General features: G+C 38.0%; 2 protein-coding genes and 1 pseudogene across 3 annotated transcripts; 1 reads left to right on the top strand and 2 right to left on the bottom strand.

Moving 5' to 3' along the window:
• Positions 1-56,811: 56,811 nt before the first annotated feature.
• LOC149162904 (uncharacterized) lies at positions 56,812-85,509 on the bottom strand. Its single transcript, XM_089437442.1, has 3 exons — positions 85,493-85,509; positions 58,219-58,281; positions 56,812-57,932 (listed from the first exon to the last, which is right to left on the bottom strand). The coding sequence occupies exons 2-3, from the start codon at positions 58,249-58,251 to the stop codon at positions 57,042-57,044; spliced, it is 924 nt and encodes a 307-aa protein (XP_089293568.1). The 5' UTR covers positions 58,252-58,281; positions 85,493-85,509; the 3' UTR covers positions 56,812-57,041.
• Positions 85,510-94,304: 8,795 nt separating this feature from the next.
• LOC149162903 (protein DUF642 L-GALACTONO-1,4-LACTONE-RESPONSIVE GENE 2 pseudogene) lies at positions 94,305-96,040 on the top strand (annotated as a pseudogene).
• A 1,192-nt stretch (positions 96,041-97,232) lies between these two features.
• LOC149162902 (uncharacterized) lies at positions 97,233-111,136 on the bottom strand. Of its 2 annotated transcripts, XM_089437441.1 has the most exons (9): positions 110,645-111,136; positions 102,492-102,639; positions 101,615-101,812; positions 101,172-101,483; positions 100,298-100,506; positions 100,096-100,144; positions 99,887-99,976; positions 99,578-99,640; positions 97,233-99,411 (listed from the first exon to the last, which is right to left on the bottom strand). In XM_089437441.1, exons 3-9 carry the CDS (start codon positions 101,780-101,782, stop codon positions 97,540-97,542), a joined length of 2,763 nt encoding a protein of 920 aa, XP_089293567.1. In that variant the 5' UTR covers positions 101,783-101,812; positions 102,492-102,639; positions 110,645-111,136; the 3' UTR covers positions 97,233-97,539. The 2 variants fall into 2 exon arrangements, with proteins under 2 accessions (XP_089293567.1, XP_089293566.1); XM_089437440.1 differs by lacking the exon at positions 102,492-102,639.
• Positions 111,137-144,179: the final 33,043 nt, after the last annotated feature.

Genomic DNA, 144,179 nt, shown 5'->3' with positions numbered 1-144,179 from the left:
CACTAATTATTAACTCATAAAGCAACTAAAGAATACATCAGTTAACTCAGTGCATGGACAGTTCAGTGGAGACAGGTGTTAGAGGTTGAGATTGCTGTCAGTTGTGACTATAGTTGTGCATGAGATCTTGCACAATCAATGGGATTGAGTAATGACAATGAGGATTGCATGGTTCAGCCAAGGAAATACAAGTTTGCTTCAGCCATTCATCATTATTCTCTTGCAGGATTGCGCAGTGGAGGCAGGCAAACAGTGGAGGAGATTTGAGGCATCAGATCTGAGCTAGTTTGTGTGTAACAGGTGGAGATAGTACTGAGTACTTGTGAGGGGTATTGTACTATGTATTGTTACATGTTCTAAATCATTATAATATACAGATAGTGTGGGGTTTTCAGTTGTATGCTTTCCCCAGGTTACATATTGTGTTAATGTGTGCATGCAATTGATGTTTCATTGTTTTTAATGCTGCTAAATTGATGATCAACATAGAGGAGGTTATGTATTCCGCAATAGTGTATAATCGGGATAATCTTTGTGAATAAGTGTCATATTATTCAAAATTTCTACAACCTGGAAACTCTACTTTGCTATACCTGGGGGCATGCAAACCTTTTGTGCACAAGTTAAAAGTGACCTCTATAGTTCCGCTAACTCCAACTGCTTAAGTTGGGTGAGTGGTCGAATCGACCGTTCGCCTTTGCAGGGGCCAAATGGCACCAGAAAAGTAAAGGAAAAATTTTCCTACCTGATAGTAGTAGTCAACTAACCCCTAGGACAGTAGTTGGTCGTTCTTAGCTTGCATACGAAAGGATACGGAGCAAAGCTTCGAAAGGTGCAAGCTCCATAAAAATGGAATCTATCGATGAGACGTCCTTATTATACGACTGGTACGAACAGTTTTTATGTGAAGTTCAAGCTCGTTAAAAATTAAACCTAAGCGACGAGCAAATGTTTCCCCAGAGTTTAAGCTCATTAAAAAATGAACCAATCTCCAGTAAATAACCATTGTGAACGCATTATAATCAGCTTTTGAGCCTTGGTCGTGTTCTCATCATCACCTCCACTCTGTTTTATCCGATCGTACGCCTCCATTTGATTGTTTACCCCTTTTGAGGAACATCTGCGACAAGTGATCTTGTTAGCCATCCTTGTGACACTGCCGTGATTGGAAAATTCCAAACCTTACCTGGAATCAGCTGCTACCCGAAATTATCACTCGTTCCTCAAAAAACAAGTCTCTTTTAAGCTCTTTTCATCTGACTCGTAAAATATGAAAAGATTGCCGAGCGGTTGGCCTCTCCAACTCATTAAAGCTACCGGGAGTGCTATCCCTCCTCTAGATTTTAATCTTTTTGGACCTGAGGGATTATTACACAAAAATATCGAGAACTTGTCTTATTCGGCTCGTTAAAACTATCGAAAATTCATCCCTTTCGTATTATTTTATACTTTTTCGGACTTAAGGGATTACATGACGAAAAAGGATTATTGGAGTTTCCTTTCTGTCCCTTTTCAGACTCTCTAAAATTGAAAAAGGACCGAGTTATCATTGTCGTTAAACTCGTTAAAATCAATAGCGACAAACTTGTCCATATAGACGAGAACAAGTTTCACTGTCACTAGGCTCGTTAAAACATAGCGATAGGTTCGCCCGAAGGGAAAATTATAGAACAAGCATATGTTATCCTCCTCAAGCCTGATAAAAATAAAGAGGTACTGGTCAGCAATGACTGGGGAAAATTGGGAAGAACTTGAATAAACTTTATTGGTAGCAAGTCACTCTTGAACATGACACTTTCACTCCACGTCCGAGTCGGGTTGGGTTATTCCATTCACCGGTCATATTACCATTGGTCCATCGTACCATCCATCTTTGGGGTTAACGCTACCAATCCATCTTAGTGTCGCTGGTATGTTCAAGAGAAGTCGCTCAGAGAATTCACCTGTCTCATCCGCTGCAATACATTTACGCTCCATTCTTTCATGACCGCCACCCTGAACCCTGTATCATCAGATCGTTTTCACCTCCAAAATCATTTACTCCATTCCGTGTCGTAGATGTGGGATTCATTAAGGCCCTCCTATGACGGGTCACTTCTTGTCGACGACAGCTCATTATCCAAGAAGTCGACCTAGGAACAACCCTTTCAATACTTTGAAGCTTGCATGCCTCAATGGCAAGTTTCTCACTTCAGGCGACAGGTTTACATCAATGGCCTTCGACCGAAAGATTTTACATGGTGTTCAACACCAAGTCCCATTTTCACAGCACGTGAGTTATAGTGTCGTACCTTGAGGGTCATCATCATTATCGTTGATTCCTCTCGCACCTATTAACAGCTTACATCATTGGCTGGTAATCAGGTGATGTCTTTCCATGTTCGACTCCAGAACATCTCTCACATGGATCGACTTGTACTCCGAGTGAAGATTGAACGAGTTTGAAGACCCTGGATCTAGTTTCATCCATCCGGGCTGCGATATATTCGGGAATATAAAGACATCAAATGTACATCATTGTCGAACAAATGATCATCTGAATCAAAGGATGATGACTTTGTCCGAATCATCAGTCTGCTTCACAGACGATTGTCTATCCTATGTACATGAAAATGAATTTATAAAGTTGAGCATGGGAATGCCCGCCTCAGCTAGATCATGAAAAATATTATGAATATGATGTATTGTATTGTATCTTATTACAGGTCGCCTTCCAGCTTGAAAAACCTTCGAATCCTCATGATAAAGAATTTCACCCGACATCAAAAGATTAACGACCTCATGCTTTAAGGGGCAACTGTTATAGACATTTTTGGGCACTGCAACCCCAATCATACATGTCCATAAACCAAGGGCTTATAAATCCCTAAAAGTGTTGCTTCACACCCTAAAGGAACAAGGTCAGCTGATTACATCATCTCCCAGAAGTTCTCCACAGAAAACTGCTCAGAACTGGTCAAAACTGGACCATACAGACTGCCCAGTGCAAAGGGTGCAATGCATCTCACCTACTCAGAGTAAAAAGTGTGATTCATACCCAAAAGCCCTTATGTAGGGTGCGATGGGCGAGAGTAGACAAATGGCAGTGACAATTTGCAAGGTGGATGATCATGGAATCTTCCATAAACTTCTCCTGTGACACTTGCCTCTCTGAATTCGCCCAGGGATGAGTAAGAGATCATCAATCTCCAAGTGGAATCAAGAACTATCAGAGAGAAGACACTAATCAAAATCTCAGAAGCTAACTCACCCCCCTGCAATCATCTATATATGGATCCCTCATCACAGAGATCCAGAGGCTGGAATCTTGTATCTTGTAAGGAAGTGTTGTTGGTTTCTTGGTGCAATATCATAGTGTTGGGTGATCTAAGCTTTTCATGAGGTGAAGAAGGGCTTTCATGCTGAGAGGATGACGCTGGGTCAGAACAATTGGTTGTAATCCTCTTTGCTATTCTTGATATTAATAAAGCTATTCAAGTTTTCCTCCACATTCTTGTATGTTAGATAATATATGCATTTGTGTGGTCAATATATATCTAGTCCTATATTGTTTATGATTGTAGATCTTTGTTCTTCGATAGTATTATGCTGCTTTGATTCCGCAGGTGCTATTTGAAGCTGGGTAAGTGGAGAAGGAGTGGCAAAGAACTGTCAGAAGGGAGAGGAACCAAGCGGGGAACTAAGCGCAAGATTGAGGTTGGTGTCCTTTGTTCCCCTCTTATCTACTTATAAAGGAAAGCAAAAGTAGTTTTGGTTTGTTTGTTTCTAAGATAGCTACCTGTCTTAGTGGGACTAGCAGCTCCGAGTGGACACTAGATTTCCCAATAACAATAACGCGCGATCACGACGGTTTTTCTCTCACCTCCGCTGCCACACATCGATCGCTGAGTGTGATCACTCTGCTTCCTCCAAAACCTCTTACCGTTCAAGGGCGCCCCGATCAATACCGCCGGTTTCCAGGTTGCGGGTCCCGCCATTGTAATTTAGCACTTTTTCCTTTTTCCACCCGCGGTCCTCTGGCTCCCCAACGTGACCAAGTGCTTAAGGCTTTCCATTTCAGCCATGTTTTCCCAGTGATGCACGATTAATTAAAATCACCTCCTTTTTCCGATCTGGGGCTCCCAGTGGCTGTTTTGACCTCTTGCGCAATTTCCATGGGCCTCGGTCAACGCGCTTTGACCGAGGTCCTCGTCGTTTTGCGTTGGCGGCCATTGCCACTGGTTCAAGGTGTTTTTGATTGTTGTTTTGGAATTTTTTTAAGGATTTGTTAAACTCGATACAATCAAGGTTTTTGACAGTCTTTCTATGGATCCGATTTGGATCATCTGCTCTCAGTAATTTGGGATCCCTCTTCTGCCTTTGAAATGAATAAGTGTTATGCACAGTGAAAATGAAAAAAAAAATTAAAAAGTAAATAAAAATAAATAAATAAATGAATAAGGCAAAAGAAGTGAAAGGCTTCCTGCGCGGGGAGGTGATGCAAGTAACTCCACTGGGGTACTGACCAAGCTTGCTGGCAGCGGATCCATGTTTTTGTTCCTATGTGACTCCACCGGGGTACTGTCCAGGCCTGCTGGCAGTGGAGCAACACTAGAGATGAAACTTAGACTCTAACGACTATATTGCTTTTGCACTTATATGCCCCTCAACCCCAATCGAAACAACTATGTTGCCTTGGCTTGGAATGTGTGTCAATCGACCAAGAGTCTGGGAGATGATACATCTTACAATCAAGCCAGTGTTAAGACAATACAAGTTGAGATCTGAATAATACTTCCAGAGGTATTAGACTTGTGTTTCACGAACAAAGTCCACTCAGAGAGCTCGAGTTCTACCAATGTGTCGCCAAGTGATATAGAGGCTACAACCACCCTCCATAATTTTGCCTTAGCCTATTTTGGAGCCTCCCTACCAACCTACACATCAGCTTGCCTTGCTTTATCAATTCCTCAATCTGCAGTGTCTTTCTTTCTCAAAGGCAACCTGTCGATCACAATTTGATCTTTTCCCTTCACGGGCTACTCACTTAGACTTGGTCTAGCTACAGGCTAAGCAACTTCCCAATGAAATTTGCACATTTCTGGAGGGAAACCATCCTTTCCCTCCAGGAATTCCGCAATTCCCTCTGACAGCCTACTGGGCTCCAGGATTGTGCAATCCTACCATCCAACCCTCCCAGTAGGAATTGCGCAATTTTCCCATCAACAGGTAGTTCAGCCCAAGATTTGCACAAATCTGCGGAGCAGTCAGCTGTTGGGCCCAAAAATTGCTCAATACCCTTGGGCAGTTAGCCCAGCTTACAGTCAGGAATGCACATTTTTCTCCAGCAATCAAGTAGTCTATTGCATGTGCAGCTGAGTTGACCGGTTCCCTCTGGGACTGAGCAAAACAAACTTGCATGCATAGGCTGCTTCTCCCAACGTAGCATGCAAAGGCATCCCTTGTTTCAGGGATCTATGTTTATCAGTTGGAGGTTACATGCAAGGAACAATTCAAAAACCTCCCTCCAAGTGTTGCTTCCCCTAGATTTGTGGCATGCGCATCACAACCTCAATGTTATCAAAACTCATCAACCGGACGCTGCAAAGCTCATTTCTCACATCAACCTTGTAGCTCTGTCATCCCACATCACATCTAGGAGTAGTCGGCACATTCAACTCAGTTGTTTTGGGGTAAGCTTGCTTCCCATGCCTTGTGCTGCATTTCTGTTGCTTTTGTGTATTCACTTGTGTGAGTGTTGTTTGCTTGATTTCTTTAAGCACCTACGGTCATTTACATATATTCTAGATTTTCCTAGCTCTGTTTCAATTTTCGTGGTTATCTCACTGTTGTCGCATGCATGAAACTGTTTTGCACAGACATTCGCTCAACCGACAAATGACCTCACCCACATGCATGTTGATCTATTTTCTCAATCTTCCATTCATGTTTTGCATGCATGATTTATCACTTCTGCTATCACTTAGTGTCGCCATGCATGTCATCGACTTACTTGCTTTCAGTTTCCCGTCGGCGAGTCAGGCCAACCTTAGCCCGGTCTTTGCCTTCACCAAGGCTGCATTGCGCAATCTGGAGAAGGAAGGCTCACCTTCCTCTCCAAATTTTCTTATTCTGGCCTAGCACTGGCCTCCTAGACTGAATTGCAAATTTTTGGAGGTCAGTGGTTGCTTGGCCCAAAAATTTGCGCAAGATCAAGCAGATCCACTGATAATGAAAGAAACTTTGGAGACTCAGGCTATGAAATGATGGCACAACATGAAGATCACGTGAAGGCAGAATATGGGATAAAGAAGGAGTTGCATGTGTTGAAGCAGCAACTCAGGAAGAACATGAAGCTGCACAGACAGTCCAATGAGTTGCAGCAGGAACAGGAATAGCAGTGGGCGCACATGCACTCACGAATGAAATTGCACCAGTATAAGTTAAGGATCCATCATAGTAGCTGACACAGAGCAAACATGGTGAGAATTGTTGTTGATCGCATGCAAAGGATCCAACAGCATGCATGGTGTTGAGTGCACGTATGCAATCCAACCCATTCACATTAGGGGATTTTTGAGGTCTAAAATGGGCCTCCTAAGAAAAATGTACAACCAAAATAAACTTTATAAGAACCAATAGGATTCAAGATGATGATGTCAATGATTCACCATTTTTGGAGTAAAAAAGTAAAAATATTAAAAAATAATAAAACTACTTTTTCAACTCATATTTTAAACTTATATCCCTAAGGTTTTAATCAAATTTCGAGCGGGAGTACTCATTGGATGAAAAATTTAATTCTTCATCCAAGGAGTACCCATGTTTCATACTTTCGATGGACCCTCCTACATGAAAAATGAGAAATACATGAAAAAATGTGATTGAAATCACGTTTTTCATGTATTTCTCATTTTTTGTGTAGCAGAGTCCATCGAAAGTATGCAACATGGGTGCTCTTTGGATGAGAAATCAAATTATGCATCCAACAAGTGTTGCCACTTGAATTTTAAGTAAACCAATAGGGAGATAAGTTGAAAATACAAGTTGAAAAAATAGTTTCTTCTTTTTTCCCTCTAAAATTTGATGATGTAATCAAATCTTATTTTATTATTTCCACTATTATTTTATAATTTCCTTAGGAGGCCCATTTTAGACCTCAAAATGCCCCTAATGAACACACTCACCAAGGCAAAGACAAGAAGCAAGTCTAGCTAGGGCTGAACATGCACTTCAGTAAGTTGATGCGCATAACCACCAACACACACTTGAAGATTAGCACAGACACTATGCATCAGTGTTTTGCCGGTTCAACCGTACCCAAAAGACCATGTGCATGTTAGCAGACGAGTTGGATGAAGCGGTCGAACCAATGCATCGGTCACAATGGAGGCAAGAGTTCTCTTCAGCAAGATGTCACCATGAGGTGCATGCACATCATCACGGACGACCAAGCTTGGCATCAACTTACCAGCTTCACCATTACAAGCATGTCAAAGAGTTGGTCTCACTACGGCAGACCAAGTGTCAGTGATGTCTTGCAAGGCTTGCTCAAGCCATGTTGTCTCACATGAGTATATGTGCATTGTAATGTTGATTCATGTTAAGTGTAAGTCGAGTGTCAACAGTTGGATGTAACAGTCATAGAGTAGGTGAAGAGTCATAAGGGTAGTTGAATTGTCACAAAGGGGAATGTCAAGGGTCACCCCACCCTTTGCTATAAATAGTTCCTCATAACTCATTGTATAAGATTTTGGTCAACCAAGATTCTACTAAGATTATATTGAAGAAGACTTGGACAGTATTGTAACGCGCCTTGGCTTCTCCACTGCACGGAGCTAGTACATCTCTTTGGAGGAGCAGGTGGATGTGGCTGTAACGTTCTACTGATAGGGCTAGCAGGTTTACATGGTGTATTGTATGATTGTGACTTACATTTCTTTATATGATAAAAGCCAACACATTTTCATGCATATGTTGTTATTATAGTTGGACTGCTCCGGTTTCCCTAATGATATATGTTGTTTAACTTACGTACTTGTATATGAACTAATTTGTATGAATTTATATGAATCTTGTTGTTAATGTGTTGCATATGTTATTAATGATGTCACCTTCCGTGTCGACTGCTCTGCCAGACACCAGACAGACCTTTCTCTGAACCTTGTTATATCAACCATCACACTCATCTCAGACTGATCCGTGAGTTGTATGTTGGCTGCCACATCCATTTTGACTGCTCTGCCGGAAGCTGTACATGTCCTTTGTGATGTGTGTTCCTAACCGAGTTGGGACTGATCCCTTTCAACCTGGAACTCACCTTCACCTTCCTCTCCCTTTGAAGTGTTGGAACCTCTCATACTTATTCCTTGGCTCACTGCATCAGTCACACCCTTACAATTGACAAAGTTATCTTACTTGCCTCTGTGCGACATCGTGGTCAAGGCATTACCTTATGACCCACTATTGGGACTCCTACACCAAACAGTCTGAGGTCTAATTAGGACTTCTTACCGGGGAGATCCCCTTGACATGTTGGTGGGTCCACCACCGTCAACACCTTGCTATTTCCGGATAGCCATCGTGTGATGTAGTTCTCATGTTTTGGTTGAGCTAGATTGCCGGATGGATTTGAAGCTGAGTGGGGTGGATTTCCGAAAGATAGAGAACGTCACCTTGTGGTCCTTGAATCAGTCTGTGGATCACTGTAAAGCCACTAGCCTAGTGACCCCTGAGCAAGATTGTGGGTTGTGGTAAATCCAAGATTGTGTTGCCTTGGTGGGCCTATGACTCCTTGCCAGTGAATGGCAGGATATATGGTAAATGCAAGAGGTGGTTTGCTCTCTGTTGGGCCTAGTAATCTTGGGTTTTGGATATGCAGTAAAGCATGGAGAGTGGGTCTTGGTTTAGGGCCTAGTGGTCCGAGTTTGGATTTTGGCAAAGCCTGAGAGACTAGAAGACAAGAAAATTCCTCACGATGTAGGTGGAGAAATCCGGTAGCATCCATGCTTGTTTGGCCTAGTGATTGGGTGGAGATCACGATAAATCATGTTATGATGTGTTCATTGTGTTGGCCTAGTGATCTGGGATGGATTAGAGTAAAGCCTAGTTTCTATTGATGAGGGTGAGGTGGTTCAGCCTCAGTATTCCCTGGTTGAGTTATTTTGGTTTAAGTCCCACATTCATGCTTGGAATATGGCACGGAGGTGAATGGATGAAGAGAGATTTGGCTAAGCCATTCTGTGGTCTGGTGGAACATGGTAGTCCCATCTCCAGTTGGTTTATTGCATTCATTACTGAGAAATTCATTCCCTTGATTTTAATGTGAAAATGTGCTAATGTATATATTGATTTTGATGGTTGATATGTTTATTGTATTTATGTTCCTATTTGATCCAGGTGGATATTGGTGGCCACCTACCAAGTCCACTTGGACCCCCACCATTGTTTCTTTTAGCTTTTCAGTTTCCTTAATTGTAGCACAGTTTACTATTTTTAGCAGTTTTTCAGGACCTAAACTTCCAGAGCCGTTTTGAGGCCCTAAATGACATTTTTTTGGGAAAACTAGGAGAAACATGGGTCCATGGACCGATGTTGCTCTTCCCAAAGGTGTAGTTCTCAGATAGATCTTTCTAACGAGATATTGTGCATGTCAAATGGAGATCGTATGCCAAAGCTACGACCCCAGGAAGTTGATGGACCAATTTACCCAAACGGGGCCAATAGTTTGGTGTTTCATCTTATAGGGTTAGGTTTTTGGATGTTTAGGGTTTTCAATTATTTCTCAACAATAAATAGGCCTTTGAGTCTCATTGTAACACAATTCAGAGGCATCTAGCTGCCACATCTCTTCTCAAAGATAAGCTACCATCGCCCTAGCTAGTTTATTTCCATTTCTGTCTGTAAGCATATTTCACTATTTTACATTAATGAAATGAAGTATTATTTCCACTGCATTTTTGTGTATATGGTTATCTCTGTATTTTGTTGCTTTCCTGTATAAATCTGGATCAATGGTATCAGAGCAGTCTGCTTTTTTTTCCTCTACTTTTCTTTGCATGTCCCCAACGAGGTCGGGATATAAGGAGTTAGGGCTTGAACTGGTCGAACCTTTGCAAGACTAACCTTGAAAATCCCGACGACCTCCCATGGCGGATGAAAAGAAAGACGAGGGGGCAGGAGATCCTATCAAAATCTTTCTCAAAGAAGCCCTCGAGCGACAAAGGAACGCGACGATGGACAACTTTGCCCAGATCCTTCAGCGGCTACCCAAGGACGACGCATCGGCTTCCAACAGCTACTCTGGAAATGCCACATTGTTTAAGGTACAATTTAATTTTGAAATACCCATATTCAAGGGTCAGATAGATGCAGATGTCGTCAATAAATGGTTAAATCTGCCAGAGGGTTATTTTTCTATTCATGATTTTTCCAGTCGGGAAAAGATTATTTTCGCTCTTCTCAAAGCAGCCCCCCACGTCAAGGAATGGTGGGAAACCTACTGCGAGCATAAGTATGAAAGTAAGGGCTCACTATTTTCAGCGGCACCCACTTGGAATTCATTCCGATATGTCATCAAGGAGTAGTACTACCCTATCATAAGCTATGAGGATCAATACATAAAGTGGACCACGCTGCGGCAGGGAAGGGACCAAGACGTGCCGGAGTTCACCAATATTTTCCATACCCTTCGCACAAAGTTGGGTATCAAGGATTTGGAGAAGAATTTGGTACTCAAATACCGTAGTTCCCTGCACAGGTACACCCAGGAAGAAATAGAATTCCTTAACATCTCCTCGCTCGGCACCGCATACCGATATGTCATCAGGGTCGAGCAAAAGTTTAAATAGAAGAAGTGAGACTTTGGATCTGCGAATCCGAAGCAAGGGAAAGGTGCCCCCAAACCGCTGAACAAAGGACAAAGCCAAGATGGGGTGGCCCAAGACAACCCGCCAAAGCTCCAAGCAAAGAACAGCACTGCGAAGCTGAAAAAGGATGGGAAAGTGGTGTGAGTTCCATAAGAGCTCCACTCACAACACAAGTGAGTATCAGTCCAAGCAGTCACTAGTGGCTGAGCTAAAGGTTTCAGAATCAGATGCAGGTTCCGACTCTGAGTCAGAACCCGACAAGGGGAATGACAAAGGGAAGAATATTATCGATGCGGAGCCCAACGCCACTGTTTCCACCATGAAGATCCAGGAGGAGGAACCTGAAGATCCAGAGGAGGAGGAGTGTCTCTTCCACTCTCAGATGTGGGTAAAGGGCTCCCCGCTACAGTTCATTGTCGACAGCAACCAAAATAACCTCATTTAGGCAGAGGTCATGAAGCGGTGGGATTACCAACCACAGCACATCCACAACCATACACCATTGGGTGGCTTCACCAAGGACGGGATCTTTGCATGAGCCACCAGTGTCGCCTTCCATACAACATCAAGCCCTTCACAGATGAGGTATTGTGTGACATTGCTCAACTTGAAGTTTGTGATGTATTACTAGGACAACCATACTTGTGGAAGCGACATGTTGTGTATGAATCAAGGCCCCATGTTGTTATTGTTACTTTGGGAACTAAGTTGTACAAGATACCGAAGGTAGCACCGCCTCTGCCATCTCTTTAATTACTGCAAAAAAATGCAGTAAGATCATTTCCAAAACCAGGAAATTTGTTTTCCTGATGATACGCCCTCAAGGAAAGAAGAAGACGGTGGCCACGACCTCCAGACAAGTCCCCTCTACACGACAACTACAGATGGACAAGATCATGGAGGAGTACGAGGACCTCTTCACCTCTCCTGCAAGGGTTCCTCTACACTGTCAGGTCAAGCACTCCATTGATTTGACCCCAGGTGCATCGCTGCCCAATGGACCAATCTATCGGCGCTCCATTCGAGAGAATGATGAAATCAAGAGGTAGATTCAGGAGCTGCTGCAGAAAGGTCACCTCCATCCAAGTTCATCGCCCTGTGGGAGCCTAATCGTGTTGGTATAGAAGAAGGATGGGACTTGGAGACTCTGTATTGACTACCGGGCGCTGAATAAGATCATTGTCCGTAATAGGTACCCGATCCCACGGATTGATATCCTCTTGGACCAACTGAAGGGGGCAAAATATTTCAGCAAGATCGATTTGAATTCAGGATATCACCAGGTACCAATCAAACCCTCCGATGTGTGGAAGACTGCCTTCAAAGCCAAGGAGGGCCTGTTCGAATGGTTGGTGATGCCTTTCGGATTGGTGAATGCTCCTGCAACCTTCATGAGGCTAATGGATGACATCTTGTGGGAATTCACCAACTCATTTGTAGTGGTATACTTGGATGACATCCTGATCTTCAGCCAGAGTTGAGAAGAGCACCTCCACCACATCCGACAAGTTCTCCAAACACTGTGACAACACAAGTTATGTGCCAATTTGGAGAAATGCACTTTTGGCGTGACCCAGGTTCAGTATCTAGGATACATTATTGATGAGTAGGCGGTGCATGTGGATCCATCGAAGATCCAAGTCATTAGAGATTATCCATCTCCAACCACTTTGATAGAGCTCCGCAACTTTCTAGGTCTTGCTAACTTCTACCGCAGGTTCCTGTTGGGATTTTCCCATATCACTTGGCCCTTGAGTCAAGTCACCAAGGGAGGAGCGAAAGAAAAATTCTTTTAGTTTGAATCTCAATAGAGGGTGTTCACAGAGTTGAAAGATCACCTCTCCACGGCACCCATGCTCGCGCTACCAGACTTGCAACAACCATTTGAGGTCGAGATAGATGCCTCTGACTATGTTATTGGGGTAGTCCTTACTTAACATAGGCATCCAGTGGCATATCACAGTGAGACACTTTCAAACACAGTCTGGAAGTATCCCACTTATGACAAAGAGATGTATTCCATTGTGCAGGCCTGCCGACAATGGAAGCATTACATTTTGGGGAAGGAAACGGTCATCCACACAGACCACTGACCCCTGCAATTCATACAGACCCAAGGGAAATTGCAGAATGATCGCCATCAGAACTGGTCCACATACCTGCAACAGTTCCATTTGAATATAAAGTGTAAGAAGGGTAGCACAAATAATGTTGCAGATTGCCTCAGTCGACGACCGATCATGGCATTAACCACTGTGCTCAACTCTTGTGGGCACGAGACTTCTGATTGGCCACTTCTCTACAAAAGTGACCCAGAATTCGGCCACACATACCAAACACTTTTGGAGGGTCAGCATGTTCCAGATTTTCCCCTCCAGGATGCCCTGTTATGCCACCTGGGTCACCTTTGTGTTCCTTCAAGCGAGCGTGCCAAGATGATTTGGGAAGCACACTACAGTCGGGCTACTGGACATTTTGGGGTCGAGAAAATGGTGGCAGTACTGCAGAAGTATTTCTATTGGTTGTATCTTCGACATGATGTCAAGAAGTACATTAGATCATGCACTGCCTGTGCCATTGCCAAACCGACCATCAAGAAGCAAGGCCTCTATACCCCGTTGCCTACCCCTAGTCGACCTTGGGAATCCATCTCCATGGATTACATGTCAGGTCTTCCTTCCACTAAGCATGGAAATGACTGTGTTTTTGTGGTCGTCAACAGGTTCTTGAAGAAGGCCATTATGGCCGCCTGCAAGAAGAACATCACAGCAGAAGCCACTGCTAAAGTTTTCTTTGAAAAAGTGTTGGTACACTTTAGGATCCCACAATATATCATCTCAAATCGGGACAGCAGGTTCCTCAGTACATTTTGGTCCAATTTCTGGTTGATTCTCGACACAAAACTCACTAAGTCCACAGCCTTCCATCCTCAAACGGATGGCCAGATAGAGGTTGTCAACAGGGGGGTCGTTCACATTCTGCACATGTACAACTCAAAGCATCCACGCACATGGGACGAGAGCCTCCCCTATGTTCAACACAGCTACAACCGAGCTCTCCACAGCTCGACTGGCCACAACCCTTTTCAAGTGGGCTTGGGATTCCAGCCACTATGTCCCATTGATGTGACCATGCCAGTTGCAGCTACTCACGCAGATTCGACTCATGTCCGGTCTGAAACAGATAAGGCAAATAGCTTCATTGATCACATCCAACATATTCACCAACATGTCCATGACATTCTGGAGAAATCAAATGCCAAGTACAAGCAACGACATGATCAACATCAGGTGCCACACAAGTTTCAGGTGGGCGACAAAGTCTGGTTGCATTTGCAAAAGGAACGCCTTACCAGAGCTTATCGGAAACTCAGTCCACTCTGATATGTTCCTTACGCCATTACCAAGGTTATGGGAGACAATGCATTTGAGCTCAGCATTCCTCCATTCCTTAGCCTGCACCCAGTGTTCAATGCGGACTGCCTTCAACCATACTTTCCACCATTACTAGACACATCTGCCATTGCAGAATAGCTCACACCCACAGAGTTAAATACAGATTGCATGGAACAAGCTGCAACTGATCGAATCATGGACACACAGATCAAGCACACTCGCCAGTAGAATATCCAATTGTATCGATTTGTCAAAGCAGGCCAACTCCTTCACCAGGGCAAGTGGCTCACCAGGGACCAAGTTCAACAGAAGTTTCTTCATCTCATGGAGGAACTCAACACAATGGGGACCATTGCTTCCTAAGGGGGGAGGAATGATCCAGGTGGATATTGGTGGCCACCTACCAAGTCCACTTGGACCCCCACCATTGTTTCTTTCATCTTTTCAGTTTCCTTAATTGTAGCACAGTTTACTATTTTTAGCAGTTTTTCAAGACCTGAACTTCCAAAGCCGTTTTGAGGCCCTAAATGACATTTTTTTGGGAAAACTAGGAGCAACATGGGTCCATGGACCGATGTTGCTCTTCCCAAAGTTGTAGTTCTCAGATAGATCTTTCTAACGAGATACTGTGCATGTCAAATGGAGATCGTATGCCAAAGTTACGACCCTAGGAAGTTGATGGACCAATTTATCCAAACGGGGCCCATATTTTGGTGTTTCATCTTCTAGGGTTAGGTTTTTGGATGTTTAGGGTTTTCAATTATTTCTCAACAATAAATAGGCCTTCGAGCCTCATTGTAACACAGTTCAGAGCATGTAGCCGCCACATCTCTTCTCAGAGATAAGCTACCATCGCCCTAGCTGGTTTATTTCCATTTCTATCTGTAAGCATATTTCAGTATTTTACATTAATGAAATGAAGTATTATTTCCGCTGCATCTTTGTGTATATGGTTATCTCTGTATTTTGTTACATTCCTGTTTAAATCCGAATCACTATTATGCTAGTTATATGCACATTTTATGACAACAGCTATGTATGGATCTCAACATGTTTTTACTTGTATATGAATGGATAATGTGTCTATGACCTAATAGAGGATAATGCGGAAAATGGCATGAGGGAACAATGGTTCATAGCAATTCTCAGATAAGTATGAGGTCCCTACACTTAATTCTGTTGTTTATACCTATAGGTTACATGTTGAAAATATGTTTGACTGATCCGAATGGAAAATGGCATCAACCCATGGTATTCATCCACCCATGGAATTTACCCATGGTATAGTAATTGGAATCCACTCATGGTATTTATCCACCCATGGTATTGTAAGTGACATTCACCCATGGTATTCATTCACCCATGGTATTTTTCCATGTTATTGTGGCATCCACCCATGGTATTCATTTACCCATGGAATTGACCCATGGTATTGTGACATCCACCCATGGTATTCATTCACCCATGGAATTACCCATGGTATTGTGACATCCACCCATGGTATTCATTCACCCATGGAATTGACCCGTGGTATTGTGAAATCCACCCATGGTATTCATTCACCCATGGAATTGACTCGTGGTATTGTAACTGATAATAACTATAAAGGCTACATTGTGGCGGACCATCTGTCAAAATGCGACTTGTTACTTATAGCATTTTAAGGACAAATGGTCCGCCATAATGTAGCCTTTATAGTTATTATCAGTTACAATACCACGGGTCAATTCCATGGGTGAATGAATACCATGGGTGGATGTCACAATACCACGGGTCAATTCCATGGGTGAATGAATACCATGGGTGGATGTCACAATACCACGGGTCAATTCCATGGGTGAATGAATACCATGGGTGGATGTCACAATTCCATGGGTCAATTCCATGGGTGAATGAATACCATGGGTGGATGTCACAATACCATGGGTCAGTTCCATGGGTGAATGAATACCATGGGTGGATGTCACAATACCATGGGTGAATGAATACCATGGGTGAATGAATACCATGGGTGGATAAATACCATGAGTGGATGCCACCTACAATACCATGGGTAAATTCCATGGGTGGATGAATACCATGGGTTGATGCCATTTTCCATTCAAATCATGAATGGGATATGATAGGTTGGTGAGGGGGTGAAGGTATAAATGGTGGTGGAGAATGGACTTCAGAAGTTGAAGGGAACAATGGTGAACTAAGAGTGGTGGACAATTATTCAAAAAATTCAGGAATCTTGGCAGTACTGAGGGATGATTGTGGAGAATTCAGAATATATTCATCATTTGAGTGGTTGGCTTTTTGGACTTCAAGGTATGCAATGAAATTAAGGTCTAGAACAGTATCGTATATTTCACTTTCAGACTTTGCTTTAAATAATGACAAATCAAATTGCTCACCAAAGGGAAGATCTTCTAAAAACAACCACTCATCAGGACATGAATTAGCTTTAATCAACGATGTGTGACTAGCAGAACTTTCTTCTTTTTTGGATTTTCTTGAAATCAGGTTGGGATTATAAACTACTGGGGCAGGGTTTGGATTTGGGTTAGCCCTAATATAATGAGTTCTTCTTGAAGCCAGAATTTCAAATTTTTCTAATTGTTTTCTTTTGCGAGATCTTTAAAATAACTTCTGATAAATTACTTTAAGAGGCTCAAAAATACAAATTCAAAAATTTCTTAGAGATTTATTAGGACTGAGGGTTTGAGTTCCCCAGTGGAGTTTTATTAGGACTAAGGGTTTGAATTCCCCAGTATGGTCGCCACTATGTTATCACTCAGAAATTTTCCCTAGAAGTTATCATAAGAAGGAAAAGACCGAGGCAACCACAAACCAATCTTTTAAGTATAAGCTCTAGCCAACCTATGACTCAGAGAGGGTTCTCTCTATATGATTTAGCTTTGTTTGCTGAGATTTTAGGCTAGTTCTTAAAGTTCAGGGGGTTTTGACTTTTACTGAAGCATGGATGGTGGAATCCTTAAAACAGATGGATAGAATGGAGTCTCTGGACCATTGGGCTATGGATTCAAAGAAGGACGGCATAACTGGGATTAACTCATTAAAGGGAGTGTTCAAAGGGAAAGCTAGCAGAGTGAAGTACAGGTCTTTATGTCGAATGGGTGAAATGATCTTAACCAGGGTGAGAGAGCATTTAAGAATTCTCAAACTGGGATTAAAATGAGGAACAAAGGATAATCATGAGCAAAGGGAAATCAAGAATCCTTTACTATAGATTAGAGGGAAACTACCTAAGCTAAGGAGCAATCAAGAATTCCTTAACTTAGATAATTAGCAGAAAACACTAAAATGCATAACAGTTAAAACAGAGTGAAATGAAGAAAATTCTGAGATATCATTCCATATTATAGCATTCAGATTTCAGATACATTAAATATTGTGGAAAATTTTTAAAGAAAAACAACAACACAAGAGAAAATACTTGTCTGCACTTTCGCTCTAGACTTGAATCCAGTGAAATGTCTTGTCTTTATTCATTAATCCAGGTTGCAAGTCCAAACAGTGATACAATAGCTTACAGTCTTTGATCAAGAAAATCTATAGAAACGTCTAAGAATCCACCCTACATACTTCGAATTGTGAAGTATTTATACAAAAACTATTACAAAATATCTCAAAACAAACATGAGATTTATTCTAGGAAATACAAATATCTTCTTGCAAGAAGATAGAGACAACTAATGAACTGTTTCATGTTGTCCCTTTTTATTTGGTACTGTTGGCATTTATGGTTGAATTTGTAGCCCTTTATGTTGGCTTGTAGTTGTGGTCTTTCACGCTGGAATATTCTTCAATTTTGATCTTTCACCTAATACTCTTTGACCCTAATACTCTTTGACTATGTTGCCCTGTTTTCATCTGTTTACCTGGCTGTTTTCATTTTTGACATGCAATAACCTTTTACTATAAATTAATCACAGTAAATCAGTCGTGTCTCCCACCATTCTGCATTAGGTAATTTTACATTCATCATCCTTCTATAGATCTCGTCAGCTTCAGTATACTTGGAAAAATTGGGCTTTGTGAGGAATAAGTGTTTTATCTCATGCTCCAGAAAAAACAGGTTCTCAAATGTGTTGTACAAAACTTTACCTGTTGGCAGTGCTTTTATGGATGAAGTGCTTGCTTGTTCCTTAGCCAATTGTCTGAGTCTGTTATCATAGTCCAGCTGTGTCATAAGTTTATCATTAATAACTAATGGACTGGGCAAACCTTTCTCCCTCAAAATTTGGAATTTAGCCATGAACCTATCAATGGCTACCTACATGTTGTGGCACTTTTCTTCTAAGTTAAGCATAAGGTTCCTTTTGGAAAGGACCTTCCTTATTTCCAAAATGGTCTCAGTTCTATCTTCTATATTGAGTTCTTGGAGCTCATACCTATTTTTGTTGTTGAGGAAGTGGATGAGTCTATTGGCATCCTCAGGCATGTCTCCTAATTCTTCTTTGACCTTTTGGATAGCTTTTGTAGCTATCTTTACTAACTCTGTCTGCTCAAAAATAACTTGAATTGATGGCCAAATATCCTTGATGGAGTCAATGATATTGGCCCACAACATTTCCTTGGTTTTCCCAAGGGGTTTCTCCAGTGTTAAGTCTTTCTCTAAGACTTTGATCCTTTCACTCATTCTTTGGGCCTTTTGTGCTTCTTCCTTTTTCTTAAGTTGAGCAAGTTTGTAGTCAATTTCCAAATTGGCCACCTTTTCTCTCAATCTGTTCATTTCTATAGCCTGGATAGACATATTTTCCATGGCTTTAACCAATTCTGTTGCTTTCTCTCCTGATGCACCTGTTGTTGTAGATTCTGTTGTGACTGGAAATGTTGTGGCAAGTGGAGCTGTAGGTGCCAGTGAAGCTGCCAATGTAGAAGGGACTGTTGTGGATACTGTAGGGATGACATCTTTAGAAGTTGTGGCCAAGTCGCTTTGCTTCAATTGAATTAAAGCATCCAACTCCTTTTCTATCTCCTTTAATTGATCATTCAGCTTTAGGACCAAGTCCATCAACTCCTCATGTCTGGTTTGGCTCTCTACAACTTCTAGAGTTTGAGGATGTTGCAACTAGGGTATTTTTAATTGCCTCTTAAGTGCAGCAATATCATCATTTTTCTTCTTTATAAGCTGCTCTGTAGCTTTTATATCCTTGGGATCATGTCCCAATTCAATCACTAAGTCCTCTAAGGACTTGATCCTAGTATCCTTGGCCTGTGAGGAGGCCTTCTCTAACTGAAATTGTGCTGAGATGTTGTTTAAAGAGTTTTGTAGCTGATGAGCAGCTATGGCTTTACCTGTCAGGGTGGAGTATATCATCTCTCCAACCTGTTTGTGCAGTTCAATCTGGTCTATGGGATGAATATCCCTTGCTAACACTTCAAAATCAACCTTTTTGAAATCAGATGCTATCTTGGGTTGTTAAGTTGTAGGTTTGATGAAAGACATCTGTAGCTTTCCCTCTTTAATGTCAAAGGCTGACATTAGTCTTGTTTGATTTGTGGGAGTCAGCTTTAGGTACTGAGCATATGTTTGGGTCTTAAGCCTCTAATTTCTTGCTTTGATTTCCTTATACCTGTCTTTTATGTCCTGGTCTTTATTAGCAGGCTTGTTGAAGGAAGATACTTCCACACTAAGCTGTCTTTCCAACATTTGAGTCTGTGATGTGGAAGGCTCTTGCATGCCTTCAAATGGAGTAGTGGGCCTACTTCTTTCTACCTCTGTGTTGGTAACCTGTGTTGATTCTTCTATGTATTCCTGTTCAGAGGCCGGATTGAGCCTTTGCCTCTTGCTTGTTTCCTATTACAAATTTTAGGTGTCCATTCCTGAAGTGGAAGCTCCCTCTCTATTTCTTTTTGGAACCTTCTCCTCATTTTGAGGAGTCTGCATGACTGTAGGGGTTCTCATGGATCTTTCTTTCTCTTTTGGTACCTACATGAAAGTACTCTCATCAAGCTGCTTTTCCAAATCAATCAAATCATTTTCTACATCTACACTTGTGTTGTCTCTGTCTACTAAAGTGCCTTCCACCCATTCTGTTTGATTGGCATATGCCTCTATTTCTGGTATGGGGTGGTGGATGAAAGGTCCTAGCTTGACCTTTTGTCTTTCTTGGTAATGAATTCCAAAGGGTCATATCTCCATACAAACTTCTTTGGAATTTCATCCTTTGCAGGATTAGGTCTGCCTCTTTTCCTGCCTCTCTGTAATATTCTAAGGCAAACAACCTCATGGGGAGGCATCTTGGCAATTTACATGGTGCAAGAAGGCAACCATATATTCTGATTTTTGTGTGGTTTTGGTAAAGGTACCAATCACCTATTTTGGTTTTCTTGGAAAGCTGGAGGACTCTCTTTATCTCTGGGATTATCCAAGGTGGAGGATTCCCAGTGAGCATAGTCATGATTGGATGAACAAAAGAGTATATGAAGTCAGAGTATGTATAAGGTGATCTAAACTCATGGAAGAGTGGGGTCCAAAAGATAACATATCTGGGCTGGCCCCTAGTGTCAAGCTTTTGGAGAGTGAAAGGAAACTTGCCTGACTGATAGGACAAAAATAGATGGTATAATACAAAGGAGTATTTTAACACCCTCTCATTGCCCATTCTTGTGAATTTCTCATGCATTCTATCAGCTATGAATGTGGCAAAGTCATATATGGTTGCAGGAGGTTGTCCTGGAGTATAGATGGACATGAAAGCAAGGATAATTTCATCAATGTACTCACTTGTGGTGTAACCTAACACAAATGATATCATAGCTACAATGTTCTGGCCCCATGGAGAGAAAATAGCCACAACATATGGAGGGGGGTCCTTAGGCATGTGTTTTTCCTCCCTAATGAAGGTTTGGAATAAATGGGCCAATTTTGCAGAGCTTAGCTTAGGATACTGGTCCAATAGCGAAACGAATGCATATTTCTTTTTCAATCGCGTTATTGCACATATTGATGTTTCGCAAGACATAATTACGGATCACGGAAAGCATTTCCAGAATCATATGATCACCAAACTTACTGCTAAGTTGGGAATTTTCCATGAAAGTTCCACTCCCTACTATCCTCGAGCAAATGGACACGTTGAGGATATCAATAAATCTCTCAAAACTATGCTTCAACGAATGGTAGGGGTCTATAAATCGAACTGGAATTTTATCCTTTACGCTGCCTTATGGGCATACCGAACCTCAATTAGAAATGCTACCAGGTTTACACCCTTTTAGTTCGTTTATGGTCTGGAAGCAATCCTTCCAATCGAATGTGAGATTCTGTCACTTAAACTAGTTTTTGAACTTCTTCCTGCCATTTCTGTAGAAGAGGAACATATTTTACATATAACCTGATTAGATGGGAAACGGTGTGATGTCGCTATATCTAATGAATCTCATAAAAGACGTATCAAGGCACAATACCACAAAAGTGTCAAGCCTCGTATCTTCTCAGAAGAAGACCTTTTTCTTTCATATGACCAAGAATCTGATAAGTTAGGATCAGGAAAGTTCTAACCTATGTGGTCAGGTCCATATATTTTCAAGCATGTCCTTGCAAAAGGGGCCTATGAGTTAGTTGATTTGATGGAATTCTACTAGTGCAGCCTAGGAATGGCTTGTACCTAAAGAATTAATATGCTTGATCTCATGCATGGTAACATTGTGTACATACTATTTATAGGTTTGTTGAGTGTGTTTGCAGTGTGTCTCTTTAGAGTTTCCTAAGGTTTCTATTTATTCCTTTTACATTTGGTTTGCAAATTTCGGCATCCCTTGAACTGTATTTTGGTTATGTTGATGGTGTTATTTGTAGTACTCAAAAGGCGTGGGATATCTTTTCTCCAAATGTAGAGTTAGTGAGTCTACAAGGGATTTGTATTGGTCACTCTACCAATAACATCATTGAGTATAGTGTAGTGCTCGAGCTATTGGTTGATGCTATTTCACATGGTATCCACCATTTATTCATCAGACTTGACTCATAGCTCGTGGTACTACAACTTGCTAATGTTTATTTGGTTAGAAATCCTACCATATTGTGTATGTTTTTAAGGGTCCTCCTTCTAGAAAGACATTTTAATTTCATACAATGTGAACACATTTCTAGAAATCTAAACACATTTATAGATGTGCTTGCTAATCATGTTTTAGATAGACATTTTCAACGAATGTAAATAAGTTTCAATACACATCACATCATTGAAATCACAATAGGAATACGGAACACTGAAGATATATATATATATATATATATATATATATATATATATATAAAGTTTGGTTTCACAAAATTTGTGCCTGAGACACATATGGCCACATGGCTCGTATAAAAACTACATGCAAATATCTAAGTAGACTAATCAAAGTTCTCATGATAAAAAGCTATTTCATGACCTATCTTGTGTAGTAACCGACCAATATGTCTAGGAAATCTGATATTGTGTTACTGAAGTCACATTGGAATCTGGTCAATCACAGTCTCATTAATCCCGTGTGTCAACCCCTTCATGTGGCGCTCCACCTCTGTTAGGATCTCAGCTATATTAATATCTAGTAGTGCATCCCATCCTACTGCAACAACCTATGTTGGTTCTACTGCTTCATGTGGTTGTTCTTATACACGACAGATATATGAAGCACCCATCTATCGAATTGGCCTAATATCTGCATGAACAAATCAATAGTTTAAGTCTCAAAAACATTAAAAAAAAACACACACACACACAATTGTAAAACTTTCAACAATTCAAATGGTAGAAATATCTCACCTATAAAATCCCATCGCTCACCCTCAGTAAGCTAAAGCTCAGGGTCATCATAGAAATCCATCCTTGCGTATGGATAATAATTGGCCATAATGAACTGTATGTGCACCCATCCAAAGAAAGTTGGTGAGAAATTTATCACTAACGGACCTGCATGTCGGGACATATGATCTATCCACCTCCTCATCTGTGGTACCCTTAGATCAATGGGCTCGAGTGCAATTTGTTGATGCTATAGTAATGGAATCTATTCTAGGGAAATGAGACCAAGATGGAACTGTATCTGAAGTCTTTTAACTTTCCATCTCTTTCTTTAGACATTTATTCTTCCATATTGACCAACACTCCCTCACTCCAATTGAAGATTGTTGGCTCCAAACACTCCACATTGTACTGCATGTATGATATGCTAGCTACTAGCCAATCTAGAAATGATGAACAAGATCGTTCTTAAGGACAAATGGGTTACATATTTTATGTTGATATTTGCATCTCTAGTTGGCTTGGATGGAGGTTTGTAGTAAGTAGTGATATAATCTCATTGTTTCTCCACCCCTTCTCCCACCTAGGAAAGAGATGGGGGCACCTCTCCTCGATAAATCGGTCAGAAAATATATATTTTCTACTGTAATCTCGAGAAGATGTTCCAAAAATCTAAATGCATGTGCTTGCACATCCCATGCATGAACAAGATATGCTAGTAGTTCCATATATTGCCTCATACCAGAAAGCCAGAATAATTTCAACAATCCACAGTATTTCAGTGCTTGGATGGTAGTTGGATCATTAGCTACATTTAAATCATGTTCCTCATGTTCTCTTTCTCTCCATATAAAAGTTATTTTGTGCTAATGAAGACCTGAAACATCAAGAAGAGACTCATTAGGATCATTTCCATGCAACAAAACTCAAAAAAATTGAATGGAAACTGGCAAACAAATTTTGGATTTGCGCCCAATGCACCTTTTGACTATCTGGACTTACGTTGGTCCCAAGGCAAGTTTTTTGAACCCCAGGGCCCTAAAAAATATCTAAAACTTGCATGAAATCACAAAATGGGACCATGAATTTAAAGATAAAGGTCTTAACTCTTAACTGGAAGTGGTGACGCCTCAAACAATCAACTGAATTGAGCGTAATCAGTTGCAGAAGATCGAGGGAAAAACTACTCAAAACTCTCCCTTTTGAAGGTGAATATGAATAGTCATTTTGAATATTTATAGTTGTTTCTTCCATTATTTTATTCACATTTAATTTTTTGACTTAGTAACAACCCATTTTTACCATGAAACGAGTATTTTTAATCCTTTTTGTGATGTTCTGAGTAGGTCAACAGTTGTTTGACAGATTTTGTCATGTTTTAAACATGTTATTTTGACTAAGGAGCACACTTTTATCGCATTTTTGGGCTCTCTAAGCCTATGAAAAGGAACCCTTTGGAGTCCTCTTTCGGCGCTTTTCAGACTCCCAAAATATGAAAATATTGTCGAGCACTTGTCTTTTCGAACTCGTTAAAGTAAATGAAAATACATCTACTCAGTATAAGTTTAACCCTTTTCTAGACTGAGATAGACTAACTACGAAAAAGGAATACCTTAGTCGAACATGGATAAGAGGTTCTCTTGGGTATTATTTTTTCCTTTTCGGACCTAAGGGACTATCTACGAAAAGGAATATCTGGAGTTTTCTTTTCCACATCTTTTTCAAACTCTCTAAACATGGAAAAGATGTTGAGCTACACCTTCGCTAGACCCATTAAAATATCAAACAACAATGGAATCATCGTTCATGACGGGACCAAACCACTCATTATCTGGGTTTGTTAAATATTCTCAGAGGGATTCATCTGAAGGGTGAACTTATAGATCAAGCATGTGTTATCCTCTTCAATCTTGTTAAAAAATAAAGAGGTATTGACCAGTATGGTTGGGAAAATTGGGAAAACAGAGTAATCCATTTGTTAATGGTAGTGAGTCACTCTCAAACACAACACTCTTCTACTTCATCTTTGTGGTTGTTAGGTTGGGGAATTTCCTTGTATTTTGGTTTATCATACCATTTCAAAGCCTCTGCTTTTGGTTTTAAGTTAATGCTGCCAACTCCATTCAGTATCGTCAATGTGTTCAAGAGGAGTCATCTATTTAATATCTGCTACAATACTACTAGGGCTTCATTCCATGTCTGCCTTTCCTGATCTAGTTCTGTATCAGCATCATTCTGATCATTTTGTCTCAAATCATCATACCTATTTCATGTTGTTGATGGGGGATACATCAAGGCCCTCCTACGACTGGTCGCTTCCTGTCGACATCAACTCATTATCAAGGAAGTTGACTTAGAAAGACCCCTTGGTACCTTGGTGCTTGCATATATCAATGGCAATTTTCCTCGCTCTCAGCGATAGGTTTACATCATTGGCTTTCGATCGAAATATTTTGTGTGAAGTTCGACCTCTACTCATTTATTCACACCATACAGATTGTACTAAAGTACCTTGAGAGCCAATAATGTCATCAGTGGCTTCTCTCACATATGTTAATGGCTTACATCATTGGTTGGTTAATCAGATGATGTCTACTATTTTCGACTCCAACTCATTGATTCACATGGTTAGACTCATACATTGATTGGTCATGTGAACAATATAGAAGACCTCGAATCTAGTTTCATCAATCCAGGATGAGATTTCAGGAGTAGTACAAGATCACAATGTATGATCATTCAGGAATTCATCTAGTCATGGTTCCACCATCAATCTTCTGTGGATGTGTCTTTTGGTCATTGTACATGTAATTATTATCTTATGTGTTCAGTATGGTCATACCTCCCTTAGGAAATATGTCATGATGTAAATGTATTGTAACATATGATGATATCGTCAGTTATTCTTGATCATGACTTGTCACAAGGTAAATCACTTCAGTCATTAGCTATCATTTCTAACTTTTCACTTTAGGGGGCAATCTATTATAGGCCATTTTGCCACATTTGGTCAATAAGCCTTCAACTAGATCAATCAACATCCTTTTACCTCCTTTTCATAATCCTTACACAAATCCCTAAGAGTGACTCATTTTAAACGCTGAGTTTCTACCTGAAAGCACCTTGTTTTAGTCAATTTAAGGACCAACACACCCTGACCTATTAATGGATAGTGTGACTACCAGGTTGGCATACTTTGCACCTACGTTGATCACCAGCAGATTGCTCAATGTTGGGGGTGTGTTGATTCTAGAAATTCGGGAAAAAGAGAAAGAATATCGAAGCTTCATCTTCCAGAAGATTTGAGAGTTTGTTGTAACCATTTACCTCAAATAAAAGTCTTAAATCCTATCCCTTATCCCTTGAGCTCATCCTCCCATCAAGGGTCGATCTCAAGCCCATATTGGTAAAAGGATAAGAATTCATGAACTACCTCCTTCACCTATATATTTACTGTCATCCATAGGTAAGGGTTTGGATTTTGTAGAGTGATTCTACCCTTATGTTGTTGATGTGAGATATATATTTCCATGCATTAGGGTGATTAGAGGTGTGGTTTATGACAAGGAAAGGACAAGTGAAATTGGAGGAGTTTGTCTACAAGATAAACACCTATTTCTAGTTGTAACTCACTCCATTTATACTAATGAAAAGAGTTCTTTGTTTTCTTATATATGATGTTATGGTTTCATATATTTCAATACCATGTTGATCTATTGAATAAAATTATTAGATGATGCTACATAGATTATGTGGATCGTTGTCTTATGTTATCTGACTATGTGGTTTCTAGTAATAGTTATCGGGGCTAGGATTGGAGCATTTAATCCAAGCAAGGAGTGAAGCATACGACAAATTCTAGGTAGGCTTCATCCTGTTATCTATTTACATTAAGGAAAAATTAGTCCCTTTTTATTTCTGTTGTTCTAGGTCAATCCACCAGGCCTAGGCTTTTGTCTGCAGTCGTAAATTCTGTATAACACCAACCAAATTATTTTGGAAGGCAGCTAAGCATGTTTTACGATACCTTAGAGGCACTACCCAGTTTGTATTATGGTACAGATGGAAAGAGGGAGTAAAGTTGTGTGGATTCACAAATGCAAATTGGGTAGGAAGTCCTTCCGACCAAAAGAGTACATTAGGTGGAATTTTCAGTGTTGGGTCCATAGCGGGTTTCCTAGTACAGTAAGAAGCAAATATTTGTGGTGCTAAGCTTAGAAGCGGAATACATGGTTGTCATTCAAGCAGCATATGAGGCGATCTAGATGAGAAAGATAATTGTGGGATTGTTTGGTTAGATGATGGATCGAATTGTGATCTACTGTGATAATCAGAGTTTCATTAAGCTCTATGAGAATCTTGTATTTCACGATTGATCCAAGCATATAGATATCTAGTATCATCATTTATGCGACTATGTGCAAAGGAAAATAACATTGCTACATACATTCCAACACTGGAACAAGATGTTGACATTTTGACAAAGGCCTTGTCAAGAGGGAATTTCTAGTTCCACAAGTGTAGGATATGGGCCATTGATAATCCCTTTCTTGTTAAAAGGAAGTGTTGAAAAATGTAGCAAGAAATTCTCAATTTGATTTTGCTTTGATTAAATTGAGAAAAAATGAATTTCCACGTCGGTAGACAACTTGGATGCAGTTAAATTGTGTGACATGGGTTGTGTCACCTAGTTTACTCGGTAAATTTGAGTTATAGGAATTTAGTTAAGCATGTGTAATTACTAATTTGTAGAAATAAAGGTCAATTATCTCAAGCTTTTTTCAGTTAAACTAGTTCCAATTGTTGGACAAACTAGTGGAAAGTCAGTTGTGCATTCGGATTTTGAGTCAAACTCAGTGATCATCCTATTAGGTGATCAATCAACCCAAAATAGCTAGTGCATGTAGATAATTCGAGTTCCCCACCTGTGGTGGAGATTCCAAGGCAGTGTAACATCAGTTGTAGACCAATCTTGAGTGTATAGGTGTTGCATGTAATCCGATGATAAACCTTGGGAATTGTGCAATCCATTTTGGAGAAATTCCTAAATAATAGGGGCCTAATTTCTCAAGGAAATATGAAGGGAAATAGGGGCACAAGAAGAGGAAGAAATTGACTAAGTTTAGGTCATAACTTCTCAGTGAGAAGAGAGATAGTTTATTCACTTGCAGGTTATGCTCAGTTGAGCGAATAAATTGTAATACATCTCTATTAATCATATTAATGCAAGCAGCAATTTGGGTTATTTAGAAAATTTCTTTCCCTAGAAAAAATATTTTGTGCATGTGTGTTATTTCTCATTGTATGTTTGTGATTGATGTTCTAAATTGTGAATTGAATTTCGTATAGTAGTAGAGTAGGTTTGTGTCTTGTGATTTTGATTGAAACTTCGTGAGCAATTGCAAATCTACACCATAATTTCTACAAAGAAGAAGATCCTAGTCATCTCTTCTTCTAAAGTAACTCCATCGTGATGATATTTGGACAATTAGAGTAGGGTGGGTAGTTTCATTAATTAAATGCGTGAAATCATGGTTAGCTACATTTAAAAGAATTCATTGTACATATATACATTGATAGTAGTCATCTAAAAAATATAATGATCATGTAGCAGTTGGTTAATGACATTAAAGAATCATTGATATCATGGAGTGGTTTCTTCATCTTGGGAAGAGTGACAATGATGGTATCACTATTACTCTCTCATATTTGGGGCAAGCTTCCTAGAAGTTTTTTGATACAGTTTCAACATAATGAAGTCCCATCTTTAGGATGGGGAGAATTTTGAATAAAGTTAGATGACCAGCTGAAGTAAAAGGTATGAATGTTTTTAAAATTCTTCTTTTATTTAGATAACATATGTTTTCAGTATGCAAGAAGAGCAGGATACAGAAATATTCTCGATTGCATTAGCATGTTTTGAATTTGTTTGGGCTCTTCCAATTGAAGACATGTTGGTAGTAATCAACATCCGATATGATATGAAATACATTTGACTTCAGAGGAAAATAAAAATTCCATAATAAGATGACCTGATGTGAGGATGACTCTTCCTCGTGATCGAATAAGGATATTGATGAAGACAAGGTATGGAATAGGCTATTATAATACAATGACTCTTATGGTTCAATATAGGTGTGCTACCAAACAAAGATGCTTTGTAGGAAGATTTAGCAACTAAGAAATTGAGTGGATGACTTTAGTAGTCAAAGTCCAAAGGATATATATCACTGACAGGAAAGGTAGCAGGTTAAAAATGGTTTGATGATTATGTCTTGGTAGATCACTTTCTCGGTGCTCAAAGGGAGCTACATTCAAGCTTCATAGTGACTGGTTTGTGAATATGAAACAAATAAAGATTGATAATATGAAAATTGATGGCTTGTCCCTACGAGAAGTTGTGAAAGAAGATGGCTCCATGATGTGCATAGAAGTTGGTGATGCATACCAGAAGCTGATAGTACCATGATCTCCACGGAAGAATAGATAGTTGATATTGGAATCAAGTCCCTAGTTGAGAGGGAGCTTGGATATATTCCTTTGATGTAAAGGAATGATTATATCCTCCCTAACTGAGAGGGAGAGATAGATACATCATTCTTGTATTCGCATAAATGAAGAAAGAATGGAGGATTGGGTAAGCATTTGAGATCGATACTTCTTGGGGATAGAAGTAGTCTTGGGAACCAATACTCTTTGAGGATGAGGTAGCGTGTGGTTGAAGGGAAAGTACCCCTAGAGTCCTTTGGGCTGAGACTCTACCAGACTGAAAATTGCTTATACAAAGAAACACTCACACACAGCCATCTTTTTTACTTTTAAGCAAATCCTAATGTTTTAGGGTACATACCTAAGGTCCTACGTCCGAGAAGACCGTTAGGGTGCAAACCCTTCTTGGAGTTCCCTTCTTCTTTCTCTGACCTGCAAGACAAACAAATCAAAGAAATCAACAGTACATGTATAGAAGTTTATGTATAAATCATCTTTATGCTATAAAGTTAGTTATAAATAATCTTTAAGTAACTACTTTCATAAGTATTCAACACAAGAATCTCATAAGCATAAAGAAAGATTATTCGGGAACAAAGACGTGTTTCTTTATATATAAAGGCAAATAAAGTACATATATCGGAAAGATATCACCTGAACACCTTCAGCAGGCTCCAAGCAAGCTTCCTCCCGGATTCGTTCCAGCCTCCAGCCTTCAACAAGAGCTCCTTCCAAGTCTTACTCAATGATGATGTCAAGGATGAATGATCACCAATACACATGGAAACAAGGGTTTCCTATGCAAAATGGGGGAAGTGCAGGATGCACCAAGGACTTCAGACCTGGTCTAAGGGAAAAATCTCAGCATAATAATCTTGCTCTCCTTTCTCTCTCCCCTTGGCCTTCCCTTTGATGTCTTTTTATACCCTCTCCAAAGTAGTTTTTTAGTTAGGAGTTGGTTGGGAACAGTTGGGCCACGGGCACTAACAGGTGATCCAGCAGGTAAACCCGCGATCACCGCCCGAAAAAGAGGAAATTATATTTTTTTAAGTGTTTTAATAGATACACGCGGGTTGGGTATGACAGACCCGCGTGTACACGCGTTTAACACAGGGCAAAGTCGCGTACAGGGAATAAAACACTGTTTTTTAAATTTTTGGACCAGGTCTGGAAGGAGGGGTTGCCCTAGGCCATAAGTGCAGCATCACAAACCATAAGAGTGAGATTTGGAGCTATAACAGCGTGTCCAAAAGTAAGAGTAGTTAGAGAGGAGATTCCTTGAGGATGTGTAATCCAAGAGGGGAATGGTTCTAAAAGAACATACCTTGTGAACATCTGGATGGGGTATTTTACTTGAGAGACAATTCTGGAGGTGTCTATAGATCATTGTCACCCGAACATTGTGCTCTAATATAGCTGAGAGATAGAGTTGTTATTCAAGGCCTTGCTATATGACAATGTTTGTTGATATAATGAGATGCACTAATATAAGTTGAGAAGATAGCTTATAAGATGACTTACCAATCTGAGTCTTCTTATGAGAATAATTCAATGAAAGTATTGTCCTTGCGCCTTTGGTTAATTATGAATACCTCCCTAGTTAAGAGGGAATGTTGAAGATGTAACTAGTGCGGGTCTTCATAATTGTAATGATGTCATGTAATTATTGTACTTGTCCAAAGAAAGAAAAGAAAAAATTGTTTGTTAAAAAAAATATTTTATTATGAAATAGGTTTCTTGCCCATTGTAGGTCAAGCACCCATTGTGTGCTTTAGGATTTATTGTGTCAAGTGAAAGTTCAAAGTCATAATATAAAGTCCCTTGGAGGGATCTTGTATCAAGAAAATAAAAATATTTTTGTGTAAAATATGAGTCTAGAAGCCACCAAAGGCACAAGTCAGCCTAGAAGAGGTCTAATGTACCCCTTAAGAAGCATATATAAAGAGAGGAGCTCGACCTAATTAGATACAAACAAAAAGCATCAAGTATTTTTTTGATCTAATTTGTACATGGAAGAGGAGCGAAATTTCTTGAAGAAGTAGCGAAAGGAAGGAAGAGAAAAATTATGTTCTTGGTACTACTACGACTCACACGTGTGAGTCTGCTGAAGGAAACTAGGATTTCCTCATATCTGAAGTTGCAAAATTTCATTGGAGGGTTTGGTTGGCTTGTCTTTTGGTTGGTCTTTGGTCAAGATCTTGGAATTCTTCATTGAATTGATTGTATAAGGAATATTTTATTGGTTTTCCCCTTATGGAGTTTTTCTCTGCCTTGCAGCCTATCTCTTGTGTTCTTTTGTGGGTATTGTGGTCTTCTTGGAATTTATCTTGATGATTAAAAGAACAACATAATAATGATGATGCACTAATATAATATCACAATAAAGTGTCAAGGATAAAGATAAATCAAATTTATAAAACCCTAATCTATTATGCCCTACATTTCTCAACACCTCAAACCTTGAAATCTTGAAAAATATGAAGTCTGTTAGATTTTGAGTAGGATCTAAAAAAATGTTTACTTTCTCCATATGAAATCCAACCAGGTTGGAACCACTCTCAAACACCCTAATGTTAATGTTAAAAAAATCATTTTCATCCTTTTAGTTAAATTTTAAACATTACCATTAATTGTAATGTTATGTAATTAATGATAATGTTAAGTAAAATGATGAAAATGAATGATAAATTTCATCATTTTACTTAACATTACCATTAATTACATAGCATTACAATTAATCGTAATGTTAAAAATTTAACTAAAAATATGAAAATGAAAGATAAATTTACATCCTTTCAGTTTAAGAATTTAACATTAGCATTAATTAGATATCATTAGTAGGGCCTGGACAAATCCATTCCCAACACTTGAAATCCCTTGTAATTGCTTAATCTCCCTTAGTTGCACTCCAAAACCTCTAAGAGCTCCCAACCTATAATTGAATTACATATGTATGACACAAAAGATCGATTTTAAGAAGTCGTTGATTGTTTTTTTACCAGACACAAGTAGGTTTTGACACGAACCAAACTCGTGTCCTATGAACAGGAAATGAATAAAACTCATGTTGAACACATTTCATGCATGTGTTGTGTCTAACATGTGAAATACGTGACATAAGGGGGGGTAAGTGTGTGTCATGCATCTCAGGCTTGGAGGTATCTTCTAGTTTTCCAACAAATGGAATAATAAAACTAACATACCCCTAAAGTTAGGGGAAAGTTGTAGAAGTTAGGTTATTGATTTGCAACTGCTCATGAATTTTTAATCGAAATCACAAGACACAAACCTACTCTACTGCTCTGCGGAAGTTAATTCACAATATAGAACAAAAATATCAGACATGCAATAAGAAATCGCACACATGAAAATAGTATTTTTCTAGGGGAAAGAAAATTTCTAAAACTCCCTTTGCATGCTTGCATTAATCTGATGAAATGAGATATATTACAATTGCTTTACTCAACTAAGCACAACCTACAAGTGAATAACATATTTCTCTACTCACTGAGAAGATTTGACCTATACTTAGTCAATTTTTGCCTCTGCTTGAGCCCCTATTTGCTTGCACAATTCCTGAGGAAATAGACCCTATTATTTAGGAATTTCCTCCAAAATGCTTGTGTGGTTCCTTAGGGTTGATCACATGACCAATACAATAAACTATACACTCAATCTAGTAAATAATTAATTGTACACTACCTTGGAATCTCTACCACAACTGGGGAACTCGAATTATCTGCATGCATGGGCTAATTTAGTTGCTTGCATCAGTTAATTGGATTATCTCTGAGTTATATTGATGTCCCTCTACTTAATTTACCACCAACTAGTTTTATTAACAGTTAGAACTAGTTTAACTGATAACAACTGAAATTAAATCAACCTAGGCTCCTAAAATTTAGGAATCAATACATACAACTGAACTTCATGCCCTTAACTCGAATTAACTAAGCTAGACTCCTATTTTTTAGGAATCAACACAAGCAAATTGAACTTCAACCCATTAACTTGAACTGAGTATTATTAACTGAGTGACAAGATCCATGTCACCTCAGTTAACTCCTCCAAGTTGTCTGTTGATGTGGAATTTCAAATTTTCTCAATTTGATTAAGGAAAAATAAAAATTAAGACTTTCTTGCTGCATTTTCAACACTCCCTCTCAGCAAGAAAGGGATTATCAACCACCCCTATCCTGCACCTGTGGAATGTACTGCATGCAACACCTTTGATTGTTGTTGTTGCTACTATAACATTTGCAACTGAGAAGCATCCAAAAAACAAACTGAATCAATTGTGTTTGCAACTGTCTACTGGGAAAATTGTGTTGTTGTTGACTCTGATATTGAGCCTCCTACTCTACTGTCAACACTCCTCTGCACTCCTCCTACTACTAAATATTGTGGTCCCATGTAGCAAGGTAATGATGCATGAGGAGAATGCATCAATGGACCCTACCCAAATTTTAGCAACTCTTGGACTAAGGATCTACATCACTCCACCTCACTCCTAGAGGTATAGTTGCATGTTCTCCCTCCGCCTACTTGGCTCGAACTATCCCCTTACTGGAGGTCTTTTATTTGGTGTATGTCTCCACACTTACTCCTCTCTGTATCTCCATTTGTGTTTGCTCCACAACTTCTTGAGGCTCCTTCTGAGGCTGCATGTTGAGAGGTCTAACGTGCTCCCTCTCAACCACCATATCTCTAGTTTATGCCTTTCTCCTCAAGGTTGTGCATGCATCTTCTACCTCAAGTGCATATAGGTTCTTGACTCGAACCCAGATCTGCTTCACCTATCCTATGGCTGTGTCTCAAGAATTCCTTTCTTTTGTTGAAGATCACATCATAACCACAGTCTTCCAAAACTGTAACAGAGATGATATTTTTCATTAGGCTTGGAACGAACATGACATCCTTGAGTATGATAGGGTATCCTAACTCCATCTAAAAGGTGACTGTACCAATTTGTGTTGTGTTGTACCTTCCATTGTATTCAAACTCAATATTCATCTGGAGATATTTCTCCTCCAGGTTACTGAAAAAAATATCTACACCCAATCACGTGGAACGAGGCACCTGAATCCAAGTACCACACACTTCCCATCACAGTGTTGGTCAGGCATGTGATAAGGGTGAAATATAGCTCAAATTGTGAAGCCAAAGCTTCACCTACTGCTTCTATTGTAGATTCCTTCTTGCTAGACATTTTGTGTGGACACTTAGTAGCATAGTGCATGAATTCATGACAATTAAAGCATTTAATTTTTGTCAAATATTTCTTCTTTCCCTCTTGGTTGGATTCAACCTCACATTGGGACTTCTTTCCCTTGGCCTTCATTCCTTTGATGAATACAGCAAAGTCCTCTTCCTCTTATTTGGAACAAGTCATATCTTTGGTATTCTTCCTTATTTCCTCCTATATCGAATCGGACCATAAGCGCTCCCAATTCAGTAGTTTCTCCATCTCGTTCATCGAATCTTGATAGCTATGCCATCTCTTGGGAAGGCCCAGAAGGGATAGGATTGCCAAGTCATCTTCAGGGACAGTAACACCAACCCCACCTAGTTCATCACGAGATTGTGTTAACTTGCTCAGATACTACGATATAGTAACATTCTTTTGCATCTTGATACTTCGAAGTTTACCCTTGAGCGCCAGCTTCCTATGGTCACTACTATTCTCGAACAATTTTGTCAGTGCTTTCCACATCATGAACAGAGTTTATTTCCCATGGAGATTCGAGACAATATGATCTCGTACTCCCTCCAAGATTATTCTCCTCGCATTAGCTACTTATTTCCTCCACTGTGCAAGGTCCTAGAAATCAGTTTTTGGTGGTCTTGGAATATTTGTCTTGACGTATTCAAGCAATCCATTGTCATCCAATACTACTTCCATGTGGTCCTTCCATGCAACAAAATTTGAGGTGCCTTCCAAGGCATACTCTAACCTTATTCCATTAAAGGCCAAATTCTCATCTCTAAAGAAATCTTGCTACACTAATCTTGAAATTTGAACCTTTGATGTGAATATTGCTCTGATACCATGTAGAAATTAGGCTATATATTTTCAATTGCTCATGAAGTTTTAATCAAAATCACAAGACGCAAACCTACTCCATTTCTCTATGGAAGTTAATTCACAATTTAAAACAAAAATCTCAAACATGCAATAAGAAATCACACACATGCAAATAGTATTTTTCTAGGGGAAAGAAATCTGCTAAAAAACCCCTTTGGATGCTTGCATTAATCTGATGAATAGAGATGTCTTACAATTTCTTTTCTCAACTAAGCACAAATTGCAAGTGAATAACCTATCTCTCTACTCACTAAAAAGCTCTGACCCAAACTTAGTAAATTTATGCTTCTACTTGAGACCCTATTTGCTTGCACAATTCCTGACGAAATAGGCCCCTATTATTTAGGAATTTCCTCCAAAATGCTTGCGCAATTCCTCAGGCTTGATCCCCTAACCAATACAATGAACTATACACTCAATATAGTATATAATTAATTGTACATTTCCTTGGAATATCCACCTCAACTAGGGAACTCGAATTCTTTGTGTGCATGGGATAATTTAGTTGCATGCATCAGATAACTGGATGATCTCTGAGTTAGCCTGATGTCCCACTACTTAACTAACCACCAACTAATTCTATTAGCAGTTAGAACTAGTTTAACTTATTACAACTAAAATTAGCTCAATCTAAGCTCCTAAAATTTAGGAATCACTACATACCACTGAACTTCATGCCCTTAATTTGAATTAACTAAGCTAGACTCCTATTTTTTAGGAATCAACACAATAAAACTGAACTTCAACTCATTAACTCGAATTGAGTGCTCTTCACTGAGTGACAAGAGCCACGACAACTTAGTTAACTCTTCCAAGTTTTGTGTTGATCTGGAATTTCGAATTTCCTCAATTTGATTAAGGCAAAATAAAAATTGAGACTTTCTTGTTGCATTTTCAACAAAAGGAAACAATGAAGTAAATTAATATGTTTGAAGATAAGAGACATGTTGGATGGTTCATTGACAACTAATAAAGAATATATTTAATAGTTTCCATGAAGAATGTATTAAAATTCTCTTTCATGTGGTTAAGTGTTGCCATCATTGAATGTATATAGGAAAAAAAACAAAAAACAAAAAAAATCTAGGTGAAACCATGTTCTCATTTTTTATAAATATACCTTATTCTTGCATAGGTTACGTGTGAACGTGTGAGAAGTAGTTCAAGAAAACTTTTGGTAACCACTTAGTAAAAGTGAGAAATAATACCATTTTGTAATTTTCCTTAAATAAATACAAGTGAAACTCAAATTTCCTATACTCTCTTAATCTTATAAATCTAAATGAAATATTCCTTAGATTCTAGAATATTAGTGAGTTAGATTTGCTCAAAATCTTAGTCATGTACCTCATTATAGAGATAAGGTGGTTGATTGGATTAAGGATATTAGTTCCTAAGATTTGGGATATTGGTTGCTAAGATTTGAAATATTAGTTGCTAGGATTGAGGATATTAATTAGATCTCGCAAAGCAAAAATATGACAAGATGAGAGAAGTTGATACATAGAGTACACTAAGAAGACTCGAATTTTCAAGAGGGATCAGTTGAGTAGATTCAAAGCACAAGAGAGGAGTTGAGGTTGAGAAATAGGCAAATGAAGGCAAATTCTCAGTTGTCCAGTAAGCAGATTCTATATCTATAAGTGCAGATCTTATTTTTGTGTATACCATACCATTGGTAGTTTTACAAATTGTGGAGGTTTCTGGCCCATAAGCTTGGAATATTTAAATGCTAGTGATTTAAGGGTGTAATTTTTGGTGTATTATATTTATGATTTCGCTATTCATTTTTTGTTATTACTGTGATTGTTGCATTATGGTAAATACTTATTTTGTGATTAAATAAGTTCATATTCGATTTATTTAATTAAGAAAATTGTAGGACAACAGTCATCTGGGGTTTTAAAATTTACACTCATTTCCAATTAATATCAATTAAAATTTAAACATAAACAATAGCCATGTGGTAGTTGTTCTTATTTGAAAATATCACTGAGAATTTGGTGTGGATTTTTCAAGTGTACATAACCATAAAAGAGATTACATGTGTTGTTAATTTTGTAAAAAGAAATTTTACAAGAGAATAATGATGCCTTGACCTCCATTTGATTATATGAAATCATTGATATATGATGAATTTCCATTAAAAAAAAAAAGAGTAGCCTTCACCAAGTTTCCATCTATTTTTTCTTCATTCTAATAGTTTTAAGAGATGTAGCAATGTATTTTGGATTAAGAATAAAGAAGAATTGGCGATAATTTGTTAAGAACATCAATGAATACTTGTTTTTACCAAGTATGTGATGTCTATATTATTTTTGTATGGTTCTACAATGTGAAGTCCATGTCACTTCTGTTGACAGTGCTAGACTTGCCAATATGTCAGGGGATCTCCCCGGTAAGCAGTCCCAACTAAACCTCAGACTGTTTGGTGTAGGAGTCCCAGCAGTGGGTCATACGGTATCGCCTTGACTGCGGTTGTGCACACAGGAAAGTAAGATGTCCTTGTTGGTAGCAAGGGTGTGACATATGCAGCAAGTTAAGGAAGGTGCATGAACGATTCTAACACATGGAGGGTGAGGGGAGTGTGCCCCTTAGAAACATGTGAAAGCACGGAGTTAAGAAGGGAACACATGAGCAAAGATGCATCACAAACTGGAAAGAAAGTAAGCTAGCAATCCAAAGTGATGGTTGAACCAATAACACATTTCGGTAAGATTCATACATACTTATACAGAAAAGTCCATACATGCATGCGTAAGAAAACAGATACATATATCATTAGAGTAAACAAGTTAACCGAAATATAATAAAAACATATGCATGAACGTGTTGGCTTTGTTATATTAAGAAGTGAAAGTTCCAGTCATACAATACAACCATGACCAACCACTAGTTCTGACAGCGGAACGTTACAGTCACTGCCGCCTGCTCCTCCAAAGAGATATACTAGCTCTTCACTGTGAAGAAGCCAAGGCTCGCTACAATACTCACCAGTCTTTCTCTAAGATACTCCTATTGGAAGCTTGGCTGACCAAAAGCCCTTACAATGAGTGGAGATTCTATATATAACAAAGGGTGGGGTGACCCTTGACATTCCCCTTTATGACTCTTCATCTACCCTCATGACTCTTCACCTACTACATGATTGTTACGTCCAACTATCGACACTTGGACTTTCACTGTACATGACGTTACATTACAATGCACATGTACCCATGTGGGACGGCATAGGCTTGAGCAAGCCATGCAAGACATCACTAAGACTCGGACATATGTGGGATGACCAACTCTTCGACATCCTCATGGTGGTCGACCATGGCGGACTGATGCCAAGCTTGGTGGTCCGTGGTGGTGTCTAAGTGCTCAATGGTGACATCCTACTGAAAGCGAACTCTTGCCTCTGTTTCATTTGGGTACACTGATATGGCTCCTCTGTCCAACTCGTCTGATAGCATGCACATGGTCGTCCTGGGTGCGACCGGACCAGAAACATACTGATGCATAGTGTCTGTGTTGATCTCCAAGCATGTGTTGGTGGATGTGCGCATCAACTTGTCAGAATACATGTTCAGCTCCAGTCGGACTTGCTTCTTGTCTTTTCCTCTGTGAGTGTGCCAAAAGGGTGGGATCGGATGCATGCGCACAATGACATGCATGTTGCTGAATTCCCTTGCATGCAATCAACAGCACTTCTCACCTTTTTTGCTCTGTGCCAACTACTATGATGGATCTATAACTTGTATGGGCACATTTTCATCCATCTGTGCATGTTGCGCCCCCTGTTGTACATGTTCTTGTTGTAGCTCATTCTCTCGTCTGTGAAGCTCCTATTCTTCCTTGAGTTTCTACTTCAGCACACGCAACTCCTTCTCTATTTCTCTCTTTGCCTTCGCGCGATCTTCATGTCGCGCCATCACCTCATAGCCTCAATCTCCAAAGCTACTTCCGTCATGAGTGGATCTACTTTAAACTTGCAGCTTTGCTCCACCTCTATGTTATCAATAATCTTCCTCTTTCATTCGTCGCATGCAGGTGTGGTGTGTTGCCTTCTCCTACTGCTGATGGTGCTTCTTGTTGTGATGGGCTTGTCGTTCATCTTAATATCCTTTTCCATGAACAACTTGATGTCTTCGTGGATAGGCAAGTTCATAGACACTTGATCGACTGCATCCCCAATTGCGCTCCTAACTGTGTCTTTGACTCTACTCTCCTGGGAGCCATTGTACCTGTGCTGTTCGGAGGCGGACAACACCTATGATACCTGGAGACATAGAAACACTCGTGGCAAGCAATCTGTCAGTTGAAAACCAAAAAAAAACTAGAGGACTAACATGCAACATACATGTGTGACTGTCCTTGAAGATTGCACAATTTTCACTAGGAGGCTGGGAGACTAACTGCGGACGAAACAATTCGGGTTGCTAGGAGGTTGAATGACTGTTGGAACTGCACAATGGACAATCCATCCTGGCCTATTGAGGACTGAAACTATGCAATGCGCAATTTCAGTCAGTAGTCACATGCAACCAGCAAACTGCATTGCGCAGTTTCTGGGACCAACAGGACACTGCCTCTAAGAATTGCGCAATGCAAGCCTAGAGGTCAGTGCTGGGCTAGACTTGCACAATTTTTGGAGGGAAAGCAGAACCTTTTCTTCTTGAAATGCACAGTGCTAGCTGAGCAAGGCACAGTCTGGGCCCAGGCAGCCCAGACTGGCCGACGGGTGACTGAAAACATGAGAAGTTTGAATGCATGATGAGATGAGTGCAAACAAGAGTGAATGATTATGCATGCAAATAGTAAGTATAGGATTCGGAAAATGGGATGCATGCATGTGTGTGAAGCGGGTCACCGCGATGGAGACCGTTAGTGTAAAAACAGTGTCATGCATGCGATAGTAGTGAGATGCGAGTGAAAACTGAAATGGTGCGTATACAAGCTAACATACATGCAAACGACAGCGGGCACTCATTGAAATCAAGTAGACAACACTTACACAAGCCAAAACACAAAAGCGACAGAAACGCAGCGCAAGACATGCAAAGCGGGCTTACCCCGAAACAGTTGAGTTGAATGTATCGACGAATCCTAGATGCGATGTGGGATGTCAGAGCTGAAAATTGATGTGAGGAATGAGCTCTGCAGCGTCCGGTTCATAAGTTTTATTAAAATTGATGTTATGACGCGCATGCCACAAATCTAGGAAAAGCGACACTTGGCGAGAGGTTTTTAAAGTGAGCCTTGCATGTAACCTCCAGCTGCAAAAAATAGATCCCTAAATCTATGGATGCCTTTGCATGTTGCCTTGGGAAAAGTAGTCCATGCATGCAAATTCGTTTTGCTCGATCCTGGAGGGACCGGTCAATCCAAAGGCACATGCATTAGTCTACGAGCCTGGGATGAAAATTTGCGCAGTTCCTGGGCTAAGATGGGCTAGTTGTCCCAAAGGGATTGCGCAATTTCTGGGGTCAGCAGGTGATTGCCTCCCAGAATTGCACAATTTCTGGGCTGAGCAGTAGTGTTGGGTTAGATTGCGTAGTTTTCTTGAGGAAGACTTACTGACTGCTCTGCGTAATTCTGGAACGCGGCAGGTTGCCAGGATGATTTGCGCAATTTCTAGAGGGAAGGTTCGTTCCGCTCCAGAATTGCGCAATTTTTTAGGGAAGCCTAACAGACTAATTTGCACAATTCTTGAGCTTAGCAGGCTGGCCAGCTGATTGCGCAATTTATGGAGGGAAGGTTGGTTTCGCTCTAGAGTTGCGCAATTTTCTGGGGAGTTGCTTGATCATCACATGGTCTAAGTCCATAAATATATCCTATGAGGGGAGTGAAGAAAACTAACATGCACAGGCTGACAAGACACTAAGAAACAGCTGAAGCCTATATGCTTGACGATGCAAGACATCCTGTTGAGGATGGTTGGTAGGAAGGCTCCAAAACAAAGCTAAGGAAAAAATTTGGAGGGTGTTTGTAGCTGCTACAACAACTTCCTAGTCTGCATCCATACAAACTAAATGTATAAGAAATATGTGTGGGTTGGAAGGAACATATTTACTTCAATTTTCACTAGTTAGGGAAGAGGAACTTTTTCCTCTTTATCTATAAATAGTTGATTTTAAATATAGAATGGGAACGCGCAATCATATTTCATATCATTATTTGTCCTAATACTATTACTACTCTAATAATCTTAACTTATAACCTATACAAGAAAAATTGGGCAAGGTCAAGTTTAAAATTGTTATAAGGAATTAGGTGACACATCAAGAGTGGTTGAACCAGATAAACATGAAACATGTTAGGAAATGCATCAAATAACGAAAACCATGAGAAACAAGATAAATCTATTTGAAATCTAAAACATTGAGGGAGGGCACTGATCACATAAAGGAAGGCTATTTTGAAAAAATGCATGAAATTTACTAATTGTAATGAACAACAAAGTACCTTTCTACATGGGAAATGTTAAAAAAGCTAAATTTTCTAAATATAAGCTTGTATAGCTATTTTTATTGTTTTTCTTTCATAAGTGATATGAATATATTAAAAATTATTTATTGGGATTTAAACCAATGACATTAAGTTTGCAAGTGCAATGTGAACATTTCTAGGGCATTGTATGTATATTATGCTCCTACAAGCCTTCAACTCCCAATGTCTAGTTTATGCTCATATTAAAAGAATTAAAGAGGTGACTCACCCCTCCCTTACTCAATACCCCATCTCACCAGGTACCCATCTAAAGAGTTTTCTAGTGACCTATTATAGTTACCACCCATGACCATACTCGAATGATTTGGGATGAAGTGTTGTTGGTTGGTAAAGCTATGAAGCATCCTAGTGTTATAAGTTCTCAAAATAGGTTTGGATAGGAGAGGTGTAGTAGCCATATCTAGCCATCTTTGTTCATTGTACTTGAAATCATGGTATATATTGTGACAATATGTTACAACTCGACAAAGACCTTCCTTTCGGTTAAAGCATACTAATAATAGGTCATCTACACCCTAAATAATTTTGGTAGACCATCAAGAAGAAATCTAAATATATCTCGCCAAAACATCGCAATAGGTTGGTTGATCATAAATAGATCATGAACTGCATGATGGAGGCCCCTATTACATAATAACTACGAGCACGAGTCCTTGTGGAATCAAATAACTATGTGCATCCTTTGAGTTATACAACTTGAAAGAGATTCACACGCACAATATTAACACGCTAACCCAATTTGAAGAGGGTATGAAGACAAAAGGGGAGGTTAATGACTTTAAAAAGGGTTTTATTAGCATTTTTTTAAAGTTAATGCACTTTGTCGTGTTAGTGTAACAATGAGTTTTAGAATCTCCTTAAATTTTTCTATTAGTATTAAAGTTTATGAATTTGGATGTATTAGTTAATGCACAATGATTGATAAGCCTTGCACTCTAAATTTTGATGTGCTTTGAACAAAAAAAATTAAGACCAACCAAAACATTATTAAAATTTTAGTGTAGTTAATTATAAAATATATTAAAATATAATAGCTAACAAAAATAGTCTCAAATAAGATGCATAAATTCTAATATTTTTATTATCATTTTTTTAAAATAAGATTTGTTTAGCTTCTATGTTATTATTTTTAGAGGAAATTATAAACACAAAGTTAAACAATTATAAATTAAACTCAAATTAAATATTCATAACAAGTACCAAAGATATATGTTCAAAATCCATTATTATTATGTGATTAAATGCACATGTGAGCCGCTACAATGTTATTGTAGTTGTGTCATACATTCATGCATATGTAAATGATCACGTGAACATTAGGATGATGGTCAATTTGGATAGACTTTAATTCGATTAAATTAGTATAACCTTAGATCTTCAAGGCTACATATGTGTCTATGTTTATAACATACATTACTAGTAACAAATCACAAAATTGAGCATCAATATCTAAAATGGTTTGGAGGCGGATCTTGCACTCTCCCCAACCGTGTTCAAATCCTTGATGAGACATTTGGCCAATTGTTATAAAGCTAAAAGAGTAGATGCTCTTGAGGAGTGGGACGCCCGCGTGAATGTGTCTCTAGATATCTCAATCCTTTTAATGTAATTAATTATAACATATATTAAAATAAAATAGTTAATAAAAATAGTTTCAAATAAGATGCATAAATTGTAATATTTCTACTTTCAAATTTTAAAAATATAGATTTGTTTTAGTGTCTATGTTATTGTTTTAGAGGAACTTATAAACACAAAGTTAAACCATTACAATAAATCTCAAATTAAATATATGTAACAATTACCAAAGATATATGTTCAAAATCCATTATTACCATGTGATCAAATGCACGAGTAGCTACAATGTTGTTGTAGTTGTGTCACACATATATGCACATATAAATGACCACATCAACTTTAGGATGATTTTGAGTTTGTGTTGGTCATAATTCTCTTAAATTAGTATAATTTTAGCTCTTCATGGTTACATATGTGTCCATTCTTATAACACAAATTACTAGTAACATGTCACATAGGCAAGCATCAATAGCTATAATGGTTGGGAGGTAGGTCTAACACTCTCCCCCATTGGATTTAAACTCTCGATGCAACGTTTGGCCTGTTGTGATAAAGCTAAAAGGGTAGATGTTCTTGAGGAGTGGGACGCCCCTAATGGGTGTGTCACTGGACATCTTGACCCTTTCTAAGTCACAAGTTAGTAGTATATCTAGATTTATAGATTTCCTATGATTGACAAAAACGTCACATTTGGATATTATATACGTACATATATTACACATGATCAAATGCACAAGTGAGTAGCTACAATATTGTTATAGTTGTGTCACACATATATGCACATATAAATGATCACATCAACTTTAGGATGATTTTGGGTTTGGGTTGGTCATAATTCTCTTAAATTAGTATAATATTAGCTCTTTATGGTTACATATGTGTCCATTCTTATAACACAAATTAGTAGTAACATGTCACATAGTCAAGCATCAATAGCTAGAATGGTTGGGAGGTAGGTCTAATACTCTCCCCCATTGGATTTAAACTCTCGATGTGACGTTTGGCCTGTTGTGATAAAGCTAAAAAGGTAGATGTTCTTGAGGAGTGGGACGCCCCTAATGGGTGTGTCTTTGGACATCTCGACCCTTTCTAAGTCACAAGTTATTAGTATATCTAGATTTATAGATTTCCTATGATTGAAAAAAACGTCACATTTGGATATTATATACGTACATATATTACACAAATTATTATGGCACATTCATTCATTGTTTATAAACAAAAAAAATATCACATATAAAGAATCAGAATTTTTAAAGATGTCTTGACATAGTGTATACAACTCATAATTTTAGTTTAAAGAAAAAGGTTTAACATTATTTTTACATCCTAAACCAATCTATTTTCTTATGCTCTTAAATGGAGATAAAAGGGAAATTCCTTAGCTAATAGAGGAAATGAAAAATATGAAGCATGGTCATATGCGAGCACATCTCATTTGCTACACACTTTTCATAAAAATTTATGAAAATTTTCCCAATAACTCTTTAAAGTTTTAGTTCTCTTAAAGTCCACTCTACTATTGGCTTTATAAATGCCGAGAAAAATAATGTGACAAACATCAATAAATATTGATCATTCATGCCAGAAACGAAGAGCTACAATCAGGTAACAGTGACGGAAGAATGCAATACAAGAACTTGAAGTTGCAAGGCAACTCATGCCATAAATGATAAAATAATATAAAGATGACACATAGATGTATCAAAAAGGACTACTTAAAAAGTCAAATGTGCTGCAAAATTGTAGTGCGATTAGCTAAGTACAGAACCAACAAACAAGTGCACCATAATACAAAATGCAATGGAGGGACCATGCTAGTCTTCTCTATATGATTCTTCTGTTGAGAGTTTGAATCCATCCATGTGCATCATAGAATGTTGGCATGATCCCATGTTCCTTATGCCTTGCCTAGGATTTTGATTCAGAAGGATGCACTGCAATAAAACACTTGGGGGGGTAAGTGTGTGTCATGCATCTCACGCTTGGAGGTATCTTCTAGTTTTCCAACAAATGGAATAATAAAACTAACATACCCCTAAAGTTAGGGGAAAGTTGTAGAAGTTAGGTTATTGATTTGCAACTACTCATGAATTTTTAATCGAAATCACAAGACACAAACCTACTCTACTGCTCTGTGGAAGTTAATTCACAATGTAGAACAAAAATCTCAGACATGCAATAAGAAATCACACACATGAAAATAGTATTTTTCTAGGGGAAAGAAAATTTCTAAAACTCCCTTTGCATGCTTGCATTAATTTGATGAATAGAGATATATTACAATTGCTTTACTAAACTAAGCACAACCTACAAGTGAATAACATATTTCTCTACTCACTGAGAAGATTTGACCTAGACTTAGTCAATTTTTGCCTCTGCTTGAGCCCCTATTTGCTTGCACAATTCCTGAGGAAATAGACCCTATTATTTAGGAATTTCCTCCAAAATGCTTGTGTGATTCCTTAGGGTTGATCACATGACCAATACAATAAACTATACACTCAATCTAGTAAATAACTAATTGTACACTGCCTTGGAATCTCTACCACAACTGGGGAACTTGAATTATCTGCATGCATGGGCTAATTTAGTTGCTTGCATCAGTTAATTGGATTATCTCTGAGTTATACCGATGTCCCTCTACTTAATTTACCACCAACTAGTTTTATTAATAGTTAGAACTAGTTTAACTGATTACAACTGAAATTAAATCAACCTAGGCTCCTAAAATTTAGGAATCAATACATACAACTGAACTTCATGCCCTTAACTCGAATTAACTAAGCTAGACTCCACCTTTTTAGGAATCAACACAAGCAAATTGAAATTCAACCCATTAACTTGAACTGAGTGTTATTAACTGAGTGAGAAGATCCATGTCACCTCGGTTAACTCCTCCAAGTTGTCTGTTGATGTGGAATTTCAAATTTTCTCAATTTGATTAAGGAAAAATAACAATTAAAACTTTCTTGCTGCATTTTCAATGCTCCCTCTCAGCAAGAAAGGGATTATCAACCACCCCTATCCTGCACCTGTGGAATGTACTGCATGCAACACCTTTGATTATTGTTGTTGCTACTATAACATTTGCAACTGAGAAGCATCCAAAAAACAAACTGAATCAATTGTGTTTGTAACTGTCTACTGGGAAAATTGTGTTGTTGTTGACTCTGCTACTGAGCCTCCTACTCTACTGTCAACACTCCTCTGCACTCCTCTTACTACTAAATATTGTGGTCCCATGTAGCAAGGTAATGATGCATGAGGAGAATGCCTCAATGGACCCTGCCCAAATTTTAGCAACTCTTGGACTAAGGATCTACATCGCTCCACCTCACACCTAGAGGTATAGTTGCATGTGCTCCCTCTGCCTACTTGGCTTGAACTATACCCTTACTGGAGGTCTTTTATTTGGTGTATGTCTCCACACTTCCTCCTCTCTATATCTCCATTTGTGGTTGCTCCACAACTTCTTGAGGCTCCTTCTGAGGCTGCATGTTGAGAGGTCTAACATGCTCCCTCTCAACCACCATATCTCTAGTTTATGCCTTTCTCCTCAAGGTTGTGCATGCATCTTCTACATCAAGTGCATATCGGTTCTTAACTCGAACTCAAATCTGCTTCACCTATCCTATGGCTATGTCTCAAGAATTCCTTTCTTTTCTTGAAGATCACATCATAACCACAGTCTTCCAAAATTGTAACAGAGATGATATTTTTCATTAGGCCTGGAACGAACATGACATCCTTGAGTATGATAGGGTATCCTGACTCCCTCTAAAAGGTGACTGTACCAATTTGTGTCGTGTTGTACCTTCCATTGTATTCAAACTCAATATTCATCTGGAGATATTTCTCCTCCAGGTTACTGAAAAAAATATCTACACCTAATCATGTGGAATGGGGCACCTGAATCCAAGTACCACACACTTCCCATCACAGTGTTGGTCAGGCATGCGATAAGGGTGAAATCTAGCTCAAATTGTGAAGCCAAAGCTTCACCTACTGCTTCTATTGTAGATTCCTTCTTGCTAGACATTTTGTGTGGACACTTAGTAGCATAGTGCATGAATTCATGACAATTAAAGCATTTAATTTTTGTCAAATATTTCTTCTTTCCCTCTTGGTTGGATTCAACGTCACCTTGGGACTTCTTTCCCTTGGCCTTCATTCCTTTGATGAATACAGCAAAGTCCTCTTCCTCTTATTTGGAACAAGTCATATCTTTGGTATTCTTCCTTATTTCCTCCTATATCGAATCGGACCATAAGCGCTCCCAATTCGGTAGTTTCTCCATCTCGTTCATCGAATCTTGATAGCTATGCCATCTCTTGGGAAGGCCCAGAAGGGATAGGATTTCCAAGTCATCTTCAGGGACAGTAACACCAACCCCACCTAGTTCATCATGAGATTGTGTTAACCTGCTCAGATACTATGATATAGTGACATTCTTTTGCATCTTGCTACTTCTAAGTTTACCCTTGAGCGCCAGCTTCCTATGGTCACTACTATTCTCGTACAATTTTGTTAGTACTTTCCACATCATGAACATAGTTTATTTTCCATGGAGATTCGAGACAATATGATCTCATACTCCCTCCAAGATTATTCTCCTCGCATTAGCTACTTATTTCCTCCACTGTGCAAGGTCCTAGAAATCAGTTTTTGGTGGTCCTGGAATATTTGTCTTGACGTATTCAAGCAATCCATTGTCATCTAATACTACTTCCATGTGGTCCTTCCATGCAACAAAATTTGAGGTGCCTTCCAAGGCATACTCTAGCCTTATTCCATTAAAGGCCATCTTCTCATCTCTAAAGAAATCTTGCTACACTAATCTTGAAATTCGAACCTTTGATGTGAATATTGCTCTGATACCATGTAGAAATTAGGTTGTATATTTTCAATTTCTCATGAAGTTTTAATCAAAATCACAAGACACAAACCTACTCTACTTCTCTATGGAAGTTAATTCACAATTTAAAACAAAAATCTCAAACATGCAATAAGAAATCACACACATGCAAATAGTATTTTTCTAGGGGAAAGAAATCTGCTAAAAAACCCCTTTGGATGCTTGCATTAATCTGATGAATAGAGATGTCTTACAATTTCTTTTCTCAACTAAGCACAAATTGCAAGTGAATAACCTATCTCTCTACTCACTAAAAAGCTCTGACCCAAACTTAGTAAATTTATGCTTCTGCTTGAGACCCTATTTGCTTGCGCAATTCCTGACGAAATAGGCCCCTATTATTTAGGAATTTCCTCCAAAATGCTTGCGCAATTCCTCAGGGTTGATCCCCTAACCAATACAATGAACTATACACTCAATATAGTATATAATTAATTGTACATTTCCTTGGAATATCCACCTCAACTAGGGAACTCGAATTCTCTATGTGCATGGGATAATTTAGTTGCATGCATCAGTTAACTGGATGGTCTCTGAGTTAGCCTGATGTCCCACTACTTAACTAACCACCAACTAATTCTATTAGCAGTTAGAACTAGTTTAACTTATTACAACTAAAATTAGCTCAATCTAAGCTCCTAAAATTTAGGAATCACTACATACGACTAAACTTCATGCCCTTAATTTGAATTAACTAAGCTAGACTCCTATTGTTTAGGAATCAACACAATAAAACTGAAGTTCAACTCATTAACTCGAATTGAGTGCTCTTAACTGAGTGACAAGAGCCACGACAACTTAGTTAACTCTTCCAAGTTTTGTGTTGATCTGGAATTTCGAATTTCCTCAATTTGATTAAGGCAAAATAAAAATTGAGACTTTCTTGTTGCATTTTCAACAAAAGGAAACAATGAAGTAAATTAATATGTTTGAAGATAAGAGACATGTGTTGGATGGTTCATTGACAACTAATAAAGAATATATTTAATAGTTTCCATGAATAATGTATTAAAATTCTCTTTCATGTGGTTAAGTGTTGCCATCATTGAATGTATATAGGAAAAAAAACAAAAAAAATCTAAGTGAAACCATGTTCTCATTTTTGATAAATATACCTCATTCTTGCATAGGTTACGTGTGAACGTGTGAGAAGTAGTTCAAGAAAACTTTATGTAACCACTTAGTAAAAGTGAGAAATAATACCATTTTGTAATTTTCCTTAAATAAATACAAGTGAAACAAATTTCCTATACTCTCTTAATCTTATAAATCTAAATGAAATATTCCTTAGATTCTAGAATATTAGTGAGTTAGATTTGCTCAAAATCTTAGTCATGTACCTCATTATAGAGATAAGGTGGTTGATTGGATTAAGAATATTAGTTCCTAAGATTTGGGATATTGGTTGCTAAGATTTGAAATATTAGTTGCTAGGATTGAGGATATTAATTAGATCTCGCAAAGCAAAAATATGACAAGATGAGAGAAGTTGATAAATAGAGTACACCAAGAAGACTCGAATTTTCAAGAGGGATCAGTTGAGTAGATTCAGAGCACAAGAGAGGAGTTGAGGTGGAGAAATAGGCAAATGAAGGCAAATTCTCAGTTGTCCAGTAGGCAGATTCTATATCTATAAGTGCAGATCTTATTTTTGTGTATACCATACCGTTGGTAGTTTTACAAATTGTGGAGGTTTATGGCCCATAAGCTTGGAATATTTAAATTCTAGTGATTTAAGGGTGTAATTTTTGGTGTATTATATTTATGATTTCACTATTCATTTTTTGTTATTATTGTGATTGTTGCATTATGGTAAATACTTATTTTGTGATTAAATAAGTTCATATTCGATTTATTTAATTAAGAAAATTGTAGGACAGCAGTCATCTGGGGCTTTAAAATTTACCCACATTTCCAATTAATATCAATTAAAATTTAAACATAAACAATAGCCATGTGGTAGTTGTTCTTATTTGAAAATATCGCTAAGAATTTGGTGTGGATTTTTCAAGTGTACATAACCATAAAAGAGATTACATGTGTTGTTAATTTTGTAAAAAGAACTTTTACAAGAGAATAATGATGCCTTGACCTCCATTTGATTATATGAAATCATTGATATATGATGAATTTCCATTATAAAAAAAAAAAAAAGTAGCCTTCACCAAGTTTCCATCTATTTTGTCTTCATTCTTATAGTTTTAAGAGATGTAGCAATGTATTTTGGATTAAGAATAAAGAAGAATTGGCGATACTTTGTTAAGAACATCAATGAATACTTGTTTTTACCAAGTATGTGATGTCTATATTATTTTTGTATGGTTCTACAATGTGAAGTCCATGTCACTTTTGTTGACAGTGCTGGACCTGCCAATATGTTAGGGGATCTCCCCAGTAAGCAGTCCCAACTAGACCTCAGACCGTTTGGTGTAGGAGTCCCAGCAGTGGGTCATACGGTATCGCCTTGACTGCGGTTGTGCACACAAGAAAGTAAGATGTCCTTGTTGGTAGCAAGGGTGTGACATATGTAGCAAGTTAAGGAAGGTGCATGAACGGTTCTAACACATGGAGGGTGAGGTGAGTGTGCCCCTTAGAAACATGTGAAAGCACGGAGTTAAGAAGGGAACACATGAGCAAAGATGCATCACAAACTGGAATGAAAGTAAGCTAGCAATCCAAAGTGATGGTTGAACCAATAACACATTTCGGTAAGATTCATACATACTTATACAGAAAAGTCCATACATGCATGCGTAAGAAAACATATACATATATCATTAGAGTAAACAAGTTAACCGAAATATAATAAAAACATATGCATGAAACGTGTTGGCTTTGTTATATTAAGAAGTGAAAGTTCCAATCATACAATACAACCATGACCAACCACTAGTTCTGACAGCGGAACGTTACAGTCACTGCCGCCTGCTCCTCCAAAGAGATATACTAGCTCTTCACTGTGGAGAAGCCAAGGCTCGCTACAATACTCACCAATATTTCTCTAAGATACTCCTATCGGAAGCTTGGCTAACCAAAAGCCCTTGCAATGAGTTATGAGATTCTATATATAACAAAGGGTGGGGTGACCCTTGACATTCCCCTTTATGACTCTTCATCTACCCTCATGACTCCTCACCTACTACATGATTGTTACGTCCAACTATCGACACTTGGACTTTCACTATACATGACGTTACATTACAATGCACATGTACCCACGTGGGACGGCATAGGCTTGAGCAAGCCATGCAAGACATCACTAAGACTCGGACATATGTGGGATGACCAACTCTTCGACATGTTCATGGTGGTCGACCATGGCGGACACATGCCAAGCTTGGTGGTCCGTGGTGGTGTCTGAGTTCTCAATGGTGACATCCTACTGAAAGCGAACTCTTGCCTCTATTTCGTCTGGGTACACTGATATAGCTCCTCTGTCCAACTCGTTTGGTAGCATGCACATGGTCGTCTTGGGTGCGGCCAGACCGGAAACATACAGATGCATAGTGTCTGCGTTTATCTCCAAGCATGTGTTGGTGGATGTGCGCATCAACTTGTCAGAATACATGTTCAGCTCCAGTCGGACTTGCTTCTTGTCTTTGCCTCTGTGAGTGTGCCAAAAAGGTGGGATCACATGCATGCGCACAATGACATGCATGCTGTTGAATTCCCTTGCATGCGATCAACAACACTTCTCACCTTTTTTGCTCTATGCCAACTACTTGGATGGATCTATAACTTGTATGGGCACAATTTCATCCATCTGTGCATGTTGCGCCCCCTGTTGTACATGTTCTTGTTGTAGCTCGTTCTCTCGTCTGTGAAGCTCCTGTTCTTCCTTGAGTTTCTACTTCAGCACACGCAACTCCTTCTCTATTTCTCTCTTTGCCATCACGCGATCTTCATGTCGCGCCATCACCTCATAGCCTCAATCTCCAAAGCTACTTCTGTCATGAGTGGATCTACTTTAAACTTGCAGCTTTGCTCCGCCTCTATGTTATCAATAACCTTCCTCTTTCATTCATCGCATGCAGGTGTGGTGTGCTGCCTTCTGCTACTACTGATGGTGCTTCTTGTTGTGATGGGCTTGTCGTTCATCTTAATATCCTTGTCCATGAACAACTTGATGTCTTCGTGGATAGGCAAGTTCATAGACACTTGATCGATTGCATCCCCAGTTGCGCTCCTAACTGTGTCTTTGACTCTACTCTCCTATAAGCCATTGTACCTGTGTTGTTGGGAGGCGGACAACACCTATGATACCTGGAGACATAGAAACACTCATGGCAAGCAATCTATCAGTTGAAAACCAAAAAAAAACTAGAGGACTGACATGCAACATACATGTGTGACTGTCCTTGAAGATTGCACAATTTTCAGCACGAGGCTGGGGACTAACTGCGGACGAAACAATTCGGGTTACTGGGAGGTTGAATCATTGTTGGAACTGCACAATGGACAGTCCATCCTATCCTATTGAGGATTGAAACTATGCAATGCACAATTTCAGTGAGTAGTGACATGCAACCAGCAAACTGCATTGCGCAGTTTCTGGGACCAATAGCACACTGCCTCTAAGAATTGTGCAATGCAAGCCTGGAGGTCAGTGTTGTGCCAGACTTGCACAATTTCTGGAGGGAAAGCAGAGCCTTCGCTTCTTGAAATGCGCAGTGCTAGCCAAGCAAGGCACGATCTGGGCCCAGGCAGCCCGACTGGCCGACAGGTGACTGAAAACATGAGAAGTTTGAATGCATGATGAGATGAGTGCAAACAAGAGTGAATGATTACGCATGCAAATAGTAAGTACAGGATTCGGAAAATGGTATGCATGCATGTGTGTGAAGCGGGTCGCCGCGATGGCGACCGTTAGTGTAAAAACAGTGTCATGCATGCGATAGTAGTGAGATGCGAGAGAAAACTGAAGTGGTGCTTATACAAGCTAACATACATGCAAACAACAGTGGGCACTCATTGAAATCAAACAGACAACACTTACACAAGCCAAAACACAAAAAGCGAAAGAAACGCAGCGCAAGACATGCAAAGCGGGCTTACCCCAAAACAGTTGAGTTGAATGTATTGACGAATCCTAGATGCGATGTGGAATGTCAGAGCTGCAAAATCGATGTGAGGAATGAGCTATGCAGCGTCCGGTTCATAAGTTTTAATAAAATTGATGTTATGACGCGCATGCCACAAATCTAGGAAAAGCGACACTTGGCGAGAGGTTTCTAAAGTGAGCCTTGCATGTAACCTCCAGCTGCAAAAAATAGATCCCTAAATCTAGGGATGCCTTTGCATGTTGCCTTGGGAAAAGCAGTCCATGCATGCAAATTCGTTTTGCTTGGTCCTGGAGGGACCGGTCAATAAGAAGGCACATGCATCGGTCTGCAAGCCTAGGATGAAAATTTGTGCAGTTCCTGGCTAAGATGGGCTAGTTGTCCCAGAGGGATTGCGCAATTTCTGGGGTCAGCAGGTGACTGCCTCCTAGAATTGCATAATTTCTGAGCTGAGCAGTAGGGTTGGGTTAGATTGCGTAGTTTTCTTGAGGAAGACTTCCTGACTGCTCTGCGCAATTTTGGAACCCAGCAGGTTGTCAGGATGATTTGCGCAATTTCTAGAGGAAAGGTTGGTTCCGCTCCAGAATTGCGCAATTTTTTTAGGGAAGCCTAACAGACTAATTTGCGCAATTCTTGAGCTCAGCAGGTTGGCCAGCTGATTGCGCAATTTATGGAGGGAAGGTTGGTTCCGCTCTAGAGTTGCACAATTTTCTAGGGGAGTTGTTTGGCCATCACATGGTCTAAGTCCATAAATATATCCTATGAGGGGAGTGAAGCAAACTAACATGCATAGGCTGACAAGACACTGAGAAACAGCTGAAGCCTATATGCTTGACGGTGCAAGACATCCTGTTGAGGATGGTTGGTAGGGAGGCTCCAAAATGAAGCTAAGGAAAAAATTTGGAGGGTGTTTGTAGCTGCTACAACAACTTCCTAGTCTGCATCCATACAAACTAAATGTATAAGAAATATGTGTGGGTCAGATGGAACATATTTACTTCAATTTTCACTAGTTGGGGAAAAGGAACTTTTTCCTCTTTATCTATAAATAGTTGATTTTAAATCTAGAATGGGAACGCGCAATCATCTTTCATATCATTATTTGTCCTAATACTATTACTACTCTAATAATCTTGACTTACAACCTATACAAGAAAAATTGGGCAAGGTCAAGTTTAAACTTGTTATAAGGAATGAGGTGATACATCAAGAGTGGTTGAACCAGAAAAACCTGAAACATGTTAGGAAATGCATCAAATAACGAAAACCATGAGAAACAAGATAAATCTATTTGAAATCTGAAACATTGAGGGAGGGCACTGATCACATAAAGGAAGGCTATTTTGAAAAAATGCATGAAATTTACTAATTGTAATGAACAACAAAGTTACCCTTTCTACATGGGAAATGTTTAAAAAGTTCAATTTTCTAAATATAAGCTTGTATAGCTATTTTTATTGTTTTTCTTTCATAAGTGATATGAATATATTAAAAATTATTTATTGGGATTTAAACCAATTACATTAAGTTTGCAAGTGCAATGTGAACATTTCTAGGGCATTGTATGTATATTATGCTCCTACAAGCCTTCAATTCCCAATGTCCAGTGTATGCTCATATTAAAAGAATTAAAGAGGTGACTCACCCCTCCCTTACTCAGTACCCCATCTCACCAAGTACCCATCTAAAGAGTTTTCTAGTGACCTATTATAGTTACCACCCATGACCATACTCAAATGATTTGGGATGAAGTGTTGTTGGTTGGTAAAGCTATGAAGCATCCTAGTTCTATAAGTTCTCAAGCTAGAGTTGGATAGGAGAGGTGTAGTAGCCATATCTAGCCATCTTTGTTCATTGTACTTGAAATCATGGTATATATTGTGACAATATGTTACAACTTGACAAAGACCTTCCTTTCAGTTAAAGCATACTAATAATAGGTCATCTACACCCTAAATAATTTTGGTAGACCATCAAGAAGAAATCTAAATATATCTCGCCAAAACGTCGCAATAGGTTGGTTGATCATAAATAGATCATGAACTACATGATGGAGGCCCCTATTACATAATAACTACAAGCACGAGTCCTTGTGGAATCAAATAACTATGTGCATCCTTTGAGTTAGACAACTTGAAAGAGATTCACACGCACAATATTAACACGCTAACCCAATTTGAAGAGGGTGTGAAGACAAAATGGGAGGTTAATGACTTTAAAAAGGGTTTTATTAGCATTTTTTTTAAAGTTAATGCACTTTGTCGTGTTAGTGTAACAATGAGTTTTAGAATCTCCTTAAATTTTTCTATTAGTATTAAAGTTTATGAATTTGGATGTATTAGTTAAGTGCACAATGATTGGTAAGCCTTGCACTCTAAATTTTGATGTGCTTTGAACAAAAAAAATTAAGACCAACCAAAACATTATTAAAATTTTAGTGTAGTTAATTATAAAATATATTAAAATATAATAGCTAACAAAAATAGTTTCAAATAAGCTGCATAAATTCTAATATTTTTATTATCATTTTTTTTAAATAAGATTTGTTTAGCTTCTATGTTATTATTTTTAGAGGAAATTATAAACACAAAGTTAAACGATTATAAATTAAACTCAAATTAAATATTCATAACAAGTACCAAAGATATATGTTCAAAATCCATTATTATTATGTGATTAAATGCACATGTGAGCGGCTACAATGTTATTGTAGTTGTGTCATACATTCATGCATATATTAATGATCACGTGAACATTAGGATGATGGTCGATTTGGATAGACTTTAATTCGATTAAATTAGTATAACCTTAGATCTTCAAGGCTACATATGTGTCTATGTTTGTAACGTACATTACTAGTAACAGGTCACAAAATTGAGCATCAATATCTAAAATGGTTTGGAGGCGGGTCTTGCACTCTCCCCAACCGTGTTCAAATCCTTGATGAGACATTTGGCCAATTGTTATAAAGCTAAAAGAGTAGATGTTCTTGAGGAGTGGGACCCCCGCGTGAATGTGTCTCTAGATATCTCAATCTTTTTAATGTAATTAATTATAACATATATTAAAATAAAATAGTTAATAAAAATAGTTTCAAATAAGATGCATAAATTGTAATATTTCTACTTTCAAATTTTAAAAATATAGATTTGTTTTAATGTCTATGTTATTGTTTTAGAGGAACTTATAAACACAAAGTTAGACCATTACAATAAATCTCAAATTAAATATATGTAACAATTACCAAAGATATATGTTCAAAATCCATTATTACCATATGATCAAACGCACAAGTGAGTAGCTACAATGTTGTAGTAGTTGTGTCACACATATATGCACATATAAATGACCACATCAACTCTAGGATGATTTTGAGTTTGTGTTGGTCATAATTAGTATATGATTTAAATAGCTTAAAGAAGCCAAACTAGAATTTCATCTCCGATGGTTTTCCCATAGCTTCATGAGCCTCTAGCAGTTTTCTTCCCTTGTCTTGGTCAGGACATAACCTTGCAAGCCGAGGTACAAGATGTGACAAACCCAGCTTTGATATATGTGAATAATATTTTCGAGCACCAATATCCCCATTTCGAAACCGAGCAGAGACATCTTTAAATGCAGCGAATTGTTGCTCATTGCCTCCCAAACCTGATTGAATGCTTTCAATTAATTCCTTGTTTGCAGCACGCACTTCCTCAATACTAAGCAAAGGTGCATTGCTTGTCTGGCCTGGGCCAAGATTTTGACTACGTACAAGTGCAGCCATAGACTTAACTGATCTCTTTCCTTTGTTCATAGATTTATGTGAAGCATTTCCTGATGCCACAGGAAGGGGAGGAAAGGCAGATTCTTCAAGAGGGGAGTTAAGTGCTCTTCTACTCACTGCAGTGGGATACCTGGGAGTATCAGTTTCTGATGCCCCGGGAAGGGGAGGAAAGGCAGATTCTTCAAGAGGGGAGTTAAGTGCTCTCCTACTCACTGCAGTGAGATACCTGGGAGGATCAGTTGATACAGTACTTGGGGAAGAACTTGCTACCATGTCAGAGGAAAGCAAGGGAGGAAAGGCAGATTCTTCAAGAGGGGAGTTAAGTGCTCTCCTACTCACTGCAGTGGGATACCTGGGAGGATCAGTTTCTGATGCCCCGGGAAGGGGAGGAAAGGCAGAATCTTCAAGAGGGGCGTTAAGTGCTCTCCTACTCACTGCAGTGAGATACCTGGGAGGATCAGTTGATACAGTACTTGTGGAAGAACTTGCTCTGGCAACTCGTTGAGACTCACGCTCACTCCCTGGACGCCTATATTGAAAACTAACAGGAATCTGCATGGCATTTGAATCACAATATTTAGCAAATATGATCCATAGAATCAAAAAAACACTACCAGTTGAGCAAAACCATTCAACAGAACAAATATAATATTATTGAAATGCAAAGCATTCATTCCCCAGATACCAAGATACTGAAAGCATTGGAACCAACACTGAAATCTGTCATGGAAATCCTAGGCTCTTTAATTGTAGCTATGCCATGTATTACCCCAATCTCAACAGGTAAATTTTGCCTATTGAAGATATGGGTGGGTAAACAAATTGAAATAGTACATACTTGCAGTGCAGCATTCCGTTGAGACCGGGACATATTTCCAGCATGCTCAATTGCATTATGCCTCTGAAATTGAAATCATAAAGTTATGTAGTTTAAATCTTTCGAACAAATGTATGTGAAGGAAGGAAAAAAAATGGCACACAACAAATGTTAGCAAGTAAAATGAAAAGTCTTTCAATCAACCATCAGGACTACCATCGCCTCAATTTCTCAGTTATTGATAGTAAACCTAAGTGCCGGGAATTTTTTTTATAAATAGCAAGAATCAGATTAACACCTACAAGTGACTAAAAAGAACCAAATCATTGCCGCAATAAAAAGGAAAAAAAAGTGACTAAAAAGAACCAAATCATTGCCGCAATAAAAAGGAAAAAAATGTGTTGTATGGTTTTTACATAATGGATTGAAATTAATAACAAAAGCATTCACAATGAGTTTTCAGTTTTTTATTTTATTTCTGTATAGTATTTAAATGAGGAAATACAGGCGCATCGTTATAGCAGTTTTCAATATAAATATATAGAGCGAAAAGCCACAGTATCCATCACAACATTTTCAATGAAGCACATCCATTGCCAATTGACCCAGGGATAATCAATCATATTTTCAATAAAGTACATCCATTTATGCTCAGAAACAGATTCTCTGAGATGCTCTAATGCTTTGAAAGTTCAGTTCAAATGTTTAGGGAGGTCACTCTTTATAGGTTTTATTTTTGTACGCTGCACCATAGTTTTCTGCGAAAGCTAATTACAATCCTATCTTTTTCTCAAATTGTGTTGCACATATTATTTGAATATTAGTATGAACGTATAAATCTGGAAACATGTGAACCTTGCTCACTACGCATTTTATAAGGTCGCTAATTTATGGGGTGGACGGATGGGGAATAGATGACCTTTTGGGCGCTCTCCCGCCAGCCAGTTTTTGGGATAGATCCCTTCAAAATTGTATTTGATAGAGATATTGTATCCAACTCCACGAATGAATTTTTTGTTCCTAGTCGTCAGGAGAGGTAGTCGCTGTCCGATCTACTGTTAGAATTGGCTGATTCACCACCAGAATCATTAGAATGAACCGGAAGGTGATATTTTTAGCCTTATTAGCACCTTTCCATCTAACATGTATGCCTTATAATGTTATAACTAGCATTTGCACCAAATGTTGCAAAGGGAACGCCGTAAGGCATAAATTGAGAAACAATCATTACATGGGAATGGGCAAATCTAACATGTACCATGCAAAAGAATACAAAAATGCACAAAACCATATTTAAATTTTTTAAACTGTCAATCTGAACACTTTTTCACTCATCCAAAGAGGAATTTGATACTAAAACCTTAATAGGACCTTTCCTAGGCTCAAGCATAACCAAGTAATCAAGACCATACCTTTTTAAGTTGAGCTTGAGCTCATGAAAAGCATTTTAACTAAGCTGAGATAAGATTTTGCAAGAGACTGTATAGCTAGCTTAGTTAAGACCTTTCTAGACCAATCCTTCTAGCTTGCAAGCTCAGTAGGACTCATCTCAAATCTTGAGTTAAGATGGATCTTGTGTTAATTTCAATAATGGACAATACAAGGCATTGCAAATTTTTCCTAGTGTAAATGATGAAAAAGTATTTCAGGTTTGTACACGGGACAAATCTTCTACCTAAAACTTTCTATGCGTAAATAAATTAAAAAATGACTAGTTAAAGGTTCAGCAAGCTTTACATTAAAATTCAATCCCTGATCTTTTAGGGATAGCTTTAACAAGGTTAACTATGTTGTTCAATGTACAAGCCAGAAATTCTAGATGTGTTGAGAAGTGTAACCTGCTAATCAAGTGTTTGAAACTTGTGTAAATTGCATACAACAAAAATAATACAGTGAAGTAAATAAATATACATGATGGTGTCACTTTGAACAAAGCATCCAAAAAGAAGTTGAAAATATATTTTTCATCTTTTTTGAGTTCTGGAAGGCATTATACATAAGAGAAGGATTTGAGCTAATGTCTCAATTTAGATTGATATCTTAGCTTGAAGTGTTTTCACGAACCTCATGACCAGTACCTCTTGAGGACTTGTTATGGCTCTTGGAACTAACCTTGTCTAAAAGGAAGAATTGATGCTACAATTAAAGTGTTGAAGATCACAGACCTGCATGAAGATTAGTGAATTTAATACTTAATAGTTATGTGTCATCACCTACAATGATTTTTGAAGTATTCCTGGATCTGAATAATCTCGTCATTTTAAAGGAACTCTGTCAGTAAAGACCAAGTAAAGGTTTGATTGAAAAATCCTGTGTCAAAGACTTGTATCATAAATCTCTTTGGAGTTGTTGATGTGTAGCATTTCTCGAAGAATGAAATACATTAGAGGTTCGTGTCAATGTTCTGGAAACATTTACTTACAAATCGTATGCAATTATAAAGAGATCCTTAAAAAATCATTTAAGGATAATTATTGACGCGTAGCATAAAAAACCAGATGTTGGAGAAGGCTTATGTGAGGACCCATTTTACAGCCTAAACTACAACTACAACATCAACAGACCGGTGACAAGGATATCAAGATGAACCCATTCAAGTTTCTGACCTCAGTTTGTAGTTTCCATTCTTTAGCTTTTACTAGAAGCTGCTGCAAATGTACAAGCTTACGCTTCTCACTGAGAAGTTCTTGCAATATAGATTTATGTCTTACCTAGGACTCAAACTTCTTTTTCATTCCCTTCTCTCTATTAAGAGCTTCTTGACAAGCTACTACAGATTCTAAAGAACTTAGTTTTGCAGCTTCCATCTCATGCCTTACCAGTGTATTTTCTTCTTCCAGCTTGCGGACTGCAGCATTGGCAAGTTCTACCTGCCCACTGGCTTTACGTAATGCATTCTTCATTTCAGAAAGTTTCTTCATGGTACTTTCCTCAAGAGAAAAATTTTCCTTTTTAAGGCAGACAACTTCTTCCTTCTCTTGCTTGAGGGCCTTTAATTCAGCTTTGTCTTTACTCAGTCTGCGAGCTGCCTGCATTACCTTTTGCTGGGCCCATTCAGTTCATTCTTGTAGCAGTGTTTCCAGTTATCTAACACGATGGAACATTTTCACAAGGATCTCATCCTTTCTAACCTGGGAGCCATTTCCTCCAAAAATATGATCCAATGAAACAATATCATAATTAGAATTAGTTGCATCTTCAACAACACTTGTAGAATCATTAACAACTTTTACACCAACATCTCCAGATGAAGGCAATGAAAAAGAAATCTCGGTACCAACAGCTGCAAAGCTGGAGGCATCGTCCACTGTCTCAGGATCAATCCTACAACTTCTCATTGGGAATTCCTATTCTACTCACTGATTAGGCTTCCCAATCAGCAAGCTTGTCTGCATTGAATCTGATATATCTATAGAATTCTGCTGAACTTCAGTGCCAGCAGAGCATCTAATGCATGAACCTGCTTTGGTCCTACATCTCATATTTGAGTTTTCAATGCCTAATAAAAGCAGCCCCTTTTCAATAGGAGACATTTTTAATAAACAGGCTTCACTATGTTCTGTTCGGTCTAGTTTATTTGTCCGCGCAGTTGGTGAAAACAAAGTTCCTGAATCTCTTTTTACATTAGTTAGGTTGCTCTTCATATGATCTCCTGTTTGAGTTGCTCCATTTATGACATTTTTGTCTTGCGGAAAAGGCTGGGCCATACTCATGATTTGTGTTGAGATATATTGTACTAGATGAAATCCGAGCTCTAAACAGGTATGAATTAGACATGGCATTCATAATCTCATGTATCATAGTTATCCTAACGCATGTTAGAGATACTAAGAATTCCCCTGTTCTATATAGAAATGACACTCGTCTTTACAATATGCCTATGTTGGAGGTCAATGATGCCCTGCCACTTTTCTGCTTTTGGGCCTCACCATTTGGAATTAGCACATATATATATATACTAAAAAACTTCCTTTAGTAATGACTTAAAAGAGTCCAACATCTTATGCCTCAGTATTATTAAAGGAAGGTCGAAAATGGTACCTCAACATAATTGCATAAGGCAGAAATGCCTCAGGTCTAACAATAGAAGGTCGAAGGACTTCTAATATTACCTTAGAGAATCATAGTCAATACAAAAGCAAGCTTATATTTTGATATATACCCCTTTTGCGAGAAGAAAGTAACAATGGAACTTACCTTGTGCACAAACTTATGATTGTCTTTATGGTTTTAAAACATTCCACAATAAAATCTATATACTACAATGATCTTTGAAGGTCTAGAACAGATTTCCTTAATTTCATAAGGAATTGAGATGGTGTCACTTTGAACAAAGCATCCAAAAAGAAGTTGAAAATATATTTTTCATCCTTTTTTTAGTTCTGGAAGGCATTATACATAAGAGAAGGATTTGAGCTAATGTCTCAGTTTAGATTGATATCTTTCCTTGTGTTTTCATGAACCTCATGACCAGTACCTCTGATTAAGTTCATCTATATCTTAGCAAATCCCAACAAGGTGACTTTGTGATAAATCCATGAGGCTGTTGGTTAGCTTACATATGGAACCTAGTGATTGGTGGTGATATGGACCCAATCGATATGGCCAACTATATTTAATGAATTTCAGGGGGTTCAGTGCCTGTAAAAGACTGCCTACGTCCATTAGATTTTTGTTGGGTGGCGGGGGAGAAGTGAAGAGAGGTTGGAGGCTCATGAGCTCTTCTTTATCAAGAAAAATTTATAAAATGATAAGACATGCTATCTGCAATTATTATTTAGGAAATTTAAGAGTTCAAAGATGGTAGCAGGGAGGATTGTACAGTAAAATTTATATATTCCATCACCAGAATATGGCTGAGCTTATATTGTGCAATTTCAAAATGCAAGACATTAAAGAGGCAGTAGCAGCTGCATGAGTTGTAAAGCAAGCTTATCAAATACTATGGTCCAATACACTTTGAACCATGATCAGGTGTAGCATTTTGGAGTCACTCCAAAATAAGGCAAATAATCAGAATTCTAATAAATGTTAAAATTATGGGATGTTTTAGTAAAGTCTCAATGATGTGTAATTCAATCAAACATAATGCATTCATTTCTCAATCAGCAATGTCTTTATTCCTAAAATAACCTACGATCTACAATACATAAAAACTTCCCTTGCCTCATTAATCAAAGCTAGAAAACCCAATTCCACATACAGAGCTGAGAAGGTAAATAACCTAATCATACATCAGTCTCACCTCCATACAAGCTTTTCAAGGAAGTAGAAGACTAGAAGTACAATGTCTAAATTCACCTCTTGATTTGGTGTCATGACTTCACTGCTGATTATGGACGGGTAGTATAAAAAACCAGATGTTGGAGAAGGCTTATGTGAGGACCCATTTTACAGCCTAAACTACAACTACAACATCAACAGACCAATAACAAGGATATCAAGATGAAACCATTCAAGTTTCTGACCTCAGTTTATAGTCTCCGTTCTTTAGCTTTTACTAGCAGCTGCTGCAAATGCACAAGCTTACGCTTCTCACTCACAAGTTCTTCTTGCAATATAGATTTATGTCTTACCTAGGCCTCAAACTTCTTTTGCATTCCCTTCTCTCTATCAAGAGCTTCTTGACAAGCTGTTGTAGATTCTAAAGCACTTAGTTTTGCAGCCTTCATCTCATGCCTTACCAGTGTATACATTTTCACAAGCATCTCATCCTTTCTATCCTGGGAGCCATTTCCTCCAAAACTATGATCTAATGAAACAATATCATAATTAGAATTAGCAACACTTGTGGAATCATTAAAAAATTCTACACCAACATCTCCAGCTGAAGCCAATGACAAAGAAAGCTCTGTACCAGCAGCTGCAAAGCTGGAGGCATTGTCTATTGTCTTAGGATCAATCCTACAACTTCTATTTGATAATTCCTATTCTATTGACCGATTAGGCTTCCGAATCAGCAAGATTGTCTGCCTCAGCTGCACGCTATGCATTTTCTAAATCTTCCTGTCCAACGTTATCATTGGTTTTCTTTGACAATGCATTCATAACATCAGCCTGTATAGGGGATATTTCAAATCCACATACTTCAACTTTGAAGGAATTGGATATGAACAAAATGAAGAAATAGCGATGGGATCACCATTGTCATCAGTGTCCACTAATATATACATCAAGTACTTTGAAAAAAAGGTCCCTTCAACTTTCTTTCTCAAATAGGTTTCATCCGGGCCAAATGTGTCCACGTAATTGAGGCAGTCATTTCTCAATCGGCAATGTCTTTATTCCTAAAATAACCTACAATCTACAATTCATGAAAACTTCCCTTGCCTCATTATTCAAAGCTAGAAAACCCAATTCCACATACAGAGATGAGAAGGAAAATAACCTAACCATGCATCAGTCTCATCTCCATACAAGATTTTCAAGGAAGTAGAAGTACAATGTCTAAATTCACCTCTTGATTTGGTGTCATAAGTTCACTGCTGATTATTGACGTGTAGCATAAAAAACCAAATGTTGGAGAAGGCTTATGTGAGGACCCATTTTACAGCCTAAACTACAACTACAACATCAACAGACCAGTGACAAGGATATCAAGATGAAACCATTCAAGTTTCTGACCTCAGTTTGTAGTTTCCATTCTTTAACTTTTATTAGTAGCTGCTGCAAATGTACAAGCTTATGCTTCTCACTGACAAGTTCTTCTTGCAATATAGCTTTCTGTCTTACCCAGGCCTCAAACTTCTTTTGCATTCCCTTCTCTCTATTAAGAGATTCTTGACAAGCTGTTGCAGATTGTAAAGAACTTAGTTTTGCAGCCTTCATCTCATGCCTTACCAGTGTATTTTCTTCTTTCGGCTTGCGGACCACAGCATTGGAAAGTTCTACCTACCCACTGGCTTTACGTAATGCATTCTCCATTTCATAAAGTTTCTTCATGGTACTTTCCTCAAGAGACTGTTTTTCCTTTTTAAGGGAGACAACTTCTTCCTTCTCTTGCCTGAGGGCTTTTAATTCAGCTTTGTCTTTACTCAGTCTGTGAGCTGCCTGCTTGGTTTATATTTTAATCATTAAAGCCTTCATATTCAGCTAAAAAAAACAAAATGAACGTCCAATGGAACTTACCTTGTGCACAAACTTATGATTGTAGTTCTCATTTTAAAACATTCCACAATAAAATCTATATACTACAATGATCTTTGAAGGTCTAGAACAGATTTCTTTAATTTCATAAGGAACCAAGACAGTGTCACTTTGAACAAAGCATCCAAAAAGAAGTTGAAAATATATTTTTCATCCTCTTTGAGTTCTGGAAGGCATTATACATAAGAGAAGGGTTTGAGCTAATGTATCAGTTTAGATTGATATCTTAGCTTGAAGTGCTTTTATGAACCTCATGACTAGTACCTCTGATTAAGTTCATCTATATCTTAGCTAATCCCAACAAGGTGACTTTGTGATAAGTCCATGAGGCTGTTGGTTAGCTTCCATATGGAACCTAGTGATTGGTTGTGATATGGACCCAACAGACATGGTAAACTATATTTAATGAATTTCAGGTGGTTCAGGGCCTGTAAAAGACTGCCTACGTCCATTAGATGTTTGTTGGTTGGCGGGGGGAGGAGTGAAGACAGTTTGGAGGCTTATGAGGTCTTCTTTATCATGAAAATTTTATAAAATGATAAGACATGCTATTTGGCAATTATTATCTAGGAAATTTAAGAGTTCAAAGATGGTAGCAAGGAGGATTGTACAATAACATTTATATAATCCATCACCAGAATATAGTTGAGCTTAAATGGTGCAATTTTCAAATGCAAGGAATTAAAGAGGCAGTAGGAGTTGCATCAGTTGTAAAGCAAGCTTATCAAAGACTATGGTCCAATACACTATGAACCATGATCAGGTGTAGCATTTTGGAGTCACTCCAAAATAAGGCAAATCATCATAATTTTAATAAATGTTAAAATTATTGGATGTTTTAGTAAAGTCTCAATGATGTGTAATTCAATCAAACATAACGCAGTCATTTCTCAATCAACAATGTCTTTATTCCTAAAAAAAGAGACCGCGCGCTCTGCTCTCGCGCCCTGCTGCGCACCTGACCTGAACCCTGAGCGTGCTCGAGCCTGGCAGCTTTGCTGCTGGGTTGCAGCCTCCTGCTGCTGACCCCCCATTGCCCAGGGCCTTCTGCCCTCTCCTCTACTGGGCCTCCTGCCCTTTTACCCTTCCCGTTCATTGGCGGAGCGCCCCTGCGCTGCACTATGGATCCACCCTCTCAGGAGCAGGCAGAACTGGAGAAAGCTTTTGCATCTCTCATTCCAGAGAACAACACGGAAAGGATCTGCCCTTCAGCCTCAAAGTTTGTCAGAAAACTTGATGCAATCCCAGAAGTATCGCTCCCCCCCGCCCTTCCAAGGAGAGCTGTTGTGGCTCTTGCTGAACGAGGCTTGGTTGGCCAGTTCACGGGGTTATGGCCTTCTCCTCGCACGGTCCAACGTTGGGTTGAACGAAACTGGAATGCAATGGTCCAAGGCAAGATCGCAATAAGGTTTTGTGGAAGGGGGTTCTTCACCTTCCTCTTTGAATCAGTGGAAGATCGTAACCTCATTTTCAGAAATGGTCCCTACTTCATGGACACCAGAGGCCTTTATCTCAACCGATGGACTCCCGACTTCGATCCAGAAATGGACGTCCCCAACGCGGTCCCCGTCTGGGTCCGCCTTCCACATCTGCCGCTCCACTGTTGGGGAGATGAATCTGTGCGAGCCATCGAGAACGCGGTAGGGAAATACATCGATAGATCGGAGCCAAAGGAGAATATGCATGCATGCTCTAGGATATGTGTAGAAGTGGATTTGGGGAAAGGATTACCGGAGGCAATCAAACTCAAAGTAGACCAGTGGACGCACATTCAGCAGGTGGACTACGAGCAGCTGCCATTCAAGTGTAAGGTATGTCATGAATACGGGCATTTTGCTAATAGGTGTAGCAAATCTAAATCAATAGATAATAGCAATGATGAAGCCCCGGAAGAAGCTTGGGAAATCGTCAAGAAAAAAAAGACAAACCCTCCCCCTGTTTCATCAAAGCCCTCCTCTGAAACCCCAATCCTCTCTTCTCAACCCTCTGGATCTGGCCCTCCCTTCCCTTCCTCCTCCAATCCTTTCGAATCCTTGGCATCAGAGGAACCCTTATCCCCCCCTCCGTCTCCCAAGGGCCCCAGGGCTTCCCCTTCTTCCCCCCTCCAGGCCTCCCCCCCTCCAACAGTGGAAAGAATTCTAACTAGAAATAAAACAAAGGAAAACATCTCAGCCACGGAACCCCCAAGAAAAGTAGGAAGGAAATCAAACAAAGAGATAAGAGATGAGAATGCAGCAAAAGAAATGGCCACAGGGACCCAACAGCCAATGGATACTTACCTTGATAAGAATAAAGGAAGCGGGGAGAAGATGAAGGAGAAGAGCGGGATCCACAACAAATCAAGTAAATGATGATTTTGGTCTCTTGGAACTGTAGGGGGATGGGCTCCTCCCTAAAATCAAATGCAGTCCGAGACCTTATTAAAGCAGAACATCCAGACTTCCTCCTACTCCAGGAGACCAAAATCAATGAACAAGAATTCCATAACAGTCTTAAAAGAAGTAGAAATTATGAAGGACTAGCCATGAGTGCAATAGGAGCCTCAGGAGGCATAAGGGCAATCTGGAATAAAAACAAATGGAAACTCACAGACAACAGGCAAAACAGATGGTGGATCAGACTAGATATGCAAAGCACAGCCAAGATGGAGGAATACACAATTTATAATGTCTATGCTCCTCCCCATTTCAGAGACAAAGCCTCTTGCTGGGATTCTCTCATCACAGATCTTGTGACTGCCCAAGGGAGGAATATTTTCCTGGGAGGAGACCTTAACTTAATAAGGAATGCAGATGAGAAAATAGGAGGGAATTTTTTGGTCGATCCCTCAAGAGACAAACTGGAAGAAATCATTCAAACACACAGTCTTATTGACATCCCTCCTCAGAATGGCCGCTACACCTGGTCAAACAAGAGAACAGGCAAAAACAATATCAAAGAGAGACTTGATCGAATTCTGGTTCATGAGAGAATTGCTGCCAACTTCTCGAGGATTCGAAGTACAATTATACAGGGCTTCATATCAGACCACAAACCAGTGGCGCTGCATTTAGACAAAGGGGAAGACATGGGTCCGCTGCCATTCAAATACAACAGAGCATGGGATTATAGTGAGGACTTCAGAAACGTGATAAAAGAAGCCTGGGCAACGGAGATAACAGGCTCCCCACACTTCATTTGGGAATCAAAGCTCAAACTGCTGCGGATTGCCATAAAACAGTGGGCTAGGAATCACGCGTTAAAGGAAAGGAAGGAAAAAACCGACCTGCAAACGAAATTAGAGCAATGGAATCAGGAAAAGGAAGCCGGCCAAGATACAGAAGAAGACCAAAGGAAAGAAAGTGAGCTGTATAAGGCGCTCTACAACCAGCATCGTAAAGAAGAGGACGAGCAAAGACAGAAATCAAGATGTCTCTGGCTCAATTCTGGGGACAAAAACACCTCGTTTTTCCATAACAGTCTTAAAGTAAGGAGAGCTGGAAACAACATTGAAAGGATAACATTTGAAGGCAGAGAGCTTATGGACCAAGGGGAAATCAAGGAGGCGGCATCTAGACACTTCCAAACTCTTCTTACAGCAGACCCTCACTATCAGGAAAATCCGGAATTCCTCAATATCATTGAGAGAAAGATCTCTGAAGCACAAAACTGTGAGCTGGACAAAGAAATCTCAAGGGAGGAGATTGAATGGTCAATCCATAGTATGCCCTTGGACAAAGCCCCTGGGCCTGATGGCTTCACGGTGAGCTTTTATAAAACTCACTGGGATATCATCAAGAAAGATTACATAAGAATGGTGAAAAATTTCCACTCAAAATGTAAAATGGGCAGCAGCATCAAATCTTCACATTTAGCGCTAATCCCAAAAGAGCCCAATCCCCAATCTTTTGACAGGTTCAGACCTATTTCATTGTGCAATGTCTCTTACAAAATTATCACTAAGATCCTGGCAAATAGGTTAAAAAAAATCCTTCCCTCACTCATTTCCGAAAACCAAGGAGGATTTGTCCCCAAGAGACATATAATAGATAATGTTATTCTCATTCAAGAGGCGATACACAGCAGCTTAGCCAGAAATGAAAAGGGTATGATCATCAAGCTGGACATGGCGAACGCTTTTGATAGGGTAAACCACTCTTTTCTGCAGGCAGTCCTAAAGAACTTCGGTGTCTCAGAGCTCTTCATCAGCAGGGTCATGGAATGCATCTCCTACAATTGGACAGCCCCTTTAATTAATGGTAGGCCCTGCAGCGCTTTCAAAAGTTCAAGAGGCCTGAGGCAAGGATGTCCTCTATCTCCTTTCCTCTATATCATCATGGCAGAAACACTAAGTTTGCACCTGGAAAACAAGCGAAAGTTAAAGGAAATAATAGGAGTGGACATTGTTCGTGGAACCAAGGGGATCAATCACTCCTTATTTGCAGACGACACCCTTCTAATCGGCGGTGCATCAAGCCTCATGGCCAGGAGATTCAAGAACATCCTGGACCTCTTCCTTCAAGCCTCTGGGGGCAAATTAAACAACAATAAGTGCATGGTCTATACCTGGAATGTACCAAGATACATAACTCAAAGAATCTCTATGATCATGGAAATCCCAGCCCAATCAAATTGGTCCCACTTTATGTACTTAGGGCTGCCACTAGCTAAAGAATCAATCAAAAATGAAGTTTGGGTAAAGCTAATCGAGAAATTGAGAGGGAAACTGCAGAGCTGGGGGATGTATTGGCTCAACTTGGCGGGCAGAACAATACTCATCAAGGCCATTCTATCAGCTCTTCCTATCTACCAATTTGCCATTACCCTCGCCCCAGCAAGCATCCATAAGCACATGGAGCTGATTATCAGAAGTTTCCTATGGAAGGGGGGAAAGCAAGACACAAAAAAATTCAGCTTGGTGAAATGGGAAAAGGTCATCCTTCCCCTAGAAAAAGGAGGACTGGGAATTAGAATTCCAAGACTGGCAAATATGGCAATGGGCTTCAAGTTAACTTGGAGAATCCTCAACGAGAAAGGGACCTGGTGGGCAGAGGCCATCAAAAGGAAATATCTGAATGGGATCAACAGCAACATCCTCTCTGAAGTCATCACTGACAGACATTGTACACCTGTTTGGAAATTGATCAAAAAAACTCTTCCCCTCTTCAAATCTAGCATATCTAAAGCCCCAGGTAACGGAAGATATATCAGCATATGGGAGGATAGAATTATGGGCACGGAAGCCAGGGAAAAGTCCACCAAATTCAGGCCCCTTCATCAGTGGATGACATAAGCTAACCTCAAAACCCTCTTTGACATCTCCCTTTGGGACCAAAACAGCTGGATAGGATGGAAAGCACTGCATCTCCCCAATGAAATAGAGAACCTCTGGAGTGACCTTAAGCTCTCTCTCACAGGGTCAGCCCCTATAAACAGAACGACAAATGACAATTATGTTTGGGATCCAAACGGAGGCAACTACACAGTGAAAGAAGGTTACAAGGCACTCCAAAATTCAACAGCAATCAACAACTGGCATCTATATAAAGCAGCATGGAGAATTGAAAGCCTGCCGAAGATAAAACTATTCAATTGGACCCTGCTTCATGGCAAAATCCTAACAGCAGAAAACCTTAGGAAAAAGGGTATCCAGGGCCCCTCATTTTGTTTCATGTGCAGGGAGGCAGAGGAAAACATCAATCATCTTTTCATTCACTGTCCAGTAGCAAGGTCCTGTTGGAAGCTTATAACTAGTCCTCTAAATATTGGAGACCTTCCCAATCAGATTTCTCTCCTCCAGAAAGGTTGGGGGAAAAGCTTCCCTTACGCCAACAAAAACATGAATCTGGCAAAGAGGATATGGACCAGCATCCCTTCAAATCTCTGTTGGCAGTTATGGTTAGCTAGGAATGAAAGTATTTTCAAAAATACGAAACCTAGTATATCCAGCATTCTGGCCAAAACAACTGCTCTCATCACAGAAACAATAGAAGCAAATGGAATCTCTCAAGCTGACCCGGACTATACAGATGGCAGGGTGAAGGAGTGGGTTCGGAGATTCAACTATAAACCAAGAGCAAAAAATAATACAATAATAGGCCCTGGACAAAAGGATTGGAAACTGAGAGGGACAAAGGACGAAGTCAACAATTGGATCCAAAATCAAAAGAGGTTTACACTCCACTTTGACGGGGCTTCAAAAAATAATCCAGGCAGAGCTGGAGCTGGGGGAATAATTAGGGATCCTCAGGGGAAAACGATTGTTACATATGAGTGGGGCTTGGGTACCATGACGAATAACAAGGCTGAAGCTTACAGCCTTCTAATGGGGACCTCCATCGCCATGAAACTAGGCATCCAAAATCTTCTAGTTCTGGGCGACTCTACAATCATAACAGCAGCTATGAACTCTGGAAAAGACTTTAACCAAACAGCCTTAAACAGAATCAAAGGCAGAATCATGGATCAGATCAGGGGCTTCAGCAAAGTGACATTCAAGCATATCCTAAGAAGCAACAACGTGGAAGCGGATGAGCAAGCAAACAATGCAACAGGAAGATCCACGGGCCAGGTAAGGGAAAACAATGAGTCTTATGAAAGGGATATTCCATAGACAGGCCTCTATCCCCTCTCTCCAGGTTATCGGTCACCTCAGGCATCCGTATCAATGCATTTGGCCCTTCCACAACTTATCTTCATCATTTCCTATCCTTCTCGACTGCCAAAACAGGTGTTACAGGACAGCATATCGCCCTCAGGATCCGAGGAACGCAGGCAGGGTATGGACTCTCTCACTGACCAGCGCAGACATTTTCAGATGGTGTGATCACGCCCATACTGGCGGCAGGCTCCTCGGGCACGTAAAAATCACCTCTAAAGATCTCACTGATACCAAGAACAGATACTCTACTACTCGAAACAAGAAAGAGCAAGTCCTCACCGCTCCTATAAATGACAGAGAGCATCTCAGGACCACCACAGTTCAAGGCTATGCAAGACAGAGGCGCGGTGATTTCTACAAGCGAAGGCTTCAGTTAGCGGGCTCCTTCCAGGATCATAAGATCAGCTTTTTGTTTATGGTAAACATCGGGCTCCTCTCGGTTTTCATTAGTCAAACTAATCTTTCGTTCTGTTTTCGCAGAGGTCCAGGGATTACTTTTTTCATAGTGGACTGCGCTTCTTCTCCTCCGATCCTCCCTCTCAGGATTTTTGTCCCTCCCTTTGTTCTTCTCCGCCCTGCTACCCTCCTCCACTACCACCCCTCTGCTCTTCACTCCATTCACTGCCTCATGGAGAACCAATACCTGATAAATGTCCATGACCCAGCCATCAGGCCAATCGACAGACTCTTCAGCAGAGACTGCACCATGTGTAAAGCTCACACAATAACGATCAACAGTTTTGTGAAGCAGTTTAAGGATTTGAAGGATGATTTCGAAACTGATAGCAGGTCGAAGAGAAAGAAGCTAGAGAAACAGAAGGAAGAGATTGAAAGTCTCAAAGGAAGGTGCAGTCACCTTGAAGAAGCCATCGAACAGATTAAAGCACTCTCTCAAAGTTACCAGGCTGAAGCCTCCACCAAGGCTAGTGCAAGGAGGGATCCCAGGCCGGATGATTCGGTCACACAAAAACTCCCTAAAATCTTACATGGTTTTCAAATTCTGCTGGTTAGGCGGCACCTTTGTAAGGCAATATAGCCAATCTCTTTTTAACTTCAGTCATTATAGAGGCAGAATTGAGGAAAATGGGTCTGCGTACCTAATTTTGATCCTCTTCGCTCTAATCTCTGACATCTATGTACTAGAATTTTGATCTTGGGGTTTTATAATATGAAAGTAACCGAAGTTGTTAAAAAAAAAATGTCTTTATTCCTAAAATAACCTACAATCTACAATTCATGAAAACTTCCCTTGCCTCATTATTCAAAGCTAGAAAACCCAATTCCACATATAGAGCTGAGAAGGAAAATAACCTAATCATGCATCAATCTCATATCCAAACAAGATTTTCAAGGAAGTAGAAGTACAATGTCTAAATTCACTGTTGATTATTGACGTGTAGCATAAAAAACCATATGTTGGAGAAGACTTATGTGAGGACCCATTTTACAGCGTAAACTAAAACTACAACATCAAGAGACCTGTGACAAGGATATCAAGATGAACCCATTCAAGTTTCTGACCTCAGTTTGTATTTTCCATTCTTTAACTTTTACTACCAGCTGCTGCAAATGTACAAGCTTACGCTTCTCACTGACAAGTTAGGCCTCAAACTTCTTTTGCATTCCATTCTCTCTATCAAGAGCTTCTTGAATTGCTCCACTGCCTCAGCTGCACACCATGCATTTTCTAAAGCTTCATGTTCAGCATTATCATCGGTTTTCTTTGACAATGCATTCATAACATCAACCTGTATAGGGTCAGGAAGCTTCTCCCAATCTGTAGCCAACACATCCTTGAGTGCATTCTTAACATCAAGGTCTGTTACTTGGGGTAATGCACTTATGTCTCAACTAAATGATCGTATAGGAGTTTTGACAACAAATGGAAGCCTGCATTTTGTGGTTGCATAATTTTATAAGTTCATTCGCAATGGTTTCTAAAGTTGATCCGAGCAGTCAGAAATTAGAGTTAGCTAAATTCCATCTAGTCGAAAACATTAACCTGAATAACTGATCAAAAGGATCATTTCCTTCAAAGACCTCATTTGAAACAACAGAAACCAACCTCGCCTGTCTGCCCAGTCATTTAATCTAGCTCCATTCTCAAGTATTTCAAAACTCCAGAGAACTGCTCCACTACCTTAGCTGCACACCATGCATTTTCTAAAGCTTCATGTCCAGCATTATCATCGGTTTTCTTTGACAATGTATTCATAACATCAACTTGTACAGGGTCAGGAAGCTTCTCCCAATCTGTAGCCAACGCATCCTTGAGTGCATTCTTAACATCAAGGTCTGTTACTTGGGGTAATGCACTTATGTCTGAACTAAATGACCGTATAGGAGTTTTGACCGCAAATGGAAGCATGCATTTTGTGGTTGCATAATTTTATAAGTTCATTCGCAAATGTTTCTAAAGTTGATCCGAGCAGTCAGAAATTATAGTTAGCTAAATTCCATCTTGTCGAAAACATTAACCTGAATAACGGATCAAAAGGGTCATTTCCTTCAAAGCCCTCAAGGTTGCAGTACCAGAAACTCAACATGCAAAGAAAAAGAACCCATGATGATTAACGCAGAAGAAAACCCTCTTTGAGCTTAGCAAACTCCAACAGGCCCGGAAGGGCAAACAATGCAAGTTTTTTTTTTCAAAATAGGTTTAGAAACCATCCTGGAGCGACAGGGGTTGGCAATTTGGCAAGTTCTCCTAACTCAAATCTAATGAGAATATTGTTGAACCTTCTTTGAAGAATTTTGCAGCCTGCCAGAGCAAAATGAATGCAATGAATCCTTGTTCAGCGTTGCAGAAGTTGCAAACCATCGCGCATAAGGAAACTATATGGCATGAATGAAGGATTCGGCTTTCCTTACCCTGCATCCTCAAAGTGAAGTTGAAAGCCCTGTCGAAATCACAACAATCCTGGTTGTTTTTCTGGGTCACAAGACCAGAGAATGTTGTAAAAACGCTGGAGAATGGTCATTTTAACCTTACGGGTTTTTTTGGTCTTAACTATCAATCCAAGGGCCTTAAAATTTCCAATCGTCTAACATCTGATCGAATGGTGTAGATAATGACACGGTAGCAGTTGGGGGTGTTGATTTCAGAGGGGAACGCCTTACGGCGTAATAAATTGTAATATTATGTAATGTGCAAACTATGTGAGAGATTGTAATATGATTAAGTAAACTTAGTTCAAGAGATTGTTAACATGCTAAACAGACAACCACTATGCGTGCCCACCTGTTCACACAAGACATTAAGAATAGAATGTACACATGTCAAAACACACCACAGCAATATACCACTGCATCGACCCGTCTACCAACCACTTGTCCACACTGACATACTATCTCCATACATGTTCACCAGGCTCATTGACATCTGGTCCTTCTCCCTATTCCTTATACTCAGACTAGATGTTTGTAGTAACCAGTGTTGTGAAAAGCGCGATTAAATCGCGCTTTTTTCCCAATGACGATTTAATCGCACGTTTTATGCGAAAAAAGCGGCTATATTTTTTTTGCCGATTTTTTCCGAAAAAATCTTCGGGTGTCGGGGCAGCGGGTTTTATAATGTGATTTTTTATTCTTTTTTGCTCATTTGGACTGTGGGCGCGCATAGAAGGAGGAGGACGTCTTGGAGAGAGCAGCTGGAAGGTTTGTGAGCAAATCTAAGTGCTTGTAGGACAAATTCAAGAGGAGACCACCCATTTCTCCATAAAAACGGTATGTGGATTAATTTTTTTTCGTTTTCCTTGTTTAAAAACATTGTTTTTCATTGTTTTTGGTTGGGAAACTTCATATGGGCACCATTTTCCTTTTGTTTTCATTGTTTTTAAAGAATTTTTGTATTTTTTCATTGATTTGGGATGGGTAAATCGGTATGACTATGGGAACCAATTTTTTTTTTTTCATTTTTTTTAAACATTGTTTATGTTTTTTCATTGTTTTTGGCATTTGCCATTTGGTTGGGTAACTTGGGTTTGGAACTTTGGATTCTAGAAATTTGTAACTTGTAATTTTGTAAATGCTAAATTGTAATCCTAAATTCCTATTTCCTAATCCTTATTTTCCCATAAGTTTGCAAATTCAAAATTCAAAAACAAGCATGCCAAGGAAATTGGATCCTTTCTGGGAATATGGTGAACCTAAAGCTCCGAATGATAGACAAAACTTGAATTGCAAGTTGTGTGGAAAGGAGATACGCGGTGGGGTGTACAGGTTGAAGTTTCACCTTGCACAAATCCCTGGACATGATGTGGGGCCCTGTATAAATACAAATCCTGAACTTATCCAAAGAGCCATGAGAGCATTGAGAGAATTAGAGCACACTAGAGAGGCCAAATAAGAACTCAAAAGGCAACTAAAAAGGTCAGCTGAAGGAAGTGGGCCAAGTGGCACTGGTTCTACTGCAGCATCAGTCAATCCGGTAGCTGCATCATCATTTTTTGTTCCTCGAACCACACCTGGTTCACAACCATCTATCGGTTCAATGCTAAAAAGAACTGAAAAAGAACAAGCAGACAGGTTGATGGCAAAATTTCTCCTTTGGAGTGATATTCCTTTCAGCATTGTAAGGAATAATCCATTTTTCCAACCTACTGTTGATGCTATTGCCAGTGTTGGCCCGGGGTAAAAAATCCCTTCTTATCATGATTTCAGAGGTCGGATTCTTCAAGATGAAAAGCGTGACTGCACCCAAAGAATGGAGGATTTTAGGGCATCATGGGCACAAACAGGATGCACTGTTATGTCAGATGGTTGGACTGACCAAAAGGGGAGAACCCTTATAAACTTCTTGGTTAGTTGTCCCAAGGGGACTATGTTTATCAAATCTGTTGATGCATCTCATCAAATCAAAGATGCAAGAACTTTATGTGATTTGCTAGATGTGTTTATTTTGGAGGTGGGTGAACAACATGTTGTCCAAGTCATAACAGACAATGCTGCAAATTATGTTGCTGCTGGTAGAATGCTTATGGACAGGCATCCTACTTTATTTTGGACACCTTGTGTTGCCATTGATTTGATGTTAGAGGACATAGGGAAAATTCTCTTTGTCAAAGATATTGTTGACTCACCAAAAAGCATCACAAAATTTATATATAATCATACATATGTGCTTAGCTTGATGAGAAGATTCACCAACAACAAAGAGTTGGTGCGCCCCGCCATTACACGGTTTGCCACGAGTTTCATATCTCTTCAATCCCTCTTGAATTCTATGTGGGATGTGAAGAGAATGTTTCTTTCAAAGGAGTGGCGTGCTTTGTAAATGAGCCGCAAACCAGAAGGAGAGGCCATATGCAGACTAGTTTCATACCAGGAGGACTTCTGGGCGGGAGTGCAGGAGGTGTGCGCCATTACTGAACCTTTGGTAAAGGTTCTTCGGTTGGTTGATGGTGAGAAGCCCGCAATGGGCTATTTGTATGAAGCCATGGACAGGGCCAAAGAAGCCATTTGGGCCTACTATGATGATAAGGGAGATGATGGGTTTCAGAAACAACTCCTTTTATGGGGAGTGATTGATGAGCGATGGAACAACACACTCCATCGTCCCATTCATGCTGCTGGGCTTTTCCTGAACCCTGCATTTTCTTATGCATGTGGGTTTGATTTTAATGCTGAGATCATTGATGGATTCTTATCCTGTGTCCAGAAGATGGTGCGATCTCCAAAACAACGTATAGAGATCTCTAAACAAATTGAGACATATAAGATGGCAGGTGGCACATTGGCTTTGAAATGGCTATCACTGATAGGACGATTAAAATGCTAGGTATTTTTTAGTTTATAACTTTGTTTCAAATTTCATTGTCTCTTCAAATTCCATTTTTTTCTTATGTTTATTTATAATTTTGTTGTAGATGCATGGTGGAAAATGTATGGTGACAGAGTACCCCTTTTGCAAAAGCTTGCCGTACGCATCCTCAGCCAAACATGCAGCTCCTCAGGATGTGAGCGCAACTGGAGTGTATTTGAAAAAATACACAACAAGAAGCGCAACAGGTTAACACTTAAACATTTAAAATATTGCAAATTTCCAAATAAATTTTTGAATTCATTAAACAATATTTTTTTTATAATATTAATTATTAATTATTATTTCATGATCTTTGTACAGGTTGGAGTCCCAGCGACTTAATGACATGGTCTACGTCTACTACAATCTTCGATTGTGGGTGAGGCAACTTGAGAGGACACCTGATGTGGATGCCATCTCATTGGATGGGATTGACACCACTGCTGCATGGAGGGTTGAGGCCGAGAGGTCTCTCATGGATTCTACTGATGATTGGTTAGTGCAGGATGTAGTGGAGGGGGAGGAGGAGGAGCAGGAGCAGGAGGAGGAGGTGACACCGCCTACCCGGGCTACCACTGCCACCAGTAGAGGACGTGGTCTACATCCTGTAGCTCCTACTTCTAGTTCTTCAGCTTCTAGAGAACATCAGACTCCACTGCCATTTCCACCAGCACAGGCACCAGCATCTACATCTAGAGGGAAAGGGAAAGTTGTGACATTTTCTCGCAAGAGGGGTAGAGGAAATCAATAGGATTAGACTTTCATTTTATTGTATATGACATTATGACATGATGAGATACATTATCATATTTTTTGTTGATATTTTGAGGCTGAGCTGGGACTCAGGAGTCAGGACTTACTATTCAGGACATGATTCAATGTTATGTGTGATTTTAGCGTTAGAAATGATATTAAACATCTTATATATTAGTTTTTTTATCATATTTATGTGTCAATGTATTTATTTTATGTTGTGGATGGTTTAGATATTAAAAAAAATGAAAAAAAATGAATATTTTTGTACCAAACGCTTTTTTCCTGCTTGTTTCCGCTTTTTTCCCGATTTTTCCGATTCGTTCCCCACGCCGATTTAATCCCGCTCGCACTTTTCACAACATTGGTAGTAACTACATTGATGGGTTCCGTAAAATCTGTCATCTTAGATCGAATCCATTCCATCTCGTTCCCTGCTTTATTTCCTGCCATTCTCATTTAGGGCCCCAACAATGGCGCACACTACCAGAGTTGATGAATTTTGGTTTACTTAAGTTGATGGAATAACGCATTCAGCATTGCAGCAAATGATATTCGCCTTGCCTGTTGAAATTTGGTACCGGAGGACAGGTGGTTCCCTAAGGCTTTGATCTTTGGCCTAGGGAAAAGTGTCCAAAAAGAATTTAATTTTTCTCTTAAAGTGACTTTATAATTTTTATAAAGTCAAATCTAATTTAAAAGTGACTTTAAGTGATAAAGTTACTAAAGTCTAATTTTAAAGTGACTTTAATAAAATCAATGTAAAATTAGAAAGGAAAAGTGACTTTGGAAATAAATGACTAAGTGGGTCTTTATTAAAGTGAGGTGAATTAAATAGAAAGTGAGATTTAAATGAGCATTTAATCTCAGCCCTAGATCTCAATCAATTTCAGCCATTGGATTTAGGGATTACCCAAAAGTCACTTAGGGTTAGATTAAAGGAGGGAAAGGAGGAAAAGATCATTCATTCTTTCATGAGTAGATTGAGAGAGGGAGAGCAAGAGAGCAAGGGAGATTTCTGGACAGGGAGGAGAAGGAGGCAGCAGCTTGACACACATTCCAAGGCAGCATTTTATCAAATCCGTACAGTTGAGTGAGCACACAGTGAAAGGCAGATATTGGGCACGATTTTAGAAATCCGTACAGCAAGTGCACAAAAATCCAGGAGCAGAAATCCGTACAGCAAGTGGTTGTACCTTGGCACGCAAATCGAGGAAATCCATACAGCGTATTTAAGGCAGCTTGCACGCTTTTCTAGGCAGGCTGTATAGTAGCATTTAAAGCTAAAATTTGGGCACAAAAATCGAGGAGGTCGTACAGTATTTATTGATGTTCTGTTTTGTTGTTTGCAAGTTTCTCCAGTTGGTTGTGAGGCACGGAAAACGAGATAAGTTGTAAAAGTTTGCTTGCTGATTTTTTGTTGAATATTTCTCTCACTATAAAAGCATTTTCCAGAAATAATAAAGAGCTCTCGAACTGGGTTTCCCCAAGAGTTGTAGGGGATTTTTCCAGGGTCACCTTGACGAAAAATCACTGTGTTTAAATGTGTTAAATGGCTGTTTGTATGTGTTGATATTTATTTCTGCATTTTCCAGCATTTTGTAATTTTTCCAGAATTTGTGTTTTCAGCAAAATTTATTTTCCAGTTGTTTAATGTATGGATATGGGAAAGGGCATTTAACTATTTTGGAGAAATAAGGTGAAACTGAAAACCGGGGTGGGAAATGAGAAATTTTTACATTGCCACTGTTAGCATTGCAGATTACTAAATCCTGGAGGCATTTAGTATTTTTCCAATGGCCTTTGCTGAGACGCTGGGAAGCGACTGGGTAAAATCAACCCAGTGGAAAAGGTGAAAATGATTTTCTTGAATCATAATTAAGATGAAATTTAATGGATTATACCTTGTTATTCTTTAATTGTTGAGTCTTCTCAAGTAAATTATATAATGTTAGATATTTGACAAATGATTTTCCTTGCATGCAAGGTGTTTTTCGGATACATATGGTGAGTATTTTGAAGACCTGAAGGAGGAGTTCCATGAGTGTCTTCCACAAATACTAAAGCATGGAGTTATTTACTCTTTTTTCAATCACCTTTGTGGAGGTGATGCATTTTTTCATGTACTTTACTGTCAATTAGTTGTACTCGAGCTTGCACATCTGGGTTACACCATGCAGTTCAATCCCGTTATCAATCGGTTAAAGATTTCTTAGAGAAATTGAGCTTGCACATCTGGGTTACACCATGCAGTTTGTCCCTTTATCGGTTAAAGATTTCTTACAGAAATTCCTCTTACCCGTAAAATATTTCTGGGGGAAAAATGTGTGGGAGGGTGTCAAGCCAAAATACAAGATGCGGATTACTAGCGAGTCAATTATATTTTCAAGATCATTCGGAGAAAAATGTGTGGGAGAGTGTCAAGCCAAAATACAAGATGCTTATTACTAGCGCGTCAATTATATTTTCAAGATCATTCGGGATGTTTAATCTGTATTTTATATTTCTGATCTTTTTTAGCCAATCTTTGTTCAAAATTATTGGTTATGATTATTCATTTTAATTTCCAATATAACTTTACAGTGGCCACAATTTGGCTTTCAATGTTTCTTTGTATGTGTCTTTCAATGTATGTTTGTTTGAGATACAACTCGCAAGGTGTCAGAGCTTTCTTCCTGGACAGAATCCCTTGCCAATACCAATTTGTGAGCAAACAACAATTTTGTTTCAACCAACAACAATTTTCTGGCAAACAAAGACGGAACCTATCAGGAATTGGACAATACAAAGGACGGTGACCTATCTTCACTAACATTGGGTTTATAAGATCTCAAAGTAGTTGGGTTTATCAGATCTCAAAGTAGAAGGTAAGGAGAAATTCTCTTCTGCATATTTTAGTTTTTATTGTACCCTCAAATGTGACAGTGTTTGTTTTACATCATGCATTCTCCAGGTTAGACAACATAACAATTATTTTTCTAATCCTATGCCATCCTCTAAATGAAGGTGTGAGAGGAGAGAGATTGTTGTTGATGAATTTGTTACAACATCTATGCGACTACCTTTGTCCTACTACAAAGCTCGCTCTCAATACATGAATGGGACCAGGTAACTGTGCATGGAAATGAAATAAATGAAGGGAAATGAAAACAATTATATATCAAAACAACTATATATGGGAACATGAAGCAGAGTCAATACCAGAGCTCGCAGTGAGTTAATTTAGAGAAATGAGAATAGTTATATATAGCAACATGAAGCGGAGTCAGTACCAAAACCTTGAGCTGAGCTAATTCATATAAATGTAAACAATTTTATATGGGAACAAAAGCAGAGCCAGAAAGGAGTTTTATGTACCTCTTCCTCCTCCAGGAGCATTTATTTAGAACAATATCCCAACAAACGGAAGAGAGATTTTCAATGTCAGCAAACAGAAGAGAGAGTTTCAATGCTAATTTTCATCTCCTCCAGGAGCATTCGGAATAAGAGAACAATATCCCAGCAAGCATACATGTGTGAGAATGTTGCCTAACTTCTCAGCCAGATGTAAACGAGAGCACTTCTACTTAGGTATGCTTACTCTAGGTATGTCTTTTGTCTCTTGGCACCATATGTTCATTTAATTGTCTGCTTGGAGAAGAATGTCGCACCAAGGTAGAGCATTGGAACTGAGAAGAATGTCGAGCCAGGGCAAAGCATTGGAGCTGAGAAGAATGTCGAGCCACAGGAGAGCATTGGAGCTATGAAGGCTGAGAAGGCTACAACTAGCGAGGGTCCAGAACCTATCTGGAGAAGAATGTCGAACCATGGCATAGCATGGGAGCTATGAAGTCTAAGAAGGCTACAACCAGCGAGGGCAGAGGGTTAAGAACACATCTTCATAGATGTGGCAGAGGGTGTTAGGGCAGAGGGTTAAGAACACATCTTCATAGATGTGGCAGAGGGTGTTAACGTGTTGGAGAGCAATGGTGGAAGGTGTTAACGCGTTGGAGAGCGATGGTGGAAGGTGCAAGAAATGGTGCCAGGTGTAAGCGGGCAATAGAAACTGTAATTTTGGGAATAGCAACTATAATTTTGGTAGTAATTGAGAAATAAATACAAATGTGCAAAACATTTTTTCAAACTATTTGTGTAACAATTTTTTTTTCAGAGGGAAAATCAACATATGGCCGAGGCCAGCAAATTTTTACAACATATGGCCAAAGCCAGCAGATTTTTACAGCATATGGCCGAAGCCAGCAGATTTTTACAGCATATGGCCGAAGCCAGCAGAATTTCAGAATATTTACGGCATAGCTGTAACAAATCGTCCATAAGGCCGAAGCCAGCAGATGACCAAAGCACGGTCCACAGAAACACCGCCGCAAGAATCGATCCCGGCTGGGGGGAGCGAAAGCCATCCGCCCCAACCGTCTAATCATGCACGTCGCGTGCCAAACTATTTGTGTAACATTAAATGTCATGAATTAATGTTAAACTTTAAGATAGCATTAGTTCTAATTTTGAGAATTCGATTCAGGTTTAACTTGTTTATCCTTAACTTTAATAAACTGCTTGCCTAAAAAACTTAGGATATTGTCTCTCCCTCTACAATAAGAACTCTAATGTGATACCCAATCAAAACACTCACAAATTGTTTTAAAATATTATTAAAATATAAAGTTATTTAGAACTTTGGTTAAATTGCACTGATAAGAATAGTTCAACTGAGATTAATATAGGTCAACGCACTAGAGATCGCTATAACACGTGTTATGCCATTAAATGACGGGATGTTTGAATAATCAATTGACATATGAGCAGAGCCCGTTACCAAGTAACCAATCATTAAATTGAATATTTATAAAGCGGCCTCTCAGGTTGGAAGAGAGGCGGAATAAAAATATAAATCTAAATCAACCTTATATTAAATTTTGTAGTTCAGAATACGCGTGACATTATTCAATGTCACTGACCTGTACTGGGCAACATGGCTCAAAACTATGCAATGCTTAGCTTTTTAAGAATATATAACTTTGCATAACTCAGCTACACTGGTTAAAGCTGAGCTCTATAACTCCAAAATAACTCGGATATTTACTAAAACTTTGCAAGTTCTGCCGAAATTTAACTCAGCAAGGCCTGTCACTCTGACGTTCTTTGCTTAAGGATTAAGGGGCTAAGAAAATTTTAGGTCTTTTACTCAACTAAAAACAGTGATTGTGTCGAATGCTGCCATTCGCACAACCCCTCTCTAGAAATAATAAGAAATTACTGGAATGGACATCCTATCAATACGCAGGCACTAAAGTCTAATATCTGTGGGCTAGCACCAGCTCCAAAATCATGAGAGATGGCCCAAAACCATGTCAAACGTATACAACAATCCCTGAATTTCCCTGAATTTTTTTCAAACTTCTTTCGGGAACCACAGCCCCAGTATTTCAAAACCGGATACCTTAGAAAAAAGGTTATCAAGACTTCCTTTTTACATACATCCTATAATGTTCTATTTCAATTGATGTATTATCTACCTAAACTAAAAAATACTTTATAATCTTTTTTAAATATTTTTTCCTGGTTCTAACATGATATAAGTAGTTATTTAAAATAATTTATCATTTTATAGTCTATTAAAAGATTATGAATTTATTCCACTCACTATACTATAATACTTTGTTCTCCTTTCTTATCTTTCAAAATAGTTTAGCTCATCCTGGTAGCTTTTGTTCTCCTTTCTTATCTTTCAAAATAGTTTAGCTCATCCTGGTAGCTTTTTTTCAACTAATGAGAATGTTCACTAATATATGACATCAAAGATGAACCAATATAAGAATATAATTTTGAGACTGATGTTCAAGAAGAAAATTTTATATCCTGAGTTTTTCCAAAGAATGGTCTCTCCTACAAATGAAAATAGACAAAATTCACTTTTACATTCTTAAAATGCTATGTTATTTGATCAAGAGAATTACAACTCATCTATATTTTTGGCCGTTAAACATTTGTATTTAATAGGTGTAAGTCATCTCTTTAACAACAATGAATCCCCATATATTACTTTAAATATCTATGACCTAAACAGACATTAGAAAACTATATATATTATATAATTTAATAAAGAAAAAATTTCTAATTTCATAAATAGTTACAACATACACTATAAACTAGCAATTGCACCAAATGTTGCAAAGGAAACGCCGTAAGGCATAAATTCGAAAAACAATGTGACATATACAAAATCATTGAAGTTGAAAATGAGTAAACAAAATGTCTTTCAAAAATAGAAAATACCTTTGGGTAAAATATATCCACCGTCGTAACCAGAATCAGACTGAAATTGCAAAATTTATATGTTTTTCAGGTTTTTTTATTTACGTGGACCATAACCAGAATCAGGCTGAGATTGCAAAATTTGTATGTTTATCATGTTTTTTATTTACATGGACCATCTTTACTTGATTGTAAATTGTAGAATCAGACATATTTCACTCGAGTGGACATAAACAAATGTATCTTCATCTTCAAGTTGACTCCCAATTGAAAATAGCTTGCCTTCCCATCGTTTAACTAAATCACAAACATAGGAGGATAACATAGGTTGGTTGATGGCTACTGTCCATAAATGTAACTCTGTAAATGTAACAAATGCGTATGAAGTTAAATTCTGAAATAATCAACTCTTTGATCACCAAAATTAAATTGGGAATGACGTTTCAGTGGTATATTGTTTTATATGAGGATAACATAGGTTGGCTGATAGCTACTATCCATAAATGTAACTCTGTAAATGTAGCAAATGCTTATGAAGTTTTTGTTTGAATTGTTCATGGTTTTCAATTGTTTTTACAGATATAAATAAAACATATGTCTAAGTAATTTTTTATATTTTTAGTTTTCGCTAAAATGCATGTCTATTTAGACCTCACTTAAACTTCACCTATGACAGTAATGCTCAGAAACAATTTCGATACCTTTCGAAATTTGCAGAGGGGAAAATATATCCACAGGCATAGCAGATGTATGCAGAGGGGGCATTGGGAAACGAAGACTCATTCTTCTTCTCCTTGAAGGCTTAGATTTACCTAAGCTCAAAGCGGACTGTTGCGATGTAAGTATTGTTTGAGATTTGAAACCCCCTGGCAGAGGAAGAGCCGTGCTGTTCGAGAAGTGAGGTTACTTTGTTGTACAGGTTTATGCTCTTCCCTTTCAAAACCATGGTCACAAAGGAGATATTAACTGGTTAAAGAACTCACTTTAATAACAAATTAGAACCGGGGGAATTCATCTTGGAACATACCTCGGCCTCCCCCCGAGCAGTGATGGGATTTCATGGTGGAAATTTCTTCTGCGGCCATGGGGTTATCGGCCTATCATTCATGCCAACTACCATCTCAGCTGCAGATGCCTCAGAATGCAGAGAATGCAGTTATACCCACTGCATTGACCCATGAAAATTACACTCTAAACTCGCAAATGCAAGCGAGTCCCAGCTACAGTGCTGGCAGCTGCTACAGCAGAAACGAAGTATTTGGGTCTGCAACATCAGATTTCTCCTCCACGTTTGATGCTCTGCTACTCAATTCTGAAGGTTCGGAGAAAATTGAGAAGAAAAAGGTGCTCTGCTACTCAATTGTGAAGGTTCGGAGAAAGTTGAGAAGAAAATGGTCATAATAATATTAATTCAATAAAGAATTAACCTGGCAGCACTCTCTAAACAAAGGTATAATTTATGATCATATTTGGTGGTTATGGTTATAATGAGCTTTTATAGGATCTCACCTAAAAGTGGAGACATTTTATGGGTGGAGACATTGGTCATAAGATCAAAGTAATGGGATTAGTAAAAATCATATAAAATCGCCATATAATTTTTATTATTATAAAAGTTAGTGAGTGTGAGTTGAATAGTAATGGAATGGTATTTATGTTAAAAAAGGTCTGTAAAGTCATTAATGTAATGGGTAGAACATGATTTAAGGTGAAGGTTCTATGTTCAGATATTTTTTAAGAGTGGGTTAATGAGTGATCCTGGTCAGTAATAGTTGATGAGTGTCTTAGTAAGTCAAAATTTAATTTAATGAGTAAGTTAAAATATTTGAAGAGTTAACAAGTTGAGTTTGATTCAAAGTCAGGGTAAAAAGTTTAAATTAAAGGTGCATGATAGGTGTTTCTCAACACCTTTATCATTGTTGTATTTGGAAGATGCGTGCATGATCAGTTGTACCCGACACCTTGTGTTTCTTGTGCTCATTTTCTGGCAAGCATGCAAAAATGGGAAAAAGGAGGAAAAAGGCTACAAACTACTAATCATGAAATTGAACTACAGTACTACTACAACAAGATCTTGATGACGTTATAGAAGAAATAGACAGATTACAAAAGCAAAATATTTCCATGATAGACAGGAGCATAAAGATGTGAGAGATACGATTACAAAAGACAAAGCTCATGTTGCTTCTGAAAAAATATTCAGAAGAGATGACCTTCTAAACGTAGTAGGCAAGTACAAGTGGCCCTATACTCTGACGAGAAGAAGAGATCCATAAAAGGACCACATCACTAGATGATATAGGATCCAGAATTCGTAGCAATGACAAACGTGGAAAAGATAACAGGAATTGGAAAAGGAAAATACAAAGAGAGAAGCAAAGGAAAAGGAAGCTACAACGAATAAGGAGACTAGAATCAAAGCAGAAATGGAAGCAATTAAGGCAACAATTTAAGTGTATAGATTAGAAGAAGCCCTGACGTAATAGCTAGCAAGAGGAAAAAGAAAAGAAAAGGAAGAAGCTAGAGATTCAGAGCCTACGTATGTAGGGATCAAATCCTAAAACATCTATTGAATCCCCTAAGCCATCTATCACAGGACACCATTTCCTTTTAAGCCAACTCAACGCACCCATCAAAGTTTGAAGCAGTCACAATTCCAAAAGCATTTGCCTTTAATTAGACAAAAGGATGGGTGGTAAAACAATCTCACAAGAAACTCAGATTACTTAGTGTCCCAAAGCTCACAATGACTACTGAGACTCCATTGGTTGCAAATGCAAGAACCAACCCAATTGCCACAACTCTACAAGTGTTGTTCTCACTCAGGCTTCTGAATTTAACATCAAAAATATGGTCAAGGAAATAAAGGGCTACAAACAAACGATATCCAAGGAGATATTAAAGGAATATGTTGCAAACCATCAAATGAAATAAATCTGATTAATTTATATCTCAGCACACTCAAAAGTGGTGAGGAACCTATTCCCAAATAGTTGACATCTTATGAAGTTTCCTTTGAGCAACTGATATTCAAGTGCATAATAGGAATCTCCTCTCAGCATGATGTATGGTCAGCCTATTTGGATGATAAGACAAATCCTTGGTGTAAAATATCGTATTTAAATCAAAAGCTCATAACTACCAAGGAAGTCCAAGAGTTCACAAGGCACCAATGAGAATAGATATAAAAAGGAATCAACTAGTTGAGAAACAAGAATTCTGTTTGAATTTTGTCAACTCTTAAATTATTAATTTTAATGAAAAGAAGCCCTCAAGGCCAATATTGCAAGAGAAGAATCTCCTCTCAGCATGTTGTATGGTCAGCCTATCTGGATGATAAGGCACATGGTAGCCTATGGCTCCAACTAAAGACAAATCCTTGGTGTAAAATATCATATTTAAATCAAAATCTCATAACTGCCAAGAAGGAAGTCCAAGAGTTCACAAGGCAGCGATGAAAATAAATATAAAAGGGAATCAACTAGTTGAGAAACAGGAATTCTTTTTGAATTTTGTCAACTCTTAAATTATGAATTTTAATGAAAAGAAGCCCTCAAGGCCAATATTGCAAGAGAAGCTTGAATTCTAGTGACATGCACTAAGAATTATCTGGAACCATTGTAAGTTTGTATTGCTCTATTATAGACTTTTCTATATGAAATTTACATTCTTGCTTTACTGTTCTGAGATGGTGAATGTAAGGTTGAACAGTAAATTTGAGAACAGACATTTCTGCATTTCTCTTTTGTTCATATAATATATTTCTATTGTGTTTCTTGAGTAGCTTTTTGTTCTAGAAGTAATAACAACAATGTATGTTTAACCTTGTATGTCTACCTAAGCCAACTTCAACTCAGTTTGATAATTCTACAGCTAGACCTTAGTTGATATCAACTCCACTACACGATTTTACATCAACTCAACCAAAGCTAACATGAACTTGGCACATTCAGTGGACTCAATCAACAAAGGCTTTAAGTAACATGCAACTCAATCATCATGGCAATGATAGGTGTAGAATTGGAAGTTGTTGTAACCAAAATATCTACAGCTAAACCTTAGTTGATATCAACTCCACTACACGATTTTACATCAACTCAACCAAAGCTAACATGAACTTGGCTCATTCAGTGGACTCAATCAACAAAGACTTTAAGTAACGGGCAACTCAATCATCATGGCAATGATAGGTGTATAATTGGAAGTTGTTGTAACCAAAATCAAACTGGAAAACTAACAACCTGATTATATAAATTCTTCGGTCCAAATGGAGGTGCAGGAAGATAATTGTTAAATGATGTTTAGTATTTCCAGTTCATAGTGAGTTAGCAGTCAGGGTCTAGAACGAAATCAAGAGATATTTAGAATTTTAAATACCTACGCAGACATATATGAACGTTACTCTTCAAAGCTTTAATGGCTGAGGGATAATGCACTCTGTAATTATACATTTTAAGATCATATCATATCACTGTATGTGTATTTCTGCAGAAAATTATACCAAACTCTATTGGCTATTGTAAGTAGTGAATCTACAAGGACGCATAAACACATGCACACTGACTAAAACATCTATTGAATCCCCAAGGCCATCTATCACAGGACACCATTTCCTTTTAAGCCAACTCAACGTAGAAAATTTCACCCATCAAAGTTTGAAGCAGTCGCAATTCCAAAAGCATTTTCCTTCAATTAGACAAAAGGATGGGTGGTAAAACAATCTCACAAGAAACCCAAATTACTTAGAGTCCCAAAACTCACAATGACTACTGAGACTCCATTGATTGCAAATGCAAGAACCAATCCAATTGCCACAACTTCTACAAGTGTTGTTCTCACTCAGGCTTCTGAATTTAACATAAAAAATATGGTCAAGGAAATAAAGGGCTACAAACAAAAGATAGATCAATTAAAGAAGGAAGTGGCCCATTATAAAACAAACATGACTAGCCTGCCCAAGTTCAAAGCCTGCACTTTTGAACTACAATATGAACTAAGTACCGCCCAAAGGTTTATGTATAGTAATCTTCAAAAATTTCAAGGTTACACCACTCAATTCCTCACTTATTTGGCATCAAAGACAAAAAAGTGATATTATATGAGGCCCAAATGAGCATCAAATATACTAAAGAAATGGCAAGCAGAGGAAAAGGATGCACCTGATGATCTTCCTCGAATTATTGAAAGGAAGAGTGAATGAAACTATACAACTCTAGCAAATTGCATATCCACAAGTGCATCCTTCGAGAAATATAAGATGTCCTCTCCCCCCACTTGGAGACATGAGTTCATCCATACCTATAGCTAATTCTTTGAATGACCTAGATGCAATTATCAGAGATAAAGGGACTGCTATTGGAATGACCTCAAGGATATCCAAGGAGATATTAAAGGAATACATTGCAAACCATTCAAATGAGATAAATTTGATTAGTTTATATCTCAGCACACTCAAAAGTGGTGCGGAGCCTATTCCCAAATAGTTGATATCTTATGAAGTTTCCTTTGAGCAATTGATATTCAAGTGCATAATAGGAATCTCCTCTCAGCATGATGTATGGTCAGCCTATTTGGATGATAAGGCACATGGTAGCCTATGGCTCCAACCAAAGGCATATCCTTGTTGTAAAATATCCTATTTAAATGAAAAGGTCATAACTGCCAAGAAGGAATTCCAAGAGTTCACAAGGCATCGATGAGAATAGATATAAAATGGAATCAACTGGTTAAGAAACAAGAATTGTGTTTGAATTTTGTCAACTCTTAAATTATGAATTTTAATGAAAGAATCCCTCAAGGCCAATATTGCAAGAGAAGCTTGAGTTCTAGTGACATGCACTAAGAATTATATAGAACCATTGTAAGTTTGTATTGCTCTATTATAAACTTTTATATATGAAATTTACATTCTTGCTTTACTGTTCTGAGATGGTGAATGTAAGGTTGTGAACAGTAAATTTGAGAACAGACTTTTCTGCATTTCTCTGCTGTTCATATAATATATTTCTGTTGTGTTTCTTGAGTAGCTTTTTGTTCTATAAGTAATAACAATAATGTATGTTTAACCTTGTATGTCTACCTAAGCCAACTTCAACTCAGTTTGGTAATTCTACAGCTAGACCTTAGTTGATATCAACTCCACTACACAATTTTACATCAACTCAACCAAAGCTAACATGAACTTGGCTCATTCAGTGGACTCAATCAACAAAGGCTTTAAGTAACGGGAAACTCAATCATCATGGCAATGATAGGTGTAGAATTGGAAGTTGTTGTAACCAAAATCAAACTGGAAAACTAACAACCTGATTATATAAATTCTTCAGTCCAAATGGAGGTGCAGGAAGATAACTGTTAAATGATGTTTAGGATTTCCAGTTCATAGTGAGTTAGCAGTCAGGGTCTAGAACGAAATCAAGAGATATTTAGAATTGTAAATACCTATGCAGACATATATGAATGTTACTCTTTAAAGCTTTAATGGCTGAGGGATCATGCACTCTGTAGTTATACATTTTAAGATCATATCATATCACTGTATGTGTATTTCTACAGACAGTTATACCAAACTCTATTGGCATAAACACAAGGACGCATAAACACATGCACACTGACTAAAACATCTATTGAATCCCCAAGGCCATCTATCACAGGACACCATTTCCTCTTAAGCCAACTCAATGTAGAAAATTTCACCCATCAAAGTTTGAAGCGGTCAATTCCAAAAGCATTTTCCTTCAATTAGACAAAAGGATGGGTGGTAAAACAATCTCACAAGAAACCCAAATTACTTAGAGTCCCAAAGCTCACAATGACTACTGAGACTCCAATCCAATTGCCACAACTTCTACAAGTGTTTTTCTCACTCAGGCTTCTGAATTTAACATAAAAAAATATGGTCAAGGAAATAAAGGGCTACAAACAAAAGATAGATCAATTAGAGAAGGAAGTGGCCCATTATAAAACAAACATGACTAGCCTGCCCAAGTTCAAATCCTGCACTTTTGAACTACAATATGAACCAAGTACCGCCCAAAGGTTTATGTATAGTAATCTTCAAAAATTTCAAGGTTACACCACTCAATTCCTCACTTATTTGGCATCAAAGACAAAAAAGTGATATTATATGAGGCCCAAATGAGCATCAAATATACTAAAGAAATGGCAAGCAGAGGAAAAGGATGCACCTGATGATCTTCCTCGAATTATTGAAAGGGAGAGTGAATGAAACTATACAAGTCTAGCAAATTGCATATCCACAAGTGCATCCTTCGAGAAAGATAAGATGTCCTCTCCCCCCACTTGGAGACATGAGTTCATCCATACCTATAGCTAATTCTTTGAATGACCTAAAGGCAATTATCAGAGATAAAGGGACTGCTATTGGAATGACCTCAAGGATATCCAAGGAGATATTAAAGGAATACATTGCAAACCATTCAAATGAGATAAATTTGATTAATTTATATCTCAGCACACTCAAAAGTGGTGCAGAGCCTATTCCCAAATAGTTGATATCTTATGAAGTTTCCTTTGAGCAATTGATATTCAAGTGCATAATAGGAATCTCCTCTCAGCATGATGTATGGTCAGCCTATCTAGATGATAAGGTACATGGTAGCCAATGGCTCCAACCAAAGTCATATCCTTGTTGTAAAATATCCTATTTAAATGAAAAGTTCATAACTGCCAAAAAGGAATTCCAAGAGTTCACAAGGCATCGATGAGAATAGATATAAAAGGGAATCAACTAGTTGAGAAACAAGAATTGTGTTTGAATTTTGTCAACTCTTAAATTATGAATTTTAATGAAAAGAATCCCTCAAGGCCAATATTGCAAGAGAAGCTTGAGTTCTAGTGACATGCACTAAGAATTATATGGAACCATTGTAAGTTTGTATTGCTCTATTATAGACTTTTCTATATGAAATTTACATTCTTGCTTTACTGTTTTGAGATGGTGAATGTAAGGTTGTGAACAGTAAATTTGAGAACAGACTTTTTTGCATTTCTCTTCTGTTCATATAATATATTTCTGTTGTGTTTCTTGAGTAGCTTTTTGTTCTAGAAGTAATAACAAGAATGTATGTTTAACGTTGTATGTCTACCTAAGCCAACTTCAACTCAGTTTGGTAATTCTACAGCTAGACCTCAGTTGACATCAACTCCACTACACAATTTTACATCAACTCAACCAAAGCTAACATGAACTTGGCTCATTCAGTGGACTCAATCAACAAAGGCTTTAAGTAACGGGAAACTCAATCATCATGGCAATGATAGGTGTAGAATTGGAAGTTGTTGTAAGCAAAATGAAACTGGAAAAATAACAACTTGATTATATAAATTCTTCGGTCCAAATGGAGGTGCAAGGAAGATAGCTGTTAAATGATGTTTAGGATTTCCAGTTCATAGTGAGTTAGCAGTCAGGGTCTAGAACGAAATCAAGTGATATTTAGAATTGTAAATACCTATGCAGACATATAAGAATGTTAATCTTCAAAGCTTTAATGGCTGAGGGATCATGCACTCTGTAATTGTACATTTCAAGAACATATCATATCACTGTATGTGTATTTCTGGAGACAAATATACCAAACTCTATTGGCTATTGTATGTAGTGAATTTGCAAGGACACATAAACACATGCACACTGAATTGTGATTCAAGTCAACTACCAAGATTGGTACTTAAACTTGGGAGCCGTTATCTAGCATTGTGCATAAGTCATATCTGACACTACCTCCAGTATCATAGTTCAATCTTGGTATTAGGTTGATCAAATTCGGTATTATAGTCTATTAAAGCCTAAAGGACCTATAAGGGGCTAGCACATATCAGATCCCTTTTTCTGCTTAAACATAGAGATGAGTTCCATATTTTTGTATAATCTGCAATTAACACATATTAGGTGTGTTGTTGAACCCTGCTGGAAAGGCCTCCATCACTATATGGCTAACTTTTCACCACATAGACCAGATAAGAAGAGTATTCTCAGGCAGGTGGAAGGGGGAATTGTGATTTACACGATAGTACTTTTTTCGGATCTTAGTGAATAAGCAGTTTGTTGTGGTCAGTTATGGTTTGGACAGTTGAGATCAATTTGGGCAAATGCTTTTCGAAGGGCATCAATCCAGGATTTTATTACAGGACTTTTCGACGACTTACGACATCGCTCCCAATCTAATTTTTTGAGTTTTCTTTCCCTCTTTATTTAGTGTAAATCTCAAACACTGGATAGTTGTGGAAGTTTGGAGTCTGGAATTCCATGTTGTTTCTTGATGTGCTGGTTTTTCAGTCAATAAAAACTTTTCTTCGCTGAATCATAAAAAAATATGCAATATTAATTACATAAATAGTTACAACATACACTATAAATTATAAATTATGCCAACAAATATCAACTAGATATATTTTTGAACCTCCTTAACATAAAAATATAAATACCCAATAAAAATTATCAAATAAATTAAAATATTAACCATTAAAGAAACCCATAAAATTAATCTTTGAAAAATATTATTAAACCTTCCAATACTCTTTCCTCTATCCTTTCTAAAAGTAATATTTCCCCATTCCTCTTATCATTTTCTACTAATGGCAATGGAAAAACAAAACTCTTTCCTCTATCCTTCTTATGAGTGCTCAGATAGTTTGCCCCTTGTAGCCAGACTCTCTAGTTAGACTCGAAAATGTGGTGCTCCAGGGTTTCGATCTGCCGTTTCTTATGTCTGCTGCAGTTGCTTTTTCAGCTATGGGGATCTGTCACCACCAGTGATGGTCTGCTGCCGAATGGGGACTTTGAATTGGCTCCTAAGCCCAAGAACCTGAAAGGCACGGTCCTTGTAGGGTGAAACTCCTTACCGAAGTGGCGAACCAGAGGTTTTGTGGAGTACATAACATCTGGACATCGTCAGCGTGATATGTTGGTGGTCGTCCCCGAAGAAGCCCATGCTGTGAGACTGGGAAACGAGGCGTCCATCAGCCAGAGTATCATGGTCACAAGGGGCTCCTATTACTCGCTTACATTTAGTGCGGCGAGGACTTGTGCACAGTTTGAGAGATTGAATGTCTCTGTTCCTCCATTTTCTGGAGACATATCCATACAAACCCTGTACAGCAGCAATGGCTGGGATGCTTATTCCTGGGCATTCAGGGCTCTTTCCAGTGTAGTCGATGTTATTCTTCATAACCCCGGCGTTGCAGAAGATCCGGCTTGCGGACCAGTGCTGGATGCAGTGGCAATCAAGGAGTTGTTCCCCCCCTCAGTTCACAAGATTCGATCTGATAAAGAATGGCGATTTTGAGGAGGGCCCTTACATGTTCCCAAGCTCCAACTCCGGCATGCTTCTCCCTCCCAACATTGAAGATGCCATTTCTCCTCTGCTGGGATGGATCATTGAATCTCTGAAAGCTGTCAAGTACCTTGACGGGGCACATTTTGCAGTTCCGCAGGGCAGGAGGGCCGTGGAGCTTGTGGCCGGCAAGGAAAGCGCCATATCCCAGGTCGTCAGAATGATTCCCGGCAGATTGTACCGCTTGAGCTTTGCAGTGGGAGATGCCAGGAATACCTGCATGGGTAACATGATTGTGGAGGCATTTGCTGGAAGGGAAACAGTCAAGGTTCCCTTCGAATCAAAGGGAGCCGGAACCTTTAAGGCTGCAACACTCACTTTCACTGCGATCACCCCCAGGACTCTTCAGTACGTTTTACACCATGAGAAGCGACGACTTCAGTACGCTGTGCGGTCCTGTGATAGATCAAGTTAAACTCTTTTCCGTTCGTTAAGCGCTCTGTTGCTATCTGCAGATTTTGTTTTATTGCTATCTACTGCATTTATGTATGCATTTGATTAGTGGTTCTGATCTGATCTGATTTGATACCTCCCTTAACAGAGGAGAGATTGATACCACAAGTATTTGAAGTTTCTATGGCTTTTTGGCTCCATCCACTCGCTGGACTATTTATTTAAGCTTATGAAATTATTGTTTGGGATCAGTTTGGTTGGATAGTAGCCTTAGCCTTTGTGATGGCAATGAACCAGCATTTTGTTCACGAGCAGTGAGAGATGATAATAATATTTGTCTTACAGATTGCTTGTGCTGAAAAATATTTCTCCATTCCTCTTACCATTTTCTACTAAATGTGGTGGAAAAACATTAGAGTAAAGAAATCACTAAATAAAAAATCAAAATTTCAAAATCTAAGTCCTATGTAATTAACCTTTACATTACAGACAGAAACCCCTTTACACCGGGCATTTTTTTTCGAAAATGCATCCATCACTCTCAAACATAAAACCAAAACCCAAACTAAACAGTGATTACAGGCTACAGCTCATGACTATAATTAATGAAAAAGTTTAGTTAATGCCCACATTTAAAATACACATCTCACAACTACATTTTAAATATACACCTGAGTCCTGACAACTGTTTCAAATAGAGCTCACAAAAGCACATTCTAGATTTTAAATGTTCCATAGCAAATTAAAAAACAATACAAAATCCAACTCAGCATGATGAGACAATTCAAAATGTAAACCCAACAGCATGTGTTCAGCCTAAATCCATAGAGAACTTGTTCTGTTTACGCCTGCTAACGTACACTGCCGAGTTCTTCTATCTTTATTATTTAACACTACCAATGACAGAAGCCATACAAAAATGTGTGCTATATTCGTCAATTTGTTACTAGTCTATGCTACTTGGAACAGTCTCTTCCGCCTTGGAAAAACGAAGGTATAATTTTTCATGTCACATTCAACACCAGCAGCATCCCGAGAACCAAACATTAGAAAAAAATGTATTAAGACCCTTATGGTAATCTTGAGATCATTGTGACCTAATCCAGGCATAGCCTTCAACTACATGTGTAGAAGCGCCGCAGAAAACATCGTCCAAACACCATCCGATGGTGCTAAAACAGGTAGGTACAGATGGAGTTTTCCAATTTATTGAGTTCGCGGGACAGGTGCTGTTTTTGTATTAGTTCTGGACACACAAGGTGCTAAAACAGGTAGGTACAGATGGAGTTTTCCAATTTGTTGAGTTCACAGAACAGATGTTTTTGTTTTTGTATTAGTTCTGGACAGACGACGAAAGATTACCAAAGGAAGTCCCATTAAAAGAACGCCTTCAACGTAATTAAGATACTCAACAATAGGCAAAACAAAATAAACATAGAGTCCCATTCACAACCAATTATGGAAATGTTTACTCTCCCTATAATACAGTCCACATCTAAATAGTCCATTTTTTGCATACTTTTGCTATCAGTCAAACTACATTGAATTCCATTAGGCAGAATTTGCACATATTTGGAATGAATACAGCAACAGTTTAATGCATTATGAACAACCACGATATTACCAGAATAACAAAGAAGAAAGCACGGAATTGCCATCTCTCGGATCCCATAGAGAAAATGACCAGGCAACATGCCATCATGAAACATGTTTCTTGCTTAAAAATTGCCAAAACAATTATTGTTATCCAACAAGATTGCTAAAAAACCCACAAGGTAAAATCCAGTAAAATTCTGCATTTTGCTGATAGCTTCTCGGTTCCGTCAATTATCTTATCCATCTTTTTATAAAGAAGCAACTTGATTGAGACGCTATTTATTTTGCAATCCATAAATCAGAGCAGGACAACAAAAAATCCTCCATGCATCCCAGCAAAAATAAACATCTTGTGTTTTATGAAAACCCCATCTTCTTGAGTTGTCGACTGAGTTTGCAACAGGCTATCTTTGGGCAATAGATACGAGTCTCTGCCCACCACCATTTCCCCAAACACTACTGCCAGATGAACTTTGATTACTTTCAGTACTTGCCAAACTATCATCTAAATTACCTCGTTGAGCCTTAGAAGCCTTCTTTTTCTGTTTTCCTTTCCGTCCATAGTTTGGTTCCTTCATAAATCTGCCATTGGGCCTTTCTGTCCCACAGACAAGACAAAGTAAGCTGTCTTGCTTGTTCAAAAGTGAGCATGCATTACATGTCCACTTTTCATCATGATATGCATTAAGACTGTCAGATAAAGGAGGTGGCCTCTGACAGTGATCAGCTGGCTCTTCTGAGGACGATCCACTTGTTCCAGACATTCCATTCAAAACTGGTGTTTCCCGTGGCTTAGCTTTTCCCTTTGCAGTTCGGTACCCATCCTTGGATAGTACCTCCACCTCCTCCGATGGTTTTCCCAGAGAACGACCAGAGTCTGCATTTGAACTGGATGTTACATCTTTGCTGGAACCTACATCAACTGTCTTTCCCTTTCTATGATTGTCAATGCTACCTAATCCAATAGATATTCCCCCAGTCTGATTTATAATTTGATTTACAGCAAGCTGTGAATTCTTCTTTATCCCAGCTTCATGAGCCTCTAGCAGTTTTCTTCCCTTCTCTTGGTCAGGACATAACCTTGCAAGCCGAGGTACAAGATGTGACAAACCCAGCTTTGATATATGTGAATAATATTTTCGAGCACCAATATCCCCATTTCGAAACCGAGCAGAGACATCTTTAAATGCAGCAAATTGTTGCTCATTGCCTCCCAAACCTGATTGAATACTTTCAATTAATTCCTTGTTTGCAGCACGCATTTCCTCAATACTAAGCAAAGGTGCATTGCTTGCCTGGCCTTGGTTTTCAGTTGCAGAAGCAGCAGAAACATGATGTCTTCCTAAAATAGGAGGAAACTCGTTTGAATTAAGCACTGGTTCTTGAGCATTAACAACAGTAGGCCGACTAGAATAGTTCATATTTCTGTTGCCATTTGTCTGATTCGAGGATGAATTCACAGCATACAAGGAAGAAAGCTGTCCTGGACCAAAACTGTTTCTTGATTCTGCTGCATTAAGAACCCTTGTGTTACCTTGACCACCACGTACAACTGCAGCCATAGGAGGGAACTCATCTGGATTTGGCACTGGTTCTTGAGCATTAACAACAGTTGGCCTACTAGAATAGTTCATATTTCTGCTGCCATTTGTCTGATTTGAGGATGAATTCACAGGGTACAAGGAAGAAAGCTGCCCTGGGCCAAGATTTTGTCTTGATTCTGCTGCATTAAGAACCCTTATGTTTCCTTGACCACCACGTACAAGTGCAGCCATAGACTTAACTGATCTCTTTCCTTTGTTCCTAGATTTATGTGAAGCATTTCCTGATGCCACAGGAAGGGGAGGAAAGGCAGATTCTTCAAGAGGGGAGTTAAGTGCTCTCCTACTCACTGCAGTGGGATACCTGGGAGGAGCAGTTTCTGATGCCCCAGGAAGGGGAGGAAAGGCAGATTCTTCAAGAGGGGAGTTAAGTGCTCTCCTACTCACTGCAGTGAGATACCTGGGAGGATCAGTTGATACATTACTTGTGGAAGAACTTGCTACCATGTCAGAGGAAAGCAATGAAGGTAATGGATCAGAGCTCTGTCCAGAATTAAAATCCTCAGCAGTTGCAGTCAGCATGGATTCGTGAATGGCATTCTGTATATCAAGCATCTCACTGCTGGCTTGATTAGCTGAAGAAAGCCGACTATTCATATTCCGCCCTTGTCCTCTGGCAACTCGTTGAGACTCACGCTCACTCCCTGGACGCCTATACTGAAAACTAACAGGAATCTGCATGGCATTTGAATCACAATATTTAGCAAATATGATCCATAGCTGAGCAAGAAAGTTGAAAAGCCTGAAATAGGAAATCAATGCACAGTATTACCCCAATCTCAACAGGTAAATTTTGCCTATTGAAGATATGGGTGGGTAAACAAATTGAAATAGTACATACTTGCAGTGCAGCATTCCGTTGAGACCGGGACATATTTCCAGCATGCTCAATTGCATTATGCCTCTGAATTGAAATCATAAAGTTATGTAGTTTAGATCTTTCGAACAAATGTATGTGAAGGAAGGAAAAAAATGGCACACAACAAATGTTAGCAAGTAAAATGAAAAGTCTTTCAATCAACCATCAGGACTACCATCGCCTCAATTTCTCAGTTATTGATAGTAAATCTAAACGCTGGGAAATTTTTTTATAAATAGCAAGAATCAGATTAAGAGCACCTAGAAGTGACTAAAAGAAAAGAAAACAAACCTTCAACTCTGCTTCAGATGCAAAGACAACAAACTTTTTTGCCATGCAATCATCATTTTCACATAGGAAGTGTTCTTGACTAAAGTGTGCCTGCAATAAAATCATGCCTCAAAAATTAAAAACATCCAATCTCATGGAAGGATGTGGAATGGAGCATTTACACATATCTAGTAATTTTTTTCTCAGGCTACTTACTAATAGCACCTTACCTCTAAATCACTGTAATTCTGATAATACTCAAAGTGCTCAGGGTGCCTTCTGCAATCACAAATGATGCTTCGTGTGTTAGAGATAGTTAACTACCAGAGTTCAGACTAGATAGTCATGACATACAATCTCATTGTGCACAACTACCAGAATTCAGACTAGGTAGTCATGACATACAATCTCATTGTGCACAGACAATCTCACCTTTGGCATATGTGGCAAGTATAATGATCTCTTGACATGTGCATGTAAAGTTCATTATCTCCATAAAATCGTTTCCTGCAAAAGTCACAAATTGGATGACCCATGAAACCTCCCCTTTCTGTCTCACTGCCATCCACTTCAGAGTCTCCTCTAGATAAATGTCGGTCTAGCTGCGACCGTGTATAAAGCTTCTGTTCACAAATAAATACCTGATTTGGAAAAAGCAGCAGACCAAGTTGGCTGTTAGTTTGTATCAAACCAAAAACTGGGCATATGGCCTGTGTGCACAAATACTGACTTGATTCCAACTAAGTTGGTCATTAGTTTGTATAGAATTACAAGAAATTACATAACAATACAAATTCCATTGTGTATGTTATCTTAGGATATTTCTAAATGAATGTAAGTTTTGTGTCTTCCAAGTTAAGGTATAATACTTGCTCTCTGAGATAAGCATTGTCACTAGAAAGATCAGATCTTTTACAACTAACAAAAATTGGATGAACTAGAATTACAGATTTTGATGCTGTAATATCCATTCAAATAATAAACTAAAAAAGAATTGGTGACTTGACAATGCAGACTAGCCCTCTATAAGAATCAACCAACATAAGAGAATCTAGAATTACTATTTCAAATGCTGAAATCCACATTCAAGAAATTATTAAGATGTAAAACGTGCAAACTTTGCCTTGGTGTCCCTTGCTGTCTCATAGTGCTTGTGTAAATATTGAGGATCAAAGCAAAACCACTAAAGTCTCCATCCAGCAGCTTGTTCTGTGGAAGTTGAGTAATAGAAGGCTGGAATTCCTTGCATCCAAATTGTTTTTTTATGAAACAGCAATAAAGTCATAAAAAACAGAATCATGCTCACCTTTCGGCCTTCCAGGCATAAGGTGCACATAGAAAGCTTGTGTGCATGAAATAAGTGCTTCCTCAACTGATCTATATGTTTAAACTCTCGGTCACGCTTTGGTAACTCTTTCCTTGGCTCTTGAGCCCCACAAGTATTGTCACAAACACTGCAGCTCAACCTGCACATTGCTTTGATCATTCTGTAATGCTGCTCATCATCAAAATACGCTTGTGTGTCTAAATGAAACCAATAGTTTCCTACTTTTCCCTCATTTGCTGGAGCTGGTAGGGTACTAAAATCCCCTACCGCATTTGTGTAGTCTCCTAGAGCCTGCTCACATGCCATATAAGTCACATTTTATTGCAAATTTTATAGAATTGCAATCACTAGAATGCATTAGAGCCTTTGCATTTATTCATAGATTGTACAAAGCTTTAAATTTAACAAAAATGACAATATACCTTAGTTATCACAACACTAGGACAATCTTGTTTACAAATGCAACAATTTTTGTCATTAAGTATAAAACGCAGCCTTGAGGTGCAAGTAGAGCAGACTTCACGGTGGCCACATGGCCCATATGCCAACCACTCCAGTGGTTCAGCACAGACAGCACAGCATTCTTCCATTTCTTTGGCAAGTATCTTCTCCAACAAATCCTGACAGAAACATTTGCAAAGAAGCATTGATTATCCTTGTATTCCTCTCAGCAGCTAAAATTTAAATCTAGATCCAAATCTAATGAATAGTCCTATACCAAATCGAAGGATCAAAATTAAGAACCAAATCATTGCCGCAATAAAAAGAAAAAAAAATGTGTTGTATGGTTTTTACATAATGGATTGAAATTAATAACAAAAGCATTCACAATGAGTTTTCAGTTTTTTATTTTATTTCTGTATAGTATTTAAATGAGGAAATACAAGCACATCGTTATAGCAGTTTTCAATATAAATATATAGAGCGAAAAGCCACAGTATCCATCACAACATTTTCAATGAAGCACATCCATTGCCAATTGACCGAGGTATAATCAATCATATTTTCAATAAAGTACATCCATTTATGCTCAGAAACAGATTCTCTGAGATGCTCTAATGCTTTGAAAGTTCAGTTCAAATGTTTAGGGAGGTCACTCTTTATAGGTTTGATTTTTGTACGCTACACCATAGTTTTCTGCAAAAGCTAATTACAATCCCATCTTTTTCTCAAACTGTGTTGCACATATTTATTTGAATATTAGTATGAACGTATAAATCTGGAAATATGCGAACCTTGGTCACTATGCATTTTATAAGGTCGCTAATTTATGGGGTGGACGGATGGGGAATAGATGACCTTTTGGGCGCTCTCCCGCCAGCCAGTTTTTGGGATAGATCCCTTCAAAATTGTATTTAATAGAGATATTGTATCCAACTCCACGAATGAGCTTTTTGTTCCTAGTCGTCAGGAGAGGTAGTCGCTGTCGGATCTACTGTTGAATTGGCTGATTCACCACCAGAATCATTAGAATGAACCGGAAGGTCGTCATGTAAATTTGATCAAGATATTTTTAGCCTTATTAGCACCTTTCCGTCTAACATGTATGCCTTATAATGTTATAACTATCATTTGCACCAAATGTTGCAAAGGGAACGCCGTAAGGCATAAATTGAGGAACAATCATTACATGGGAATGGGCAAATCTAACATGTACCATGCAAAAGAATACAAAGATGCACAAAACCATATTTAAATTTTTTAAACTGTCAATCTGAATGCTTTTTCACTCATCTAAAGAGGAATTTGATACTAAAACCTTAATAGGACCTTTCCTAGGCTCAAGCATAACCAAGTAATCAAGACCATACCTTTTTAAGTTGAGCTTGAGCTCATGAAAAGCATTTTAACTAAGCTGAGATAAGATTTTGCAAGAGACTGTATAGCTAGCTTAGTTAAGACCTTTCTAGACCAATCCTCCTAGCTTGCAAGCTCAGTAGGACACATCTCAAATCTTGAGTTAAGATGGATCTTGTGTTAATTTCAATAATGGACAATACAAGGCATTGCAAATTTTTCCTAGTGTAAATGATGAAAAAGTATTTCAGGTTTGTGCACGGGGCAAATCTTCTACCTAAAACTTTCTATGCGTAAATAAATTGAAAAAATGACTAGTTAAAGGTTCAGCAAGCTTTACATTAAAATTCAATCCCCGACCTTTTAGGGATAGCTTTAACAAGGTTAACTATGTTGTTCAATGTACAAGCCAGAAATTCTAGATGTGCTGAGAAGTGTAACCTGCTAATCAAGTGTTTGAAACTTGTGTAAATTGCATACAACAAAAATAATACAGTGAAGTAAATAAATATACATGATGGTGTCACTTTGAACAAAGCATCCAAAAAGAAGTTGAAAATATATTTTTCATCTTTTTTGAGTTCTGGAAGGCATTATACATAAGAGAAGGATTTGAGCTAATGTCTCAATTTAGATTGATATCTTAGCTTGAAGTGTTTTCACGAACCTCATGACCAGTACCTCTTGAGGACTTGTTATGGCTCTTGAAACTAACCTTGTCTAAAAGGAAGAATTGATGCTACAATGAAAGTGTTGAAGATCACAGACCTGCATGAAGATTAATGAATTTAATACTTAATAGTTATGTGTCATCACCTATAATGATTTTTGAAGTATTCCTGGATCTGAATAATCTCGTCATTTTAAAGGACCTCTGTCAGTAAAGACCAAGTAAAGGTTTGATTGAAAAATCCTGTGTCAAAGACTTGTATCATAAATCTCTTTGGAGTTGTTGATGTGTAATATTTCTCGAAGAATGAAAGACATTAGAGGTTCGTGTCAATGTTCCGAAACATTTACTTACAAATCGTATGCAATTATAAAGAGATCCTTAAAAAATCATTTAAGGATAATTATTGACGCGTAGCATAAAAAACCAGATGTTAGAGAAGGCTTATGTGAGGACCCATTTTACAGCCTAAACTACAACTACAACATCAACAGACCGGTGACAAGGATATCAAGATGAACCCATTCAAGTTTCTGACCTCAGTTTGTAGTTTCCATTCTTTAGCTTTTACTAGAAGCTGCTGCAAATGTACAAGCTTACGCTTCTCACTGAGAAGTTCTTGCAATATAGATTTATGTCTTACCTAGGACTCAAACTTCTTTTTCATTCCCTTCTCTCTATTAAGAGCTTCTTGACAAGCTACTGCAGATTCTAAAGAACTTAGTTTTGCAGCTTCCATCTCATGCCTTACCAGTGTATTTTCTTCTTCCAGCTTGCAGACTGCAGCATTGGCAAGTTCTACCTGCCCACTGGCTTTACGTAATGCATTCTTCATTTCAGAAAGTTTCTTCATGGTACTTTCCTCAAGAGAAAAATTTTCCTTTTTAAGGCAGACAACTTCTTCCTTCTCTTGCTTGAGGGCCTTTAATTCAGCTTTGTCTTTACTCAGTCTGCGAGCTGCCTGCATTACCTTTTGCTGGGCCCATTCAGTTCATTCTTGTAGCAGTGTTTCCAGTTATCTAACACGATGGACAAGGATCTCATTCTTTCTAAACTGGGAGCCATTTCCTCCAAAAATATGATCCAATGAAACAATATCATAATTAGAATTAGCTGCATCTTCAACAACACTTGTAGAATCATTAACAGCTTTTACACCAACATCTCCGGATGAAGGCAATGAAAAAGAAATCTCGGTACCAACAGCTGCAAAGCTGGAGGCATCGTCCACTGTCTCAGGATCAATCCTACAACTTCTCATTGGGAATTCCTATTCTACTCACTGATTAGGCTTCCCAATCAGCAAGCTTGTCTGCATTGAATCTGATATATCTATAGAATTCTGCTGAACTTCAGTGCCAGCAGAGCATCTAATGCATGAACCTGCTTTGGTCCTACATCTCATATTTGAGTTTTCAATGCCTAATAAAAGCAGCCCCTTTTCAATAGGAGACATTTTTAATAAACAGGCTTCACTATGTTCTGTTCGGTCTAGTTTATTTGTCCACGCAGTTGGTGAAAACAAAGTTCCTGAATCTCTTTTTACATTAGTTAGGTTGCTCTTCATATGATCTCCTGTTTGAGTTGCTCCATTTATGACATTTTTGTCTTGCGGAAAAGGCTGGGCCATACTCATGATTTGTGTTGAGATATATTGTACTAGATGAAATCCGAGCTCTAAACAGGTATGAATTAGACATGGCATTCATAATCTCATGTATCATAGTTATCCTAACGCATGTTAGAGACACTAAGAATTCCCCCATTCTATATAGAAATGACACTCGTCTTTACAATATGCCTATGTTGGAGGTCAATGATGCCCTGCCACTTTTCTGCTTTTGGGCCTCACCATTTGGAATTAGCACATATATATATACTAAAAAATTTCCTTTAGTAATGACTTAAAAGAGTCCAACATCTTATGCCTCAGTATTATTACATGAAGGTCGAAAATGATACCTCAACATGATTGCATAAGGCAGAAATGCCTCAGGTCTAACAATAGAAGGTCGAAGGACTTCTAAAATTACCTTAGAAAATCATAGTCAATACAAAAGCAAGCTTATATTTTGATATATACCCCTTTTGTGAGAAGAAAGTAGCAATGGAACTTACCTTGTGCACAAACTTATGATTGTACTTATGGTTTTAAAACATTCCACAATAAAATCTATATACTACAATGATCTTTGAAGGTCTAGAACAGATTTCCTTAATTTCATAAGGAACTGAGATGGTGTCACTTTGAACAAAGCATCCAAAAAGAAGTTGAAAATATATTTTTCATCCTTTTTTAGTTCTGGAAGGCATTATACATAAGAGAAGGATTTGAGCTAATGTCTCAGTTTAGATTGATATCTTACCTTGTGTTTTCATGAACCTCATGACCAGTACCTCTGATTAAGTTCATCTATATCTTAGCTAATCCCAACAAGGTGACTTTGTGATAAGTCCATGAGGCTGTTGGTTAGCTTACATATGGAACCTAGTGATTGGTGGTGATATGGACCCAATCGATATGGCCAACTATATTTAATGAATTTCAGGAGGTTCAGTGCCTGTAAAAGACTGCCTACATCCATTAGATTTTTGTTGGGTGGCGGGGGGAGGAGTGAAGAGAGTTTGGAGGCTCATGAGGTCTTCTTTATCATGAAAAATTTATAAAATGATAAGACATGCTATCTGCAATTATTATTTAGGAAATTTAAGAGTTCAAAGATGGTAGCAGGGAGGATTGTACAGTAAAATTTATATATTCCATCACCAGAATATGGCTGAGCTTAAATTGTGCAATTTGAAAATGCAAGGCATTAAAGAGGCAGTAGCAGCTGCATGAGTTGTAAAGCAAGCTTATCAAATACTATGGTCCAATACACTGTGAACCATGATCAGGTGTAGCATTTTGGAGTCACTCCAAAATAAGGCAAATAATCAGAATTCTAATAAATGTTAAAATTATGGGATGTTTTAGTAAAGTCTCAATGATGTGTAATTCAATCAAACATAATGCAGTCATTTCTCAATCAGCAATGTCTTTATTCCTAAAATAACCTACGATCTACAATTCATGAAAACTTCCCTTGCCTCATTAATCAAAGCTAGAAAACCCAATTCCACATACAGAGCTGAGAAGGTAAATAACCTAATCATACATCAGTCTCATCTCCATACAAGCTTTTCAAGGAAGTAGAAGTACAATGTCTAAATTCACCTCTTGATTTGGTGTCATAAGTTCACTGCTGATTATGGACGGGTAGCATAAAAAACCAGATGTTGGAGAAGGCTTATGTGAGGACCCATTTTACAGCCTAAACTACAACTACAACATCAACAGACCAATAACAAGGATATCAAGATGAACCCATTCAAGTTTCTGACCTCAGTTTATAGTCTCCGTTCTTTAGCTTTTACTAGCAGCTGCTGCAAATGCACAAGCTTACGCTTCTCACTCACAAGTTCTTCTTGCAATATAGATTTATGTCTTACCTAGGCCTCAAACTTCTTTTGCATTCCCTTCTCTCTATCAAGAGCTTCTTGACAAGCTGTTGTAGATTCTAAAGCACTCAGTTTTGCAGCCTTCATCTCATGCCTTACCAGTGTATACATTTTCACAAGCATCTCATCCTTTCTATCCTGGGAGCCATTTCCTCCAAAACTATGATCTAATGAAACAATATCATAATTAGAATTAGCAACACTTGTGGAATCATTAAAAAATTCTACACCAACATCTCCAGCTGAAGCCAATGACAAAGAAAGCTCTGTACCAGCAGCTGCAAAGCTGGAGGCATTGTCTATTGTCTTAGGATCAATCCTACAACTTCTATTTGATAATTCCTATTCTACTGACCGATTAGGCTTCCGAATCAGCAAGATTGTCTGCCTCAGCTGCACGCTATGCATTTTCTAAATCTTCCTGTCCAATGTTATCATTGGTTTTCTTTGACAATGCATTCATAACATCAGCCTGTATAGGGGATATTTCAAATCCACATACTTCAGCTTTCAAGGAATCGGATATGAACAAAATGAAGAAATAGCGATGGGATCACCATTGTCATCAGTGTCCACTAATATATACATCAAGTACTTTGAAAAAAAGGTCCCTTCAACTTTCTTTCTCAAATAGGTTTCATCCGGGCCAAATGTGTCCACATAATTGAGGCAGTCATTTCTCAATCGGCAATGTCTTTATTCCTAAAATAACCTACAATCTACAATTCATGAAAACTTCCCTTGCCTCATTATTCAAAGCTAGAAAACCCAATTCCACATACAGAGATGAGAAGGAAAATAACCTAACTATGCATCAATCTCATCTCCATACAAGATTTTCAAGGAAGTAGAAGTACAATGTCTAAATCCACCTCTTGATTTGGTGTCATAAGTTCACTGCTGATTATTGACATGTAGCATAAAAAACCAAATGTTGGAGAAGGCTTATGTGAGGACCCATTTTACAGCCTGAACTACAACTACAACATCAACAGACCAGTGACAAGGATATCAAAATGAAACCATTCAAGTTTCTGACCTCAGTTTGTAGGTTCCATTCTTTAACTTTTATTAGTAGCTGCTGCAAATGTACAAGCTTATGCTTCTCACTGACAAGTTCTTCTTGCAATATAGCTTTCTGTCTTACCCAGGCCTCAAACTTCTTTTGCATTCCCTTCTCTCTATTAAGAGATTCTTGACAAGCTGTTGCAGATTGTAAAGAACTTAGTTTTGCAGCCTTCATCTCATGCCTTACCAGTGTATTTTCTTCTTTCGGCTTGCGGACCGTAGCATTGGAAAGTTCTACCTACCCACTGGCTTTAATTAATGCATTGTCCATTTCATTATGTTTCTTCATGGTACTTTCCTCAAGAGACTGTTTTTCATTTTTAAGGGAGACAACTTCTTCCTTCTCTTGCCTGAGGGCTTTTAATTCAGCTTTGTCTTTACTCAGTCTGTGAGCTGCCTGCTTGGTTTATATTTTAATCATTAAAGCCTTCATATCCAGCTAAAAAAACAAAATGAACGTCCAATGGAACTTACCTTGTGCACAAACTTATGATTGTAGTTCTCGTTTTAAAACATTCCACAATAAAATCTATATACTACAATGATCTTTGAAGGTCTAGAACAGATTTCTTTAATTTCATAAGGAACCAAGACAGTGTCACTTTGAACAAAGCATCCAAAAAGAAGTTGAAAATATATTTTTCATCCTCTTTGAGTTCTGGAAGGCATTATACATAAGAGAAGGGTTTGAGCTAATGTATCAGTTTAGATTGATATCTTAGCTTGAAGTGCTTTTATGAACCTCATGACTAGTACCTCTGATTAAGTTCATCTATATCTTAGCTAATCCCAACAAGGTGACTTTGTGATAAGTCCATGAGGCTGTTGGTTAGCTTCCATATGGAACCTAGTGATTGGTTGTGATATGGACCCAACAGACATGGTAAACTATATTTAATGAATTTCAGGTGGTTCAGGGCCTGTAAAAGACTGCCTACATCCATTAGATGTTTGTTGGTTGGCGGGGGGAGGAGTGAAGACAGTTTGGAGGCTTATGAGGTTTTATTTATCATGAAAATTTTATAAAATGATAAGACATGCTATTTGGCAATTATTATCTAGGAAATTTATGAGTTCAAAGATGGTAGCAAGGAGGATTGTACAAAAACATTTATATAATCCATCACCAGAATATAGTTGAGCTTAAATGGTGCAATTTTCAAATACAAGGAATTAAAGAGGCAGTAGGAGTTGCATCAGTTGCAAAGCAAGCTTATCAAAGACTATGGTCCAATACACTATGAACCATGATCAGGTGTAGCATTTTGGAGTCACTCCAAAATAAGGCAAATCATCATAATTTTAATAAATGTTAAAATTATTGGATGTTTTAGTAAAGTCTCAATGATGTGTAATTCAATCAAACTATGCAGTGCTTATCTTTTTAAGAATATATAACTTTGCATAACTCAGCTACACTGATTAAAGCTGAGCTCTATAACTCCAGAATAGCTCGGATATTTACTAAAACTTTGCAAGTTCTGCCGAAATTTAACTCAGCAAGGCCTGTCACTGTGACTTTCTTCGCTTAAGGATTAAGGGCTAAGAAAATTTTAGATCTTTTACTCAACTAAAAACAGTGATTGTGTCGAATGCTGCCATTCGCACAACCCCTCTTTAGAAACAGTAAGAAATTACTGGAATGGACATCCTATCAATACGCAGGCACTAAAGTCTAATATCTGTGGGCTGGCACCAGCTCCAAAATCATGAGAGATGCCCAAAACCATGTCAAACGTATACAACAATCCCTGAATTTTTTCAAACTTCTTTCGGGAAACATCCATCGATGTTAAGGGATGCACCACATAACGTAGACTTCATGTGGCTTGGACGACATCGGGTACAAATGGCAATTGGCCATTTTTGAAATCTGCCTTGCCCGGCCTTGTCTCTTTTTGAGACCTGCCATTCGGGTGGGATAGACCACAGCGAGATCGGAACCCTGTTGGACGGTTTAACACTCCGCCCACCTCAGCAGTGAACCACAGCCCCAGTATTTCAAAATCGGATACCTTAGAAAAAAGGTTATCAAGACTTCCTTTTTACAGAAGATCTAGGTTTCTCCCATAATCTACTACCTAGTACCCCTGCTACTGACAAACATTTCAATTGTTACTTTTTTCACATAAGTCCGGCCTATAATTCAACCGTAGCCACAAGACATTCCCGTAAAAATAAGTCAAAACAAAATCCCAACAAAATACCATTTGAAAACCACATAAAACAACCACTGCGCATCAAACCCTAGTAGCGACTACAATTTCATATTCCCAGCTGGGGTAATCCAACCGAATACCCAATTCAATCATATTATTTTAGATTTCTCGAATTAAACATCGATTCAATACACTTATTGATGCAACAATAACCAGAGACTACAAAAAATTAAAAAAAGAAAGGAGAAAAAGGCCCTAACCCAAAATCGCCTAAATCGAAGCCGATCAGTCCGCTCGTTTGTAAGAAAACTTAATTACAATAACCCCGAGCCGAGTGCTGACAGTCGATGTTTCAGCTCTCTGAAATTCGAAATCCTTTACAGATCAGACGGGAAAAATTGAGGGAAGATGAGGAATCCGGGGAGCTTAATACTATGTTCCTCTCAGTTCACCGCCAGAAAGTATATGTGTACAACAAAAGGTGTGGAATGCCTATGGGTAAACTGAAATGGGTTCTCGGTCAACTTCGATTGGTTCAACTCAATCAAGTGCTCTGCCCTAGCCTCTGCTTTCAATGTCTTTGCCTCTGTTGCTCCTTCTGGACAAGATGCCGCCGGTGGAGAATTAAACTACCGTTCCGTGTGAAGAACGGTCGCGGTCCTTTGCCAATATTGGAGTCTCCCCCTGCGGACCTTCCCGGAATGCTGGGTATACTTCCACCCAATTTATTGATAAGGTTTTCTCATTTTGTCGAATGGTCTTTTAGTGCAATTGTTGGTGTTATTTAAGGGTATTTCTTTTCTCGAGAGTGAGAGTGGTAGTTTTTTTAATGTATATATATAAAATCCAGTCTTATAAATTAAATAATAATCTATAATAAATATCAAAATATTTATTTCATCATATATTTATATTGAAAAGATTAAAAATTCATTAAAAAAAAAAAAAATTATTATTATTTGGTAAAAATTAGTGTATGATTTAAATAAATATATTTAAAAAAATATGTAATAAGATTCTTAACGTGGAGATTCACCTCCATTTTACCATGAAGATTTTTAGTTAATTTAATATTTCATTTATTTTAATGTATTTGTTGAGCTCGGGAGCAGCACCATTTTGACGAATAAGAGTCTCTGAGATTTTAGAGCGTTGTGATTTAAAATTGGCTTGAGTGGGAATGTGATTTAAACAAAATTCTCATATTAATCCTGCTAATATGAATTATAAAACTATTATAACTAAAATTAGTGTTAATTATTTTAACAATATTTTTTATTGGAATTTTTGAATTTAGAATAAATTTATATGCGCAATTTCCATGGGCATACTCAATCCATTGATTGTGCAAGATCTCATGCACAACTATAGTCATAACTGATAGCAATCTCAACCTCTAACACCTGTCTCCACTGAACTGTACATGCACTGAGCTAACTGATGTATTATTCAGTTGCATTATGAGTTAATAATTAGTGAATTAATTTAATCAATTAATTCACATCACTCATCACTAGTCTATTTGCAGTTAGACTAATTACAACTAGTTTAACAAAGTCAAACTGAACACAACTCCATCAACTCCACATCCAACTCCACCAAACTCAACCACATGAGTTCTAACTGATGTCCTGCATGCAATAGCTCAACTGACCCACAAAGAAAGCGTATTTCCTTCTGACAGCTGCATGTGCCACATCTGTAGCTCAAACTGAAGTGCTCCAAGAGGATAAGATAAAGTTTATAGTCTAAATATTATTATGAGACAATAATATTTGACTTTTCTATTTTTAGCCTGCAGTCTAAAAGTAGACTTTGATCACTCCGTTGTGAACAAGAAATAGAAGTCCATCTATTTTTCCCAACATGATCAATCATCCATAAACAGCATCCTGCAACTCATAGACCATGATCCATATGTCTAAAAATAGACTTTGCGCCATAATTTGCCTGCGGGCCCACTTAGTGAAGGCGACTCCTTTCCACTAAGCTCCATCATCTTGTTGCATTCTCAACACTCCCTTTCAACAAGATATGGATTATCAGCAACCCCTATCCTGCCTCAGTGGTATTCGAATTTGCTCCTGGTGAGCGCCTTCGTCAAGATATCAGCATCCTGATCCTCCGTTGGAATGTATGAAAGTAACATGATTCTCCGCTGCACACAATCTCTGATATGATGGTACCTGATGTCAATGTGCTTAGATCTATCATGAAATACAGGATTAGCCGAGAGTTTAATGCAACTCTGGTTATCACAATAAATCACAGTAGGCTCCAAGTAAGAACTGAACAAACCGACTAGGATCTTCCTCATCCATATAGCCTCGCATGCAGCCAAACTTGTCGCCATATACTCGGCCTCTGTTGAACTGAGTGCCAAGGATCTCTGCTTCCTGCTGTACCAAGAAACTGAGGTCAACCCGATACTGAAGACCCCTCATGATGTGCTCTTTCTGTCCGTTGGGCTCCCTGCCCAATCTGCATCCGTGAAGCCACATAGCTTCACCTCATCCTCTTGTCTATACCACAATCCATATCCCGATGTGCCTCTCAAAGAACGCAATACATGCTTGCCCGCCTTCCAGAAGAGCTTGGTAGGCTTAACCATAGCTTGTGAAAGTTGGTTAACAGCATAACATATATCGGGTCATGTATTGACCAGATACATAAGCGACCCCACCAACTGTCGATAAACAGTGGCATCCACTTCTTCTGCCGAAGTGGCATCCTCCTTCAAAGGAACCTCTAGGAAGAGGAGTATCAACAGGGTTGCAACCATGCATGTTGAACTTCTCTAGTATCTCCCGAGCATACTTACCCTGAGAAACAAATAGTCCATCACTGCGCTGCCAAATTTCCAATCCCAAGAAATAATGAAGGAGGCCCAAGTCCTTCATCTCAAACTCCTTAGCAAGATCATCCTTGCATGAAAGTATCAACAGCTCATCACCCGTTAGAATCAAATCATCTACATAAAGTACAATGATAAGCAACTTACTCTCCACCACAATCTGGTATATGTTAGGATCCGCCTCACTCTTGGAGAATCCAAGTCCGGTGAAATAACTGTCTATCCGTGTGTACCAAGCACGTGGTGCTTGTTTCAACCCATACAGCACTCTCTTGAGCCTGCACACATGCGACTCGCTGCTGAAGATCTCGAAACCTTTAGGCTGCTCAATGTACACCTCCTCCTCAATGACTCCGTTGAGGAACGCAGTCTTCACATCCATCTGATGAATGTGCCATCCCATTTGCGTTGAGAAAGCAAGAATCGTCCGTATGGAAGAATACCTTGCGATAGGTGCAAAGGTCTCCTCATAATCGATCCCCTCTATCTGTGAAAAGCCTCAGGCAACAAATCTTGCCTTGTACTTCTCCACACTCCCGTTAGCTGCCTGCTTAACTTTGTAGATCCATCTCAAACCAACCACTGATTTCCCTTCCAGTCTTGGGACAATCTCCCATGCACTGTTTTTGACAATCGAATCATACTCTTCCACCATGGCGTCTACCCATGTGGGATTCTCCACAGCTTCCTCGAAAGAGGATGGCTCAGTCACAGCACATTTGCTCATAAGAGCCATGTATCCAGTGTACCGATCAGGTGATTGTCTCTACTTGCGTTGGGTTGTAGGTGGTCTTACAACTTTCTCTGCATCTTGAGCCAATCGCTCAGCTTCTGTCAAGCGCTTTCGCCCTCTGATGGTTGGCGCTGCATGAGTGGTCTCTTCCACTCCATGAACTTCGTCCTGTGGCTGATCCACGTCCTGAAGCTCATCCTTAGGAACTAATAGCTCCTCATCTGCATGCAAGTGTGGCTCCCTCTCAAGCAAACATTTCATGGCTTTCTCCTCCTGAAATTTTATATCCCGTCGCACAACAGTCTTGCCACTATCTGGCAAATACACACGATATTTATGGGGCATACCAGTGTACCCCATAAATATCCCAGCCTCTGCGGTCGGCTCCAGCTTCTTCTTGGCATCCTTCGTCACATGCATGTAAATGTTAGCACCAAAAATCCTCAAATGAGAATGATCAGGCTTCTTACCAGAATAAGCCTCCTCGGGTGTACTCATGCCAAGTATCCTGTGAGGACAACGGTTCTGCACATAAACTGTTGTATTGCATGATTCCGCCCACAAGTGAAGGGGTAGGCCCTGTTCATGCAACATCACCCCTGCAGCACCCACGATCGTTCTGTTCTTCCGCTCAGCAACCCCGTTCTGTTGTGGGTTATGGGGAGCTATGAGCTCTCTTTGAATCCCTTCTGCTTTGCAGAAATCCTTGAACTCGTCAGAGATGTATTCACCACCATTGTCGCTCCTAAGAGCCTTCACTTTCTTCCCCGACTCCTTCTCGACCAGTGCTTTTAACTCACAGAACTTTGAGTATGTCTCACTCTTCTTCTGCATGAAGAAGATCCAGCACTTACGAGAGAAATCATCAACAAAAATCACATAATACCTGTGTTTTGCTGTCGAAGCTACTGAGAAAGGTCCACACACGTCTGTGTGAATTCTCTCAAGGATCGTCGTGGCGCGACTATCCTTCTCGTGAAAGGTGGCTTTCACAAACTTTCCCAAAGTACACCCCTTGCACTGATCTGACTGCGCAAGAGTGCCTTTAGGAAGCCCTGTAGTGATCTGTTGCAGTATCTTCAAGGCTCCATGGTGAAGGTGACCCAATCTCCTGTGCCACAGCTCGCCATCATCCTAACTCACCAATCCTTCTGCCTTGCATGCCATTGTTGCACAGCCATCTACATGCAACTGATAAAGGTTCCTCACTCGAACCCCTATCTTCCGGGTTTCTCCAGTTGTCTTACTGCGCAGGAAAGCCTTTCCCTCGCTCAAAACAACATCATATCCCTTGTCTTCTAACATCGCCACAGAGATAAGATTCTTCTTCAATCCTGGAACACGCATCACTTCCTTCAATACGAAGGGTTTACCAGACTCCCTCTCAAAGGAAATGGTACCGATGCCGGTCGCACTGTATCTACCATCATCGCCCATCTCGATGTGCACTCCAAGATCTTTCTCCTCCAGATCAAAAAACAAATCTCGATCTCATGTCATGTGAAAAGACGCACCACTGTCCAAGAACCACATTGATCCCATCACACTTGAAACCAAGCATGCGATCAATGAAAAATCAAACTCAAACTGCAAGGCTAGAGCATCTCCTGCTGCAGATCCAACAACTTGCTTGTTCTTCTTCTTCTGCGGACAATTAGTGGCATAGTGTCCGTGCAGGTGACAGTGAAAACACTTCACCTTGGACATGTCCTGCTTCTTACCTTTCGCACCAGACTGAGAATCTTTCTTGCTCTTCCCCTTCTTTTCTTTGGCAGCCAAAGCGCAATTTTCTTCATCATGTCCCTTTAATGAAGATCCGTCCCTGGTATTCCGCCTGATCTCCTCCTGCATAAGATCTGACCAAAGTCTCTCCCATCCTGGCAATTTCTCCCTACCATTGACAGAGTCCTGATAGGAATGCCAACTCTTCAGAAGACCAAGGAGAGCCAAGCTCACCAAGTCCTCATCATCGACAGTCACCCCCACACTTCCCAACTCATCTCGACACTGAGTGAACTTCGTGAAATACTTGGGCATACTGTCTCCCTTCTCACATTTGATGTTTCTGAGTTTATCCTTGAGCGCCAGCTTCCTCTGATCGCTCTTGCTTTGGAATAGATCTGTCAAAGCTTTCCACATCAAGTATGGAGAAGTCTTACCATGCAGCTTGGACACAATGTGATCCTTCACGCCCTCCAACAGAATCCTTCGACACTTTGTTGTCTTCTTTTGCCAAGCATCAACTTGCGCAGTATCAGTAGGCTTTGGGACATCAGCCTCTATGAACTCCTTCAGCCCGTTATCATCCAACACTGCCTCCATCCTGTCCTTCCATGCAATGTAGTTAGAGCTGCCCTCAAGAGCATACTCCAATTGTAATCCGTTGAAAGACATTGCCACGTTGATACCAAGAAAACACTGCTGCAAAATCGAATTCCACTAGCTCAAAACTCAATCGCCTCTGATCTAAGATTCGTGAGAACAAAGTATTTCTCGTACAGAGAATGATTGTATGGGATTTTACCGGATATCTCACCTTCCAAAGGAAGGATGAATCTAGAGGCTACCTGGCCCGATTACAGACTTTGCCTGAAGAAATAAGATGTAAACACTTTCTGAATAGTAGATATGATGATCAACAGCTCTGATACCATGTAGAAATTTTGAATAATAAACACTTATTCAACATAGATTATCCTGATTATACACTATTACGGAATACATGCATAATACATAAGCTCCTCTACGTTGATCATCAATTTAGCAGCATCAATAATAATGAAACATCAATAGCATGCACACATTAACACAGTATGTAACCCGGGGAAGGAATACAGCTGAAAACCCCACACTATCTATATATTAATTATTGAGAACATGTAACATTACATAGTACAATACTCCTCACAAGTATCCAGCACTATCTCCAACTTGTTACACACAAAACTAGCTCAGATCCGAACAAGTCACAGGTTCAAATCTTCTCCATTGCTTTGCCTGCCTCCTCTACACAATACCTTGTGAAAATCACTCACACTAAAAATCACGTGAGCACAGGCTATAATACTGGGCATATACTGTGCAATTCTCATGGGCATACTCAATCCATTGATTTTGCAAGATCTCATGCACAACTATAGTCACAACTGATAGCAATCTCAACTTCTAACACCTGTCTCCACTGAACTGTACATGCACTGAGTTAACTGATGTATTCTTCAGTTGCATTATGAGTTATTAATTAGTGAATTAATTTAATCAATTAATTCACATCACTCATCACTAGTCTATTTGCAGTTAGACTAATTACAACTAGTTTAACAAAGTCAAACTGAACACAACTCCATCAACTCCACATCCAACTCCACCAAACTCAACCACATGAGTTCTAATTGATGTCCTGCATGTAATAGCTCAACTGACCCACAAAGAAAGCATATTTTCTTCTGACAGCTGCATGTGCCACATCTGTAGCTCAAATTGAAGTGCTCCAAGAGGATAAGATAAAGTTTATAGACTAAATATTATTATGAGACAATAATATTTGACTTTTCTATTTTTATCTTGGCAGTCTAAAAATAGACTTTGATCACTCCGCTGTGAACCAGAAATAGAAGTCCATCTATTTTTCCCAACATGACCAATCATCCATAAACAGTATCCTGCAACTCATATACCATGATCCATATGTCTAAAAATAGACATAGTCTAAAAATAGACTTTGCGCCATAATTTGCCTGCGGGCGCACTTAGTGAAGGCGACTCCTTTCCACTAAGCTCCATCATCTTGTTGCATTCTCAACACAACTCTTTCCAAAACCTGGAAGTGAACTTGGCATCTCTGTCGGATACAATCTTTTAAGAAACACCATGCAATCTCACTATCTCCCTGATGAAAATCTGAGCTAACTCATTAGCTAAATTCGTAGACTTAACTGCAATGAAATGAGCTACCTTGGTCAACCTATCAACCACAACCATAATGGAGTCATGTAGCTTCGACGTCCTCGCAATACTTGTAATGAAGTCCATGGGAATTACCTCCCATTTCCACTCTAGAATTGAAATCAACTGTAATAGACCACATGGTTGCTTACACTCTACTTTTACTTACTGACAATCCAAACATCTTGCAACAAACTCAGTCATCTATTTCTTCAAGTTCGACCAATGATAGAATTTCTTAATTGTTGTCAATATCTTTTGATATCTTGGGTAACCTGAATACATCTTAACATTAAATTCCCTCAAGATAAGCTTCTTGAACTCACTGTCATCTAGAACATAAATCAATTTCCTGAATCTAACCAAGCCACATGATGTGAGATGATACTCCTCATCCCTATTACCTGTACCATATTGTTGTAACCTGCGCTTAAGTTACTGGTACTTGTCATCCTGTCACCCTGCCTGCAAGATCCTCTCCTGCAAGTTTGTCCCATAAGAACTCATTGTTGTAATGTGATTTACTTGTATTCTTCTTCTAAGAGCATCTGCGACCTATTCCTTTACCCTTAATGTACCTGATCTCGAAGTCAAACTCACTGAGAGTAGCCAACCACCTAGATTTCCTGGCATTCAAATTAGGTTCGTCAAACAAGTACCACAACCCATTATATTACTCATTAGAATAAATCTCTTGCCAAGAAGATAATGTCACCACATCTTCAATGCATGAATGATCGTTGCCAACTCAAGATCATGAGTCACATAGTTATACTCGTGCTCATTCAACTTCCTTGACTCATAGCATACTACCTATCCTTATTGCATCAGAGCTCCACTAAGTCCACTCTTGCAAGCATTTGTACATACTACAAACTCTTTATCTGAATCTACAATCTTCAAGATCGGAGCATTTGTAAGAAAATGCTTCAACCGTTCAAAACTGGCTGCACATTCCTCTGTCCATTCAAACTTCTTTACTTTTCTCTGTAATGATGTAATAGGATAGGAAATATGTGAGAAGTTCCTGGTGAACCTCTTGTAATAACCTACTAGTCCCATGAATGATCTGACCTCATCCACATTCCTAGGTGTTACCCACTCCATAATAGCTCTAATATTTTTCAGATTCGCTGCTATACCTTCCTTGGAAACAATGAACCCCGAGTAATAAACCCTTTTTTTTCTTTTTTTCTTTTGTCTGAAAGAAATTGCACTTACTAAGTTTGGAATACAATTGATGCTCCCTCAACATTCTTAACATTGTTGCCAGGTGTTCTGCATGATCTACCTAATTTTTAGAATATATTAATATATCATCGATGAATACTATCACAAACTTGTCCAAATAAGGATGCAACACACTATTCATCAAACACATGAAAGTAGTCGGAGCATTATTCAAACCAAAAGGAACCACAACAAACTCATAATGCCCATAGTTGGTCCGAAATGTGGTTTTTTAGATGTATTCTTCTTTGATGCGTACATGATGATATCCTAATCTCAAGTCAATCTTCAAGAACATTGTTGCTCCCTTCAACTGATCAAACAATTCATCAATTCGTGACAGAGGATACTTGTTCTTGATCGTCACCTTGTTCAACTGCATGTAATCAACGCATAATTTGATAGTACCATCCTTCTTTTTCACAAACAACACTAGTGCACCCCAAGGTGACACACTTGCCCTAATGTATCCCTTGTCAAGCATTTCCTTGAGCTGCAACTTCAATTCCACCAACTCTAGAGTGCTCATCCTGTACGGTGCCTTAGATGCTAGTGTTGCTCCCGACATCAATTCAATAAAAAAATCCACTTCCCTATGAGGTGGTAACTTTGAAATATCTGTTGGAAATACATCCTGAAACTTCTATAAAACTAGATACCTCATCAAGACTTCAACATCCTCAATATCCTTTCCTTTGTCACTAAAAATATGAACTGCAAACAAAACACATCCTTTCTTGTTGTGCTTTTCCTGCATAGTTGTAACCATTCTCACTGATGTAGGTTTCTTCTTTCCTTGCAAGATTCTCCTTTCTCCATCATTATCCAAGCACTCAATAGATTTGTCATAACAATCCCCTTTAGTCCTATGAATGTACAACCAATCTATACCCAAAACCATATTGTATGATTCCAACGGAAGTATATTTAGATGGATTGATGTAGACATAGCGTTAAGCTCAAATGCACAAGATCTCACCCAATGATGAACTCTTTTCTTGGTACGTGTGGCCAATTGCACAAACCAAGACTCTGCATGCACTTCTTTATTCAAGCAACACTTACCCACCATGTCAGGACTAATATAACTATAGTTAGATCCAGGGTCAATCAAAATAAAAATAACTTGATAAAAAATCTTAACTTCCATCTCGAAAATAGATGCATGATCATCAGCCTGCCTATTATCCAATGTTGCATAAATTTGAGGAATACCTTGTCCAACATTCCCATTTGTCTATGCCTCTTGAGCACTGTAAATCTACGGTCTACCAACCCGATGTTGTGGACAATCTCTTCTGTGATGATCCTTGCCACAAGTCCAACACTGCAAAGACTTCCTGCCATCACCTTTGTTCTGCTCCTCAAACTAAAATCCTTGTCCTTTGTCAATTGCATCGAATTTCTTATACAGTGTTGCATTCGCTTTATTGCTTGCATCCTGAGGTCTTCCTCACTTCTTATCCCCCTTTCCCTTAGTCTTGTCATTACCTTTCCAACTTTGCTTAGGCTCCAACTTACGCTTATACTGCTCATAATAATGTTTCAGCTTCCCAATTACTTCCCTCAATGTCTGAGGCTCATCATACTCAATCTGATCATTAAATGTTAAAGGAAATCCACTAACAAACTTTTAAACCTTCATCTTCTCATCCTTAAGATATGGTACATACCTCAATAGCTCCAGAAACTTGGTTGTATACTCTTCATTTGTCATAGATCTTGTCTTCAACTCATAGAACTCCTTAGCTTTACCATTATAATATCTCTTTGACAAGTACTAAAAAGTCTCTTGAACTCATGCCAACTCAACTCCTTTGTCTTGATACCTCTAACATTCTTCAATCTTCTCACCAGATGTCTGTTTTCCCTTTGGGACTGAAAAATGGTTATCCTTGCTTTCATATTTTATGTGTAATCATGGAACTCGAAGAACTTCGTCATCCCAAGCAACCATGCTTCTGCATCTTCCGATTTCTTTAATTCTCCATCACAGGCAAGAGACTTAGCTTTCTTGAAATGACCCGACAAGTACTGCTTCTCGTTCCTCCTCCTCCTGTAAGGATGGTAACAGTGATGACCATGATTTCTCTCTGATCTAGAACTAGAATAGAATCCATAACCACTACCTATCATGTCAAGTGTATCCATCCATTTACCACCTCTAATTGTGTCATCTTTGTCTAACTTGTGCCCTCCATGAGAGCTACTACCATATGCCCCATTAGTCCTTTCCTCTTGTCGATAACTGATCCGTGACTATTCATGTTTCTGCAAATCTGATAAACTCTGAAGGATCACTGCATTGACCTCTGTTTGTTTTTCCTGTGCCCTGGCGAGTCTTTCTTGTGACTGAATGATTATGTCATTATCTGTTTTGCAACTCCTAGTCTTTTCCTTTAAACTTCTAAAGGTATCTGCCATGTCAGGAGAGTACTCATCTCTGTGTTGCTCATATGATCTATAAGGAGAGTCATGTAAACTATAATCAACCATTTTGCTTGTCATCTCTGATCTTCTACTTCCTTCAAACATACCATGTTAGATAAACCAAATATAAACATAATCAAGCATACCTTAGTGAAGTTCAAGGGAGGATATATTTTCAGCATAGTCAATCCGGATTAGAACAACATCTGTATATATAACGAAACCAACATATCAATCGTCTCAACATCAACATCATCAACCTCCTCATGATGACACAACTACAACAATGACTATCATAGTGCATGCATAACAAATACACAAACAACTAACATGCATGCATGAAAAACACATTCTGCTCATCTTGTTCAAATGTTTGAACTTGGAAGCGCTAATACCAACTTGTGGTATCAAATATCACCTAAAGAGAATGGAAACCTGCTCTGATACCACCATGTAACCACCCCTTCTACATTTACCCAAGTTCACTGACCTACCAAGGTAAACATGAGACAAAGAGTTACTATGACATGACCCGACCTCGAAGCTTCAATTATGAAAGTGGGGCCGAACACTGACTTCTCACAAACATCACTCGGGGTTATAAGACACTCAGGAACCAAAGGACCACCCCAGGCGACCAAACCTTGAGTTGGGGCTGCTTTTCTTATATCTCAAGCCCCAAATACATGCACAAGAAGGCAAGAGTGTAGTTATGGGGATCCAACCACACACATGATATTGCTTCCATGAATTTATAACCTAAAATCTCTAGTTCAGAGGGTGCGGTCTCGATATCTGAGCCACAATTCCAGACCAACCTCCAAACCACTACCTAGAACTGCGTGAAACTTTACAAAATCATTATTGACATGAATACAAGGCTAAAGTTTGAACTCGAATCAAGAACTTGACCTAGACTGCTGAAAACACACTAGACATTTTATCAAACACGTGAAAAACATTGAAGTTATAGGTCATGAATGCATATTTGATCATTAGAGCCTGAGATTCATTTGAGAATGACCAAGAAGGCTCTATGCCCACTCCACACAGCTACAACAACACTTATTAATCCATACATTCAACAATCAATCAATAACTAAACGAATCATAACAAGAGTCATAGATGATACACATCATATAACCAACATATCACCATAAAATAGCCAACATAGAAACCATGGCAAATCAACCATAATATCACCAATATAATACTACAAATGTTGATAGATCATAATAAGGAAATGTCTCATATTAACATAGGAATATACCAACCAAGTCAGGGACTTCCACGTACCACCCAACCATAGATTGGGTTGAACTAAATCTCTCTTTTAGTCATTCACCCCCGCGCCATATTCAAAACATGAATGCAAGATCTCATAGAATAAACCAAACCAAGGCTTCTAGAGGCCAAACCACCTCGACCCTCAACCATAATGATTCCAGCTCACGGTCAGACATCACTAACACCAACCGGATTGGTCTCTAACCAAGTTATCCAGGGCTCCGGGAAGTAGTAACTCAACCCACAACCTTCCAAGGCTCTAGGGTGTTTGTCCAACTCGGCTCCAAGGACTAGTAGCTCAAGCCACCAAGGGCTCCAAAGCATGGGTCCCAACCTAGGCTCTAGGAGAAGTAACGCAACCCAAGTTGTTCTAGGGAATTCAAAGCGTTTGTTCCATAACCCACATGCATAAGGAATTATGAGAACCAATCAGAAAACAATCAAGTGGAAAAAACCCACAACACCATGGCTATTTAGGAAATGGAAAGGCAAGGATAAAACCATTGTCAATCCATGCAAATCTTCATGTCAATGACAACACATAACCAGATAATCACATGCATATACCATGCATCCTTAAATCAACAAGGAAAACACACATGCAATCTATTGCCTACAAAGCAATCTAGCTGTAGCTGATGATCCACTTGTTCCCTTTCCTGCTTTCCTTTTCCTTCTTTCTCCAAATCCAAGTGAATACTAGAATGCTCCAAGAATGCTCTAAGGGTGCAAGAGTGTTAGAGAATGAGAGAATAAAAGAGAGCTCCAAAACTAAATTGACAAAAGTTGTGAATTAATCCTCTGAAGCGTTTTATCATTAAGGCCTCTATTTTCGTCCTTCATTTTTCCTTCAATTTCCCTTTCATACAAATATGTGCCTCTTCACTTTCCTCTTTTCCTATTTTCCTTCATTTCATAAATAAATGTTAATTATTGTCACTTTGCCTTTGTCAATTTCCATAGCCATTAATTAATCACTAGTGATACCCATCACTATATTTTGCCCAACATTTAGCTTGGAATACGTGTTCCATGACCTTGGTCTTATATTTTTTACATGGAAAATCAACTAGGGGTTGTTACATAAAATATACCCAAAAAACTTCCAAAACATATAACAGATAGATTAGATTATATATATATATATATATAATATGATTGATCTACTTCCCAATATAAAGGGCCATGTATTCACATTTTAATGTGAAGAATGTGGATCATAAATAAAATATTTCAATATCAACTATGTATATATGATGTAAAACAAGTGAAAATAAAGAAATATTTATAGTTAAAACATTTTATTAATGTGTTAGCTAGAAACTAATACACATCTATCTTAACTCCAGATCTACCAAGAGCCTAGAGAAATCAAGTCTTTAGAGATGCAAAACTTTCCTCAAGTTTTACACTAAGAAAAGGGTTTGCATCTTGAGAGATTTGATTTTCTTGACCCTTGGTAGATACAGATAAAAGGTGTATCTATGTTGGTTTAATATGAACATTGAAATATTATATTTATGGCTACGCTAAAATATTTTTTGTTTTAAATATTACATGTTAATTGAACACAATATGAGTCACACATAATGTGATATCAATAATATTATTTTTCTATGTGATCTGTAACTCCATACTAAGTAGTGAAGAAATTACATATCTCCCTCATAATAAAAAGTAAATTTTTATTATTATTATTTTTAATTACATTATTTTTCTATATAAAGTTGGTGTAAAATTAACATAGAAATTGAAGTATTTTACTTATCAATGACATTATTTTTTTTTATTACTATTTTTTAATTTGTCAATGTAAATATTTCTTTTTTCTAAATAAGATTAATCTATTAACATAAAGGGAGTAAAATTACAACGTGACCGAAGTCAAAAACATTGCCTTGAAGAGAGGCATAGTTGTCAAGATAAGCATAGAAGGAAACTGCCCCATGTCAGGGAACTTAGTCTTGAGCTAGTTATTAGAACCCACGCAGGGGAACAAGTTATGATCTTCTTGACATTGCAGAGTTTACAAAAATTCAAAAATGAACTAAAATTCCACATAGAAATCTGAACAAGAACTTGCCTAATAGTATGGGCCGCATGGCACGATAGGAAGGCAACAGTGGGCAAACTAATCATCTAGAGGCTCTTCAACTATACGACACCAACCTGTATCAGGCATATCCCCTACAAGAGCAGCTTTAGAATTGGAAGGACCAGGATCAGCCGGCGCCATCACCACCACCTGAGCGCTGCGAGCTTGAGCATCTGGAGCCTGCAAAGACGCGCTGCCAATCCCCATCTGGAGGTTCGAAGCCGGAACAGTGACAGAGCCAGGGCCCTCCTGATGAGAGCTAGACTCCCCCTCCTGGGCTTCCTCATGGAAGACCACCGAAATGTGAGCGGTAATCCTTGGGCGGTTCAGAGAGCAGTTGAAGGTGAAGAGCGCGGAGCCAGACGAGGGAGAAGGCACAGGATAGTGGCTGGAAGCAAGAAGACGCCCTCTCCCACTTCGGGTGCGAGGGTAGTGGTCGACAGAGAAATCACTGGAAAGGGAAGGCGAGTCGGAGGAAGGGCTGGAAGGCACGCGCCGAGGGTGGCCCCTGCGGGACCGCATTCTATGGCGCAGACGAGGCATTGGGGAGACAGAAGCAGCGGGAGAAAAGCGAGGTGGGGCAGCAGCAATGACAGGGCCAGAGCAAATCAGAAGACCGACAAAGCGAAGGCCAGAGGCCCAAGAGAAAAACCAAGGGATTGACGGAGGCGGCTCCGCAGAAAGACCAGAGCAAAGCTTCAGAGCAGCCTCCCCTTTCAAGCTACAAGAGGCAGCAGAGATGATGGAGCCAACATTATACAGACAGAAACCATAGCTGAGACCAGAAGCGGGATAGTAATGCGGATGAATCGACGAAAGCGGCTCCACAGCAAACTCATGGCTGAGCCTTAAAGTATCAACCTCCTTCACGCATCGAGAAGCATCCGCCATTACTATTGCAATGAATAGAGCCGAGGTCTGAGACGAGCCGGAGTGTGCGAAGGCATTAACCAGAGCGACGGACAGGATGGGAGATCCAGAGCCGCTTGACATGAAACAAATGAGCACTGCACTTTCCAAATACCGAGAGCCTCCGTTCATAAACCGTGTATCCATTCTGTACTGGGTAGGCAGGTGTCGTCCCACCTCGCGCCACCCCTGTCCCATCAAAATTGAATCCTGTCTATAAACCCGCATCTGGGGAATTTGTCAATGTAAATATTATTTATTATTCTTAGATCTAATACAACGAGACAAAGGTTATAGAGGGCTTCTTGGCACAATCATAAATTTACCTTGTTTAATTTGCAAAATTCAAGTACCCTGAAATTTTTTAAGATATTGAATCCATTTATGCATTCAAAAATATAATTTAAATAATAACAAATTACAACCTCCCGAAAATTATATTTGGCACAATCATAAATTTACCTTGTTTAATTTGCAAAATTCAAGTACCCTGAAATTTTTTAAGATATTGAATCCATTTATGCATTCAAAAATATAATTTAAATAATAACAAATTACAACCTCCCAAAAATTATATCCTCATTTAAAAAAAACAAACAAACCATTTTATTTATTAATTAACTTTACCATATTTCTAATCTATTTTTCAATTTTTTATTTTTTATTTTTTAATTTCAAGCTAATATCTCTTTATTTAATTAAAAAAATCTATTAATTAAACTTTACCATAATTTTAATTCATTTTTCATTTTTTTAAACTTCACACTAATATCTCTTTATTTGATTAAAAATCATACTGCACCACAACTTGTAAATCAATAAATTTAATTAAAATTTATGTAGGACCACATCGCATGCGTTACTAGTTTATTAATTGATGTTTAATTATATTACAACAATATTGTTCAATCCTTTAACAAATATAATTTTAAACAAAATCAAGGGGTTCAAAATTGATTACCTGTGTTGTTTAAAAGACTATTTAATATTAATAATAATAATAATATCCATTTTTAAGGTCACAGCCAAGTCAGACACCAAATTGGTGTATGAGACCCCCTTGTTTATGGGACAAGGGACCCACTTCCACGCATCGATTTGACTGCTAAGTCTACGAAGGCATATATACTCTACCCCCCTCAGGGTTTGAACATGTGACCTCTTAGGAGGAAACACATGCTCTTAACCATTAGTCCCAGTCAAGTTGTATCAAGCTTGAATAAATAACAAGATATAAAAAGATACATGATTCATGGCCATTTGAAACAACAATATTAATAAGTTATTATGGTAAAGAAATATTACTTATTGTATTTACATGATGTAAATTTTACACTTTTAAGCTTGGTGTCTTGGCCCATTCAATCTTCTTTCAAATGTGAGTTCATGAATATCATAACATGCTCATTATAATTGATCCTTTGATTCTTCTCTTACCCACAAAGTTAGCTATAATATTTACTTTAAAAAAATGGCTTTGTTTAAGGTGATGATTCTGTCTCGAAAGTGAATTGGTTTTTTAAGAAATTTTATTGTGGGAGTGTTTTTTATTTTTAATGGTGAGAATGGATTCAACAACATCAAAAATCCCTGTAACATCCAAAATTTTGAACCTTGACAATTGTAACCTAAATTTCCAATTGTAACCTAAATTTCCAAAAATTTCCACCGAATTTCGATAAAATCATGTCCCATTCACCTCCTTAGACTACTCTTAAAAAATAGTAATAAAATCAACTACATCACAAATGAGTCATTTGAGGAGGAAGATAAATATGGTTAAAAGATATTAGTCCACACTCAAAGTTCTTAGGCAAAATAAGACATGATATATTATTTAAACATTAATAATAACTAAAGGTAAGTACAAGGAACACAATTTGAATTTAGCAAGAAGAAGGATTAAGAGAGTCATGTGCAACATAGCTAAATATTAACTAGTGTTTAGTTATGAATAATGGAGAGATTAGATGAGAAAAATGCACACAAAGCAAATTAGTGATGTCACCAACTTGTGGTTGAAGTTGATTTAAGGTGGATCTGCAATTACCTTTGATTTCTAACAAACATAGTAATGAGTAATAATTAATTAAAATGTCTAAAGGTGTGTCTTACTAAAGAGACACATATTTTCACGTGAAAAGGCACTTCAGCGAGTATTGGTGGGATGATGGTTTGTCATCCCATCCACCCGGGTTCAAGTCACCGGAGACATGACTCGTCATAGTAAGGTCGAAAGGATAGGACATGTCCTGTTGGAGTCTAGGATCCCGGCTCCAGTTTCCAGTGGTCTTCAGACATCTCGATCCTAGGGTGAACTATGAGTTTCTAATATATGTGGCTTGCAAGTTGTTGCATATATCCGGGGAGGTTGTTAGTTCTCTTGTCTAAAAAAACAATCATCAATTCTTATTCTCTCTCTCTCTTTCTCTCTCTCTCTCGCTCTCGCTCTCTCTCTCTCTCTCACACACACATATATACAATACATTGTGTATTTTTACATTTAAATGGAAACAACTACAATTTTTGTTTGTTACAATGGTATCAGAGCTATTTGACCCTATGGTTGTTAACTGTTGCACAGTCCTTCCTTTAACATTTAGGTCCAGAAATCATGGGAACATATTCCCAAGATTTATTGGATGACCATAAAACAACTTGAGAATTATTACTGGAAATGAGAGAAATAGTGGCAAAATCGATAAGAATTCTTGAATCACTAGATTCAACACCTACTTTAGAAGTTGACCTTAATGTCAAAGACGATGAAATTATTGAAAATATAACACCTGAAGATATAAAAGCCATAAATGAGACTGATAATCCAAGTGGATATATGACAGTTGAAGATGAAATCAAGGAGGAACAAAATGAATCTACATAAGTTATTGATGAAGAATCATTACATTATGCAAAAGATCAGGAAGAGGTTATGCCAACCACAAATTATAATGAGAATGAAGACGATCTTAAAGATGGAGATGGCCTAGATTATGATAATGATGTGAAAGCATCTCAAGTTCTGAAGGAAAATAATAAGTGGGTTAACACTGGAAAACAGATTGTGGGTTATGTTCCTAGAGTTGAAGTTGGAGATGAATTTCATTATGGGATCGAACTTAGCATTGGAGGTTTTCATTGGCAAGATCATGTAGTGAAATTTGATGGAAAAACGAAAATAAAGATGGAAATAGTAGTTGAAGAACAAAAGCTTCCAGTGTCTGAGAGGTTCGACATAAAGCAAGATAATTGTGATGATGCTTGTAAACACCCAAAATTAAACATGTAAACTAATTACATCAATTTATGCATTGATAATCAACACACAAATTATTCATCTAATTAGCATAGAATTTTGAAACCATTAGCAGAGAAGACTTGCCTGTGGCAATGACATACCTTACTAGTGATTTCGTAGTTGTAATGCTACCTGAACCCTATTGACCACAACAAAGTTTTGGGGACGACTCTCCACCCAACTGTAGGCTTAGATGCATAGAATTTTTCTATAGTTGGCCACCCCTGAGCCCTCAATCAACTACTAATGTCAGGGAATCTTTTCTCTCACAACATTCTCCTCTAGAAAGAATTAATGCTTCTCATCTCCCTTTTCGTCCATTAAATAGAACAAATTATTCGAAAAATGGAAGGGAATTGGAAACGGACCCGCATGCACACAATCCATGTGTCAACATTCCAACTTTTATTTCTTTGTCTTAAGTTTCACTGAACCCAATATTTTTCTTCATTTAACACTTTCTTATTTATTCATTTTTACTTTTTGTTAATGTTACTCATTAGTATTATTTTTATGGTTTATTTTTATTTAGAACTTTAGTTTATTATTTATTATTATTATTTTTTTCTAGTTAAGACTAACCTAAGTACCCACGGGGGATTTGAACCGGTGACCTATCGCAAGGAGTGGCTTCACAGCGCACCCATTCACTGTCAATCCATTTTTATATATTTTTATTTAGAACTTTAGTTTATTACTTATTATTTTATTTATTTACTATTATTCTATTTTCTTCTTTATTTATTATTTATTTGCTACTATTATCTTTTCTATATTATTTATTTTTATATTAATATTAATATTATTTCATTTTATTGTTATTATTAATAATCGATTTATTATTATGGGGCATTGCATGCTCCCTCTCTTTAAGGAACTTAGTCCCGAAGTTAAGTTTAATCTTTTAAGTTTTTATTATTTTATTTATTTATTTATTACTTCATGTTTGGCCTACACCCTTTGTCGCACTGGTATACCAGTAGCCACTGAAAGTTACACAATACCGAGGAAATCCCAAGGAATCTTAAGTCTTTTTTCCCAACTTTCAGAACTAGACATAAAGCCTCATCGGTCTGTACCATAGCCCGAAGGCTCAGACCTCATCTGCCCCAAGACAAACACCCGACTTAGTACTCCAGACATCTCGAAAGGTTGGCCCAACTCCCTCCACATTCATTAAGGTGCACAACCCCAAACATCGAAGTCCTACACACACTTTTGAACTGCGACATCCCAATCTAATATCAGGCACTCAACCTCTTCAAGATGGTCCCATAGCCCCGTGAGAGTTATCCATCTAGAGCTATACAGGGAAAAAAAAACCACTAGCATATGTAGCATTGATTGAGTCTGTCCCTAACCCATATGGTGTTACATATTCTCCCTCACAAGTATGGGCTCCCACGAGATCATCAAATAAATTGGCCCTCTCAGCATATTTGTGGAGTTCTTGTCAATTACCACATCTCAACATGCAACCAATGGATTAATTATAGCATCATAATAAAATAATTTGCATGGCAAATCTTGCATGCCATCATGAGAACATAACATTATTATTATGCTAGCATTATGAATAGTAAAAAAACTACATTTTCATGCATGTCATAGAGTCACATGCAATTACCACACACTTCACACCATGAAATATCATCGTAAACTATAACATCAAAGATAATCATGATATCACATAATAAATGGAACCACATGTCAATATAACCTCATAACGTAACTTCATAAATATGAGAATCATCTCACTACATATCAAATATAGAGCAATAATGCACCATAAACATTCTCATCATGATTCATCAACAAAGATCAATTTCATTTGCTTGTATAAACAACGAATATGAACTATGAAATAAGATTATTCAACATCCATCTAGGATTCTAGGCTATCTCATCATTACCATTAGTGTCACATTTTCATTAAGATGTCAGTTACTTTTCAATAATAATTTATTTATTTATTTTTTTCCAGCGAGAAAGTTGACAATTTAATAGTGGGTTTAGTCATTTAAGTACATCGTTAAACTTCAAATGAGCCTCATCATCTTGAGCTCTAATCTCTAGTCACGCATTCTTCCTTTCCGGATTATATTTTTATCTTCTTTATTCCATCATATAGACATTCATTGTTTTATTGCCAATGATAACCTAATGTTACCATAATTCCTACAACTTCCTTAAAAATGATCTTCATCATTATCTAATCCTTTAACTTCATTGGTTGATTGAAAATATTTTCTTCTCGATATTTATCATCTTCCATTATACCTTATAATTATTCTCTTCATGTCTCCAAGCAAAAAAAAACTTTTCTATGCTTTAAAAACAATTTTTCAAATGGTTACCTATTCATGTGCCACCTCAAGAGTGTTGCTTTACTTCCTTGTGATAATCAAAAGGCTTCTATCATGTTGCAAGATAGTTTACTAATTTTCATCAACATCTTATATTTGTTTGTGAAACTCCACTTACCCCACCTTAAGTATCTATGTAGTCTTGTTTTCCATTCATCTCACCATTTTAAGTTTGTTATCGTTGCAAGGGATACTATTTGTCATAATCATTAGAAAAATTGTAAATTTATTCTTTATCCTTCCTCCTAGATAACTTTATCCAAATATCACAACTAACATTAGGAACCAAACCTTGAAAATTATTCTTCCTTTCTTAAAAGTGTTGTGTCTTTATGCTTGCATTTTTTTGTCATCTCATTCAAATAACGACCTTACTATCCTTCCAGAGGTAGTTTCATTCTATCATAATGTATATTGCTTCCAGTTTTGACTTCATTCGATATGTTCCTTCAATAAACTATACTATTGTTCTCTCTTTGAATGCTTGAAGAGCCAATGACTTCCTTACTTCCTTAATCCAATTTAACATATTGTTTGATAGTCTATTCCTTCAAATTTATTGTCCTTTTTTTAATATTCATAGTTAGGCCTCTAAGTTATTTATCAAGCATAAGGGAAACATTTAATATACCTCTTGATTCTTCTCACACACTCACTAGTGCATGACCATATAATTCGATTACATATTTTTTCTAGGTGTATCATTTAGGCCAATTTATAAATTGCTTATGCTTCCTTGGTGTATTGAATTTCTGTTGAAATTCCCACTGTAGATCAACAAATTATGCAATATACTAAAACACAATACAAGATCTACTTCTACAACACTTTGCGGAAGCTTAATCAAATTGAGCATGATCAAGAGAACACATATAACTGAGAATGAGAAATCAATCACACATAACACAGAAGAAATAACCTGGGGAAAGCCTTAGCCTAAAACCCCAATATCTGTATTATCATACAAGTGAAAATCTTGTTCAAGTTACAAAAAGAATCAACTATCAAGCTATCCCGCTCTCTCTGCAATCAAACAATACAGCTCACAGACTGAATAGACACTGTATATGTCCTCCTCAAGCCCTCCAAGCCTCTTATTTCCTTGCGCAGTTTTTCTTGGGGTCCAGTGAAGCCACATGTGTGAATTGGCCTCATCACACTCACAAAACCTGAAGAAGTAACTGCACAATCCTCAAGGAAAGAATTCCTTTTGCATCCAAGGTATATTCACAATGGAATATTCTAGCAACTGATCGTACATTGCCCCTCCATCTAATCTCAACTGGGTCTCTGTCTGAACTGACATGCATGAGTTATTTATGAGAGAATATTCAGTCATCTGAAGTGCAACATTTACATGCATGCATGCATTAACTAACTGAACTCACATTAATTCAACAAACTGTTTGAATTAATCTAACTAGACTTGACTAAGTTAACTGAGCCAACTAATTACAACTCATCCTTATCTCTTTAACTGATGGATAAATTCCTCAATTAATGGAGAAACTGTTGTGTGTCCCCACATAGACTTCATGTTTGATTTTCCTTAACTAATTAACTCATGGTGAATTAATTAATTATTTTACAAACAACTGCTAAGATCAAATTTGAATTTTACTTCTCTATTTTAGTTTAGGGACTGACTAAAATAGGAAGGTATCCCGAAATGCTATTTATATCAGTACTAAATTTAGCACTTCTATATTTAGCATTTCTTGTTGTTATTTTCAACAATTTCCCATTGTGAATGTGAGTTCATTTATCATTCTTCCTCTTTTGAGAAGTGATGTCCTTAGAGTAAAGAAAAAAATAACCCTTTAATTATGCCTTAAAATACTCATATTTCAAACAATCACCATGATTCCATCTCCACTATTGTTACTAAATTCCACTTCCTAAATAACACCCATGCATAGTTGTGATTTTTTTTAATAATCGATAATTGATATGTTGAGGAAAAGTTATCATTATGCACTTGAACCCTACTTATCTGAAATTTTGTGAACACATGTTTGATTAATGAGAACAAACTCGATTGGGCTATATTAGTTTTAGTATTTGTCCTCGATTATAGTTTACCAACATATAAGGTGATACCAAATGCTATTATTATTTATTATAGTTTGCACAACTTGCTATGCTTTCATCTCTCCTCCCTATAATGGTTGTTGTTCTTTCTTTTCTCGTCCCTTTAGTTCGTTAAACCATTGAATAAGCATGTAAAAGCGTGGTTTCCTACTAACATAATGGTTTATGTTGTGTATCAATGTCTTCCCGCCTCCTCTTTATGTCTAATTAAGAAAATCACAAAAAATGTGTCTTTTACTAACCATTTAGTAATATAACAAGTGTTGCATGGTAGCAAGACCTGCCACTTAGTTTAATTATAGTTAAATTAGAGTAAACATATTGAATTCAAGCTAGTTTTAAGATTTAGAATTTAATTTTTGTTGTTTGGTAATTTGTACAATTTAAAAGCAAGGTTTTGATTTCAATGTTTGTGCAAATTTAGTTTTTAAAAACTATAATCTATTCATTCTAGTCAGGAGATTTTGTTTTGGTGTATTTGGGCAATTTCTACATATTTTCTGCACCTCATCATTGTTGAATTAACTCTGTTGGGTTGAACGAATGGTTGGAATCAAAGTAGCTAAAAAAGCTTGAACAGGTGCAAATCGTTGGATGGGATGATCGCAGACTAATTAAAGTTGCAAAGGTTTTGAAATATTTGATAGGATGTTCTTCATCTCCCCTTAATTATATCTAAGTTATATTAACAAAATAGTGTTTATAATAATTGGTATTTTTTTAATTGAAAAATAGTAATTTAAAATAAATTTAAGATTAGAAATGGAGATTGACCTTAGGAACCTGTTGATTGGAAAAAATTTCCTCCGTCAACATTAGGGGAGACCACCCAGTCGGAAACTTAAAGCAACTCCTTTTCTGTTGAAGATGGTGGTTCTGACTGGTTATGGGTCCAGTTACCCTTAAACATAAATATAATCTAATCTAAAACTAATATAACCTAAACTAATAATTAATCTATTTACACCTACATTATGTCATGTTATATTTCATTTGCATCAATCTTTAAGATGTGGGTTAAAGAAGTAAATCGACACAAAGGTTTGATCGATTTAAAAAGGCTAATCAAACCACAATTAAATGATTTATTTGCCTCTTTAAGAGAGGACTTGATGAAAACTAATATGTAAATGCAGAACTAATCTAAAACATGAAAAACCTATCTCGAACTAGAATGGGATAGCCCTCTCCTAATCTGAGAGCAAGTTAACTAAAACAGGGGAAGGATTGGTATAATTCATCATATGATTTTGTATTAATTAAAGGAAGTAGTTCACATTAACTAATACAAGTGAAAGCAAAATAAGCCTGCAAATGAATAATAAATAGTTATCAGTCACCACAGGAATACTTCAACAAATTAAGATTGATTTCGATCTCATTCTACCCTGCAAAGATAACTTTAACAAAGTTTCAACAACAAAATGTCAATGACACAACAATAGTGCATAATATCAAAGAAACATAATACTATTTAGAATAAAGATCAGAACCAAAAATGAAACTTTAACAATGAGACAATAACCTTGATTTCTGGTAACAGTACACAAGAACAAGAATTAATTAAACAGCGCCAAAGCTTATGACAAAATATGCAGTCTTAGAGTAGCTTAGACCCATAGCAAAACTGCCTACAATAGTGCAAAGCAATTACAACATAGCCATAAACCCTTTGTTTTCTCTATAATTGACCTCTATGTACATAAGAGTAGTGTTATCGCACAAATTGAACAAATACAGATAATCCCCCTTGAGTGGATTGTAACCTCCCTCCATCTTATTGAAGAGACAGGTATTTATATAGAGTTTCAAAGTTAATAGGTCCCTTCGGTTTCTCAACAAACGAGAAAAAAAAAGTAAATGAATATGGAAGTTTTGTATTTTGTTGAATCACAAGCTGAATTTACAATATCTTGTAAGCTTCATTTAGATTAGATTCTAACAACCTTCGAATGATCGGAAGGGTAGTTTTGAACAAATTCTCTGAATAGCCTTTTGCAACAACCTCTGTCTTTCTTTAGCGCTATAGTGGTTCAACTGTTCAATTAAAATCAGAAGAGAAAGTTCTTTTAGAATCATCCCTGCAATCCAAATACAACAAAGCAATCAATGTTTTACAAATAATTTGAATCTAAACTAATCCCAATGAAAAACCAATGATAAATAGCATGAGACCATTAAAAATGACTTATTCAAAACTTAATAGTAAAGACCAAACCAAAGTGTGGCAAGCGACGAACACAGATGGATATCTGAGGTTGGAGTATCGGAGTTTTAACATAACACACTCTACAAAACTTGCTACATATCGAAAGTTCCAATGAGGAGTGGATGTGATATTATATTAAATCGTTGTAATAAATCCCATCGGATTCGCAACCAAATCAGTGATCGGAATATTAATTCATATCGGAGGTCGGAGGTTATATCACATATCGAAGATCAAAGGTTATATGATATCATAACTTTTAAGAGGTGACACATACCAAAAACTCTGATATGGGATTCTCTGATATAAGGGGGCGGAGGAGGGTTACGTGGTATGCGGGTCCTTTGTAATACTTCAACCACTTTATAATATATATCACTGAAACCTATATTCATTTGTTTTTATTAACACCATTTGTCATATGGTTCAGAGTTTATATTTATATGTTTATTAAAAAGGGCTAAGCCACTTACCACATTATAATATGGTTAATGTATGAATCTTCGTCTCAGGGGCTATGTTTTATTAATTAATCTAATTAAAATGAAAAAATAATTACAAGTTTATTAACTTTTAGGAAAATGAATATTTTAATTAACTTAAAAGTCTAAATAGTAAAACTAAGGCTAAATTTGCAAACCATAAGGGAAGATTAAACAAGTGTTAATGAAAAAGATGACTAGGCTAAATTGAAGTAATAAACACTCAAAGCCTAAATGGATGCAAAAGGGTCCCCATGTCTATTATGATAGAATAAAATGAGGGTGTTTTGTTTTCTCTATAATAGAACCCATGACCATATATCAACCGATTACCATATATTACAGGACATTTGCAATGATTTCAAATTGCAACAGAGGTGTTGTCTCTTACTATGATGCGTATTCTCTTACCACGAGCAACATACTTTCATTCATTCCCTAATGCCATCAATAAACACAACTTTTTTCCATCGAGGTTACAATCAAAAAGCTAATTTAATGTCACTATCCAAGTATTGAATTTAATACATAATTAAATAACTACAATTAATGCCATGACATTACTAAATGAAAATGTCGTGATTATGTTACATGCATACTATTATAAGTTTTAGGAATATAGTTAAGACTCCAAAGATTGCAAAATACAGGCAATCTTATTTTATTGATTGGATTTGGATTAGCTTGACTCTAAAGATCGCAGAGTACAGGAAATCTTTAGACTATAATATTGAATTTGGATGAGCTCGACTCCAAAGATTGTAGAGTACAAGAAATATTTAGATTTTATTAATTGGATTTAAAAAAGCTTGGCGATTTCTTTAGGCATGTGAATTTGTCTTAAATATCACTGGCTAGAGATGCCAACATAGAACATTAGTAATGGACCTTTTAATTATTTTTGCAACCTCTCTTACCTTAAAAAAAATAATCTATCAAAAGCCATAATGGTTAGACACCGTGAGAGGACATTTATGATGGCCCATTTAATTATTCTTGTGGCTTCAGTCCTCCCTCCTGAACCTAATGCAATGAAATGACATATAATAGTTCTAGAATGAGAGGCCAAATGGAGTAGCATTTCAGTTTAGGTCGTGATGTATCAGTGACATACAATTCACAGTCCGGTAAGAAATATGGAAGGCAGTACCAAAATGGAAATGGTAGCATAAATATGGGAGAGATAAAACTAAGATTTAGTTAATGCAAATTTTAACAAGATTATCTCTGAAAAGCATTATTAGGTTTCAGAAAATGAGCCAAAGTTAGGAAAAAGTGTTTCAATCCTCCACGTTCAAACAATTAATGCCCAGTGTAATGATTTCATAAATACCCAATGACAACTTGAGTATCGGTACTAGTATCACAATATATTACATTAATTTAAAGTAATCATTTTATAATAAGATGATACCTAATGAAATATAAAAATAAAAACAAAATAAAATATTTTAAAAAATAAATACATATAGATTTTTATAATGTATATTTTTGGTCAAATAGCAAAATAATTAGCAGTCAACCCTCTTACCAAATACGTAATACTTACCTTTACGACAAAATAATAATGAAGTTGAAAGAGGACTATCTAAATTACTTTATTTTCCCTTCTTTTATATAAAATTTAATTTAATTTACTTTCAAAATTAACATAAAAAATAATACCTCTTTTAATGATTACTTCATTCTTTACCCTTTTAATGTAAAAAAAGTTACTTCATACTTTACCTTCTCTAACATAAGGGTTCTTGGTTCACCTTTTCTATCATGTACGTACTTTCCTAAAATATATGAAAAACTACTTTTGCCTAAGGTGTTACTCAAGATGACACACACTAGCACGATGAAAATGTTAATTACATTAAATTAAATTAATATGACTTCTTTATAAAATACTCTATTCAATTAAATTAATATGAATAGCCTTGCACTTTGCATTATTGGCTTGTTGTATTAGGAAATTTCATTCTAATTTTAAACCAAAAAGAATTGATTTGATTAGAGTTTTTGTTGGTTCCCAATTTCATTACGAACAAGTTGGTTCAGTGGGGATTTTAATTTATCATTGAGATTTAAATCATAGGAGAGGCTTCGAGATGGTGATGGGAAGTGTGGTTGAATCAAATATAACCAAGAGAAAATGTGCCCAAAAAACCCCTACTAAATGTTAAAAAATTTAATACTCAAACCTTAATGTCATTTTTATTCCTTTTTTTTTTTCTTTTGAAAAAGTAATGTGGAGCTCTACTCCAAAACGTTGGGCACACATAATGCAGAAAATACATTCCTAAGTTACCTATAATAGAGTGATAGAAGTGCACATTGTGTTCTTACCCAAGCCTAAAGATATGACAAAGAGAAAGAGCAAGGGAAACTCTATAGATTTCAATCTAGACATGAATTTTAGAAAAAAGATGGAGAGCACAATGTAGCTAACAAACACCGTAAATGTTTTTCAAGGTTAATAACAACGACATAATAGCTCTTTAGTAAAATTAGTTACATATGAAGGGCTGGTATGTCTAACAAAGTTGAAAATTAGGCTATGATACCATATGTAACAACCAGAAATTAAATATCCAAATTAATTACATCAATTTATGCAATTAATAATCAACACATAACATATTCAACTAATTAACATAGAATTTCGAAACCATTGGTAGAGAAGACTTACCTGTGGAAACGACATACCTTACTAGTGATTTAGGAGTTGTAACACTACTCAGATCCTACTAACCGCAACAAATTTTTGGGGATGACTCTCCACCCAACAATAGGCTCAAATGCACATAATCTTTCTAAAACTGGCCACCCCTGAGCCCTCAATCAACTACTACTGTCAGAGAATCCTTTGTCTCATAGTGTTATCCTCTAGAAAGAATGAATGTTTCTCATCTCCTTTTTAGTCCATTAAATGGAACAAATTGTTCCAAAAATGGAAGGGAATTGGAGATGGACCCGCATGCACACAATCCATGTGTGAACATGTCAATTTTATTTCTTTGTCTTAAGTTTTACTTAACTCAACATTTTTCTTAATTTAGCTCTTGCTTATTTTATTCCTTTTTATTTTTTGTAAACTTTACTTATTCGTACTATTTTTATATATATATTTATTTAGAACTTCAGTGTATTATTTTATTTATTGAATATTATTATATTTTATTCTTTATTTGTTATCTTTCTTTATTATTTATTTATATATTAATATTATTTCTATTATTATTATTATTATGATTATTTGTTTGAAGTTCGACTTCATATTATTGATGCAAGAAGTTACAAATAGATTGTCCTTGAGTTATGGGCCACCCGGTTGGGAAACTAGCCCAAAAACACAATTGGAGTTACTTTATGTTGCAAATGTTTTTCCTGGTCATCATGTCTCACAATATGGAAGAGTAATTGTAGCTAGAACAATTATACAAAGGATTACAATAGAGTTGATTCAAACCAGCTTGATGTTCTGCGTCATAATAAAAATTGAGGTAGTTTTTCATGCTTAAACTAAGACAATTTAGAAGATCATAGGATAATATAGAAACTACCGTGGATTGACTTCTCAAATGGATTCTTGAGTGTTGAACCCACTAGGAGCTACCAACAATGCTCATTTGAGGGTGCTACCACCATAGTCACACCCTCTAAGACGTTTTCCTTCCCATTCTGGAAAATCGATGAGAGGCTGTCGTCCAAGCATACTCGACAGAGAATTAACCCTTAGGCTAGCCTTGAAAACACCCACATTAAGCTCAGGATTCATGAGCGACATTCCAACTAAATCCATACTCCATGTGCTCTTACGTCCCAAGAGGTCATAATAGGCTTAGTCACCCTGAGGTTTCCCCATTATGCTTTTGATTTCTTCTAGGAGGGGGGGGATTTTGCAAACCATACTTAATGAGTTGTGTTTCCCCTCATAGTTAGAACCATGCAATTCTCCCTCGCTACCTCCAGTGGATCATGAGTACGCAACTTACTTTACCTGTGAATCAGATCATATATTGAATTTGTAGATTCTTTCACTCCAATTCCCGATTCAATTCCATTATGGTGTTGGACATCCATTGTTCAATGAGATAAATATTCCCAATGTGACACACCAACTCCCAGAAATTTCCAACACCATTGAGACAAAGCATTTGAGGAAGCTTTCCATTGTTGTGCTAGATACCAATGTCCTAGCGCCAACCTATTAGCATGATGTGCATGACTGAGAGGGTGAACATCCACCAAGGCCATTTTTCTCAACTCTCAGTCATGTGATGTAGAACAGGTTGTCTGGCTCCATCCTATATTTATAATGTGTCCCAAAGATCCATAAGTATCAATTACATTTCCGATCCGAGTCATTGTCTTCCTTTACTTTTTGCATCTTGCTATAATTGAAACCAATCATATCCTGGTGTGGGTGCAGATCAACTAAGTACATCCTCTATGCCTACTTGAATGGAAGGTCACGGTGAGACCTGATACTATCATCATTTTATTTTACATTCCCTCTTTTGGCACGAGGGTTGATTAACTTCCACCACTATGCAATCATCCAACGGAGGTGGTTTGTATGCTTTAACATCAGGTTATTGATTAAGATAATAGGTGGCTATCCCATCATCTCTTTGATTTCCATGCATCCTCGTTGAGCTATCTCCACTCACCATGGGGGAATTATTATTATTGCTTTATTTTTATGGGGCATTACAATGCTTTTCAACAACAACTAGCAAGTTTGTCTTTTGTGAAGGTCAATGTTTAAAATTTCACGAAAAAGACCTCTACAAGCCATGGATTTTAGAAGTGAAATTACAAAGTTTTGCCCTCTAGGAAGTTCATGTCAGCCATTAAATTGGATGAAGACTTGTAATTACGAATTTTCATTACCTCAAAAACTTGATGATCACAAAAACAACAGAGGTCATACTTTCATGGCAAATGCAACAAATGGTTCAACTAAACTAAATGATTTGCAATGACATGTTCTGTATATTGAGAACTTAACAAATATACAACAAATTGCATGCTCTTCAATTTTCCTTCAAAACTAGAGCGTTATTTTTACATCCCCTACGGTCTCAACAAAGAAACTAGAAGCATCTAGGGAGATGGGACGTAATTTTTCAATCTCCATTCCTCCTCGTGACACAAATAGAATCTTGTCTTCATTAAGTTCCTATAAATCAAGCAAGCTTTTGTCTCCTCTTATTTCTTCTCACAAGTCAAACATATTTTTATTTCCATCTTCAACAATTGCATATGGGAAACATCATACCTCTGTTAGTGAAGAGATTGACCAATTAAGTTGTTTATCGAAAAGAAGTGATCCAATGACAACAAATCCATCGAAAGCAGTAGAAGAAGAGGAGTCGTTAACAGGTTCCAAAATAGATCATTCTTTCACCTTCATCATGAATGTTGATTATCATATCAAATGTCAGTTCTTGTCCTACAAGAATGACTTCTTGTTGGCCACACCTATTCTTCCATTTCCCAGAAAATGACGACAAGTTGTTAATCTACGTCATATGGTCATGGGAAAATGACTAATCGTAATCATCCGTGTCAATAACAATTCATGCACATATGTAGATTGAGAAGAGCAGTTGTTGGACACACGATATTTTCACATGGTGTTGGTTGTTAGTTCTGTAGAATGGTCTCTTTTAGGCCATAACAAATACAAGTGGGATGATTGGGATCCTATCTGATTACCACTTTAACAAGATTCCACTCAACTTCTCTATAACAGAAAAACCCTGCAGACCATTTGGGAAACTAAACAACATGCTTGAAACCCACTTACTAGACAATAGGTTGACATTAAAAACACCATTCCACAAACAAAATTGAGGAAAGAAATGAAGCATTTCACTAAACCTCAGAGACTTCATCCAGAGCCTGTAATTGCTAAGTACTAAAATTTTTTTAGCCAGATGAAGAGACATTTAATACATATATATGTTGAAGTGAAACTGATCATAGAGAAGCAATGGGGGGAATTATGGAACAAAATGAACATAGTACGTTTGTTTTGTGAGTATCATTTTCAGATTACAAAATCAGTCATATCTTTGGAAGGCGTAATTTATTTCAAGAAAGGCATTGAGAAAATCAGGAATAAACAATATTGATGGTGTTTAGGTGCTCACGCAATTTCCCCTTTCTTGGCAAACTGCTGAATTTGATTTTGTGGAAGTGCTCTTACAGTTCCTTGAGTTCTCTGAACTGCCCAATGATTTGATTGAAGAGATGTTAATATGGCTATCAACGAAATATATCCAAAAATTTGCCACTCCCTACGAACAATGGAACAACAATCCATGGTTGATTGTAGGTGGTGTGGGCAATAATGAGAATTGTTGGGCATACTCTACCTAATCGGGAAGTTGGAAGAAAGCCCCTCTATCCCTTCCCTTTATGGAGGTAATGGGGGGGAAGATTTGGATATAGAATATGCCTTCTATCATTACCTAGGAACAACTACATGCCTGTTATTCTTTGATACCCATTTAGGCTACACCATTTATATCTGCAATACTGCATCAGGAAAGTTCTTTACCCTTTACCCTTTTAGAGTCTTCTTCATAGTCACCACATGGCTACCCACCTTTCCATGAGTAATGGGGGTTGATGTGGCATCCTCATGAATTATGATGGTCAATCACAATAAGTTAACTTCTAAGAGGCATAACTTTTGGATCTGAACTATATTTGACATCTTTGTTGCACTGTTGGAAATGTCTCTATGTGTATAATAACATCATTGGGTTAAGGCCTCAAACTAGCCCCGAAAGGTTTTAGATCCCAATTCTCTGAATGGGGTCCTGCTAATAAAAAACTACTCCTATACGTTGATTCCTTCAATTATTCTACTATGAAAGCATCAAGATGGATGACAATTTTTATTGTGATTCAATCTAGATCATAACTCCCCATTTTGGGAGACTTTTGGTCCCCAGCATCTTATATTAAATGAGATGAGGAAATTTTTCTTCTACCTTCTTCTTGGAGTACCATTTATCCTTTCCTATAAGATGTCCTTTCAACCCAATCTTCGCAAGGTTACGCAACCCTATCTTGTAGTTTTGGACGTCTTCTACAAAATTGTATCCTCTTTTAACTTTGCCTTAACATCTGGAGCTAAGTGCTTTGTAGAAGGTGGGAATTTCTCCTCTTTCTAATCTGGCATGGATGGCTCGTAGATTTTTAGATTTTCCACGTTCACCATTGAATAAATGCGCATGTATGGCAATGGACTAAGTCTTTAAGCATTATTTCTGACGTTTTCTAATATCTCAGAAGACCATATTCCAAAGCCTTGATTTTCTTACCAAGACCCTATAGCCTCTACTTCTTCAATTGTAGCCATACTCTATCTCCCACTCTGAATAAGTTCTTTGCTAGGTGTTGATAATGCCTAGCCTTGTACTTTCCCTGTGAATTCTTTAGTGTCTCCTGTACTTGTAAATGGATTTGCCTGATCTTCTCAACTAATTTGTCTACCCTTAAAGAATTGCTTGTTAGATCCTCCCTTACTCCTCCTTATTTTCCATGTGCAATAACGAAAGGTGAAGGTGGAAAATATCCAGAACAAGTTTCAAATGGGGACTTACCAGTAGAAGTGTAGACTTGCTATGTTATAAGAGTGTTGTATATGTACCATATTTTCATCCCAAGTCTTCAAATGCTTCTAATTGTAACCCTTCAAAAGCTATACCAAATTTTTGTTGATTACTTATGTTTTCCCATATGTTTGTGGATGGAAAGTTGTAGATTTCTTCAAGTTTGTATCCATCTTCTCCCACCAAGTAGTCTATAATGCACTAAGAAAACTAGTGTTTGTTAGCTTCACTCTCTTAAAAATC

Source organism: Pinus tabuliformis, chromosome 5_2 (genome assembly GCF_031772625.1).
Source record: "Pinus tabuliformis cultivar Carrire ecotype Pingquan chromosome 5_2, CPIR1, whole genome shotgun sequence".
Classification (NCBI taxonomy): Eukaryota; Viridiplantae; Streptophyta; class Pinopsida; order Pinales; family Pinaceae; genus Pinus; species Pinus tabuliformis.
This window is presented reverse-complemented; position numbering and strand designations above follow the sequence as displayed.

Coding starts and splice junctions, on each gene's coding strand:
- LOC149162902 (XM_089437441.1), bottom strand. CDS start 101,782: ATGGAAGAATGCTGTGCTGTCTGTGCTGAACCACTGGAGTGGTTGGCA. Junction 101,484..101,614: donor CTAGTGTTGTGATAACTAAG/GTATATTGTCAT, acceptor GCATGTGAGCAG/GCTCTAGGAGACTACACAAA. Junction 100,507..101,171: donor TATGCCTGGAAGGCCGAAAG/GTGAGCATGATT, acceptor TTTCCAAATCAG/GTATTTATTTGTGAACAGAA.
- LOC149162904 (XM_089437442.1), bottom strand. CDS start 58,251: ATGTCCCGGTCTCAACGGAATGCTGCACTGCAA. Junction 57,933..58,218: donor AACGGAATGCTGCACTGCAA/GTATGTACTATT, acceptor AATGCCATGCAG/ATTCCTGTTAGTTTTCAATA.